General features: G+C 37.7%; 7 protein-coding genes and 3 long non-coding RNA genes across 13 annotated transcripts in view; 6 read left to right on the plus strand and 4 right to left on the minus strand.

The window, feature by feature from the left end:
• The window catches only part of tgfbrap1 (transforming growth factor, beta receptor associated protein 1), an 18,093-nt gene extending 16,547 nt beyond the window's left edge, over positions 1-1,546 (minus strand). Inside the window, exons 1-2 of the mRNA XM_055213641.2 lie at positions 1,385-1,546; positions 65-766 (exon numbers count right to left, since the gene is read on the minus strand). Of these exons, the coding sequence (XP_055069616.2) occupies positions 65-752 (688 nt within the window). The 5' untranslated portion in view covers positions 753-766; positions 1,385-1,546. The remainder of the gene's footprint in view (positions 1-64; positions 767-1,384) is intronic.
• A 1,246-nt stretch (positions 1,547-2,792) lies between these two features.
• Positions 2,793-8,175, plus strand: LOC129451159 (uncharacterized). Its single transcript, XM_055214235.2, has 3 exons — positions 2,793-3,088; positions 3,204-3,672; positions 6,417-8,175. The coding sequence occupies exons 2-3, from the start codon at positions 3,477-3,479 to the stop codon at positions 7,775-7,777; spliced, it is 1,557 nt and encodes a 518-aa protein (XP_055070210.2). The 5' UTR covers positions 2,793-3,088; positions 3,204-3,476; the 3' UTR covers positions 7,778-8,175.
• Positions 8,176-14,556: 6,381 nt separating this feature from the next.
• LOC129447644 (uncharacterized) lies at positions 14,557-16,752 on the minus strand. Of its 2 annotated transcripts, XR_008645526.2 has the most exons (6): positions 16,503-16,752; positions 15,710-15,800; positions 15,444-15,596; positions 15,135-15,290; positions 14,933-14,983; positions 14,557-14,843 (listed from the first exon to the last, which is right to left on the minus strand). It is a non-coding gene; the product is annotated as an uncharacterized lncRNA (long non-coding RNA). The 2 variants fall into 2 exon arrangements; XR_008645525.2 differs by having other exon boundaries at positions 15,710-16,752.
• Positions 16,753-18,245: 1,493 nt separating this feature from the next.
• Positions 18,246-36,872, minus strand: fhl2b (four and a half LIM domains 2b). 2 transcript variants are annotated; one of them, XM_073870871.1, is made up of 8 exons: positions 36,725-36,872; positions 27,294-27,437; positions 27,101-27,163; positions 24,082-24,255; positions 21,655-21,829; positions 19,718-19,887; positions 19,145-19,331; positions 18,246-18,707 (listed from the first exon to the last, which is right to left on the minus strand). In XM_073870871.1, exons 4-8 carry the CDS (start codon positions 24,235-24,237, stop codon positions 18,556-18,558), a joined length of 840 nt encoding a protein of 279 aa, XP_073726972.1. In that variant the 5' UTR covers positions 24,238-24,255; positions 27,101-27,163; positions 27,294-27,437; positions 36,725-36,872; the 3' UTR covers positions 18,246-18,555. The 2 variants fall into 2 exon arrangements, with proteins under 2 accessions (XP_073726972.1, XP_055070205.1); XM_055214230.2 differs by lacking the exon at positions 27,101-27,163.
• On the plus strand, positions 30,182-31,439 carry LOC141365591 (uncharacterized). Its single transcript, XR_012370659.1, has 3 exons — positions 30,182-30,715; positions 30,786-30,851; positions 30,918-31,439. It is a non-coding gene; the product is annotated as an uncharacterized lncRNA (long non-coding RNA).
• Positions 36,873-36,991: 119 nt separating the features above from the next.
• Positions 36,992-38,798, plus strand: dph3 (diphthamide biosynthesis 3). The gene is made up of 3 exons (XM_055214233.2): positions 36,992-37,210; positions 37,462-37,536; positions 38,508-38,798. Exons 1-3 carry the CDS (start codon positions 37,103-37,105, stop codon positions 38,577-38,579), a joined length of 255 nt encoding a protein of 84 aa, XP_055070208.1. The 5' UTR covers positions 36,992-37,102; the 3' UTR covers positions 38,580-38,798.
• Positions 38,799-43,325: 4,527 nt separating this feature from the next.
• On the plus strand, positions 43,326-85,082 carry nck2b (NCK adaptor protein 2b). 2 transcript variants are annotated; one of them, XM_055214226.2, is made up of 4 exons: positions 43,326-43,529; positions 69,171-69,412; positions 83,018-83,739; positions 84,026-85,082. In XM_055214226.2, the coding sequence occupies exons 2-4, from the start codon at positions 69,187-69,189 to the stop codon at positions 84,218-84,220; spliced, it is 1,143 nt and encodes a 380-aa protein (XP_055070201.1). In that variant the 5' UTR covers positions 43,326-43,529; positions 69,171-69,186; the 3' UTR covers positions 84,221-85,082. The 2 variants fall into 2 exon arrangements, with proteins under 2 accessions (XP_055070201.1, XP_055070202.1); XM_055214227.2 differs by lacking the exon at positions 43,326-43,529 and adding an exon at positions 43,573-43,712.
• A 6,382-nt stretch (positions 85,083-91,464) lies between these two features.
• otos2 (otospiralin 2) lies at positions 91,465-102,727 on the plus strand. The gene is made up of 4 exons (XM_055214232.2): positions 91,465-91,672; positions 91,787-91,859; positions 99,041-99,058; positions 101,131-102,727. Exons 2-4 carry the CDS (start codon positions 91,796-91,798, stop codon positions 101,313-101,315), a joined length of 267 nt encoding a protein of 88 aa, XP_055070207.2. The 5' UTR covers positions 91,465-91,672; positions 91,787-91,795; the 3' UTR covers positions 101,316-102,727.
• Positions 94,872-97,929, minus strand: LOC129419608 (uncharacterized). Its single transcript, XR_012370835.1, has 5 exons — positions 97,570-97,929; positions 96,946-96,993; positions 96,219-96,286; positions 95,733-95,849; positions 94,872-95,015 (listed from the first exon to the last, which is right to left on the minus strand). It is a non-coding gene; the product is annotated as an uncharacterized lncRNA (long non-coding RNA).
• A 173-nt stretch (positions 102,728-102,900) lies between the features above and the next one.
• Positions 102,901-111,480, plus strand: ecrg4b (ECRG4 augurin precursor b). Its single transcript, XM_055214231.2, has 4 exons — positions 102,901-103,110; positions 108,033-108,080; positions 108,612-108,778; positions 111,097-111,480. The coding sequence occupies exons 1-4, from the start codon at positions 103,041-103,043 to the stop codon at positions 111,244-111,246; spliced, it is 435 nt and encodes a 144-aa protein (XP_055070206.2). The 5' UTR covers positions 102,901-103,040; the 3' UTR covers positions 111,247-111,480.
• Positions 111,481-144,179: the final 32,699 nt, after the last annotated feature.

Consider the following 144,179-nt stretch of genomic DNA (forward strand, 5'->3'; position numbering starts at 1 on the left):
GAGGCTGAATTTATAAAAGAACCATTCATGTTTATGGATGAATTGAAAAGGACATTTAACTCACCAAGCCCTCCTGGGGCTGCCAGGAGAAACTCTTCCCGGCCGATCCTTTTGACGATGGGTCTCCTCTCCTCACAGTCGTAAGGGAAAAGTTCCTGGGATGCTCCAGTGTTGTAGTTCAGAATCATGTACTGCGTAGATAGGGCCAGGCAGATAAAGTACCCATCCAAGCTGAGGGCACAGGGCTGCTCCGATGTGGTTACCTCCTTTACCATCTGCACCCGATCCTCGTAGACCAAACAGATCTGAACCGCCCGTCTGCGTGCCGACACCACTGCTATTTCCACACAGAACGGGTCGCCCGTCACGGGGTTCTCGTTAATACAAAACGCAGTCACACTTTTCAGTTTGATGCCTCCGGTGGGCACGGGCTCCAGTGTAACCATGTTCACAACAGTGATGGTTGCATCACAAAGGACAATGAGACGTTCTAAAGCCGAGGCGGCCTTCAGCTCTAGCACTGGCTTTTTTAAGCCCAGGTATTTATGGAGGAGCTTCTGGGCAGTGTATGTCAGTTTTCCCTTGGCTTTTGTGTGCTCCTCTAGTAGAAAGTGATGTATAAAGCAGTCATTGGTGCCCAGGTACAGGTGATTACCACAGCATTCTATGCATTCGATGTTAATGCGCACCTTATCACCCATCACCTGTTCCCGCCCCACGGCGGGAACCAGCTCAAAAGCTTTCACACTCATGGCGCCACCCACGTCTATGGCAAAACAAGAGAGGGACAAACAGTAATATAGTATAAATTCATCATGCTGAAGAGAATACCTGCATCCCAATTTGCATACTAAGTTACCTGCCCTAAGTAGTATGCTAAAGAATTAGTACGTCTCAAATCGCCTTCTAATATTTCAATGTTATGTCAAAAAATGAAAACACAAAAGACTTTTAATTTGTCTAATGCCAGTTGTTTACATATCAGTAAATCACAGAAACAGCATTACATAATACAACAAGTGCAAGTCTCATAGGATTACATTATGAACAGGAAAAAAATATTTATTTTCAAAACAATTTTGTTTAACCAGCCACAGGCCACGCTAGTAAAACCACAACAACTAGATATATCAACATACCAGCACTTGTTTAGACATGCACATAAACAGACCATCATGAGCACTCATATGAACGACAAAATCAGACCAAGTGTTTTGATTACAGGTGGCTATGATCGCGTCTCAAAATCTAGTGATCTGTCTAACTTGCTTTGGGAGAGTTCTTAAAATGATTTTAAAATATTATGTCTAAGTAGACAGATCACTAGGCTTGCGCGTGTGTTGCGGAATGCAAAGAGCGCAGGTGAGGCGCGCGCGTGTCATACCCAAGCCATGGTATGTGCCGTCCTGATTTGAGAGATGGCAACGGTTTCACGGTCTCACTCCACCATCCTCCTTCTCTCTCTTTTGCTCCCTTTCCCTGCCGTAGCGCTTCCGGTTTCTCCACCGAAATGTATCCGGCCATGTGATGTGGGTGTGCCCCAGCTGGAGTTGAAGCGTTCGATTTCATGCGGCGCTGCGCAAACTGGTCGGTGTGTGACATCAAAGTATCGCGAGCCTTGTAGTCGATTAACTCTCGCTGTACTTCGATGTCATAGGCAGTAGACTCTGCGCAGAGCCGCATACATCAAACATCTTTTATTTGTGAAATAAAAAACATATAAACTAAAATTAATAGCATTTTTATTTTTACTAAGATAATTTATCAGCTCAATAACAAAGTTACAGGTATCAATGCTTTATAATGATTAATACGTGGCGCTTGGTTAAACGTTATATTTCTTAACAAAGTGGGGCATTTTCATGAGCAAATAACAAGCGTAAACTTGTTTTAAACCCATGTTTAATATTATTTTATTTTATTAAATGATGAGTGTAAATCTTACCACAAGAGGGAACCAGAGTATTATTTCTTCTGAACTGTCTTTTCTAGCTCCAGCACTGGGATTTAAATGAAGGAAAAAAGGAAAATAAACAGTACCTGATGCATTCAAAAGGACATTAATTTTGCCCGAGGCTATATGTTTTAAATGATCCACAAATGACAGCTAACTGTGGAGCTGCAGACTTCATCCAAACCAGTATAATGGTAGGAAAACAAATAATAATGAGAAATTGGAAGAACGCAGGCGAGCCCTCCTTTCAGGAGTGGAGTATAGAATTGGCAAAAGTGGCTTCATATGAAAATATCTTTCAATATCTTTCAATATGCTGTTTCAATATCAATGCCGGGGCGGACAAATATTTGGCAAAATGGGGATTATATGTGCAATATATTGCTACTAGATGAGAACGTGGTGCATGTTAGAAAATATATATTTTGAATGTATTTTTTTTTCCTTTTTCTTTATAGTAATAATTTATGTTTATTTAAAATGTATCATCATTGCGGGATACATGTTATGCTGGAAAGCATGAAGGGAATACAATGTTGTTTATAATGTATCAGTGATGATCAAAAAAATTTAATAAAATGCTAATGATAAAAAAAGGACATTAACATGGTTTAGTAAACTTAATCACAAAATTGTTTCATTGAATTACAAACATTGACTCAGGAGAGCACAATTAAAAGTTGATGTTTTGTCTTTATTTTTTAGCAATTATTTTCCCACCCCTTCTTTTTATTTAGTCATTACTTTATACAATAGTTTGTGATGATTTCTGGCCATAATTGAGCTACACATCCTACTTGTTTTGCTAAATCCATTGTAAAGCAGTGAGTGTCTTCTGTCTCCAATACAGCAGGAGGCGCTGCAGCCTTTTAGTCCGCAGATAAACTCACCAAAGAAAGAGCTCGCGTGTTTTTCTCTTTTGAGTGTTTCGTTGAGTGTCAACAGAGTCTTATCTCTGTGTATTTTAGTGTTGATGTTGAGACATGAGATCTGCTGTAAATCAGTAGGAACGACTGATCTGTCCATGCTGGATATATTGATGATTTCATCACAGAAAGATCTCAGCTGAAGAAAGAGGTGACGTTACTGCAGACAAAGCTGAGGTCAAGAGGAGATTTAGAAATGAAATGAGAGGTTTGTGCAGCTTAAACATCATATACCTGAATCAGACAACATCAAATCATTTCTAATCTTACTGTCTGTCTGTGTGTGTTTTGTTGTCATGATGTGGATTGTTGTGAATCTTCAGTGGATGTGACTGATGATGGGAGTCTGGATTCAGTGTGGATGAGCAGAGATCAGACCCGCACACAACAGCCACTGCTGGACTGAGACACACAGAGGACTCCGATCTCAGTCTGACTTCACTCTGTTATACTGAGTCAAAGACTCTCAGGACACTACAGTGTGTGACAGTAAGCAGAGCTTACAGGATTCAATCTCTGGGTTCTGTCTGTAACGCTGGAGAACAGCAGCAGATCCTGCAGACCACACTGAAGATGTGTTCTGCACAAACCGCACAATGAAGATTAAAACTGAACCCTCAGAAATAAAAACTGAACCTACAGAAATAACAACTGAACCCACAGAAATAACAACTGAACCCACAGAAATAAAAACTGAACCCACAGAAATCAAAACTGAACCCACAGAAAAGGAAGACAGCACTGAGGTAGAGGAAGATAGCACTGTGGAAGATGATGATTTTATTCCATCAGGTATGTCTCTTTAATTATTGTTGTGTTTTCAACATTTTTAACTGTCATGTGAGCACCTATATTTTGGGTTTTTAGTCACAAACCCACTAATCAAAAAACCAAAAAATGTAAGTACTTTAATTTTAAAGGAGTTTAGGATAGCGTTAATACTTATTGGGACAGACAGAAGCCTCCCGGTTTTTATCAAAAATATCTAAAAATGTGACAATCGTAGCACTTGGGTGTTTAAAATGACACAGGAGGAAGTGATTTATAATCAAATTAACATTTTGGGGTGAACTATCGCTTTAAAAAAGACTTCTCGTTCTAGAAGTGTCACCATATAATGCAACAAGTATTGTGAAAGTCTCTATACAAATCAAAAATATTGGTCGATTTGACTCCTTTTACAAAATAGTGGATTACTCACAAATAATTATGCATTGGTTTTTTTGATGTGCAATGGCCCAGCTGTAATAACAGGACTGACACCTGTCTTCCGTCTATATGTGTGAATTTAGAAAAAAGATACAGAATCTCAATTCTTCATCCTTCTTTGTCTAAACAAGAGTTAAGTGACAATTTTATTTGCTTTGCCCTGAAGAACATCACTTGTTGGTTGAAACATGTTTTCTTACTTATTTTAATATGACTTAAGCCATAAAGACAGAGTGCAGTTATGCTAATTTGAAAACCACACCCACCGGGGGAAAACAATCCAACCGTCTCCATTGACTTTGTATTGTGAGAGGCCGCCTCCTTGTCATTTCTGGCTTATAACAGAAAACACAATAATGCCTAAAAGCTGCTGTGTGACGGGGTGTACAGCTAACAAGACAAAAAAAAACAGAAATAAGTTTTTATAAGCTGTTGAGCTGTAAAACCCAGCCTTTAACGGTACATTCACACGGGGCGAAAGCATTAACGCTTGACGGAAGGCTTGTCTGAAGCTTGGCCATTGGCCAATCACAGTGTCCGCAACACATGCTCCGGTCTTCCATAAACATAATTGGCTGGCTCTGCCTAGGTTATTTGTATAAGGCGATCTGATTGGCTATCGCACGCGTTGCTGCTTGAAAATTTTAGAAATGTTCAACTTCTGCCGCGAGCAACGGTGCTGACGCATCCACAATTCAGTTCGGCAACACATGACGTCACCCATTGCAAGTGAATGGGAAGCGTTAATGCTTACACCCCGTGTGAATGCACCGTAAGTTTCCCTCTAATAGTAGTACTATGAAAAGTTGCCTGTTTCCACTTTTGTGTCTTTCAATGCTCATTTGTTGGGGTCGACAGCTTATAAAAACTTATTTCTAATAGTAGTACTATGATTGGCTGTTGGCCACGCTTCAGACAAGCCTTCTGTTAAGCGTTAACGCTTTCGGCCCGTGTGAAACAACAACGGCCTTGATGCGGTGCTGACAGATCCACAATTCAGTTCGGCAACACATGACGTCACCCATTAAAAGTGAATAGGAAGCGTTAACGCTTACGCCCTGTGTGAATGCACCGTAGAGGGAAAAAAGTGGATCACCAACTGCGGCGAAAACGTTAAAGCAACACTATGTAGTTTCCATGTAAAAATAACTTACAGCTCCCCCATGTGGTTGTAAAGCGCCACAGTGCCTGGTATCAGACACTCTTCTGCAGGCAGGGGGAGGGGCGGGGCTGTGTGCTCTAACCTCCACCGCCACTTTCAGGGTGTGCTTGTAGCAGCTAGGAGGCTGCTCAGGTTGCAGCAACAGTACAATTTGTCCAGTTAAAAGTTGTTCTATCACTGAAATAATTTTAGAGACATTATTTAAAGGTAAAAAACTACATAGTGTTTGACGGAAGGCTTGCCTGAAGCGTGGCCAACGGCCAATCACAGTCGCCGCAGCACATGCTCCGGTCTTCCATAAACGTAATTGGCTGGCTCTCTCTAGGTTATTTGCATAAGGCAATCTGATTGGCTGGCGTACGCGTTGGCGCTCGAAAAGTTGAGAAATGTTCAACTTCTGCCGCGAGCAACAGCGCTGACGCATCCACAATTCAGTTCGGCAACGCATGACGTCACTCATTAAAAGTGAATGGGAAGCGTTAACGCTTGACGGAAGGCTTGCCTGAAGCGTGGCCAACAGCCAATCACAGTGGCCGCAACACATGCTCCGGTCTTCCATAAACGTAATTGGCTGGCTCTGCCTAGGTTATTTGCTTAAGGGAATCTGATTGGCTGACGCACGCGTTGCTGCTTGAAAATTTGAGAAATGTTCAACTTCTGCCGCGAGCAACAGCGCTGACGCATCCACAATTCAGTTCGGCAACGCATGACGTCACCCATTACAAGTGAATAGGAAGCGTTAATGCTTACACCCCGTGTAAATGCACCGTAAGTTTCCCTCTAGTGGGCGCAGTTCTACTATTAGTAGTACTATGAAAAGTTGCCTGTTTCCACTTTTGTGTCTTTCAACGCTCATTTGTTGGGGTCGACAACTTATAAAAACGTATTTCTGGCTTTTTTGGCTTGTTAGCTGTACGCCCTGTCACACAGCAGCTTTTAGGCATTATTCTGTTTTTTGTTATAAGCCAGAGATGACAAGGAGGCAGCCTCTCGCAATACAAAGTCCATGGAGACGGATCGATTGTTTCCCCCTGGTTGGCGTGGTTTTCAGGTTACTTAATAAAGGCTTTTTATTCATTCCTTCTCCTTTTTTTTTTTTTGTTTGACTGAGTGTCTGGGACTTGCTTTTTTGTCTGACAATTTAAATGTTTCATGTTTCTTTCAGATGTAAAGAGTGATTCATGTTTGGATATAGAAATAACGTCCTCAACATCAAAAGAGCGACTGACAGCACAAACTCTTGTATGCATTACCTGTGGAAAGACATTCAGCTCACAAATACATTTAGAGAGACATGAGAGAAAACACACAGAACAGAAACTCTTCACGTGCACCAGATCTGAGATCAGCTTTACTACCTTACAAGAGAAGAAACTTCATTCAGAGGAGCAAGGAGAGAAGCAGCAGTTTCACTGTGAAAAGTGTGGGAAGATTTGTGAATGTGGCTATTACTTGAAAATCAAAGAAAATCCTCAGAAAGTTCATCAGAGAGTTCACACTGGAGAAAAACCATTTGAGTGTCCTCACTGTGAGAAGAGATATAGACATCAATATGTTTTGAAGACACATCTGCGGTCTCACACCAATGAGAGACCGTATCAATGCATTGAATGTGGAAAAACCTTTAGGGATTCAGGTTCATTAAAAAAACACCAGAATATTCACTTTAAAGAGAAACTCTATCAATGTTCACACTGTGATAAACGTTTCTGCCATACATATCGGCTGATAGCCCATGAGAGACTTCATACTGGAGAGAAACCTTATCACTGTAGTATCTGTGGGAAGAGTTTTAGTCAACGGACTTCATTACTAAATCACAAGAGAATTCATACAGGTGATAAACCTTTCAAATGCTCTCAGTGTGACATGACGTTTGCTTTTTCAGGTCACTTGAAATCCCACCAGAGACTTCATACTAGAGAGAAACCTTACTACTGTAGTATCTGTGGGAAAAGTTTTAGTCAACAGACTACTTTACTAAATCACCAGAGACTTCATACGGGTGAAAAACCTTTCAAATGCTCTCAGTGTGACAAGACGTTTGCTCAGTCAGGTTCCTTAAAATCCCATCAAAGAGTTCATACTGGGGAGAAACCATATCACTGTAATGTCTGTGAAAAGAGTTTTAGTCAACAGACTACCTTACTAAATCACAATAGAGTTCATACAGGTGATAAACCTTTCAAATGCCCTCAGTGTGACATGACGTTTACTTATTCAAATCACTTGAAATCCCATCAGAGAGTTCATACTGTAGAGAAACTTTACGACGTCTGCTCTCACTGTGGAAATAGCTTTTCTAATCAATCTGAATTCAGAGATCATCAGTGTGTTCATACTGGAGAGAAACCCTATCACTGTAGTGTCTGTAGGAAGACGTTTAGTAATCAGTCAAACTTACTAAGGCACCAGAGACTTCATTCAGGTGAAAAACCTTTCAAATGCTCTCGGTGTGACAAGACGTTTACTCTGTCAAGTTCCTTAAAATCCCATCAGAGAGTTCATACTGGAAAGAAACCTTAAAGCCGAAGGTATACTAGGGACGTCTGCCTACGCACACCATTTTTCGGCCCAAAATTTGAGACAGCGCGGACAGTACACGGGTGATTCTCACGAAACCATTGAAACACCACGGCAAAAAAGCATCAGAATTAACACAATACTGTGTTCTACCTTGCACAATGTGTGATTTCAACATAAGAATTTATAATTGGAAATTTTATCTCATTTTCTGCTGAAATTCTCATTACCGCAATGTGTCCGGCTGTGTTTGAACATGCGTTATGTTGTAATTTAATCAAATTAACACAAAAATATTAGGAAAAAAAATAAATGGATGTTTTGCTAGACTACTTTAGGTGACAGAAAAAATATCTACTGAATATACATGTATAATAATAATAAAGAAAAATTAGGAAAATGATGTGTCCATGCCTGATGTTCTCATCCTCCGCAACACTTTTTGAGAACAGTTCAAGCACACATACAGAATTTTAATAAAGTTTGATTTTGAGTGACCAAGCACATGGACCAGTTACTTCAAGATGGCTACCAGATAAGATAATTTTCTTACAGTTAATTTAAAATATTGTCTTGTCAGAATGCTTACACAACATTTTGATTATCATTACCGCAACAGATGCTTATTAAATGTTAATTTAATTAATAGAAGCATAATACTTTGATTTTAAATGCATGTGCAGAATCTCCAAATTATGTTCTTTCAGGTTTGTCATGTCATTTTAAAAATATGTCAGTGTTGATGTTTTCTGACTGTTGCGGTAATGAGATTTTTTAGGACTAATTTTTTAAATTATGTTACAAAAAGTGTTAAATGATAAGTAAAAGTTTTTAAATTAATGTTCCCATTTACTCCAGACTTTGTTTTTCAATGTCTGGTGGGAAAAAAGTAAATTTAAGCAATTTTTACATTTTCATGCTTGACATTTTTAAAACCAAGTTTTCGTGAGAATCACCCACACATACAACAAGGCATGCTTAAGAAAATATTGAGACAGGACACCCCACTACAAACAATTACACAAAGGCAAAAGACAGCATTTGCACACATACTGTTGTTTTTTCTTCTTTGTTTTCCCTTATTTCAAGAACAGAAAGCTTTCTTCTTGTTTCTACAATAAACTTTGCAATGGTGGATTGTAGAGTTTTCTTCACCTATCCTACATTTTTTAATGTACTGTAAATGTCCCAAGTCAGTGCGGCTCTGACAGCCTGGTAGAGTAAAAATTTGAATGAGAAATCATTTGTATTGTGTACCAGTCGAACACGGCCATCCGCGCGTAGCCACAGTAAGTATGCTTTGAAAGCTGCCCTGATGCGGAAAAAAGTATACCTGGCCCTTAAATCTGCTCTCACTGTGGAATGCGCTTCTCTGTTCCATTTCAATGAAGAGATAATCAGAGAGTTCATACTGTAGAGGAACCCTAACACTGTAATGTTTGTGGGAAGAATTAATCAACAGTCAAACCAAATTTTTTTTTATTTTGTGGCACCATACTTACTGGTATAACTCCTCATGTAACAGTCTTTAAATAGGGAAAACACGGAAGTGTTTGGTGGCTTCCCGGTTTGGTACCATAGCAATGAATGGGGCTAGGCTAAATGCTAACACATTCACAACGCGCTGTACAGTGCACGCATTGAAAAAAGATAGATATGTATTAATTCGTCAAAGTTGAGGTAATAACATAGTTTAATATGGCAAAAGGGTAGACTATTCCTTTAAAGGTCTCATATTTCAAAGCTTTCTAGAGTTTTATTTTAGGTTATGATGCCCTTAAAGGGACATTATAAAACGGCTCGTTCTGGTTCTTCATTCTGATTGGTTGAAACGCGTTCTAAGCCGTGATAAAATACCCCGTTAAACCCAAGGTTCAGACCGCATCACAAGTATCACTGCCACTGTTGCTACTGATTTATGAAAATAAACACCACAGTCTTTAATCATTTTTAAATTTTTCTACATTTGCACAATTATGGCGATATCCAGATAAATGTCAATAAATATTGTTGAGTCGTTTCATCAATAAAGAGAAAATGTTTTCTGGGTTGTTTTTGTCTTAAATTGATATTTACGCTATTATCCACTAGATGGCAATCTTACCCAACTTAAACACTGACGCATTCACTCGACACAACAGCGTTGTGGTGAATTTAGCGTGACGTGTACGTTTTCATGGCTCTGAATCTGATCTCTTACAAAAGTTCTTCACAAAAATTGAATTATCTCCGCTTTTAGCTGAAAATTTTATAAGATTGATTGATAAGAGAACAAATGAAGGTAGGATGAAAAGTTTTTTATTTGTTTGAAAGCGGATGGTCTGTTCTTTCATTTGATATTTTATGTTTATTTAAAGAAGATCATTTTTCTGTAAGGCATTAAACTAAAACTGGGTGGCAACTTAAAAAAAAAACGCTGACGGGGAAAGAGTTAAGCATGATTCCAAGCATATTTGATCATCACTTCAACAGTTGCACGATATAAATGTATAAATTAAATTAGATGAATGTTGATTTATAAAATAAACACCACAGTCTTAAATTATATTTTCATTGTGTCTTTGCTGAGTCTGTGTTATTTGTGCGCTCTGTTGCAGCCACACTTGATTCTGAGGAACTACTTTGTTTGGGGGAAGACTAATATTTTTACTAATATAATTACAACTTATTTGTGTTTTATTTTATGAAATCCTGCTATGTATATGAAGTAACCGTTTTATAAAAGCAATAAGTCCCGCGAAGCAGTGGGGTTACAGTGCATTTTATAAGAGCTAAGGGGCGTTGTTAGGCACGACGCGAAGCGGAGTAACCCACTGCTTCTTGGGACTTATTGTTTTAGTATAAGCAAAAACGCAACACTCTCATGTTGTTACCGTTGGAGAAAATGTTTTTCTTATTACATTTTTGAATATTTTATGTTACCATTTATGAATGTATAATCCTTGGCTTAGATTTATGAATGTATTAGAATCATATTAAATCTTACTAGCTACTCAGAAAAACTGCCAAGGTGAAATAGTGCGTAGAATGTTCTTTTGTTATCATATGACCTTTGGTTGCTGCGTCATCAAGTTACTATCTTGTTTTTGGTATGTAGTCAATCCTATTTTTCTAGACTTAGCAAAATGTGTGATGTTGTTACAATTGCGACCTTCAGAATGAACCGAGTGAACTAGTGATTAAAACCTAAATAAATACAGTCCGCAGAGAAGCTCAAGTTGAGAGACAGTCTGAGTGTATCCTAATGAGACATCTCAATCTGGGTTCTCCCTGTAGAATATTATACACCCCATTCATGGTTTTAGTGTGTCTTATTTTTGTTAAGGTTCATAAGTATTTTAAACCTGACAGTTACAAACCTCTACAAATTTCTTTTGAAGAAAAGAGCCACATTTGGGGGCTTGTAGAGATGGTCCTCACTGCAGAACACGACATCCAGGGGGCGAGGTTGGATCATTGTATTATTGTTATTGATGTTACACAGGCCAAATGCAAAGAATAGAAAATTAAAGTGACTGAGTTGAATGTTTTCTATTTCTGATAAGATGAAAACCTTAATTCTCATAGCACAAATAATTAAAGAATTATCTGCTAAACATTAAAGAAATCAGTTATGCAATATTGAAAAGCATCTATGGTAAATATTTATTAATATAATATACCAATGCCATGGTTTCAGGAAAGATTTGGTTATGTGATATTTACGTTCTGTGCGGTCGAATAAGCAGGCCAGTCAGTGGTGGCCCGTCGGCCACCTGTCAGGCTTTTCCGTGCCGATCTCCAGAAGCACCGAAAGGATTCTAGCGATCTGGAACATGCAGACGCGGCCCTGTAGTCGGTGCAGAAGGTCCTTAACAAATCTGGAACACGCAGATGAGCTTCACCTTGTTAAAGACGTCTGCGAGTGCCTTCACTGAAAAAAAATATTCATTCAATTTACTCCATTTTTTAAGGTAAGTGGTCGCACTTAAGCTACATTTAAACAAACAAACAAAAAAAACTTTTGTATAAATGTAGCTTAAATAAATTGATTGCAACCACTTACCTTAAAAAAATTGAGTAAATTTAATGAATTGTTTTTTCAGTGTTTCTGGACCTGAAGCTTAGAACGTGATCTAATCCACTTAGTCTGTACACACAGACCAGAAACTCAGAACTTGTGGTTGATCTGGTTCAGTCTCTGTTGTCAAACTCCAGAACGAGGAGCTGTAAAATCTCAAGAAGAGATTCAGAAACTTGGTTGGTTTTTCGATGATCTGTTATTGTCTCTCTTAGCGGGAGACTCAGGAGTTGGGTGCTCTGTTTCAGTCTCTTAGCACATGGCCGAAGACTCGCGATAGGGTTTTTGGTTTTTCCTGTTACAATCTTTGGGGAGATTCAGAATTTAGGGTACTCTGTTAATGTCTCTCTTTTCAGGGTGAGATTCAGAGCTTTAAGGTTTTGCTTTGTCCTGTTACAATCGCTAGCATGCAGCCGGAGACTCAGAACTTCGTTTTTTGCTGTGTCCTGTTTCAGTTTCTAGCATGCAGGCGGAAGACTCAGAATGAGGAATGTCTGGAAAAAAGGTACTTCTATAACTTTAAATAAGAAGGAGTTTGCATTTTGCAGAACCGTGATTGGCTGTTTATGTCAGAAGGATGATTATTTGAACAGTTTCATAACACTGAGATTTAATTCAGATTTCTAGTGTCTTTAAACGAGTATAAGGTCAATAGTTGATGGTTTTAAGTCCATTTTGTTGGTGAAAGAATGTAAAAATGTGTCCTTTGGTTTAGCCAACACTGTAAAAAAATTCAGTAGAAATTACAATGTTATTGCAGCTGGGTTGCCGGTAATTTATCGTAGATTTACATTTATGTTATTTACTGGCAAGAGTTTGTTCAAAGTTGAATAAATTTTAGATATTGGCAGGTATTTGTCTTTACAGAATAAAACTATACAATAACAGCCTCATGCAAAGCATGATCATCATCAACCTTTTTCTGTTTTTTGCTTCAGATTTTGTTTTCCAGAATGTTTTTCTTGATGCTGTTTTTTTTTTGTTCTGTGAAGACGAAGACTTGTAAATGTTTAATGTTCATTTAACTTTGAACAAAATGTTGCCAGTAAAAAACATAAATTTAAATCTACGGTAAGTTACCGGCAACCCAGCTGCAATTTCTATGGAATTTTTTTACAGTGAATACTTTGTGAAATGCTTTTTCTTAAGGAATGTTTACAATCAGCGTGCCTTCAGATGATGGTGAAGGGGGGTTTGAAAGGATGATAAGCAGAAATGGTGTAGAAATGGAGCAGCCTTATCTGATTGACCGGACGCTTTTAAGTTAACCCACCAAAATCCAGTCCAAATGTAGTAATTGGGGAGGGGTCTGAAATGTTTGTTATTCTGCTGTTCCTACAGCTTTATTATGCTGAATGATTCATATTTGAAATACACTGATACACTTGAGAAATAGATATTGTGACTCTGACTCTTTACCGTCATCCTGGTCCCTGGGCATTAATTGGGTGATTTGCCCTATTTTGATAATTACCGGAATATTAAAGTGATAGTCCAGCCAAAAATTATCTTAAACCCACGATTTACTCACCCCCAAGCTGTCCGAGATGCATATGTCCATCATTTTTCAGACAAACACATTTTCAGTTATTTTAGAAAATGTTAATCAAATGTAAAGTTACGGGGTCCACGTCCTTCAAGTCCAAAAAATGTGCATCCGTCCTTCACAAAATAAATCCAAACGGCTCCACGATGATAAACAAAGACCTTCTGAGGGTAATCTGTGGTGTTGTTGTAAAAATATCCAAATATAAACTTTATAAAAGAAAATAACTACACTCTTAAAACAAATGTGTTAAAAACAACACAACATGTGTTATTTTTTACACATGTTCTGAGTGTGCGCAGGGACAACACATGTTGAGTTAAATTTAACACAGAATATGTGTTATAAAATGCAACACAAAAAATGTGTTGCTTCAGTAAACACATTAATGTGTAACTTTCTATTAATTTAACACAACTGTGTGTTACCCAGTAATTGTTTAGTTTTAATATAAAAGAGAAAAAAAACATACGATTTGTAAACTTTAAATAATGAAATCAAGCAGACAACTATTAAATATTGTTCACAAACGATTTATTTGTAAAATAATAAATATTTGACAATTAATGCTAGCATGAAAATATGCTAGTACTGTATGTTGCAAGATGTATGCTAATTTAAATAAATTTAAGTGCAAGTATAATCACTTCAAACATACATTACATTCATACATAAAAAAACACCATTTATAAAATAATTCATTGAATTTAAAAGCACATGTGTTCAACATGTTGAAACAATGTCTGAAATCGTTTTCAACATGCAAGTTATCAAAAATTCTTACCTTGTCCTGAAACATTAAGACGTTATTTTACATTAAGAAAAATACTTCAAATGAACTTGACAAGTGTATTCAAAGAAATTTCCATCACAAAATATTTAGGGGCGGTTTCCCGGACAGGGATTATCTTAATCCAGGACTAGGCCTTAGATTAATTAGGAAATATATCTATGTCTTACTAAAAACATTACCTGTGTGCATTTTGAGGCAAAAAAAGGCCACTGATGTATTTTAAGATATGTCAGTGCAAGTTGTTTTCAGTTTGGACAGCTCTTAAAAATGTTTTAGTCTAGGACTAGTCTAATCCCTGTCCGGGAAACCGCCACACAGTGCATGCATTGGTTAAAACAGACTGCAATTTTGCGGTCCATTTTGAAACTTCATTGGCTTGGATCGTTTGCAAGAGGACTGGGACAAGGGTAGATCATATTCATACCAAAAAAAAAAAACTGAAGACAGTTGGCAGGGATACTTAAGGTTACTTAGCTAGTAAATTTGAAAAGTCTGTCTACTGCACAGGTCAGATTGTAAACATCAAGTGGAAAGGCAAGAGAATCATTCATTGCGACAATTACATAGTGGCCTCTATGTCCTGAAGAACTGCTGGAAACCAACTGTGGCTGAGCTGATTTTAGACACCTTTTCATCATTTAGTAAGCAAAGAGGTCACGCTGGTACCAGCCTACAGAAATGAAACAATATACATCATTAGAAAATGTTGGTGCATGAAAATTACTTATTTTATATAAAGTTTTTAGTCACAAAGCTTACCGCCACCAAGTCCCACAGGTCTGAGACAGCAGAATTCACACAGCAGAAGATCTGGGTGTGGTAAACATGCAGGTCACATGCAAAATATAAATTATGAGAAAAGATTCTTTAAAAAGGATTCCTTTTATATCTTACATTAAATGTTATATTTTAAATGTCATTTTCCAAATAAAAAAATTGGAACAGAGACAGGAAATCATACCATTATGTTGACTGTCAGCTTTCTTCAATGAATGTCTGATGTCCATTTTCTTCTCTAAAGATGCTATTTCCCTGAGTTTCGCAATAATTGTCACCTCCCATTTCCTGATAAACATGTCTTCTTTCCTATCGGTAAGTCTGGAAACTCAATGTCCACCTTCAGTAAATTTAATAAGAAATATTAATATTCAAATGATGAAACACTTTGTGTAAAGTTATCTGCAGTTAAGTATATTACAAAGACTGGCATGTCCAGACATTGGGGATATTCCTTAAAGATTTCACCAACAGTTGGTGATTTTGTCATTACCTGTATCCATCTCCGCTGATGACTGAAGGTTTGGTCAATGGCATTCTTTATTGATGATGTCCTCTCACGTGTTGAAGCTTCCGTCTGATGTTCTGTAGTCTCATTTTTTTTGTGATGGCCCATCAAAAAAAAAAGAAAGAAAGAAAAATGCTCCTATCATGATCAATTCAAAAATAGCACTAAGTTAGAGTCAAGTACAGTTTTTATACACATTGTCAAGTAAGTAATTTCATACACATTAATGAAGTATGTAAAAGCATCCTTACAGTACATGTCCCTCATTTTGACCAAATGAGACCATAATCCAACAACACAATCTCCTTTGCGAGTGCCAGCTTTTCTTTTTCAGATGGATAGCTGAAAAAGATTACAAACAAACATTGACACAAGAATTGTGATTTACATCTAGTAGCATGACTACACCCATTTTATTCACTACCCAGCACTTTAGCCTTACTGCAAGCAGTGAAATGGTTCGTAAAGTTTGACTCCTTACATTTAGACCACTACGTTATGTTGAACGCGAGGGCGCGACACGAAAATAAAAAACATTATTATAAAATGTGGCGGTGCATCCAGTATGTTACAGCATCACCGAATAATAATGAGTTTTACCGTCTTTTGTCTCGTCATGCCGCTCACAGGTGTACAGTACGTTAGGTACAGTGACGTGCATACTGTTCCACCATGTGCTTAACCAAACGCGACGAGGCTTCGCGATAATCGAAAGGCATATTTATAATATCCCGTCCTATTAACGTCAGGACATAAACTGAAAAGAAACCCGTTACCGCGTGTCACGTCTATTTAGGACACGGTGTTAAAGATTTACGTTAAAGTGCTGCAAGTGTCACACATACGTAGTCCAATGTGCCTTTCATTAAACAATGACTGTTAACATGAATCTCCAAACGTAACTTTGCAAAACGAGCGAACATTTAACGTTACCACAATAAAGTTTAAATGAACAGTCTCCTGCACAATTAATGCTAAAGTTTCTTACACTATATGAAACATAGATATCATATTATAACGGTAATTTTTTATTTAAATTCTTACCTGATGCAGACAGGAACATTCTTGACCTCTTGACTGGAAATGCGGTTGAAAAAAGAACGTCACAGCGCAGGCGCAACACAATATGCATTCTTGTCTGTTTTTTTCTCCTCAATAAAACAAATACAAAATAGACTGCCAAGGCTCAATAATAATGTTCACGAATTTCATAATAATAAAATAATAATAACACACGCAAAAAAATATACAACAATGCGTGGTTGTCTGTCCAAGTGAAACGTCATCAGCTGACTCGTGTGAACTAACAGCCACCAATGGAAGAGAACGCCTGCATAATGTTTGAAATATTACTCTTATTGTGTCACAAAATGTATATTCAAAAGCTATTTAGGCGAGAATGTATGTATAAAAAGATCAAATGTGCGGTCGGTTAATAAAGATAGCGTTTATTAAAAAATCTGCTCCGACTCTTTCGGAGTTCTGATCCAGACAACCACCGGATACTCAGCGCTAATGTACCCCGCCCAACGCAGCTTGATCTGGGCAAGTCCTTATGAAAATCCCCGCTGGCTGTTATGTGGTAGTAGTGGTTAACAGTAGATATATTTTGGTTAACAGTAGATATATTTTATTTTGTTACTTCGTTTAAATATAAATCATCATTAAATTACAATAATTATGCATTTTATTTTATGGTGTACTGGTAAACGTGTTTTACACATTCATTGTGTAAGCAGTTAAGCATAATATTTACACATTATGTGTCAGTTCTAACACAAAAATGTGTTGGAATCCTTTTACACATATTTTGTGTAAAATTTTAACACATCAATTTTAAGAGTGTAGCTTCCGGTAACGCCGCCATCTTAGTCGTGTTTGCATTCAAGATGAGAGCGTACACAGTTTATGGAGGGTTATGTGCTGCTGCTCTGTGCCCCCGTCCTCTAATTTTTTTCATACATCACTATATTATATTTTGTTATATAATATTTTGGCATATATTTTATAAACACATTATGTGGGGCCCACATACACGGCCTACATGGGAACAGAGTGGGCATGGGCTCAAAATTGGCATCTTATCTGAGACCAATTTTGGGTGACTCAGTAGAGTGATCCCATGTGGTATATTGGATCATTAATGGGAAATGTGTGCATGGGCTCAAAATGGGCTACACACGGGACTCAAATATACAAGGCCAAACATAATTAATCCTATATATCATGGATATATTGTACACATACTGTATGCGTCTTTAAAATAATTTTGTCACCACAGTCCATCGCACACACACATGCAGTCAAAACGTACAATTAGAAGGAATTCAGTTTAACAAAAGAGGAAACTCACCTCGACACATGAGAACATGCAAACTCCATCACCTGGGACTTGAACCGAAACCTTGTTGCTCTGATGCTTTAGTAAGCAGCTGTACCCCTATAAATACTTATTATTCATGTTAAAATATCAACATAACTACAACAAAAAGCTGGTTTTGTGCTGAAACTGTGTTGGATTACCATTTGTGTGACACCATGTATGATAAATGTTGTGTGACTGGACTTGACTGGACTTCCTTTTATATGGAGTAATATAACCTTCAGTAAGAATACTGAATGTTCTGGTTGTTCTGGTATTAAAGAGTATTAGAGGTTCATATTGAAAAAGACCTTTGGGTTTTGACTGAGAGATTATAAAGAACAGCTGATGCATATTTTAAGTAAATGCTGCTCGAGTCATTTTGATTACAGTGACCTCATGTAAGCCACATTGAGACTTGTATGAATGCCTTTCGAATGAGTTTATTAAGAGCTGAAAGATTTACTACATTTTTAGACATCTATGGGAGATATTGATGTCAAAAGCAAATGTTAGTTACAAACAGATCTTCCAAATGAAACATTTCTAATGCATTCTCATCTCTAAATAAAGAAGATTATAAACTTTCACACTGAAACATGTCACAAAATTATAGTAATACTGTACTGGCATGCAGGTGGCCTCTAAAGAGACCTAACTTTTTAAAGAGAACTTTGATCAGATATTTTTGCTTTGATAAACAAATTACAGGTTAGGCAGTGCTATGGTGCCTGATCAGATATCTTTGCCGCATTCAGGGCACAAAATGTCATCTCTCTCCGTCAGGAACCCACGACCCACCAGGGATATCGAGCATTTCTTGCAGTTGAAGCAGTCATTGTGCCACTGTCTCTCTTCAAAGGAGATGTATTTGCTGCCTCCTAAGCCTGCAGAGGGCACAATGGAATAGAAACATTTTAAGTAGTGTGGCCATTCGTGCCAGTTCCCCCGGACACGTACCGAACATGTTTTCGGGTTCGTTCTCCGAAAGTCGCGTTGCTCGACCGCATACGTCATCGAGGTTCCCATATTTCAGTTAAAATACATTAGAAAATTAAGATTTATTTATTTTAAGACATGCAATCATTGTAGTTTCATTCTTACCTTGAAATGTAACAGTTGCTTTTCTGAAATGAAACCCAAAATATTAAACCTCGATGACGTATGCAGTCGACCAACGCGACTTCCGGAGAACGAACCCGAAAACACGCTCGGGACGCGTCCGGCGGAACTGGCACGAATGGCCACCCTAATTTTAAGGTAGTGTGCAATTTTAGAAGACATGTGGTCACAAAAACACCTTTAATATGGATACTTCACATACCGCTAATAGGGGTGGTACAGGCAGCACACTTCTTAGCATACAGGTTGCAGAAGCAGTTGAGGCAGTAGGCAAAGTCATCACGAGAGGTGAAACGCTGGCCAGACAACTGCTGCTTACAGCCAGTACAAAGGAAACAGTCCTTATGCCACGGCTGATCATGGTAGGTCACGCCACCAGTGGTGATTGGCTGATAAAGAACAAATAATATTTTACATTTTTCTGGTGAACACACTTATGTCACTTTGGAAATGCATACATTCATGTCAAATGTAAACATATGTTTTCCATTGCGGCTTTGTATATGGTTTTTATCCTCCAACCTTAAATTTTAGGTTGAATTTTATTATCATATTTTGGTATACTACATGGGTTAAAATTTTGATTTTTCATTTGAATGATTCATTTTGTATTTCATTAGCACTTCACAATTTACATTTAACTGAAAAGTCAGGTTCTACTCATACAACTCCCCACATACTGTGACTATTGGGGCATGTTGGCACAATTTTGTTGTGTTCAACAAAGCTTTTGTTTATTTTCTGATTTAAGTGCTCTTATTCCAGCTGTTCCTACCTTCTTGCAGTGCACACATTGCAATGCAAACTGCTTCTCATAGCAGGGCACGCAGTAGTTACTGTTATCCTTGGGAATAAAGCTTTTGGTACCAATGGGCTGCTGGCAGCGCTGGCAGGTAAAGCAGGTCTCATGCCAGCTATTCCCCTTATGCTCCATCTTCCTGGAGCCTGAGAGAAAGGGAGAATCAGAGAGACAAAAAAGAGAAAGACAGACATATAGAGAGATTATCTATCATTTTATTTGGAAGAGTCTCGAGTGCCTTGTTATTTTCTGTAATATTTTTCATATTTTATACATAACAGAATTTTTAACAGAAATCTCATGGCAAAGGGGCAATTTGTACATTGTAAAAAAAATTCCTTGTTGCACATAAATGTTTAAGTTTAAACAACTTTAAATAATAATTCAACTTAAAGCAACACTATGTAGTTTTTTTACCTTTAAATAATGTCTCTAAAACTATTTCAGTGATAGAACAACTTTTAACTGGACAAATTGTACTGTTGCTGCAACCTGAGCAGCCTCCTAGCTGCTATAAGCACACTCTGAAAGTGGCGGTGGAGGGTAGGAAACACAGCCCCGCCCCTCCCCCTGCCTGCAGAAGAGTGTCTGATACCAGGCACTGTTGCGCTTTTCAACCACATGGGGGAGCTGTAAGTCATTTTTACATGGAAACTACATAGTGTTGACTATTTAGAATTGCTATAAATTATAAAAATTTGTAATAAGCCCATATAACTGTATTTTTGTAAATATACACTAACTCATTACTAGTCTACAAAGTTGAAAATAACTTGATTTTTTTACAGTGTACAAACTATGAAAAAAAGATTTGTTGGGTCAACTTAAAAAAAAAAGTACGGAGCCCCTAGGGGGACATGGAGCAAAAATTAAATAAAGTTTAGTTTCGTGTGCGCATGTGAAACTATCTCGTGCTCACGTGAAACTACCGTGTTTAGTTTCGTGTGCTAACATGAAACTTAAAAAAAAATTCTGCACATGAAGGTTTCGCGTGAGCACATGAAACTAAACTTTAAATTTTTTTACTCCAGTGTCACCTTAGGGGCTCGGTAAAAAAGTGATTGTGCTGCCTTGAATTTTTAGGTAATCTAAAAAAAGTTAACTCAAAACTTTTTTTGTGTCAAACTTTTAATTTTAATTTAATATTTTTATGTTTAATTATAAAACAAAATAAAACTTGCCAATTTTTTAAGTGGATAAAAAAATAAGAATTATATTGTATGGCGGAAGAGCACTGAAGCGGGTCGCACACCGGACGCGCAGTGCCGTTCGGAAAAAATCGTTTTCTATGAGTATACGCACACCGGCGCAGACAGGTGGCGCCTGTCTGCGGTGCCCAGCTTTGACTGAGGAAGTTGCTCTAATCCCTGTCGCGCCACTCACATAGTTTAATATTTAAATAACATCATATTTGTCCCAAATTGTTAGTGATTAACATTGGCTGTTAACGTATATTTTGCATTTTGAAGTAGACGCTATCTGACTAAGCTCTCGCCATTTAATGTACACAAAGAATTTGGTATAGGGCAGTGAGACACATGTGAACATCACGGATTATAAACCTTGCACATGGTTGATTGAAATTTTATTTTTTTAAATTTTATAATAAACCAATAAACAAAGAACCAAATAAATAAAACATTTACATTTAAAAACATTACATTATCATCATTGCACAGGAGTAAAGTTTAGGTGCAATTTGATGATTGTCCTGCAGGTGACTTTGTAACTCTGTCACTGACGATGCACTTAGAGATTTTTGTTTATTCCAGAGCACTCGTAGATCTACGACAATTTTCAAGTGCTTCTTATGCTTTTGGGAAATTGCCCATAAGTCAATTTGTATGATCGTTTTTACGATCTACTTAGCCTTACGATGCTTTTGGAAACGCAGGGAACTACTGTTCACTTACCAGGCATGATGGTCTTCTTGCACTCATAGCATTTGGAGGAATACTCATTAGAGTAACACTCGGTACACAATAGCTGCTCATCCTTGGTAGAAAACGGCTTGTCCACCAGAGAACGGCGACATTTGAAGCAGTGGAAGCATTCATCATGCCAGTGACGATCCTTGTAAGACAAATCCTGAATGGGGACACACACACGAAAATAAATGGCCTCTTATGCATTAATCTTGGATTTAAGAGAGAAATGTTCTTGGCCTCAGTGGTCTTTTGGGGTCAGCAAATTAAGGAGAGTGGTGGGTTCGTCAATGTCAATTTCACAGCAGGCCCCTCTTCAATGAGAGCCTTAGGTGCTGGTGCATATGACCAACTGGGGCACGATCTGCCAATTTAAGTGTGTTCGTGAATTTCGCCTTAGGACGAGTGTATGACACCAGTGAATTAATTATCCCCGAATTTGGAAAGAAGAAGGGTGTGTGCTTGTTAAATCTCTGGCCCGAGGTGGTTGAAGGTCATGCTGACTGGCTGCTATTACAAAATTAGAAGGCGGCTAACTGGGGCAAGGATGTGGCACACAGATGTGGCCCCACCCCAGGCTTGTCCTCCAGTCTCTTCATCGGGACTAATGACCATATAATATGACACTACTGACAGGAGCCTGTACTGAGAAGAGCAACACAGTCTACACCAATACAAGGGATGGGAACCACTGGATTACATTAATTGTACGCATAGGACACGCATGCTAGTACAGGAGAATGTAGAATGTAGCACATGCGTCGAATGTCTGTGTACATGTACGAGTCAAATAAACAATACTTTGCAAGGATGTGCATTCAGCCGTGCACGTACAAAAACAGATTATACTCCGGGCTTAAGTGTTCAGAGTTGTTTTTAGACTCTGTGGTTGCTGGGGTGTAAAAGTAACAAGCATTGTGCTTTGAAGAGTCATTTACTATAAATCCATTGCACAAACATTTTAGCATGTGTTGCTGATGTTTAAAGGGACACTACACTATTTTTGATAATATAATCATTTTCTAGCTCCCTTAGAGTTAAATGTTTGATTTTTACCGCTTTGGAATACATTTAGCCGATTTCCGGGTCTGGCTCTAGCACTTTTAGCATAGCTTAGCATAATCCATTGACTCTGATTAGACCATTAGCATCGTGCTTAAAAAATAACCTATTTAAAACTTGACTCTTCTGTAGTTACATTGTGTACTAAGGCCAACAGAAAATTGACAGTTGTGATTTTCTAGGCCAATATGGCTAGGAACTATACTCTCATTCCAGCGTAATAATCAAGGACTTTGCTGCCATAACATGGCTGCAGCAGGTGCAATGATATTACCCAGTCCCCAAAAACAGTCCCCTGTTATTGAAAGTTACCACAGGGACTATTTTCCAGGCTATTGGTAACTTTCAATAGCAGGGGACTATTTTTGGGCACTGTGTAATATCATTGCGCCTCCTGCAGCCATGTTACGGCAGCAAAGTCCTTGATTATTATGCCAGAATAAGAGCACAGTTTATTAAGAAAATACAACTTTCAATTTTGTGTCGGTCCCAGTACACGATGCAACAACAGAAGAGACAAGTTTTAAATAGGAAAAATATCAGAACTCTTTGGTCATTTTTAGCGTGATGCTAATGGTCCAATCCCATTCAATGAATTATGCTAAGCTATGCCAAAAGTGATACCGCCAGACCCGGAGATGAGCCAAATGGATTCCAAAACTGCAAAAATAAAACATGTTTAACTCTAGGGGAGCTGGAAAATTATTTTCAGAATATTTTTTTTAAAAGTGGAGAGTCCCTTTAAAGGTGGTGTGTGTACATTTTAGTGGCATCTAGTGGTGAGATAGCGAATTGCAATTTCCTAACGCATATGGTAGCCACCACAGGACAAACATGTAGTCGCCCGAGACAACGTAGGGATGAAACTTTCTCTGTAGAACAGTTTGTCCGTTTAGGGCTACTGTAGAAAGATGATTGAGACTTTTATGTAAGGGGACCCACAGTGTAAGTAGATAAAACGACTCATACTAAGGTAATAAAAAACAATACAGTTCATTATGTAAGATCTTTAAACACCATTCATAATAAAGTTATGTATATTATATTGCATAACTTCCAAAAGTGCCTTTTAAAAGTTACACAATGCACCTTTAATACTTTAAGGTTTTCTTTTACATTTCACTAACCTTAAGTAAACTTATATAAATAATCATAATAATATATGTAAATAAATACATAAATGAAGACCTTAATAATTAAAATGGCATGCCTATATTATTCATTCAGTCACACAGGGTTTGATTTGTCCATCACCAGAGATGATGCTGTGTTATGCATACGTATTTGTGTGTGTATGTATACATACTTGGCAACAAAGCTCTTTCTGATATTTAATTGTGAAGATAAACATACTCTGGTGTTGCAGCCAATTGGTTTCTTGCAATCCTCACAGGTGTTGGAATAAAGGCTCTCATAGCACTTCACACAGTATGGATTCTCATCACGCAGAACATACGTCTTTCCAAACAGAGACTCTTTGCAGTAGTGACAGTCGTAGCGCTCTGCCATCTTGGGTTTAAACAATGCCTGAAAAATAAACGCAGATGTTTACAGTGGTACTGAAACTGATGACCACATTTACAAATTTGGCAGATGTTTTCATTCAAAGCAACTTGCAGTGCATTGCAATGTATGCATTTTTATCATTATGTGTGTTCCCTGAGATTGAACCCATGAACGTTTGCCCTGCTAACACAGTGCTCTACCAACTAAGCCATAGGTATATTTTCAAATGAGATGGAACAGAACAGTAGGCCTATAATATCAGTGCTTAACATCTGCTAGATAAAGTCGAACTAGATGACGCACACTTTCTAAAGCAAGAGATGAAGGCATGCCAGTGTATTAGTCCCAGCTGTTCTGTCTCCCTCAGCAAAGCTCCACTAATATTCCTGTGTTATCCCTCAGAACTGTGCCCAGATTAGCATTTGTGAACGTGATGTCATGGTCCACACCAAGACTATGGCCAAATAGCAAATATAGTCTCTTAGCAAAGACACCTGATGAAGATTGGTCACATTGATTCAAATAAAAATGTCCATTCATCATAGTGCTACTTGGCTAAACATTTGTCCCCACGTAAGCAGAAATGTAGTCATCACAAGACCACAGCGGATGAACTCTTTATGTGTTTAAGACCTTCATGATAATTTCATAGATGTCTGTATACTGACACAGAGGAGTTACTGAGTCAGCTAAATTTGCACTTGTCAGACTTCTGAGCAGATTTTTTGATCTGGATTTGTCTGTCAGGTTGGCATCAACACTGGGCATCAGATCAAGAGAAGACTCTGTGGTTCCAGCTGTCCCACAGTGTGGAAATAGACATATTCCCATCAGTCTCCGACACAGACAGCTATACACGTACAGGGCCCAGGGATTTAATAACACAAGTAGGAGATTACTATTGAACCTTGGAGGTCCAAGCACAAGTACCATCGTTCTAAAGGTCATTCCACCCAATAATGCCCAATTAAACCACACATGATACTCTGAAACATGCAGCTCATTAAAGATAATAAGACAGAGCATCTGTGAAACATTTCAGGCATTACTGCATGAAGGACTGACAGGTGGTTTGCGGAGATGTCTGAGATGTAAGCATTTATTGTCCACAGACCAACTATGCTTTATGTGCATTTATATCTGTCATTATGCCTGCTGTCTATGTTTACTGATCCTTCACCTGTATCTTCTGATCTTTTTTCCGTCATATGCATGTTCTTTGGACCGCTAAAGCAACTTTGAGTGTGAGGTAAGGTGCAATATAAATCTCAGATGTGGCTTCATTTAATAAACAAGTTACACTAAAATATTAAAGAGATAGTTCACCCAAAAATGAAATAGTGTCATTAATGACTCGCCCTCATGTCGTTCCAAACTCGTTTCAACACATTCTAACTGACCCACTTATGTCACATGGACTACTTTGATGATGTTTTTATTAGCTTTCTGGACATGGACAGCATACCGTACATAGATTTTCAATGGAGGGTCAGAAAGCTCTCGGACTAAATCTGAAACATCTTGAACTGTGTTTCCAAAGATGAATGGAGGTCTTACGAGTTTGGACATGAGGGTGAGTCATTAAAGGACAAGTTCGGTACTTAAAGCCCTGTTTTCAGATTGTTTATGATGAAATAGAACGGTTTTGACTGAAATTTGGACATATGATGCTGGCCCGAGAATTTTCGGGTGTTTCTTGTATCACCTCCCACTTCTATAATGGGTTTATAGGTGCACAGGAACAATCCTTCCTAAAATGCATTAACTTTTGTTTACAAAGACGTGAAACTCCCCGAGTGGTCAGGGGTGTTCACTGATATGCTCACACAAATATCGCTGCAAAAGACGCATTACAACAGGTTTTATCGTAGTTTTTGCCAACTCTATTGACTTGTATTAGATGTGCTGTGAGGTACAGTATTACACCGCGCCGGGAACTTTGTTTGTATTCTTGCGTAGGCAAAGGTGGATTATCGCCACCACCTGGGCTGGAGTGTCTATTATTCAAGCTCTCAGCGGAAGAATGTACGGGTGTGAGGCGCATGGAAAAATAGGTCCACACGTTTACAACGAACGGTAAAACACATGTTGGAACGCATCTTTTGCAGCGATTTTTGTGTGAACATATCAATGAACACCCCTGACCACTCGGTGAGTTTCACGTCTTTGCAAACGAAAGTTTAATGCATTTTAGGGAGGATTGTTCCAGTGCACCTATAACAAACAAACAACAAACACCCGAAAATTCTCGGGGCAGCCGCATATGTCGAAATTTCAGTCAAAACCGTTCTATTTCATCATAAACCATCTGAAAACAGGGCTTTAAGTGTAAAATACCGAACTGTCCTTTAATGACATTTTTTTCATTTTTGGGTGCTTAAACTACCAAGCCTGTCTATAGCCCAACCGTAAACTACCAAACTGCAATGTCTCTGTATATGGAAAGCAAACAAATGTCTAGTAATAAATCCTATATTTTGCAGGTTTGCATCCTGAAAAGTATATATCCAAATATCATCACATGTGAGAAAATTGCAGTTTGTCTTTCCCTGTAGCTCAACTGGTAGAGCATAGTGCTAGCAACGCCAATGGGTTTGAATGCTAATGAAATGTTTAGTATAAATGCATTGTGAGTCACTTTGGATAACTGCATAAATCTACAATAAATACGTTATGCCTTTGAAAACATGGGAAAATGTAGTACATTCTCAGAAAAGGTACAAGAAGGTACCAAACCTGTCACTGGGGCAGTCAAACTTTTGTCCCTAAAAGGTGCATATTAGTAGCTTAGAGGTACATATATGTACCAAAATGGTACATATTCTGAGCTTTTCAAAAGGAACCATCCCAGAAACAACTTTTCTACCTTTTTGTGACCTTTTCTTTTTTGCCAACATCCCAAAACAGGATAGACAGCTACCTTAAAGAGCTATATAAATAATAAGTAAAAAGAAGAGATCAGACAAGAAAACATACTAAAAGAGAAAACAAGGAAAGAGATCAGACATAAAGAGAAAAGAAAAGACGAAACATTAAGGCACCCTGTGAGTTTCACTTACCTGTGCTGTCTAGTGATGTACTTCTTTGCTGTGTTACTTGAAAGAGAGTTGGAGGTGTGACCCCTGTGCTTCTCTTTATTGGAATACTCGCCTTGTGGATGGGGCAGTGAGGTGACTGAGATGGGTTGGACACTTTATCAGAAACTATAAATAAAGAGACACCACTAAGTCACACATGCTCAGGAACACACATGCTCTTATGTAACAATTCAGATATGCACCAATTTGCTTAGACATTTAATAATTCGATTTGAATAGTTAACATGCTTAGTACTCATTACCGCAGTACTGCACAAAGAGCACAATTACATCCAAAGAGGATTCATCTTGCACATATACACTGTCAAAAACAACAAACAAGTATAACAAAATCTACCCTAAACAGCAATTCAGCCTAAAGGTCTGGCAATAGTTTGAAGTGCACCTATTTCATTGCTAAAAAAAACATTATTTTGTGTATTTGGTATAATACAATGTGTTTGTGTGGTTTATGGTTCAAAAAACACATTATTTCCACATATCATAAATTTTTGTAGCTCCAGATTTCCCTGTCTTCCTAAAACACGCGAGTTTGTACAAAACTCATCGACTGGAAAAGCGCTGTGTCCCTGATTGGCCAGCCAATCAGGGCAATGTAATGGCCTGATTACCATTGAAGTCAGCCAGAAATGTGACACTCCTTACCATGTATGAAAGATTTGGTAACAATGCAATGCTAACAGGAGTTAACTTACAGGCTTTGAGTCTGAAGCGGGAGGAATTATGATTATGTTGGTCTTACATAAACAATCCAAGGAAGTAAACTGTTGCCTACAATCCGTGTGTTTGTTGTAGTCCAAGAAAAGAGATTTACATTGGAGTCAATAACTCGCGTCAACGTTAACTTTGTGGTTTGATTTTGATCGTTGCAAATTGTAGCATATCTTGAGTATTGTCTTGAGCCACAGCATAACAAAACCCTGTGTCTGTTTATGTTGCTAAGGGACAGACTTGAAGAAGGAAACGTTTAAAGAAACCCTTCATCACTTTGGGTGATGGTTTCTGATGAAGCCCAACACCTGTTTGCTGTCCCCTGGGTCTTAAGATTTGACTTTCAGTTATGAGTCCAAAAGCTCACATCTGTCATCAACTAACACATGATTTCCCACAGTGAGTAGGAATTTTAATTAACGCTTACTTGCATTTTAAAGGTAATCCAATATAATCCAATGTATCTAATATAAATTGGTGACAATACCTTAATGCATGTTTGAATGCAATTTAAACTTTAATTCCAGACAACATGAACCTTTCAGAGACACTGGCCAATCAGAGATCCAAATATAGCCTGAATGTCATGAAGCAATAAAAGGGATATTCATTCCAGGGCTTGATGTAACTGAGAAATACCTGTTTTGCCCACTGTGGACTAGAGATGAACATTCTTCCAGCTAATTTCTTTGGCTTCGCTGTGTTCACAATTTATGACAACACGAGAATGTGCAGACAGAACTATGGATGCCACCGTGCATTACTTTGTTTGGCTGGTCAGTGCACGTACGCAGTGCTTGAAGTGCCGGACTTTCTGGCCGGTGATAAGGCCTTGGATAAATCTAGCAACTGTCTAGATTACAGTATGAGTGGTACAGCTCAAGCTCTCTGACAGGAGATAGTGGCTTGCACAGAAGGTCATCTGTGATCCTCCTGGACCATCGCTTTGGCTCTAAACCATCCAGTACTGGCAGATCTCATGAGTCGGACAGCAACTTATCTAAAAAAGATGTGCTAATGTCAGGATCTGATGTACCTTTTTAGTTCAATGTTATCTGGCCATAGCATAGATCCATGCAATGTACTTAACCTGGCTTAGTTGTGCACATGCCAATTGTTTAATCTTACTTCTCAACAAAACGTTACTTAGCAGATTAATGAAGATGTATTGGGAAGTCTTCTCTGTATTATATTACAAAAGAGTATATGGTTGTTTTTGTGTGTGGTCTAAATGTGTTTTTTACAGAGTTGTGCATGAACACACTGGTGGACAAACAGTTAGGGGCCATTTACGTGACACCAGGGGCGTTGCTAGACATAAAGCTCTACTGGGGCACAGGCCCCCAATTTTTTGAAAGCCTGCTGTGTGCAAGAAGTGTGCAACACTTCTATACAATGTCATTTGCTTAACCCACTATTCTACAGTGCAACAGTTATTGCGAAAGATACATATATACAAGTGTAATCTTCATCATACCTAACATTATTAACATGTTTGGATGCATAAATGGCATAACATTTTTAGAAATAATGACAGCAGAGAAATATTTTCTACATTATACAATGATAGCAATGATTAATAACTTATTTTTACAAGAATATTTTAAGAAACCAGTCATTTTATGACTGCTATACAGTCATAGTTACTGCTAACTGTTATGTAAGTTAGTGTCCTAGAGTTAAATATTAGTAACTAAAAATTAATTTAATATCTAAAAATACATAACAGTATAACACATACATCTGTTGATTTTCTCAGCAACAATGCAATTCTATAGACTTGACAAAAGGTTTTCCTGAGATTTTTTTCTCTAATGTTTGAGACCAGACAGGGTGAGGATGTAGTTTGTCTTACATCCCTTAAACTCATCATCTCTCCAAAACATTTCTGATGTCCATCTACAGAAGCCAATAATGATCGAAATATGATTAGCATTATTATTTAGAAACTTACTTTAGTCTCTTCATGCTTTCATAAAATAACTTAATCTCGTGGCATCACCTTTTGAATGCAGTTGTGCGCAAATGAATGCACAGACGCGCGCGGACATGGATACATGTGTGCACGCGTCAATGCGACTGCTTCGACGCTTTTACAAGCGTAAATTGGCCAACTACATTGCATATACTGTAGATCCGTTTTTGCCGCGATTGTCTTTGTAAAGGATTACACTAGTTAACTGCTAAAATTTAAACTTGAGATTTACACCGGGGCACAAAAGATTTACACTGGGGCACGTGCCCAAGTAAAAGGGGTCTAGCGACGCCCCTGTGTGACACCATTTTTGACTAAACAGAACAAAACAGATTTTTTTTTATTGGTTTTGGCTATTCATTTACATAACAACAGTGTTCTAAAGGCCTGAAAACACAAACTTTTAATCATCGCATATGTAGTGAAGTGGCGTGTAGCCCAGGTGCTCATTGGTTGGTTTCTTTTAAACGTGTGAACCAATCAGGGCATGTTTCCCAAGGTGTAGGAGTTGGTGATTTCTCATTGGTTGGTTTCATGTAAATCTGAACCAATCAGAGCCTGTTTTACAAGGCATAAAAGGCCTAGTAATGTAGCGCTTGGGAAGCGTCATTTATCACCCTCTCCATTAAGCGCTCTTTTCAAATGAGCGGCTTATCTGATGGCTTTTGCTGGCAGTGCGTTGCGACGTTTGTGGCAGGTGGGTTTTGTTTACTGTGATGTCTGAAACTTTTGATTTTACTAGAGACTGATTGTTTGTATACGTTTAGTGTCGTGTGTGTTTGTAACCATTTTTGGATGAGTGATATGCCGTGAAGACTTCGTTATCTTTCTTGGTATGTATGGTTTTTACTTGTTAAATGTAGTGTTTTTTTTGTACTAAATTATGTCTTGTTTGGCAGATATCCAAACATGGCCGTGTCTAAGGGTCTTGGTAATCCCATGTTACGTGGAATGTAAACCCATTTGGATGTGACTACATTGCTGCTTTGCCTGAGTTTGTTTTATTCCATTTGTGTGTATTTGTGTCCGTAAAGTGGCGACAGTATTGACTGTTTGTCGGACTGCATTCATTTGGTGGTTTGGGCTGGGAAGTACCTACCTGTACAACTACATTGTCATCTGAGTTCAGCCCTGCCTGTGACGTATACCCAAATGCAGGAATTGTGGTCGCCTGTATGATGGATCACCAATGTTATTTTCTTTTGTTATTTTGTATGTGGTCTTATGTTTAATTGTGTATTGAGGTTGTTCACATCTACAAAGTGGGGATTGCCTGAGTTTGTTTACACAATTTGCTGTGTGGAAATTTTGTGGTGTTTTCACGAGTGTATTATATATTAAGTGTGTGGTGACTCTCCAACCCCTGCAGGCGATCTCCCCTTGTAGATGTGATTTTGCTTTGTGTAAACTTCAACAATATCATTTTTTTCTACCTGTTGTCTATGAAAATAAATTTTGGTAAATTATTGTTTGTCTTTCTCACCCCATCATTGACCATTGGACCTGTGTGTCTTTAAGACATCCCGGGTGGCGTAGTTGGGACATTAGTATTTCAAAATTCGTAGATCACTGCTCGTACTTCATTATGCCACACATACTATTAAGATCTATCATTCCGTCGATCTCAATGAATTTGCATTGTCACTGATGTAAACATGCCAGCTTTCTTCTTCGATCCAGCTTTGTGTTCTTTTGAGGTGGATCACTAAAGAACACGACACATGTCTTCCTGAAATCCTGTAGACTTCAAATCTGCTGAAGTGTTTCCAGTTAAAGGTCCACTTTGCTGATTTTAGCAACATCTAGCGGTGAGATTGTGAATGGCAACCAACGGCTTAATTTATAGTCGCGTGTAGGTTATACGTCGTAGCTACGCCATAGGCTATGCATAGGCGATCCCTAGCCTGACGCACAACTCGCCAAAAATGTAACAATGCATCCTTTCTACACAGACTGCAAGCACTGGGATTAGTCCACTAGAATCCCTCCCATCAGGTAAATATCGCAATAGTCTGTGCGTTGTGGTTCTTGAAGCACTGACTCCAGCTGCAGTCCACTCTTTGTGAATCTCCCCCACATTTTTTTTATGGTTTTTGTTTTACAATCCTCTCCAGGGTGCGATTATCCCTATTGCTTGTACACTTTTTTTCGACCACATCTTTTCCTTCCCTTCGCCTCTCTATTAATGTGCTTGGACACAGAGCTCTGTGAACAGCCAGTCTCTTTTGCAATTAACTTTTGTGTCTTGCCCTCCTTGTGCAAGGTGTCAATGGTCGTCTTTTGGACAACTGTCAAGTCAGCAGTCTTCTTCATGATTGTGTAGCCTACAGAATTAGACTGTGAGACCATTTAAAGGCCTTTGCAGGTGTTTTGAGTTAATTAGCTGATTAGAGTGTGGCACCAGGTGTCTTCAATATTGATCCTTTTGACAATATTCAAATTTTATGAGATACTGAATTTGGGATTTTCCTTTGTTGTCAGTTATAATCATCAAAATTAAAAGAAATAAACATTTGAAATATATCAGTCTGTGTGTAATGAATGAATATAATATACAAGTTTCACTTTTTGAATGGAATTAGTGAAATAAATCAACTTTTTGATGATATTCTAATTATATCACCAGCACCTGTATATGAAAACTGACGCGTCAAGACTACACTGTAGGACCTATGCACAAGTATTATGAGCCCTTAAGTCCACAGCTCACCCCTGCCTTTCGAAACGCATAGAGAAAATTTGCAGTGAAACTTAATAATAGTGATTTTTGTAAGATCAAAGACCATTAAAAGGGAAATAAGCCAAAAGGTCAACTCTTATTTTCCATGTGAGCCACTGAGTGATTCGGTTTTTAATCCACCCAATCTCACATTTATGTTATTTTCTGGACAGATGCATCAATGCAGATTGATTTGATATAAAATGTGACATTATGGAAAGCAAAGACAGATTCTTGCTAAGCATTCTTAAAAAAATGGGCTGATTTGTCTACTCTACTACATTGCATGCAGCTTGAATGCCTTTCCTGAGTTCCTCTGCCAATGATTTAATTTAAAAGTACACCATGTTCTATCTATTAACTATATAAATGTCCATGACAAAGACTTTAACTTTGTAACAAAATCACATTAACATGTAAACTGAGGGTTCAGTGATGTATATGATTTCCTTTCTCTGACCGTCTGGGAGATGGAGACATTTGGAGACACTCTACCCCTTTACCATCGTCTATCTGTAGCTCACATTGGTTAAATTCTCGAGACCTTAATCTTCTCTTACGTATGTGCATCTAGGTGTGGGAAACTGTTGGTCTATAATTGTCTTAAATGGTCCTCATTGAAAGACCCTGGACTATCAGATATCTATTAGGCTGTTGACTTAAATTCAGCATAAAATCTAATTTCTTTCTTCCTTAAAATGCTTGTTTTCATAATCTTTCATCATAATCTAATTTATTTTAATCTCCTCTTGAACTTTCCTTTTATTGGGCATTGCCAATCACAAATATTTTCTACCCCATCCAACCACTGGCTTCCTTCTAGTATAGAATGGTCACTTTTCATGATCCAATAATTTCCTAATTAGGAAAAAAAAGACCAGCCCTATATTTTTTTATGCACATCAGTAGATGTTTACAAAACACCCACTTGCATCTGGTCTTATAAAGCTTACAAAAACTAGTTCTTGAAAAATATAGTGTTCTCCTTTTTCAAAAGGCCAAATTTTATTAACCAATTAAACAATCACATTTGCATTGCATCAAAGAATGCTTTCTCTTGAAGTTTTTTTGTTTACACCAGTAACGTCATGAGGATTCAGTCAATTGCAAGTGATATAATGTCAAACAACTTGTAATTGCAAAATCCAATTAACCTAAATGAAATTCCTTATAACATTAGATTTTCAGAGAATCTGTTGTAAATGTTTGTGAACACAAAAAGAGTGCAGTCAAATAAGCAGTCAAAAATGCAGTCTAAGTTTGTTACAATTTTTTCCAATTTTAACAATGTTCGAAAAACAAGTATTAGCATCTGTCCCGACTCCTGATGTTGCTATAAGTGAGATCAGACATGATACGGAGCAGTAATATAATAATGCAAGTGTAACATTGAGACCACATGACTAACTGTTTTGATGCTGATCCAAGCACGATTGTTGTGTTCAAATATGTATAAACAAACCAAACCAAGAGAGCAGGTTCCAAAAAGGGAAAAACATCCAGTATGCGTCAGTCCTGTGGGCCTTGTTGATGCTAGAGGTCAGAGGAGAATGGGCAGACTGATTCAAGAGCAACTTTGACTGAAATAACCACTCGTTACAACCGTGGTATGCAGCAAAGCATTTGTAAAGCCACAACATGCACAACCTTGAGGCGGATGGGCTACAACAGCAGAAGACCCCAACAGGTACCACTCATCTCCACTAGGAAAAAGAGACGAGCTCACCAAAAGTGGACAGTTGAAGACTGTAAAAATGTTGCCTGGTCTGATGAGTCTCGATTTCTTTTGAGACATTCAGATGGTAGAGTCAGAATTTGGCATAACAGAATGAGAACATGGATCCATCAAGCCTTGTTACCACTGTGCAGGCTGGTGGTGGTGGTGTAATGGTGTTTTCTTGGCACACTTTAGGCCCCTTAGTGCCAATTGGGCATCGTTTAAATGCCACAGCCTACCTGAGCATTGTTTCTGACCACGTCTATCCCTTTATGACCACCATGTACCCATCCTCTGATGGCTACTTCCAGCAGGATAATGCACCATGTCACAAAGCTTGAATCATTTCAAATTGGTTTCTTGAACATAACAATGAGTTCACTGTACTAAGATGGCCCCCACAGTCACCAGATCTCAACCCAATAGAGCATCTTTGGGATGTGCTGAAACGGGAGCTTCGTGCCCTGGATGTGCATCCCACAAATCTCCATCAACTGCAAGATGCTATCCTATTAATATGGGCCAACATTTCTGAAGAATTCTTTCAGCACCTTGTTGAATCAATGCCACATATAATTAAGGCAGCTCTGAAGGCGAAAGGGGGTCAAACACAGTATTAGTATGGTGTTCCTAATAATCTTTTAGGTGACAGTATCTGTTCACAAAAGAGTTAAGGTCAGTCAGAAGCTGCGGATCCGCTGCGGAGTCAATTGGTTTCCATTCAAGTCAATGTGTGTAATTCCACTGACTGCGTTCCGAATCCGTCACAGCTCCGGCCATCCGCAGCCCTCCGGAACAAATACGCAGAGCTTCTATTGTTGATAGTTGCCGGACAGCTCCGCAGGGCGGAGCCATGACTATATCGCGTGATCTTACCTGAATTCGCGAGATCTCGTGTTGTGATCTTGGGCTGGTCCAGCAAAACGTCATAATGGGGGGAGACAGAACTAGATATCGCGCGATCATCAAGTGAATTTGCGAGACCTCATGGGTCCTCGTCACTTCAGCACGTAGTCGCTCTGCAACAAATATGGAACTGGTGGGTATTGGCGGACGGCGGAGTGCGGAGAAAACGAAACTCTACACAGCAGTCCCAGACGTAGTACTGAAGCGAAATGAAAATTAAGCGGAAGCACGTCGGAGGGCGGAGCCAGGCTACTAGTTGGGGCTGTTTACACTTGGTATTAAGATGTGTTTTCATCGATCGGATCACAAGTGGACGAGAGAGACACATTACGTTTACACCTGGTATTTAAATCCGTCTCTTTTGTCCACTTTCGACCGCTTCTGTCCTGAAAACTGTGAGCGGGTGGTCTGTGAGACGGTGGCCGAGTCTCTCTGCTGTCATTCAAACCCGAGCGGGAGTAATTATGAGTTTATATGGACGTAAACTAATATTATGTCGGAGTCCACTGCTTGTTTAGCAAGTTAACATGATGCACAGAGTTTTGTACGTGTGTATGTAAGAGCTGTCTCTGAATTTTCAGCGCAATTGATGAAATAGGATCATGCAACTTTCACACGCTTTCAAAACGAAACTACGGAGATCAGCCGCTTTAGTTTATCGATGAAAGGCTAAAAATAGCGCTGTTCACCGTATGTTCACGCCAGAAGTAAAAAAACCCGTAAAACTTGTGTTGAATACCTCAGATTAGATAAATGGGCGGAGAGAAGGCGGTCGCGTGTGGCTGTTCAAACACATTCAACCACATATGCGTCAGGAACTCCAAGGCGATCCGATCGAGAGTGGTTTTGACTACCTCTGGATGTGGTCGAAAGTGGTCGAAAGTGGACGAGCTCAAAACGTTTTGAACACTGTTTACACCTGGCATTAACGTCGTCCACTTGTGATCCGATCGACGAAAACGCATGTTAATGCCAAGTGTAAACAGCCTCTACAGAGACCATTAGAAACCATTACACCACACCTTTATTTAAAACCAATACAGTTTCCATTGTAACCATTAAATCCTTTGGAATGTCTGTGATTGATCTGTGAGGACTGTTACTAGTTGTTTGGCAGTGTATTATCTTCTTATCAGTCCCTGCTGAAAAAAACAGCATACCAGAAAGACCAGCATATGTTGTGTTTTGGTGCTGGTTTGCTAGTGAACACCAGCTAAACCAGCATCTAGCACCAGCTAAACCAGCATTAGCACCAGCATCCCATGCTGGTGACCACCAGCTAAACGACCAGCATAATTCCCATGCTGGTTTGATGCTGTTTTTTTCAGCAGGGGTCTTATTTTATAATTTGATTAATTTGATACCTGTCCTGTTGAGAGTAACGTTATACAGTGGTTGAGTTAAACCGCAGAGCATACAAACAGCTGCCTCGTCTGTGTTTTAAGAAAAAATCTGTTCGCACCTTACAACCGTAAAATATTAATCGTAGTGTAAACATCCCAGTCATATACTGACAGACCTAGCCGTTAGTCTGCAATATTACAGTCAGATTAAAGCACTTGTTTAGCATCATCAGGTGGATAAGAAGACGTCTCCCTCTGGTGGAAAAACTGCAAACAGCTCGTTTGTGTTAATCCTATGGTGACGTCAAATGTGTGCGACACTGCCGTCACACTGGCGCGCGTTGAATCATCACCTTGCGGTGGTTTTTAAAGTAACGAGACAAATTAAATAGATCACATATGTCGGTATATCACGACGAGGTTGAAATTGAAGATTTTGAATATGACGAAGAAACAGAAACGTATTATTTTCCCTGCCCTTGTGGGGACAGATTCGCCATAACGAAGGTAAGCAACATCATAAGAACCATAAGTTCACAAATCACTTATCTGTAAGAATATTTGAGTTTTTTATATCGTTATAATTAATGTTGTTAATTTAAAAGTTAACGTTGGAGTTACAATGTATAAACTTAAACAGTGAGGGTGATTTAAGTATGACTTTAAGGCAAAAATCTTTGGATGAGTATACTGAACAATATTTAGTTATTTCAGATAAAAAAATGTTTTATAAGGAGTTAAATTCTAATGTTTTGCAGGAGGATTTAGAAAATGGTGAAGAAGTTGCCACCTGTCCAAGCTGCTCATTAATAGTGAAAGTAATTTATGATAAGGTATGTAAAGTATACTTTAATGTGAAAGTTCATACAATTAAGATTCATTTAGACATACAAGCTTTGACTTTGCTGTTTGCACCAATTTATTAATAATGACTGAGAAAAACAGAGACCAAAGGATTGTCAAAATGCTAGCAGTGTTGTCAGTACATCTATAGAATTTCTGTTTATTGAAAAGTTTCCCTGCTCACACCAACAAAATCCTTCTACCTTCAACCCAAGGAAATAAAAAACAACCTGTGGCAGCAGTTTAAAAGTAGTCAAATTCTAAGACTTGGATCATTGCATTTAAAGGAAAACATCATCATTTTTCTATATTTTAGTATGTTCTTACCTCAAATTAGACAAATTAATACATACCTATCTTTTTTCAATGCGTGCTATTAATCTTTGTACAGCGCATCGTGAATGTGTTAGCATTTAGCCTAGCCCCATTCATTCCTTAGGATGCAAACAGGAATAAATTTATAACCATCCAAAGTTCCCCATTTAAAGACTGTTCAAAGCGCTACAAAATAAGTGCTTTTCTGCCATACAATATAGTTCTATCTTTTTATCCGTTTAAAAAATTGACAAGTTTTTTTGTGCCACCATACTTACTCGTGTAACTACTCATGTAACAGTCTTTAAATAGGGAAAACATGGAAGTGTTTGTTGACTTCTAAATTCATCCCTGTTTGGATCCTAAGAAATGAATGGGACTAAGCTAAATGCTAACACATTCACAACACGCTGTACAAAGATTAAGTGCATGCATTGAAAAAAGTAGGGTATATATTAATTTGTCTAAGTTGAGGTAAGAACATAATAAAATATTGAAAAACGGTGGTGTTTTCCTTTAAAATAATTAATTTAAAACACGTTTTTATTAACTGTGATGTTTAATTTGATGTATTTGTCAGGTTAAATAGTAGAATGTTTAAAGTAATTTTGAATTATATGTAAAATATACAATTTCTTTGTTGCAGGATCAGTTTATGTGTGGAGAAGTAATTGAAGCAACAAAATCAGAAAGAAAAGTGGAGCTGGCTCAGAGCTGAGATATCATTCTGACTTTCACCTAATGTTGACCTCTGATACCTGATAGAATGGATCTGATACACAGGCGTCTCATTTCATACCGTTACTCACTGTGTTTTGCAAATATTTTTGTAAGAAACACTGCCTGTACCTAATGGACTTGACACTTTTAGCGCAAATATGTTGCACATGAATTACTATTCTGTTAGTTATTTATTTTATAAAGGCCTTTTTTAAAATATGCTTTCTGTTTTTATTTGAAAATAAATATGGGGGAATTTGAAACATTTGGAAATTAATTGTATATTTTGCATATCTTTAAAGATTGTCATTGTGGTAAAATATGGTCAGTGCAATGGTCTCTCCTGTCATTGTGGACCTTTGCTGTCATCCAAGGCATTGTCATCATTGCAGGGCCCTGGTTGATCTCTGAAGTGTTCCCTTTGTTGTTGTGCAAGACTGGCTGCCAATCTTTATAAACCTTCTGCTCAATGCATGCAAGTGAACAGCCCATTTTATACAATTTTACTCAATTTTTAGCTATTTTCCTTGATCTATCATTATGGAATATTTAGCTGAAAAAATACATAAGACACTGCATGTTTTAATTAAATCGTAAACAAAACCCAACTCGCCCAACTAACTGTTAAAAGTTAGTATAAAACTACACCATGTTATGCTGAGACCTTTCCAAAAACCATTTAACCTCTAAAGCAAACTTTACAGTTATATGTTGTTTTGCTTCACGAACACCAGGGGGCGGTGCGTTTTCACTATTTACCTGAAAATTACACTATTATTATTATTATTGACGTAGAGTAAAACAGTAAATATGTTTGCCCTTCATGAAAATAATGCATTTATTAGGCAAATATCATTTGTAGCCATACTTTATAGTCTACATAGTAGCATGTGTGGTGAGATTTTATGGTGAGGCATGAAAACTTTTTATTTTAAAGAAAAGAAAATGTATAGCTCAAACAATTGCCTACAAGATTCCTATAGAAATGATTCCTGTGGTGATTGTGTTATGCTGTGGGCAGTTTGTCAGCCAGCAGCTATTTGGGATCTTATAAATATATGAATAATACGCATTGCACAATATTTGCTGCCATTAAAAAAATGGAACCTTGAAAGTTCATCCTTCAGCTGTAAATTTAGGCACCAGGTAAAAAGTCTGGCACAAAAAGGTTCAATATTCTTTAATGGCCAAGCAACAATCCTGATGTCAGTATATAAATAAAAATCTGTTTCATTATTGGAAATTTGTGGTGCACATGAACTCTATTATGTAATGTTTGGCTGAAGAAATGACATTACTAATGAACAATGTGCAAATCTGGTGCATAAAAACCCCAAAATACCTAAAGTTGTTGTGCATTACTCTTTTTGTGTTACTGTAAATCAAATGGTAAAGTGTGGCACTAGCAACCATTGGGTTTGATTCCCATGGAATGAATTAAATTAAACATGAACTGTATAATTTCAAATGCACTAAAATGCATTTTATTCATATTTAATTTTAATTCTCTGTGAATATTATATTAATGTTAAAAAACATTAACATTTCAAGTAGTACTTAAAATGAGATCGTATTATTACAAAAACATAGTTACCTACATGATAACTTAATTTTCCAATAAACATTTACATAAAAAATTATATGACAAAATAGGTCAAATGTTTTGAGAGAACAGATTTACCCTAACTTAAAGGAAAACACCACAGTTTTTCAATGTTTTACTGTGTTCTTGCCTCAACTTAGACAAATTAATGCATACCTATCTTTTTTCAATGCGTGCACTTTTGGTCTTTGTACAGGGCCTTGTGAATATGTTAGCATTTAGCCTAGCCCCATTCATTCCTATGGCTCCAAACAGGGATGAATTTAGAAGCCACCAAACACTTCCATGTTTTCCCTATTTAAAGACTGTCACATAAGTAGTTACACGAGTAAGGATGGTGGCACAAAATAAAAGTTTTGTTTGGAGCCATAGGAATGAATGGGGCTAGGCTAAATGTCAACACATTCAAGAAGCGCTGTACAAAGATTAAAAATGCACGCATTGAAAAAGATAGGTATGTTTTAATTAATCTAAATTGATGTAAGAACATAGTAAAATATTGATAAACGGTGGTGTTTTCTTTTAAGTTTAATGGATAGTTCACTTTTTTAGTTTAATTACCTAAAAAACAATATTAAATGTAATCTCTCAAAAGTAACATTCTAAAATGCTATGATGTTAGAAATAAGACATTGCTAGGTCAACCGAATATATTCTTTATACGTTGCATTCTTTATCTTCACCAATTACAAATTGTCTTTCATTGATTCCCTGTCATCTAAAATGTTGTTTTGGGCCCTGACAGCAGCCAGCTGTGGTGTGTGTGTAGAGGTTTGCTGTCCTTCAGATGTTATTGAAAGGCCCATTACTATGACCGAAGCTTCCCTCATGAGCCAGCATCATGAATACTGCACTCAATCAATAGTAGTTAAACTATGTTTTTTAGTCGATCAGGGACATGGGCTGCTAGCCACACACACTTCCTTCAGTAATGAAAGAATGTCTGTTAATGATAGCCAAGGTCAAGGATATTCCCTGTTCATGACATAAAGCACATGTTCATGTAAAAGAATGAACAATATCTATTAATCATGTGACCTCTCGGCACCTGCTTGGCATATTTACTGTTTTCCCAATGACACATTAATCAAACTACAAACACATCCAAAACTATACTCCTAATCCTGTACAAACTGAAAAACGCAAGGCAACCAGAATTTTTTTTAAATAATATTTTAATTTGTTATTTTATAATATGCATATATAGGAAACAATACAGTAAAGCAAAACAAACTAAATGTTAAATAGTATAATTTGCATCCATTGATTGAAATTTCTTTATTTTCAAATAATTATTCAAAATGAAATAATTTTTATACTAAAAATAGCACTTTTGCATCTTTACAAACTAGTTTCAAAACTGTTAACTGCTAATATTAAACAAATAATTATATAGCAATATCGTATTTAAGAGCAATCATGATATATATAAAACAGATCTATATAAAAAGATAATTCACACATGATTTTTAAGTACATGAAAAATATTTACAAGACGTTTTATTCATGTTTTGCGGACCTGACACATCATGGTATTGTTTAAATAAGATTTTGTTGCGTGTAACACAATGTAATATCACACTAAACAGTGAATGATGGTTGGTCATCTTTCTGTTAGACTCAGAAACATCTGAGTGTCTTTTCTTCCAAATAACTGCTGATATATATCGGCCAATGCAATACTCTCAGCTATCACTTGTGGGAATTAAATTCAATATCTTTATTTATATCACTTATTAAAGGTGCAGTGTGTAATTTTTAGAAGGATCTCTTGACAGAAATGCAAAATAATATACAAAGCTAAATTATCAGGGGTGTATAAAGACCTTTCATAATGAAGCGTTATTTGTTTATTACCTTAGAATGAGATGTTTTTATCTACATACACAGAGGGTCCCCTTACATGGAAGCCGCCATTTTGTGCAGCCATGTTTCTACAGAAGCCCTTAACTCTTTCACTGCCAGCGTTTTTTTTAAAAGTTGCCAGCCAGCGCCAGCGTTTTTCATGATTTTCAGTTTAATGCCTTCCAGAAAATGTTCTTCTTTAAATATATAAACATACAATATAACAAATGAAAGAACAGACCCTCTGCTTTCAAAAAAAAAAAAACGTTTCATCCTACCTTCAGTGGTTCTTTTGTAATCAGCTTTTGAATATGGGTAGGTTTCTTCAAAAGAGTTGAAAGAGTTAACAGACAAACTTTTCTACTAAGTTGTCTCCAACGATGACATGTTTGTCCAGTGGCGGCTACCGTAGCTTCTCTATGTGTTTTTTTTAAAGCAAGAGGTGAGCAGTGGTCTGAGCCATTGGTTGCAATTCACAACCTCACCACTAGATGCCGCTAAAATTTACACACTGCACCTTTAAGACTAAAAATAGACTAAAATAAACTTCTTAATACTTTTTTGCTATTAATTTTAAAGTTTTGTACGAGACTGTATTGAGTCACTTGTTTTTGCTTTTACGGTGTTGGTGATGGACCTACCTAATGCAAAAAAAGACAAGACATGTTTCTTGGAACAGCACATTCTTTTTTTATTTTTGTACGGGTTACACAATTGTATCAGCTAATAATAATAATAATAATAATGCATTGTTGCAGTGTTTAATTCTATTCTATTCTATTCTATTCTATTCTATTCTATTCTATTCTATTCTATTCTATTCTATTGCATACGCTTCCTAGTCTTATAAACAAGCAGATTAAAACTTTTTATTTGTGCTCTTTAAAGTCCTTATTTCCGTTTTGACAACCCAGGTACACATTCCAAGCAAGTTGTCATCATTTCGATAAATAATTGAATCTTGTATGGTCGGTTGCGCGATGAATGTGCTCACCCAGGGCAGTCCAGCCCTGGCAGCAGTGACGTCACCGCGCGCTGGGTTGAGCAGGAGAGAGAGAGAGGCCGTTTCTCAGCCTTCGGAGGTGTCATTTGCAGGCTGCTTACGTCATCAAGACTGTCTTATTTCAGAATATCAACAATTTTAAAGTTGACTTTTATTCTTATTTAATCCTAAATTGTTGTGATATGCTTATAACTTGCGAATGTAATGCTCATTTAACTTAAATAAACCAGGCTTGATGACGTATGCAGCCTCCATATGCGACCTCCGGAGGCTGGAGCCTTCGGATTGAGAAACGGCCAGAGAGAAAGAGAGAGGGAGAGAGAGCGAATGTGTGAGCGCTGCGGCGGAGTTCCTATAGGGCCTGCGAGGAAAGAACTAGGAGGACAACGAGAAACAAGATTTCTTCTGAATGTGTCCACACCGGAGCTGATCGGTACAGTGGCCGTTTCCATCCACATTCTATCTGCCTCCCGATCTGCCGGAGTTAACCTGTAAAGGTAAGAAAGGACGAGCGCGTAAAGTTGCTGGGTGAGGGTGTGTGGCAGCTTCACGGGAGGAGGTTGATTCGGTGTATCGTGCTTGATTGTTATTAAGAGGTTTCGCGAGAAAAGTCGAGCCGAAAATGGAAAGGTTTATCTAAATCGCTTCTAAACCACAGAAGACTTCTAAAGTCACAAATGGTAATTTTATCTTCTTTTAAACTGCCACTGGTAAACACTGAATGAAGCTTTTGTGTACTCGCGCCACTACAATTGCAGCGAGGTTCATATCTTTACTCGAACATTCGCGAGTAAACATCGCAACGGTGTTGTCAAAACTGGTTTTGTTATAATATTGTGTTTGTTGTGTGTAATGTTGTGGTTTTGACGCTGTTGACTATAGTCGTGTCACAGATGTTGTCATTCTCTGCTCATGTATTCGTAAATGTTAATTTTGATTTTATCATCGTGAGATGTCATTTTTAGATTGCTTCGTCTTTCAGTCTAGCTTTCTTTTTAGTTGGTTACTCTACTCTTCTGAGATAGGGAGCAGACTCTATAACAGCTAATCTCATCCTTTTGACTAAAAGCCCCCTCATTGTCCACAACAATATTTAAAGACCCCCCACAATTTCTACCCAATAAAATAGAGCTTTGTTTAACTAGAAAGATAAATTGAAATAGCTAGAAAATAAATTGTGTTTTAGTTGTTTTAGATTATTTCTGGTCTTACTTTAAATAATTTTAAGTCATCTTGAGGTCCCCTTGGAGGTTTGTTTAGCCCCACAGTGCCCAAGGTCCCCTGGTTAAGATACACCGCGTTATAGCTTTCTAGGAACAGAATTGAACCAGTTGTAATGTATTGCACTTATATATACATAGTACCCTGGTCCTATTTTCTCTGTATTTTGTTGTGAGTAATGTAAATCCTGTTGATCATACATGGATTATTTAGTTAATATTGTAGAATTTAGGTAGTAAGAGTCAGATTTCCCCATTTCTCAGTTAGCATTGAAGGGGAATGTTGTTTAGGATGTTGTCAGCCTTCCCAGACACTCTCCTTTGCAGATGAGAATTGATTTTATTTCAGTCCATGGTTTTAATGTGCTTCTTGTGTATTCATGTATTAAGTAACAGCATGTTGTCACTTATCACTTCATTAAAGGTTATGGATCTTAGAATGTCTTTTAATGGGAACTTCACTTTGGCCCATTACAGCTGTGTTGGATCTCACCCTTTTTTCTTTTTTTTTTTTTTGCAAAAATACTGTGTTTGTTGCCCAACAGAGAGATACGTATAATTGTCAGTGTGCTCTTTGGTGGAGGGGGTGTGTGAAAATAATTATGCTCCCACACTTTTCTGATGCTTGTTACTGTTTTATCCCTCAGCTGGGAAAAGCACTGCCAAAAATAACATCCTCTCCCCAAATCTGAACCCGGGAATCTCTTCCCTGTTGGGATGTATTGACTGATCATGAATTAGCATTTCAAAGCCTTTGCTATTGATTGATGAATAAATAAATATAAATATTGATATATTATATAAATATAATAATTGAGTTATTATGCTCCTAAATGTGTGTGTGACAGAGGGCACCAGAAATTAAAGGCGGAGTCCACGATGTTTGAAAAACGCGTTGGAAAAGGAGACGGGCCGACTACCAAAACACACTTATAGCCAATCAAATCAAATCAAATGCCGGGTTGCGTATGTGTGGGGCGGGTCTATCAACAGAAGGTCCAGATTCTATTGGGGTAGGGGCGTTTTTGTTTAGGTGATTTCAAATATCAACATTGGCTTTCAAATATCATGGACTCCGCCTTTAAACAATGTAGCAAAATAGATTTCCACTTTGCAAAGGTTATTAAGCTAATATTTTCACTTTAGTGACCATTATTTCCACCTTGGCCAATTTTTCCCGTATTATTATTTCTCATTTTCCCGCTATACTCTGCATTCTGTGTTATTAAAACTTTGCCTTGCGAATTGCAGCGTGAACATGATAGCTGTAAATCGTAGGTTATATCATCATTAGGAAAAGTCTTTACAGACTTCCCCCCATGCAGCGCCGAACAGAACAGTTATCCGCTCAGCATGGATGATGCATATTTTATTAACAGTCTGGGAAAATGTAGCATCTCAATATTTCATCAGCGCACAGCTTGTCATTAGTGCCAGGAAAAAGTATGGGTTTCCAAATATAGGCTCTGTTGAAATTTACCAAGAGACGGACGAATTACAAAAGTTTTGCCTCCTTGTTGACAGGACATTAAAACTCTATAATGGAAGAAAATGCCTTTTTAAAACTTTGGGTACTTTTTTATGAAAATATTGGAATGCCACATAAAGGACTGTTTTCTGATTTTTAATTTTTAATAGTGTATGTATGCTGTTGTATATGCATGGTGTGGTAGATTACGCAATGCGCGACTGTCATTTCTGACATTGTTTAAAGGCATGTTCGGGAATGCTGACAGTGGACTTTGTTTAGGCAGCCTCCTTCATTCCAGAGTACCTGACACAGCCAGCATAGTATGTTATGGCAAAGGCAGCTTACATAAAAATGTGTTTAAAGGTGAATGGTGTTTTTTCTTTTGTCCAGAGACAACTATAAACCCATTTGTAGGGTGACTCCTTGGCATTTTCAAAACACTGTTTAACCTCCTAAGACACAAGCTTTGGTTCGGCTTGCATTTTAGATTTCTTCCAGCTATTTGGGGTTAGAAAGAACCAATAAATGAAGAATAAATTAAATAAATGAAGGTTCCAAAATGCGATAAACGGCAAAAACGCAATTTTTAAACAAAACTAGCTACCGGCAAAATTGGTATTGTATCTAATCATTATTAAAAAGTAAATTCTTCATTTTACACAAAATCCGATATCTGCCGTATTATTCTGTTTTCTTTTCTCCCTTTTTTCCCAAAACGCAATAAACGTCAGTCCTCCTTCTTTGCAGAATGCAATAAATCCACTCAACAAATCACTGCGCACCATTCCACGCATTGTAATCAACAATGGCGGCGCTTTGTATACACACGGAATCCTAGTTTTCTTCATCTACTTTGTAGTTCGTGATCAACAAACAAACAAACAAACAAAAAAATTTGATGCCATTGATAAACCTATGGTGTTTTTTTGTGGCGGAAAAGAAACGTAAGCCATCAAAATCTAATAATGTTAATTTCTGTGAGAAGCACTCGGGCGAAGGAAAAATGCCAGCTGTTGCTTGTTCTCACACTACAGCATCAAGCTTTTATCATGCTAACACATTGACCCTCAGGGGATTTTATGAAAAACTTAACATTATTTTACGGAAAGTCAACGAAAATCGAGCAGGACCAAAACATTTGATCGCTGTCAAAAAAGTTCAACGACAACGTCCCAAGGATGACAGCAGCAATGACAGTGTTCTGACAAAAAACCTATTAGAACCTAAAGATGCTATGTGAAAGTTTGAAACAAAAAAATTGTGGTTTTCATTTTGTCACTTTCGTGGTATAGAAAACACGTTTTTACCGAAATTAGTCAAAATGGATTTATTGCATTTTGGAAACAAACTCTTGAAATAAAATAACCAAATAATTTTCTTCGAACATGAAGCAGTGTAAGTGTGCACATTTGTGTACAACAGGTTCTTGTTACACAGAATTAAGTATAATGGTGCAGACCAGGTCTTATGCTGAGTTTCAGGTGTCAAAATCACGTCTACCGTGCGTGGTTTGCCGCTTGAACAATTTGGATGCATTCGCTCGTATAGAGCGGAGTAGACGCGTGGAAAAAGCAAGCATTTGACGCGCGTCAGAGGCAAACTCCGCTTTTTGTTGGAGGGGCAAGTGCTATGCGGATGTCTGTTTGCAAGATGACTTATGTTGATTGTACATTTATCAAGAGAGCTACTAGTTTGTATTTTGTAACCTTACTGTAGGGGGAAAATAAACAGGGAGAAAAACGTTCAAAAGTGAAGTGTGTATTACAACTTACCAGGTTGCCCAAAGTCCTTACTGACACTCTTCCAAGCGAGGTCCTTTTTATTCCTGTCTCCTCTATAGAAATAAGAACTTGTGTCGTATAGCTCCGGGTGACTGCTTACGGACAATATCAAGCGTTGGTTGAGTGAGTGACTCCGAGCAGGGCTGCCACCACAGCAGCAGGCAGGATCCTGATTGGTTAACGAGGAGCGAAATTCCGCCAAAGTTCAAATTTTTCAACTCTGGTGTCAGCTGCAAATTCGCGTGAACCGCAAAATGCACAAAAGCACCATTCGCGCGTATCGAGCACAACGCTCAATTCGCGCCTTTCGCGCAAGCTCCACGCGTGAATGAGTCGGAAACGCGTCTTCCGTGCCGCGCCGAACGCCTCTTCCGCGCAGCCGGACCTCCTGACGCGCGTCAACGCGTCTTAACATTGAAATCACTCGCGCTTCACGCCTCTACCGCGGTTGGTGTAAACGCAGCATTAGGAGGTTAATATTTGCTCAACTTACTATGGCTCAGCCAATTTGAGGCAGGCCCATCTGTTTGGCTGAACAAAGGCAGATGGGGCATGGGGATAGAAAGCTAGCATTTCAAAGCTTAGCTAGAGTTTTGTCTGTTTATTGGCAAAATGCTTGCTTTAGTCATTGTGGGAGCTAAAGCAATAATATATAGACCAGCGATCAATGGTCCTGCATGACAGAAAGTGGCCAATGAGGACAAATGAGATACTGTATTATCCCAGCTGAATGGTGCAGCCCATCACAGACCCAGACGTTTGAGCACAGAATATGGACCAAGTAACACAATGATCTTCTCGGTTTACGTGCAAGTGTAATCATTTCCCATGTTTGGAGCATGTGTCAAGCCTGTGGATCACGCCTCAAGCTGAACAGGCTAGGTCAAGCAGCCCAGAAAGATTCATCACTTCCTCTGTTACAAAACAGTGAAAAGTGATGATGTGATTTATTTTAGTTTCTATATCTAGTTTTATATATTTATTATAGTTCCAGCTCCTATATCGCGTGTGTTGCTATACAGTGTTTCCCCCAGACTTAGTTAGTGACACATCCTCCAGGGGATGGATGAAAATGGGTAACTACTATTGGTTCAGGTCGGTCATTTTTTGTATGCGAGGAGAGGGGTGTAAAAAGACATTCTGTTTGACCATAAAACAGCCCGTCAAACAAAATTATAGCTTGTCATCTTTTGCTGGCTTTCTTTCACTCTTTTTCTCCACAGATGTGAAGTGGCAGGCTATTGACTCTCTAAATGACTTTATTAAGTCAGGTGACCTTAGCTGCCTTTTTTGAAACCAGACAAGAGTGTGACATCCTTCCTGTCTTGATGATGTTTAAAGACTTGATGATAGAGGGTCCAGTCCGTTTAACTGATGCTGTTAATAATGCTGGATCTCCACTGATTCTTGCAATGTTTAAAAGCTTTGAATCAGAATCTTAAAATCAGAAATTTTAATTTGGCTTTGCCTGAGGTGCTATGCAGTTGTATCAGTGATGTAGGTGTTAATACACTTAATGGTACAGTAACATACTATTGTGAAAAAGGGTGCGTATGCACTTGTGATTGATGTGTGAAAAGATGTTTCCTAGCTCTGTTGAAGCAGTTTTTTCTCAGTCAAATTGACAGATTGAGAGATGACCAAAGTTCACTGTATAGTGCAAATATACGTCGTATAAACTTTCCAAATTTGTTTACCTGTTTTGGTTATGAAAACAATAATATGGGCTTGGTTGCATCAGTTAACAATCAACATTGCTAATTAATTTAAATTGAATGTAGACTTATATTTATATTTACATATTAATACCAATACTTAAAAACACTATAACACCCTTATCAATCCCCGTTTTATTAATTTCTATTAAAGCTGCGGTCGGCAACTTTTTTGATGTTGGATTGAACGCAGTGTGTTGGATTGTGTTGGATTGAACGCAGCGTGATGTTGGAGAAAACATTCACTATCAAACTTCCGATTCCTAGGTTAACAACCAGAGCTAGGAAAACAACTAATGAAAAGAAGGAAACAAAGATAGAAAGCGACCGTGCCCGTAATAAAACTAGGATCAATATCGGACCGGCATTTGAAATGTGAAGGATTTTACGAGATTTTAAAGGGTTCAAGCTGGATAAGCTTGCTTAGTATGCGTTAATAGGTGAAGATAATACTGGTGCACACGCACTGACGAGGACGAGCTTGAAGGGAGGTTGCCCGGTGGTAGTGGGGGAGGGGCATAAAATTGTAAACAATTGAAATCGGCTCAATCCTCCAGAGTTGCCGAAGGCAGCTTTAACTGCTGTTCTGCTATTATTAGTATAAACAACTCATCAGACATTGTGTAATGGTGGTTTTGTGTGGGTGACTCGAGTTGGAGTTATTTTTTAACCCCAACCCTTTTTCAGCTCCTCGTCTCTTATTTAACTCCCCTGTCTGTATCAAAAGACAAAAATCTAAAAAAATATATAATTATTCAAAGAAAGAACGGGGTTTGCCTTGAAAACTCACTTGGCTTTAAAGAGCACCAATTATCCAATTCACGATTTTACATTTCCTTTGGTGTTTGTGAATTAGTACATGTTAACGATATGCAAAAGGTACGAATCCCAAAGTAAACGATGACGCGATTTATGATTTCTAACTTAAATATCTGCTTGGACTACAACAAACACATGGACCGTTGACTTCCTTGGTCATTATCAATTCCACTCGCTTCTGACTCACAGCCTGCAGGTAGCCTATGTTTTCTAGGGGTGTCACGATTCTTCAAATTCGATTACATTTTCGATTCTAAGGTCACGATTCGATTCAATTCTCGATTTTTTTTTTAAGACCAAAAATGCTATGCCATTAATATTTATTATTATTATAGTTTCACATTAACATGCACATTGTGTGATTTTCGCTGAGAAGTTTTTACCCCGCCTGGCAAGCCGACCAGACGTGACATGGGGGCGTGGCAGCATCGACGATCCCATTTTTTAATTCGAAGTTCGAGGTTGTGACTTAATTTCAATAGATTTCGATTACGATTTAAAATCGAAATCGTGACACCCTTAATGTTTTTATATTTAAATAATTTACTACAGGCTAAACCATGATTTAAACACAAGTTTTGAGCAGTTCAGAGTAGCGCTTGTTGTTTGTCATTTCTATGATCACAAATGCAGACATGGTTTTAATGTTTTAATATCCTTATCTTATCAATCTGTTTCGTTTTGCTTAAGCCGCGCTGGTAAAGCTTGTTCATCTGCATTTTCTGGATCAGATTTGGCCTGTATTGATAAGGTAGTAAAGATGATATTAACTTCTGTCAGCATTGCATTGTGAGCTAATCTTCCAAACATGGTAAGGTGCATGCATCACATTTCCGGCTGACGTCAGAGGTATTCAGGCACAACATTCTGGTGAGCTGACACACGCTTTTCAGAACGATGAGCTTTGTACAAAATAAAAGCGTTTCAGGGAGGCAGGGCATAGAGCAACAATGATGTATGGTATGGGGAAAATAATGTGTTTTTTAACCATAAACCACGCTAACACATTGTATTACACCAAATACACAAAATAACGTTGTTTTTAGCAACATAATAGAGGCTTTTTAAAACTCATTATTACAATGCCATAGCCGGAATGTTTTTTTTATACTATAATTAATACTGAATGAAGTATGCAAAATATGAAGACTTACATAGTGAACGTGTGTTTGTGACTGTTGATATCCATCTGCTTATGGACAGAATCAAAGAACAAGACAGGAACATAATGTTGATGGATTTCGTTCTGATCATTGCGACTCAAGTATACCAGCCAGCATTTGAAGTGGAATAAAAGTTCATCAAAGTTGTCCTACGACAAGAATATGGATTGGGTATCGGTTTTAAGACAAATTTTATGAAAATATTTAATCCACTTTAAATGTTGAATAGTGTAGTTTAAGCAATTCACTGCAAGCTTCATGACTCATACTGCTAAACAAACATAATTATTTTCTTTTCTATTTCCCTCCTCAGGCGTGTTTTTACTCTATTTTTACTTTCTTAGACCAGACTAGAGCAGAAAAGAGTCTGGTACTGAATCATTCTGCTGTTCCTCTATATGGCTTATTTTAAGGCAGTTGATGACTTCATTCACATTACGAATTCATAAAATGCAAATTAGCTATCATTTCACAGATAATACATCTTGTCATCCATTCACAGTTTTATTCTTGGATCGCCCTTATGCTTGCTTACTCATTCTGTATGGTTAGCCAAACTTTTACACGTTTGCACTTCAATTGAAGTCCTGTCATGGACTTTTATTTTTTCAATTCTAAATCAAGTCTGTTCTGTGCTTGGTTTCTTGTCCGATATCTCTTTACAGTTACGAATGTCTATGTCAATGTGAGTAAATTTCAACTGCAGAACAGACTTGCTTAAACCTGTACTGAACTGCAACATCTCTTGTTTTTCGTAGTTGCGGTGCGAGTTCTCAATTGTTCTATCATTATCATTATAGTTAATAATGAAAGCTCTTTTCTGATCGCACAGGAAACAGAAAAGTGGGAGGAAGCCTGCAAACCGCATTTTGTCTTCAGAATGAGTGTGGCACATCAGATGCAAGTTAAATTTATGTGTGTGGGATTCATAAAGCTATTGACCTAACCATCAATTGTACATTGTTAATGTTATTGGCTCCGACCCTTCCTTTCAACATTCTCTTCAACATTCTCTTCTATTCAATTCAATTCAATTCAATTTTATTTATATAGCGCTTTTCACAATACTCAATTCTCTGTGTATTCACACTTTTGTTCTCACCGAAACTTGCGCAACACCTTGAGTTGTTGATGTGTCAAAACAATGTGGAGGCATGGGATTAAGGTTGTTGTTGTACTAATTTCCTTTCTTAATTAATATTTGTGTCTTCTCTTAGTGGCCAGCTCAGTAGTCAATGAATTCTTACTTGCCTCTGTAATCTAACAGTGCTTTTTGGTTGTATCATCCCCTTCAGTATCTGTTCGATCTTGAACTTTCAATATGCAAAAAAGAAAAGTGTAAAGCAGTTACCGAAAACCTAACTGCTGACGGCAATCTTTCCCACCTGCCTGAGTAAGCAGCTTGTTTGAAATGTGTCCTGCTTTAGAAATTTGCAATTTAAATAAAATGTTTGTATTGTTTTTACCAGGTCACAGACAACCATAAATTGTATTTTTACTCAATGACAATTTAATATTAAAATCTTATCAGTTAACATTTAAAGGCGGAGTCCACGATGTTTGAAAAACGCGTTGGAAAAGGAGACGGGCCGGCTACCAAAACACACTTATAGCCAATCAAATCAAATCAAATGCCGGGTTGCGTATGTGTGGGGCGGGTCTATCAACAGAAGGTCCAGATTCTATTGGGGTAGGGGCATGTTTGTTTAGGCGATTTCAAATATCAACATTGGCTTTCAAACATCATGGACTCCGCCTTTAATGTTCGGTTAACAAGCTGTGGTTGTCGGTCAGGAAAATTAACTGAAATGAACATCCCTACATCTAATAGTTCAAACGTCATCATTTTGTTGGCCTGCTTGCTTGAGTTGGGTCGTGGCTGATGCAGAATTAGGTAGAAGTCAAAATTTAGCCCATAATGTATTTCAGATATCTCTATATCTGCTCCTTATGTAAGTGTGGTATTGATAGTTTTCAGTCACGTGTCCCACCAGGGGCATTGGAGAGCAAGAAAGCGGCAGTTTACATTGGACTCTTCATAGAGAGGCAGCACAAGCCAACCAATTTCCATCTGTTTCAAGCAATGAATATTTAAATGACCTCTTAACACAAGTTTTCGGCATTGGGATATATACAGGACCCGATTGTGTATTTTATAGTCAATAAAACAACCAGATTCCTGCCAGACCTCAACTTTGGTGATGTTTACATATATTTCGTGGAAAATTATCGCGTTGCTTGCTCTAGATTACTCTTGGGATTTAACTTCATGTCATGCAAATTTTTCGCTCGAGTTGAATATTTTCAACTTGGGCAAAGACACATTTGAGGTGAATAGCGAGTGTTTTCACGGCAAACGCACCACCCATATCGCCCCACGCGAGGACGCCTCTGATCGCGTCTTTGCATTGACTTTGTAGGTAATCTAGTCACGCAAATTGTTGAACTCGCATCTGGTGTAAACCCACAGTTACACTGCCACCAGGAATACATTTATGTTCCTTAGATGCAGACACGGATAGTTTGGTGGTTAATATTAACTTACGTTAACTAAATTCTGAAGATTACATTTTTTTAAATGTTATTCATTCATATAATGTCAATTTTATATTGAACATTAAACAATGATATTTCTTTAAATATTCTATACATAGTTCAAATTAATAGCATTTTCTTGATCCCCTTTGATTGACAGGATATTTCGGCCATGGCCATTAGCTGTTTGTAAACTGTCGTCCGATAGCTGATAGTGTGAAAAATAGCTTTTTTATCAGCCAATATCCAAAGTTTCCACGGGTCCTTGAAATCCTTGAAAGTTTGTGAATCTGGGGGAAAAAATTTAAGGCCCTGGGAAGTTTTTGAAAATATACAGGTCATTAAAAGTGCTTGAATCTATTTTATGCAAGAAATTATCTGGAAAAAATCCATATAGTTACCTGTGTAGTGTAGGATAAAATCATACAATTCTAGACTTTTTAAGCACACTTGCTAAACTGTTCCCTTTAAATGCTTATATATCTTCGGTATGCAAATGTTGATTCATACCAAAATGCTTTTTTGCATAGTTGTGTTTAACAAATGAGAACGTCTCGGGTTACGTATGTAACTGTTGTTCCTGAGAAGGGAACGAGATGCTGCATCTCCCTTGCCATACTTCCTCCATCCCTGTAACGCCGTCTTTGGCAATATTTCATATAGCAATATACTTCCTGGCTCCTGCATCACCCTGTCTTTTACGTTAAGTTTCACCATTGGTTGAATTTGACATACACATTTAGATGCACTTACCCCTTGGAGGCGCCCCAAAGTGTCACCACAGTGATGCAGCGTGAGTTTCCTTTAAAGGGAACTGTAACAATGTATCTTATAAGGTAACACGATGTAACCTTGCTCTCACTGGAACATTTAGTCCTTGAATTTAAGGGTATTGGACCTGGAAAGTCATTGAAAGGCCCTTGAATTTGAAGTTAACTAAAGTGTGGGAACCCTGAATATCGTTTATTGGCCGATATATTGATATCTCTAGTTATGTTAATATTATACCATATTTTATTGTTAAATATAATTCTAATAAAGGTGCAAAAGGGATTAGCAGATATTGCATTTTCACTCTTTTTACATCACTTTTGCATTTTCAAATGACAACTATTTAGTTAACTTTAGCAAATGAATATATCCAGTGTTTACATGAGGTTACCTTTGATGAAGTGGTCACTTTAAATACAAGTAAATAATGATGGCTGCCATTGTTTCCCTTACTGGGAACAGAGGCACATACTTTTATAGCACAAAATTAACAAATTCCTCTTTTCTGGGTTTTTCTCTCTAACTGCATTCTATAGAAGCATACCCCAGCCTTGTCTCCTAGTTAGTGCATTTTATTGCACAACAGCTACTTGGTATTTAGGCTAAAAAAAGAAATTGCTCACTTTTTAACTTGAGAGAAACGGCAGATAGTGCTCCCTTGCGCTCCAGCCTGACGGTCCCCTAAGTGCGTGATGCCACATGAAAACTATCAATAGATTAGGTTGCATCATGGAAAGCTGAAAATTGCACTGGCCCTCTGACCTACCCTTAGGATTGTTATCCTATTATTCTGTAGGGAAACAAGTTAGTAGAATATAAGACAGAAAAGCCAGGCACTATGCCAAGGACAGTCAACATCTACATATTTTTTTAGAAAAAAAGCATAAAACCGATGCATGCAAATAAAAGTTGCCATCTGTAGAATATAGTTGCTAGGTTTCTACTTCTGGAGTTTTCTTCAGTCCTTATATGGTGTCTGACAAACCAGTTTTTCCAACTCGTGAGACATGTAAAAACAAACATGAGTTGTTTGTGGAGCTTACAATGTGCCAAGACATGTTTTCCTTAAATCTCTTCGTCCATGTTGTTTTTGTGGTGTATATGCACTCCATACAATTTGTACTGACTCCTATTGATCTAATAATAAAAAAGAAAGTATATTCATTTATTATTTTAAGTTTTATAACCTGTTTTGCATGTCTGAGTAGCACTGAGAGGATATCAGTGAACTTGGTATGTCTTTCTAAGGAAATCATTTGTTTAGTTTCCCCTGTTCTGTCTGGGGATCTGTAGAAGTGCTTGTATTTGTCTCCAATGCATTACTTTTATAGCAAATGTTTTTTTGCACATTTTTGGCACTACACTAGTTTTTTTGCTGTTGCTTTTATGCACTAGGGCCTGGTTTTTAAACATATACATTGTAAAAAATAATCAGTGAGCCACACATACTTTTATAATGACACTCTTGGGTGCCTCATTTAGCATTTCAAACTAGTCATAATGTATTCCCATCTGAATATTTTTTTTAAATGATCTTCTTTCGTGTTTCAACAACAAAAGTGGTCATGTTGGTTTCTAACAACACAAGGTTGAGTACATTACATATTACATATTCCGGTGAACTCTTAACTACTAAAATAGAGACTACACCTTTGTATCTAAAGGTACAAACTGGTACCTCAAAGTTACATATATACCTAAATGGTACATATTAGGACCTTTTTAAAGAGCCAATATTATGCTCATTTTACATTTGTAAAATATGTCTCAGGTGTGCCTAGAATGTGTCTGTGAAGTTTCAGCTGAAAACACCCCACAGAAAATTTGTTATAGCATGTCCAAAATGCCACTATTTCCCTACCATTAAATGCAAATGAGCTACTGCCTTCGGTTAAAAATAGATCTGATTTCTGTGAATACAGTCTGGGACTACAGTATATTTAGCCGTAGTAGTGCTACAACATACCAACAAACATATTTACAAAAGATTTTGGATAAAGTTAACCACTCAGTCAGTGGCTGTGGGGAGGGCTTTTTCAGTGTGACATCACATTAACAAGGGAATCAAAACAGCATGTCTAATAAGACTGCTTTGGTTTAATGGGGATAAAAAAGTGAAAAGTGTTTTTTTTTTTATTGTAGGGTGGTTGTGTTCACACATTGCTAACACACATTTATGTCCAAACATCTTGTAAAGGTTGATTTTGCAAAATATAGGCCCTTTTAGCGGTAAAGTCCCAATGACGACTTTTGTACCTTTTTTTTCTGAAAGTGAATATGTGCTATGTAGTCCTGTTGTAACTAATAGTCAACATTTGTACAATAAACGTTATTTCTAGGCTGTGATGGTAAAATGGTTAAATATCAAGAGATCAAATATTTTAATATTAAATATTAAAAATCAAATATCAAGATTTACCGTGGTTAAAAGAGTAACATCTAGCCTCACTGTCCTATATATAAACATAGTAATGTCTGTGTTAGGATTTTGTACAAAATTTGCTTTTAATACCTCTTTGGTGAAACCATCAAAATATGAGATGTATGGTACAAAATGGACAAAATACTAAACTTGCAAGATTGTATATTGGACAAAATAGTTTGGCAAAAAGGCAAACAGCAGCATATTAGGGAATCAGGTTGTATTAAAGATACAAAAAAATGCATAAAAACAAAAAGCTCATGGTAATAAAGCACACACTGACTATAATTTTATCTTTTTTTAATATTTGTTGATTTTTTTTATCTGGTAATACTTTGTAGTCATTCTCGTGGGCTATGGCTTTATAACTTTGTACATGTGTTGTGTATATAATTCTTTGCTAAGCCTCCTTAAATTCTTCTAAAAGCTAACTTTCAGTTTATACTCCAAACACAATTTTTAATCCATATTTAATAAAATATTTGAAAATAGAGAAAAATCTGGCCACATCTGTATATAGCTATAATGAAATTAAGTACACAACTGGAGAGAAACATAGAGGCGGAAGATAAACTGAAAATTGATTCCTGACAGCTGTATGGGTCCTCAGTGCCAAATACAGAGTGGTCTCAAATTTGAGTTCCACATAAATTTTTTCCCCCTCTGGAGCAGTTAATTAGATTGGGACAGATTTAGAGTGCTTTGTGCCGTTCCCCCCTAAGCGTTCTGCATGGTATTGTGGTGTCAATCAAATTTACCAGCTTCCCACTGCAGCTTTTAGTTTCTTGTTGGCTCAAGAGTGCCGTCGGGTTGAGCTGGGCTGTCTGCACCTGCGTCGTACGTCAGGATGGGAAAGGATGCATTTGCTCTTAATCATAGCCAAGACACTGCAGCTGGACCTGTTGGGAACTGCGGTTTGAACCAGCAGATTGCGAGCATAGAAGTTTAAGCTAGGGAAAAAGATTTTACATCCCGTGTGAATTAAGACCGTGGGATTTTGGAAAGAGGAACAGGGATGGAGGGAATAGAGAGAGATGGATACGAAAAAAGCCAAAAAAGAAATAAGAAGAACAAAGATACTCCAAACAACCATTGATTTCTGGAATATGTTAAAGCAGATAAAGAAGTCAGATGTCATAAAGTTCAAAGGTCATGGCTTCTTTAGAAACTTTGAAGTCCAAGATGAAAGGTTATAAGTACTATGCTGTAAGGTTTGACTTTAAGTATACTGTCAGGTTTTTTTATGCAGAAAAGCAAGATAATGATATGATAGGCTCACATTAGATAACACAATGCTTTTAAAGCAATTTTTAAGAATCTAGAGTACATTGGTAGTATTTATATATAAATATAAACGTATCTCTCTCAGGGGTTTTTCTCCTCCTAGGAGTTTACCCTCTGGACCAGCCAGAAGGGTTTTTCTCCGAGTTCGCCACCTTTGGCTTAACTTACTACTTTACTGTATACGTTATATTATTACTACACTCGCTTTTCTATGCTTTTCCTACATGTATTAAAGTAAAGCTGCTTTGAAACAATTAGCAATTGTGAAAAGCGCTATATAAATAAAATTGAATTGAATTGGTAACTTCAGAAACTATATATATGCTCTAAAATCTAGTTAGCTGCCTTGTTTTCTTCTTCACAATCAACAAATAACCTCATACTGATCTATTTACTACATACAGTATTGTGGTTTATACAACCACCTTTTCATGTGACATCATGTCGTAGAAGGCAAAAATTATACACAAATACATAACTAAAATGTACACACACACAGCACCAGCAGGCCTCTAGGGATTGTTTTAACATTGGCAATTTGTGGATTTGTTGCAGAATTAAATGTTGTGTGAAAGTCAGTGAGCTGGTAAACCTGAAACTCAACAGGGAGAGACATTATGTGCACGTCTGTTACCTTGTTAGTACACCAGTGGGCATGCACAGCATCATCATGTCTGCAAACAGAGGGAGAAAATGGAATTTTGTGCCAAATTATGCTTGACTTGTGTGTGTTGCTGAAATCACAAGTAGTTACATCTCTTACTTCCCACAGAGTAAAAAGGTTACAGCTGATTCGAATTTGTCATCCTGAAATACTCGGTTGCATTATTGAATGTCAGTAACTGGCTTCATCTTAGGCATAATAAACCCTTGGACCTAACCCGAACACTACAGCTTGTGTTTGTCAAAGATGTAGATCTTGTCAGCGGTTATTACTTGTCTTATTTGTTGTGTTTGTGTGGACAAGCTGTGCTTTGTAATAGTGCTTGTTGTAATCGTGTTGACAGTAAAAATAGAAGAGCAAAGAAAAGCTTCTTGCTATCATCTTTTTCCACTTATATATGAATCAAAGACAGTTTTCCCCTCTGGTAACAAGGAACTTTAAGCAATAAAATAACATGAAAGTAAAGCAACATGAAAGTACCATAAAAAATGACTTTGCGCTACATTCGTCTTAGTCATATAGTTGTGTGACAAACATCTCGAAAGTCAGTACTGAAACACTGAAAATCTCTCTCCTGTAGCATCACTGACATCCAACCTGGCACAATATGTCTATGTGCCAACTATGCATACAAGAATTAAAGATAAACGATTAATCGGTTTTGCCGATTAATCGGCGCAGATAGTTCATTGCCGATAGTTGTTCCAGGTTGCATCTGTTGCTTCATATCATTATGAAATCATTTATTTGCTGAATAGATGCTGCATTAGGAGAGAAACAACAGCAGGAACCCAAGTTTGTCGTCAAGGCTGAAATGACACTAATATTAGTACACTCTTAAAACAAATGTGTTAAAATAACACATCTTGTGTCTAATCATCTAATGTGTTGTCCTTAACTTAACACATCTCTCTGTTATTTTTGGAACAACACACTTTGTGTTGTTTTAACACATCTTGTGTTATCTCTTTTATTCATTTGAACACAAAATCAACACGAAATGACACATAATGTGTTAAAATTACACATAATGTGTTAAATAGTTTAACATAAAACAATGTGTTAACATTAACACATCCATTCTTAGAGTGTACAGTATAAATCCAACCCAAATGTTTTATGTTAAGTATTTTACAGAAGTATTCAAGTACTTCAAAACTTGTTAATATAATTCATATATTTTTTATATTTAATATATACATTTTCATGGTTCACTACTGTTGTCTTATTACTTTTCAGCTCTGTTTTACTTTGAGTGTTTTGTTTTTTATCCAGTATCTATTTAAAAAACTATCGGTCGATTAATCTGTTATCGGCAATATGGACCAACCTAGTTATCGGTATCGGTCAACCTGTAAGAATGCGATTAAATGAGATTTAGGAAAATAATGACTTTATTTTATTCTTTTAAGGACAATAATGTAGCTTATAGTACACTATATTCACTTTATTTAGACCGTTTGAGCGTCAACAACATAAATAAACTGCTATTGTTGACCAAACTTAACTTCCAGTAGACTTGCAAAGAATCAATAACAACAAGCAAAAATAAATAAATATACTAAATTATTTTTAATTATAAATAAATAAATTATCTTAGTTTCAATCATGACTAAACTGTATCACCTGTTATACTAAGTTAACATTACCAAGTAAAATTACACAGCAGCGATCCATGCTCATCATCTCCCCTCATCTTTAGAAAACCAAAGCATTTATTAAGTACTTGTTCCAGAGGTCAGTTTATCCACTAGCCAGACCGATAAATAAAGACAGACCAGAAGTTAACTTCAGGCCAGGTGAGTAACCATGGAAACGCACATGCGCTTAATTTGACCGTACACTCTAATTGGCCGTTCACACTTTAACTATAAAGATAACTATATAAGCATCTGAACCGCCAGACGATAGCGATAACTTCGATAGTTTGCTCATGCGTCGCAGTACTAGCGGAAATCATTTACCTGTAATGGCAGTAACTACTATTGTACATTTCCTTCGATAAAAACTTTTGCAATAGTTTTATATTGTTTACTATTGTAACTATGGTGTTGTGTTTACAGCTGCTATAGCCAAAAGATGTCTTCAGCACACTAAACATCGAATCTGGCGAATCATAACTGTTGGCGTTGTCAAATAGAATAAAAACATTACGTAGTCAGTTTCATTGCAATTGCAGGAACGCAGGAGGCAATTTTATGTTTGAACTTCAGCAATGAGCTTTCACGATGTCATCTGCCATTTCAAATATGTGATCACTTTAAATTCGTATAGATTTGCCGGCAGTGGTTTTGTGTTCATTAACTGAAAAAATAGCTTTGAAAGTGATCCCATCAGTATCATTTCTTAAAACATTTTAGAACACACACACGCATGCACGCACGCACGCACGCGCGCGCACACACACACACACACACACACACACATTCACATTCAAGGAAATTGATCATACCAGATTGAGTAAGTTTAAATATTTGTATATATGAAAAGAAATTAGTCATACAGGGATGAGTAAATCATTACAGATTTTGTTGTGTTCTGTCTCTGACTTCCTGTGTGTCACAGCTGGCCCATGTGGCCACACTCCCCTCCCCCTTTCTCTGTTTTTTTCTTCTTTCTTGATCCCTTCTTCTGCTTAGGGTCAAGGCTTTCCCAGGCATTTGGCTTTAAGAGTGACGAGTCCAATAGTTTAGCTTCACAAACTGAGCACTGAAAATATAAGACGAATACACTCATTAACAGAAATACATGCAAACATTTACCATGGTAAAATGCACAGTTTTGTCCTCTATTCCAGTTTTTCCCACTTGCCTAATCGCTGCCCCTCATCCCCACACAACTCACAATCCAACATTATATCTAACTGTGCAACCTTAATGCATGCACACACACACACACACACACCACAGTGTTTCCCATACATTGATTTACTTGTGGTGCGCGTCTCTCTGTCACATGACATTGAAAAGGTGGCAGTGCTTTAATGTCCGTTACTCCATATACTTTCTTTTTCGCGTAAACGTCATTAGTCACGGCTGATATAATGACAAAGAACACGACTGATCTAGTTATCATGACTTAATGAAAGGTTAGCATTAGTCTTTCACGTTTTCTTGATGTGCGAGCTTTCTCTCTTCAATGTAAATGTATGGTGATTTTGTTAGACGATGACGCATTTATAAATCTGAATTTTAGCAGCGGTTAAAGAAACAGCAGGTTACTGGTTCGTGTTTAGTCACTACTTTATAGTCTACTCATTTTATGTCTCACAACAGAACAGATAATATGTAAAAATAGCATTCAGTTGTGTTCAAATGCAGTATGATGTGACAGATCAAAAAGTAGAAGTGAAACATATTTCAGGTCCCCACACTCGATGAAACGCAAACAAGTGATGATGTCACATATATGCTAAATAGCGTGTGATGTCATCACCGCCACAGTTCCTCAAAATCCTGTGGGAGACACTGCACCAGCCACTTTATTTGTTTGGTACACCTTGCTGGTGCCAGTCTGGTCTTCCTATATCCTCAGATCTGCCTTAAATAGGAGACCTTAGTGTGATGAATGTGCAGCCTACAAATCCTTAGCAACTCTGTGATGCAAATCTTTCATTCCAGCACATCCCAAATCTACTTTATTATATTGAGTTTTGGTAACTGATGTTTGCCTTAATGGCGTTTTTGCCCAGAGACCTGCCGCTTAGTGAATATTTATATGTTTTTGAGCCATTTCGGTAAACCCAAGAGATGAAAATTCAAGTAGATTAGTTTCTAAAATAATCAAACCAATTCGTTTGACACCAATAACCATTAGGGCTGGGTAAAAAAATGTCTGATTTTAATTGATGTTCAATTTAACAAAACAATATTTGGGAAATCCTTGAAATCCCTTCTTACTGTGCGGACTTTAAAGTACTTTAAAATGTCCAGATAAAGGCTATATGGGCCGTTTTTTGAACATCAGAGCGGATGGTCGAATGGTCACTGGCTCACTTTACAGTTACATCCGGACACTTTGACTTTTTTCTGGTAACGTGAGTATTTAAACATGATACGATATCACTAATATTTATAAGCATCACGCAGAAACGACGTCTTTCTTTGTTCTTTCTTTCCATTTTCTTTTCTTCAGTTCTGCATTTTCCTTTGGCTCTGCACTCTCTCCATTCTACACGCACTTTGCAGCCCACATGGCGTTTCTCCAATGGATGCTCTAAAATCCTCATCTTGTTCTCCCGGGTTCATCCAATTCGATGCGTTTTCAAAAGACTTCTATTTCACAGTATTAGCAGTAGAGTGCTTCATTGTGTGTAGAGCAGGTGTTCACAAGAGAGCCCAGAAGTTCTTTGTCTGAAAACTGCTTTGCTTCCTGAATCTGTGATGCTGGGAAAGATTCTTGTTAGAGGGAACTCAAGTGCTCTTTGGCTCACTATCCAGCTGTCAGTTTATGGGAAATCTGCAGAAACCATGAGAAAGAACTGAACATCTCTGATCACATGAATTTGTGTGATTCAGTCTTTAGACCATATATGGTTAGTCTGTCTGAAGTCGCACCTTGCAACAGGAATAGTTCACCCAAATAGGAGAATTCTCGTATTTTACGACCCCTTATGCCATCCAAGATGCATATGATTTGTTTCATCATTTAAACACAAGCAATTTTATATTAAAATGTCGCCATGTCATCTTCTTGTATGGAAGACAACATTGTGAAGCTCCAAAAAGCACATACCTACTGTACATCTTTAAAGTAATACAGAAGACTTTAGTAGGTTAATATATGTTACCCTGGACCACAAAACCAGTTCTGAGTCACACTGGTATATTTGTAGAAAAAGCAAAAAAGTCATGGGGCTAAAATTAAAGATTTATCTTTTATGCCAAAAATAATTAGTATACGATGTAAAGATCATGTTCCATAAATATACTTTGTAAATTTCCTACAAAAATATATTGATACTTTATTTTTGTGAGTGAATGACGCAAAATTGGCATCAAAATTGGCCAGACAAACCATACATCAATGGAAAGCTTAAAGGGATAGTTCACCCAAAAATGAAAATAATGTCATTAATGACTCACCCTCATGTCGTTCCAAACTCAAATAAAATTAGAAACTCAAACTCAAACAATATTAGAATAATATAAATTTTCAACATATACAACAGCATTAGCAGCGGGACAAAAGTAACAAGTGTTACTTTCGACCCGGCAGTATCTCCTCACATTTAAAAACGATTTACTTTAATTTTGAAAAACTCTGAAAAGGCAAACTTCAGGATGTTTTAGAGCAATAAATAACCTGTAGATTGATCAGTATTGTAACACATGAAACGAGAAACGCAACGTGTCCGCTTTTGGAATTTACTTATCATGGTTGAAAACACCTTTTCTGGATCTACATGTGGAAAACGGTGTGTAAATAACGCGATATTTGACAGCTCTGTCAAGGGTTTGTGTGCTAAAGATGTCATACTTTGGAATGCAACTGTTATCAGGGCTTGGAGAAAATCGTTTTGTTACTTTCGTCCCACGTTACTTTTGCCCCGGTTCTCCCCTACTGTCCATGTCCAGAAAGGTAATAAATACATCATTAAAGTAGTCCATGTGACATTAGTGGATTAGTTAGAATGTGTTGAAGCATCGAAAAATACATTTTGGTTCAAAAATAACAAAAATTACGACTTTATTCAGCATTCGTCTTTTCTTAAGCGCCTAGTCTCGCGCATGCGCTTCACAACAAAGTCACTTGACTGCAGTGACGCGGATGACGTGTTATCCTTAGACATGTTTGCGAAATTGTTTTTTTTTTAACTTATAGCTTGCGTCTCCCTCTGACTGTAAAGGAAGCCCGGGCGCACAAAAAAACAAACAAACAAACAAAAAAATACAGTCACATGATTTTAGTCTCGCGCATGTGCTTCACAACAGACGCGGAAGAGAAGACAATGCTGATTAAAGTCGTTATTTTTGGACCAAAATGTATTTTCGATGCTTCAACACATTGTAACTAACCCACTGATGTCACATGGACTACTTTGATGATGTTTTTATTACCTTTCTGGACATGAACAATGTAGATTTTCAATGAGGGGTCAAAAAGCTCTCGGACTAAATATAAAACATCTTAAACCGTGTTCTGAAGATTAACGGAGGTCTTACAAGTTTGGAACGACATGGGGGTGAGTCATTGATGACATTATTTTTGGGTGAACTATCCCTTTAAAATTGACCCTTACAACTGGTTTTGTGGTCCAGGACCACATGTCTTCGGAAGCAAAAGGATAAATTTGAGACAAAAAGCAATGCGCATTTATCAATCGATATGTTGCATGTCAACTTGGTAGATTAAAATATGGTGGCATATTAATAATTCTCATTGGTCTCTAATTCTCACATAAATCTCATTGGTTTTTGTGTCGCATGACGAAACATCATATGATAATGATTCACATATTCAGGAAATACGTAAAAACAATTGAAAAAGTATTTGCCTTTACTGATCAGAATTAATCTCACTTACGAAAATAATTTTACATATTCAAAATGTGCATTATTTTGTCATCTGAAGTCCTGATTTTCTTTGTCCTTCATATCATGACACTGTGCTCCACAGTCAGTCATTAGTGCTGTGTTTATTGGTAATGGAGATTGATTTTTAACCACAGCAGCTCAATAGGATTGCTTTTAAAAAGGGAAGTTTAAAACCGTAATCATGTTGCATAACAAAATTATGATTTCATAGGATATGATTGTTTGAGCTTAGCTCAATGGTTGAGTAACACTGTTACTACATTACAAGCACCAAATAACCATATTTTGCAGATGTGTACTCCAGGCTGTATTTTATTATACAAATAAGAGACTGACTCTAGTTTGACAGGCGAGTGCCAACCCCCCCAAAAATCTGCTCTCCTGTCTGAATTCACAGCTGGATACTCTTTCAACACCATACCAGGAAGGATCTAGAAGAAAGTTTGTGTTTATTATAGGGGAGAATTTCCCCTCATGCTGCTTAAAATGCCGGTCGCCAGGCAGTTATTGTAATCGTATCGTTTGGTGTTGACAGATGTGACAGCTTTATCAGCCAGTCAACTGGTTTCCTCATTTTACTGAAAAATGACAGAATGGAACATGGAGATCTCGATGAGGTCTTGGATGATGACTGCTCTGTTTGCTCTATAAAAACATCAAGTACCAGTTTAAACCTGTCTGCCTTTTTGTTGCTTTCTTTAAGCTGTCATTTTGTATCTCCCCCTTAGAGAGGCGATTTGTGGAGATTTGCAGAGATACGGGCAACTTGCCACTATTCCACAGTTACATGTCATTTTGTGCTGGCATTTTGGATGAGCCTTTCTGCCAACAGCGATGTGGAGTGTTAAGCAATGAAGTGGCCAGTGTTTGTGTATGGTATCATGAAGCATCCGCCATTCCCTGCTGGTTGGGATTGATCCAGCTTGTGTGTGCGTGTGTGTGCGTGTGTGTGCGTGTGTGTGTGTGTGTGTGTGTGTGTGTGTGTGTGTGTGTGTGTGTGTGTGTGTGTGTGGCAGCTGTTGAAGTGATTGGACAGCAATACACTGACTTCCCTGGAGCCGGAAGCAGCCCTGTCACAGCACCATCATGCTCCAATAAAGCCTCTTTCACAAACACTCACACACAGTCCAACATAGGGTCACGCTTTTATGAAAGTAACTTCTGCTTACTTGATCTGAAGGTGTTTAACTAAATGTTGGGAAATATTTTTGTAGACTGAAATTTTAGTTGACATCTTTTATTTTTGATGTCTTGGACCATATAGTGGAGGGAAACAGGCAACCAGAGCTTCATTTTTAGGAACTCATCAGTAAAGAGCATAATACTTAAAAGAAGATGGTTGATAAATGCCAGAATATTTCTGTAATTTCTAGGCAAAGGCTGACTACACTGAAAATGCTAAAAGATACGTTTTGGTTCATTTGTAAATCATTTTATAATTCTGATAATTACATTTATGTAATAGTTTTTATGAGTTTATTGTTATTCTTAAAGGTGTTTAAAATACAAATGTAAAGATGGATGGATGGCCGGACGGATTTATAGACAGACAGGTTTAAAGATGGATAGACATAGATGAACTTGTGAATTGATATATGGGCAGACAAATAGATGGACAGATGCACAGAAAGATAGATTTATACTGTAGATAGACATAGATAGACATTGATGGATTGATTGACAGAAAAATAGACGGACATAGACAAGTTTATAGATGGATAGATAGGTAGGTTTATAAATGGATAGGTAGACCGGTTTATAGATGGAAAGGTAGACCGGTTTATAGATGGAAAGGTAGACAGGTTTGTAGATGGATAAACATAGATAACCTGATGGATTATATATGGACCGACAAATAGATGGATGGAAGGACGGACAACAGATTTATAGATAGACATAGATAGATAGACATTGATGAATTGATGGATTGATAGACAGATAGAAAAGTAGACGGACATAGATGGACAAGTTTATAGATGGATAGATGGACAAGTTTATAGATGGATAGGTAGACAGGTTTATAGATGGATAGATAGACAGGTTTATATATGGATAGATAGACAGGTTTATAGATGGATAGATAGACAGGTTTATAGATGGATAGATAGACAGGTTTATAGATGGATAGATAGACAGGTTTATAGATGGATAGATAGACAGGTTTATAGATGGATAGATAGACAGGTTTATAGATGGATAGATAGACAGGTTTATAGATGGATAGATAGACAAGTTTATAGATGGATACATAGACAAGTTTATAGATGGATACATAGACAGGTTTATCAATGGATAGATAGACAAGTTTATAGATGGATAGATAGACAAGTTTATAGATGGATACATAGACAAGTTTATAGATGGACATAGACAAGTTTATAGATGGATACATAGACAGGTTTATCAATGGATAGATAGACAAGTTTATAGATGGATAGATAGACAAGTTTATAGATGATAGATAGACAGGTTTATAGATGGATAGATAGACAGGTTTATTATAGATGGAAAGATAGACAGGTTTATAGATGGATGGATAGATAGACAGGTTTATAGATGGATAGATAGATGGTAATTGATGGATTGAAAGATAGATACGCGACTTTTGCATCTGAGCTCTTCATATATAGACATAGATAGATAGACATTGATGAATTGATGAATCAATAGATGGATAGACAGACGGGCAAACATACAGACATGGATGGGTGGATGGATGGAAACCATTGTGAAAGATTAGAAGTGTAATAGATTTAGGGATGCACGATATATCGGCCGACATATCGTTATCGGACGATAACTGCTTATTTTTAATATTATCGGTTATCGGTCTGATAGCAAAATTAAGACGATAAATGAAAGCCGATAAATTATGGATTATTTTGGTTTGTCGAACCACTTCACTTGCTCATTGCTGGCCATGTGGAGTTTTGATTGGTGCTTTCTGTGACATAGCACGAAGATGATACGTGTTGCGGGCTTAAGAAGAGTATGCTAGTCTAGCGCAAAGACAAGATGTCTGCGGTCTGCGAGTTTTTCATTGTGAAAATAATATGAATATTTATCGGCCTATAATAGATATCGGTTATCGGCCCCCAAATATAAAGAGTTATCGGTTATCGTTATCGGCCAAAAGGTCCATATCGGTGCATCCCTAAATATATTTGCATAAAGAACGTAGATGGGTTTATGTTTGTTAACTTATTTCTGAGTAATTTCATGTAAATTTGTGGTGTTTGTTTTACCCCATATCTCAAAACTACATAAATCGTTTAGTTGTAATTCATTTAATTCTTGATTCTTTACAGTCCCTTGTCCACTCTCATCCTTTATTTCAGTATCTCTCTCCCTTTCAGCTTAAGCGTGTGTATTAAATAATTCACTGCATTTAAGATGGGAAGGTGAAAAGGGGAATCGTTTTAAAGCTGTTGGATGGCCCGAGATCGTTAGTGCGAAGTTGCTGCTGTTTGTGCTGGGTGTGTAAATGTTGTGTGTATGTGTGTGAGAAACAAGCTCACCTCCAAACAGACAACATCTATTCAGAGAAAAGCAGTGCTCTGCACACTAGCTAGTGCTACAGTAAGACAATCTGCATGAGCCTACAGGACGCCAGTGCTGCCTAAGTCTAATAAAATTCTTTCGGAATGTTGGCTGCCAACCTTCTGAATTTATGCCGATTTAGAGGGCATGTACGCACCAGTCTTGCTTTCTAAATCGACAGGAGTCCTAATCTCTCTTTCTTTTGTTTATATTGCAGAGAGACTCCATGAAAAATGTCAGAGGAGTCGATTGTCATTGCCAAGTGGGACTACACGGCGCAGCAGGACCAAGAACTTGACATTAGAAAAAACGAGCGCTTGTGGCTCCTGGATGACACGAAAACATGGTGGCGGGTACGAAATGCATCCAACAGAACGGGCTTCGTTCCCTCCAACTATGTCGAACGCAAGAACAGTCTGAAGAAAGGGTCTCTGGTGAAAAATATCAAAGATACTTTTGGTAAGGGACTTACTTTATCAATTTTGGGGTCGACTGCTCAACTCCTAAAGAGACAACACCACCAATAAAATGTGTAGCTTAAACTATGTTTCAAGTAAGCTTATGTTTTAAGGTAAATTATTTTGGAAAGTTTGATTTTGTAACATCCTTAAAAAAATAGAGCTATTTAAAATAACCTATATATTGGTCAGAATCATTATCCAATGTTCTTTCAGACAGTTCAGAGATGCACAAAGAACCTTCGACATTAAAGGGTGTAATTTAAAGTCTTCTGCTGTAAAACCTAATACGTTTCTCGGCCTATTAATCACACAGGAGAGAGGAGTGAACAGATCGATCAGCTGTGTCTTGAGGCATAATGTATGTGCACGAGTTTAAAGGTCTCAGCCTCAACTATCTTGGCTGTAAAGGCTGAAACGTGTAGACCGGACTCAACTGTAGTATTCCTGTTTGATCTCCGGGTTTATAGGGTTTGTAGTTTGCCAGGATTTGCGAAATAAATAATAATGCTTTTATTCGCCAAATCACATGTTGACACTCACTTGTGGTGCAACGTTGCGCACAATGATTTTGTTTTTAAAGGAGCTTGGTTATTGTTGTGAAGATTTTAATTGTGTTATGATCGCTGTTTAACCACTTGGGACGTACAAGCTAAAGGCAGTTGATAATATGCAGATGGCAGGAAATGAGCCGTGCTAATAGCAGGAACGCCTGTTCTTCCACATCCTGTTTAATATTCCAATCCTAAGTACATAGTGGTTTCAGGAAACATATTTCACGGATAAATTGAATTGCAACAGAGAGACCCTTGATTTGATTTGTGTTTAATGGTTCGTTTTTACTGCCGCAGAAAAGAGCGTTTTAATTTATTCTAAATGAGAGCAGACAACAGGCTCATGCACGGGATTGTGGGATTTGAAGCAGGCATTGACAGTGCAAGAAAGTTGAGAACATGTAAATATTTGCAAACGAGAGGAAAAAAATGCCAGTCGCAATGAGGTGAAGGTAAATGTGCAGATCAGTTGGGGCAGACTCCAAGTTACCCAAGCTGGCAAAAAATCTAATCTTGTTGTTGAAGTTTCAGTTGTGTAAATTACATTGTTTTTTTGTTGCAAAATTTAATTTAGATTTCAAATCTAGCTTGTATGTTTTCATTAGACTGTGGCTTGGGTTGATAAATGTATTAAATTGGTAGTTTACTTGGGAATTTAGATAGAAACCTTTTCTTGACTTTAATGCGCATTTGTATGATAACTTAATTTACTGTAGTATCTTTAGATTTTTAGATCATAGCATTTTAATACACTACACTCACTTTGAAATTGCCTACTTCTATTCTATATAGTAAGAAAATTTAAAGTAAGAAAGTTGAGTAATTATTTAAAAAATTCATAGTATTGGAAAAACAGTAGGCAAAAAGTACCCAAATGACCTACAGTACTACTTGCAGCTAGATTTTTAATAGTGCTTTTCTATGGCGTGGTACAACTAGGCTAAGCAACTAAGGATAAGTTGAGAAAGAAATGGTTATTTTAAGAAGCTTCTCTGTGTATGTGAAATAAGAATTCACATACACTTAAAAATACTGGTTTTAAAAGGGTTCTATGCAGTGATATTTTAAAAGAACCATTTTTGGTTCTCCAAAAAACCTTGTGGCACGGTTTCCCGGACAGTGTTTAGATTAATCCAGGACATAGACTTAGTTATATTAGGACTTATTAGGATTTAAGTAGTTTTTACTAACAAACCTTACAAAAAAACCCAATACTGGTCTGCATCTTGAGACAAAACAATGACACTGATGTGTTAAAATATGTCAATACAAGGGGTTTTTAAATTGAGGATTCTTAAACATGCATTTTATTCTGGGACTAGGATAAGCCCTGTCCCCAAAAGGTTCTTTGGAGAACCAAAAATGGTTCTTTTAAGGTATCACTGCAACCCTTTATTTTTAAAGAGCCACACAGATCCAAAATAGAAAATTATTGCAGTGTATTATTTAGCTGTCCATCAATGTAAACAATGTGCAAAGTAGTTAAACCAAAAAGTGCACAATTATTTATTGGCTTCTAAAGAAGGGAGTCGACTCTGAATCACTGAAACAAGTCGTCATATGGATTGAATCTCCTGCCTGTCTCTATCTACGTAGATACGAACACTTTGTATAATAATCTCCGCCTACAGTCTTGCCCGGGAGAAACGACAGTTTGTGTTGTTTTTACTACCAAAGCATGAAGATATAAAGAATCAGTGGTTAAAATTATTTTTTCAAGGAGTTATTTACTAAACGTTTGGCTGTGAAGAATCTGTGGTTAAAATTACTTTTTCAAGGAGGGATTTACTAAATGTTTGCCAATGAAAGATGGTTCAATACCCACTTTATTTGGAACAACATGTGTCTCCTAACCACAACCTGTATGCACGATTATTACATTGTTTATTTTCCCCCGAGTGTTCTAAAATGTCTAGTTTACTGTAATGTCATATAGGTAAGCCGCACTAGCAACACATGTTGCAGTTAAGCTGTGGCCTGGTTAGCTTAAATGAGTGTAAAAATGTTAGTGTCTGTCGTCGTTTTTAGAACTTGGACTAATGATGAATGATGTGTATTGATGTCGATAATAATGTCTTCTTAGTAAGTCATTTTAGCACTAGATTAATACATGTTGCACTATTGTTGGACTGTGCAGAGACTGTGTCAGTTGACCAATCACAGGGGTTTAGGCAGAGTGAGACGCTGAACGCCTTCACACGATTCATTTGGGGATCTCTGAGAAATGGGGGAAAATTACATTTATATTTTGAGAAAATGACTGTTTTTTGACCTTGCATGCATTTAAACCTGTTGTCCGGGACATATAAACAGTGATAGGAAGATTAAAATGTGCATCTTACTGGCTCTTTAACAATACAATTTTTGTTAGACCGCTTTGTTGACCGCTTTTGTCATTTGTCAATCTTGCCGGCGCCTCTCTTCATTTGCTTGTGCTTGACCGTGCATGTTGGCCCGCCTCCGCTGCTCAACAAGCTTCTTAAGGCAGAGTAATGAATAGGTTATTTGCATTTTGCGCGGAAATAGAAGATCATTTATGTGGTCGAACGTAAATGTTTAACAAGTCTATCTATAGCTATCTGATCAGAGAATTGACCAGGTGTAAAAAGGCCCTATAACACACAAACACACACTGAAAAGAAGGGTTGTTTTGTGAGTGCAAAATCATCGCTTTCTAAGACAGGCAGAGCAATTAGGAGCATCCTCTACTTCATTCTGCTTTCACACTGACAGATATTTACAAAACGTCAAGAGAGCACACTGCACCATCCTTTCTCTGTCAGACTAAGTGGGCTCCAGCTCTGTGTCCTCTATTGCATTGACCTCTGTAGAACATTGTCTTTCTTTCCTCCCTCACTCCCATTATGAAGCATTACAAGCTATGCTTAATTACTGACACATATGGCTCCACATGGACTCGGTCCTTCCTCACAAATGACAGGAAATTGGGGATTGGCGGTCGAAGACCTCTGTGTCCTTAACCCAGTGAGACTCTAGCGAATTTTGATGTTATCTAAGGGGGCTCAGACCTTGTTTCAAATGATTGTAGATGATGTGTTGTTCTGCAGCATATTGTTATGCTTAATATAAGATGGTTTTTACTATGGCTTTTACTGTAGTTGGTACCCCAAATCTTGGACTAGTGTAGTGGTTGAAAATCTGGGCTGGGAACAAGAAAAACATGTTATTTTTAATAAGTATTAACATTCGCAGAAAGATATCCTTCTCTGATGGCCCATCCTATGAGGACAGGCCCATAGGTCTGTTTGAGCACTGCGTTCCTTCAGCATACTCTGATCTTTTTGTGTTTGTAAGATTCGGGTGTTTCTCTACCATTCACACACAGAGATGTGTATTGGTTGAGTGCATAGGCGTTTTACACCTGCTGGTCTCATGATCTCATCACTGCTTGTGTCTGAGGTCATTCAGTCAGTGCTGCTCAAGCAAGCATAAAGTTCCCGCCTCCCCTCTGTGCCTGATTGACTGTTGTCAAGGTTACGCCCCTCATCACTGACTTCACACTCTACCTTTTCTCAAATGCATTATTCTGTCATTTTCAGTTCTTTTTTTCACACATGGGTCAATATTGCCATACCTCTTAGAATCATATAGAAAAGAGACTTGTTCTTAATTTTACTCTTGAATTTCCTTCAGATGCAATGAGATGGGTTATACCAAAGACTATTGATATAATATAATATATACATATATGGGTGATTCTCACGAAAACTTGGTTTTAAAAATGTCAAGCATGAAAATGTAAAAATTGCTTAAATTTACTTTTTTTCCCACCAGACATTGAAAAACAAAGTCTGGAGTAAATGGGAACATTAATTTAAAAACTTTTACTTATCATTTAACACTTTTTGTAACATAATTTAAAAAATTAGTCCTAAAAAATCTCATTAACGCAACAGTCAGAAAACATCAACACTGACATATTTTCAAAATGACATGACAAACCTGAAAGAACATAATTTGGAGATTCTGCACATGCATTTAAAATCAAAGTATTATGCTTCAATTAATTAAATTAACATTTAATAAGCATCTGTTGCGGTAATGATAATCAAAATGTCGTGTAAGCCTTCTGACAAGACAATATTTCAAATTAACTGTAAAAAAATTTATCTTACCTGGTAGCCATCTTGAAGTAACTGGTCCATGTGCTTGGTCACTCAAAATCAAACTTTATTAAAATTCTGTATGTGTGCTTAAACTGTCCTCAAAAAGTTTTGCCGAAGATGAGAACATCAGGCATGGACACATAATTTTCCTAATTTTTCTTCATTATTATTATACATGAATATTCAGTTAATATTTTTCTGTCATCTAAAGTAGTCTAGCAAAACATCCATTTATTTTATTTCTTAATATTTTTGTGTTAATTTGATTAAATTACAACATAACGCATGTTCAAACACAGCCGGACACATTGCGGTAATGAGAATTTCAGCAGAAAATGAGATAAAATTTCTAATTATAAATTCTTATGTTGAAATCACACATTGTGCAAGGTAGAACACAGTATTGTGTTAATTCTGATGCTTTTTAATGTTACTATATTACACATTTTAAAGCTAAAATCATTAGTGCCGTGGTGTTTCAATGGTTTCGTGAGAATCACCCATATGGTCGATTTAGATCGGTACTGCCTTCCAGTTAAAAGAGCCAATCATCAATTTGCAAATACTAATGATCATCAGGGTAGGGGCTTTGGATCGAGTGTTGCAATGTACCTGACAACCTTTGCAACAGTTGCATAGTTAGCACGTTAGCAATCTGGAAGAACATGCTTTTGAAGTCCGTGTAAAGTCATTTCAAAGAATTGTTTTTAAATCATTAGAAATGTTATTGCTGAAACTGGTTACAAAGGCTGTGAGCTATGTAGTATTGAATTGTGTAGTTACACTGTTAGACAGTGTTTCCACATTTTTGTGTTTAGTACTAATTGGGCGGGGTTACAACAGTGACTCGATGATGCACTGGAGCCACAGAGCATGGCCCTGTCTCTAACACAATCATGAGTAGAGATGTAACGATTACCGGTTTAATGGTTAACCGCAATAAAAAATATCCAACGGTTAGTATTACAGAGTCATTTTTTTAAATTACCTTTTGACCCCTGCCAGTGTCATGGTTTGAAAACCCTTTTCCAGCATCAACCAATATAAACAATAACGTGAGACAAACACATTCATGTCTAATTTAGGTGTACTGACACATGTCTACTGAATATGTCTTCAATTTTTTCTATTCATTTTCCATTAAATGATGTGATTTAATGAGTTTTAAAGCTCCTTTCTACTCTGTTTGTTTCTTCCGCGATTGTTGCAAGTGCAGGTGACGTGCAGCTTACCCCTGAGTCATAAAGTACACCCGTTTTTTCACAACATGCACAGACAGATGACTTGCTGATCTGTTTTGTGTTTATATGAAAATCTGACTAACTTACTTTATCTGAACTAGATGAACATTTAGTTCATGAACCCAAATATGCCATGATAATGTTAATGTTATTTATTTTATGTTGATGCGAACAAAAGTGCACTTACATGGAAAATCAATTTTAAATTTGGTTTGCATCAGTAAGTTTTTTAAATTCACAAAACCATAATAATAACTGTGGTGATTTTGGTCATTATAACCATAATGTAAAATTTTCATACGGTTTCATCTCTAATTGCGAGCATTCATTCAGGTTATAGCTGTATTTGAAACTTAAAGGGCTCGTTATAGTTGTGCGTAGCCGCGATGGCATAGGTTCCGCGTCGGTTTTCATTTATACTTTTGCGTCGTCCTCCGCGTCGACGTGCAAACACGCGCAAACCGCTGGTCGGCAGTATCCACGCGTGTAACCTTAGTAGCAGCGCGACCGCCAGAGAAGAAGCAGCTTGGCAAGTTTACCCACAAACAAGGAAGAAACAGCAACTTGTTGTGTATGATTTGAGAAGACCAGCAATGATGGAAGTAAATAAACAGCGGCTTTTGTTGCAGTTTGAGTTAAATCACTCCTCAACTTGGCTAATCTTTGTTTTCACCGTCGCAAACGGAAATACCTATGACGCAGTTTTTAACCTGATGGGAGGGGTTCTGGTGGACCAATCACAGCGCTTGCGGTCTGCGTAGAACTGACGCCCTGTTAAAGTTTTTGCGAGGTGCACGTCAGGCTACGCAGAGCTACGGTTTGCCTACGCCGTAGTTACGGCGTAGAACTTACGCATACCTATAAATCGGGCTTTAGAGGGATGGCAGCTTTCCCGAGAGTGTGCGTGGTTTCAGCGCAGCATTTGAAAGCAGAGAATGCTGCTTATTTTTACAAGATTTTGATAACTTATTTTATTTACTTGCCGTTTCTTTTTATCATTCCAATTTGGCTGGGTGGTTAATAACACTCAGAACACATATTTAATATAATTTTACACAGACTTTTAGTAAATTTGAGATGAAGAAAGTACATTTTTGGTTGAGTTGATGTCAGGTTTTATTATTGGTTAAAAATATCGGTCTTTCCTTTTATAAATATGTGATTTGTTCTTATAGACTAATTTACACTATTCCGAGCAACTTTCAGATTTAGAATGAATGAGTTTGCTGGCGTTTGTCAGATTAGTGTAAATAGAGTGCTGAAAAGAGGATAATGTGTATTTGTAGGCCAACCTGGAAGTTAGCGAGACACTGGTTCCCTCGCCAAAAAGCGCATTCGTTTTCCATAGACTTTTGGATTATCGCAAAAATAAGCTGTGTTTAATAAAAGTTTATGAAACACATTTTGTCTGGCAATATAATCTTCACAGATGAACACAACTTTTATGAATTTGAAGTCTAAATGCGTTTACTAGAAATAAAAATCAAACATAAGGCTACAAGCAGACTACATCAACGTCATCACCACCAAGCTTCCGACAGCTTTTTCAAACTTCATTAAACATTTAAAAAGATGGTCCCTGTTAAGGAAATACTTTGTGGATGAATCTTTTTTTTGATCATGGTGCCCATGTTCCATTGTTTTTGAGATATTTATGCGTGATGACGTTTAAAGTACCCCACAAAGTCTGTAGTCCCATGTAGCACCTTGTTAGCAACCGCCCTTTTAAAGAGGCACAATGCTGTTACACAGCATCTAAAAATAGTCCCCTTGGAAACTTTTAATAGCAGGGGACTATTTTCGGGCACTGCATTATATCATTGCGTCTCCTGCAGCCATGTTACGGCACCAAAGTCTTTGATTATTACGCCAAAACAAAAGTATAGTTCCTAGCCATATCGGCCTAGAAAATCTTTTAATTTTTCATCGGTCTTAGTACACGATGTAACTACAGAAGAGTCTAGTTTTAAATAGGAAAAATATCAAAACTCTTTTTTGAGCGCAATGCTAAATGGTCTAATCAAATTCAATGGCTTATGCTAAGCTATGCTAAAAGTGGTACCGCCAGACCCGGAGATCGGCTGAATGGATTCCAAAACTGTCAAAATCTAATGTTTAACTCTGGGGAGCTGTAAAATTAGCATTAGCATTTCAAAAAAGTGGAGTGACTGTTTAAAGGTTTAAAAAAAGTTACAAGTGAGGTATTACTGGTGTGCTTCATGTCATAGTATAAAACGTGAAAACATCTTGGGCTTATGTTAACCCAAGATCTTCTTTAATGAGTATAACCAAAATCCCATTGACCTTGGCACGATGGAACAGGAAGTGCAAAATTGCTTGCTTTTTTTTTTACAAAAGCACGTCATTCCTGTGGCACTCTATTAGCCTAATGACTGAAGTCACTACCCGAAGGCATTGAATGAAGGTACTTTCCTTATTGAGACTCATACCTAAATTAAATATTTGAATGTTAACTTTCATTTTATGTAAAACGCAGAATGTCCTGTTTCATGAAAAGTTCTTCCTGCATTAACATTACATTACATTTATGCATGTGGTTTATGCTTCCATCCAAAGCAACTTCTATCACTGTTCATGTTCCCTAGGATCAAACCTTTAACTTTTTACACTGCTAATGCAATAGTCTACCAGTTGAGGAAAATAGTCAATTATGACATATAAACCCATTTTACTACGTTTGGATGATCTCTGATGTTTTCAGGCACATTCTTTGTGAAATACTGTGCACATTTGTAAATAGCATCACAGTTAAAATCTCCATTTCAGCATTTTGCAAAAACAGCCTGAGGTAAAGGTTAATTTTCCCACCCATGTTTTCCTCTGTTGAAAGAGCGGTTTGTTCTGTACACTCCTGCCGGGACATGCGTGATTGAAGTTTGCCTTTTCCTTTACACACACCCTTTAACCTCTGGTTGTATGACACACGCTCTCTGATGAATCGGCATTTAATTTGTAGCCATAAAAAAAGTTATTCATATCACATTAAAGTCCATCAATCACGGCAGTCAAATTGTAAAATCGGGGGAAGATTGCTTATAAGAAAAGTTTTAATAAACATAAGATTAAAATAGATGTACAGCTGATAAACAAACTGGTTTGGCATTATTATGTTTGCCAGGTAATTGGCCCGACTGGAAAGTCAGCATGATGACGACAAAAAAATGTTGTCCTTTCAGGCATTAAGTTTGAATGTACAATAAGCAATGAAATGACAGACAGACGCGCAGAGCTACAGGCTTGCCAATCGTTTTGCATGTACTGTACACAGCGGGAGAGTGACTCAGTCTCTCCGGCCTGCCCCAAATGGGAGGACAAACTAACTTTTGTTACCAGGAGTGTTTGATAAGACGTGGCATTTTGTTTGCCTGAGAAACTAAATCGACAAACTAAATTTGCATAATTCCAACTCGAAACCTGAACCTCCATATAAGTGTGTATTCTATAGTTTTGGTTTCACAATATGAATCTGTTAAAAGACCAAAACATTTCGCAGTGACCTTTGTGTGACTCTGAAATCCAGCTGTGAGAGCAGCGTCCCGCTGTCATGAGAAACTGTTTCTGTGGAAAACTTTGACCTTAAAGCCTAAAGCTGCTGCCTTTAGTAGATTCCCACTCTTTTTTCTTGTTCCAGCACTTTCTCATGCCACAGCATATAAAGCCCTTTACTGCTTAAATCAGTGGTTCTCAAACTGGAGGGCGCAAAATGGCGCCAGGGGCCCCAGTTTTGACATTTTATAAAATACAGTTATTTATCATAAATTAAACCGTATAAAACTAACCAACAGCACTACATTGTATCATTTAATATGTTTTTATTCAAATTCTAAGTTTGAGATTGTTTTATGTCATGAATTTTCCCAGGGGGAGAACGCCGAAAAGTTTGCAAACCACTATATATCTAAATATCAAAATTAACCCATTATTTACTCACCCTCAAGCAATCCGAGATAAACATGTCCATCATCTTTCAGACAAACACGTTTGGAGTTATTTTAGTAAATGTCCTTGCTTTTCAAATAATGGTAGATATCAGGGAACAACTTCTGTATTTAAACCCAAAAAAATGCATTCATCCTTCACTAGGCCTGTCATGCTAGCTACTTTTCATAGGTTGGTTAATTCCCCCAGAAATAATGGCAATTGTTGATATAGTATTGTCTTTTTAAGACCATTTTATGTCACTGATAAGAGACAATAAAATAGCATAATAATGCAAGAACATCCTTTCTAAGAACACAACTTTGATTTTTTAGGAATATTAAGAGAAAAAATATTAAATATTAATATGAAATTGGAATCTAATAATCATAATACTATTATAAATATTTAAAATATAAATAAATAAAATAAAATAAAATGCATTTAAATTTTAAACAGCTAATTGTGATTGTTCAGTATAAATCCCAGCTTCTCAGGGTTAATACATTGACTTCACTTTTCCACATGACCACTCCGGAACTCGCCCTGATGAGTGGCAAACGTTTAACAAAATGGCTGGCTTTCATAGGTGCTGTGGCGAAAATGCCAGTAAAACTGACTATTATCAGCTTAAATTGAATTTAGTTGGACTTGATAGCAGAGGTGGACAATACTTAGGTACATTAGTAGGGATGCACGATCTTGATTTTTCATGGCCGGTTTTTATACCGGTTTTCTTAACAAGGAAATTGGCCGATTCCGATCCGGTTTCCGATTTCTTTTCTTATCAAGCAACAAACAAGAAAGAATGAAAGTATACATAAACAATACAAAAATAAGTGGTTAAATGAGACCATGACATGGATGGTTGAGTGAGGGTTGAATGTCTTGCCTGTTTTGCATTATCAACAGACTTTTGATACTTATTGTGTTCTATCAGGTGATGAACTTAAATGTCTGACCAAGTTTGTTGTGGCGAATGCAGGGCTCTCAGGTTTTATTTAAAAGTTTGCAGTGAGATAACATCTGTTAAATACTTTTAAGTAGAAAGTAAAACTTGATAGTGACCCTAGCAACTTGTCAACCCACCTGTGGTCAGTGGACGTTGGCATGAACAATCTATTTACTTATCCTTTCGGTGTTATTTGGCAGTCTGTAAAACGACAGATCCCAATTCTTGTTAAATCTGTTAGTACAGTCTATCGCACAACAAACAGCCTGTTCCCATTTAGACGCGTTTTCACCGTGTTTTCAATGATTTCACACTGTACTCAAATGCTGCCGCACTTTCTTTTGCCACTCAGTGGGCATAACCGTAGTCACTTTCACTGAAGGTGACGTCACCTGCATACCCTCTATTACTTTAGACGAGTGTTTACTCTGATTGCATTGAGTATGCACCATAATGGGCAGTCACGTTTATAATAGCTACACCACAGATCTAAACACTAGATGTTATGGTTATGTTTCAGATGACTTTTAATTTGTATAGCTCTTTTCATCGCCTCAATTTTTGATTTTGATGAGTAGCGATGCTGGCTTGTTTACGTCAATTTCCCATCCTCACTTCGGATATGGGTGTTGTAACTTTAAATCCAATTCCAGTCAGATTTATTGTTTCAAAGTGTATGTATTCACCAGAAATTTCAGCTTAAGTATGATTCTCTTCGCCTGTCACTGTCCGCTCGCCCCCTGTCTCTCTCTCTCTCTTCCTGAGACAGACAAGTAACCGAGGCAATCGCGATCAGCTAAATTTTAATGACATTAATTTTTTGCAAACAAACACACCTGTAAAGACTATGGTAATATATCGCCTCAAAAAACTACTGATGTCATGTTTACCTATCGTGCAATGTTTACCTAAGTCGATGTAGTCATTATTGCGACAGGCCTATCCTTCACAGATGTCATCCACATGGCTCCAAGGGGTTAATAAAGGTCTTCTGCAGGTAATTGATGTGATTTTGGACGAATTTTTTTCAGATTTCAAACTTTCTAAACTGTAATAACTAGCTTCCTTTAACTGCGCCATTTTGGACTTACATGATTCACGCTAGAGTTTTAGCTTAGTGAGCATTCGTTGCCATGGGTACGTTGCACAGTTACTCCACGTATGTCCAAGATGGCATCGTTACCAGAAGCTAGTCATTATAATTTATAAAGTTTAAAATATGGATTTTTTTCACAATGTCGCATCGATTGCCTGCAAAAGACGTTTTTTAACCCCTTGGAGCTGTGTGAATTACCTCTGTGAAGGATGGATGCACTTTTTGGAATTCATAGTCAGAAGTTGTTCCCTGATCCTTGTTTTCTCCCATTATATGCTTGGAGAATCAAAGACATTTACTAAAATAACTCCAAATGTGTACGTCTGAAAGATAATGGACATGTGTATCTTTGCTTAAGGGTGAGTAAATCATGGGGTAATTTTGATATTTGTTTTGAGGTTTTTATCGAGAAGAGTGATGTCATCTGCAAACTGATATCTGCCTTTGTCTATTTCATCTCATTTCTAGAGAAAAAGATCTGTATCTTTAAATTCTTTGAAAAAACTCAAAGTGTTCAAACGAAAAGGAAACCAAATCGAACAAAGGCTAGTAGATAATTGCCTTTTCTTTCTGTTATCAAATAATTAAAGCTGCTGTGTAATCTCTGTGCCACTAACAACAGCATCAAACTTAAGTAAAAGTGACATTCTTGTCAAGTATGCAACGCACAATCGAAATGTGACCTTCATTTAACCCATCAGAGTGATGGGTTAAGTCATCCCAGTGAAGTCATGAACACACACCCACCCATCCAGAGCATTGGGCAGCTATCACTGCAGCGCCCGGGGAGCAATTAGGTTAAGGTGCCTTGCTCATGGGCACCACCAAAGTTGCAACCTGCCGGCCATGAGACTTGAACTGACTCTCTAACTACTGTGATAAGCAACTTGTGAATGACTTTATAATTATAATAAAATAGTCAATAACAAACAATTGATGCATTGTCTTATACAATAGTTTCTGGGGAAATAAAGCAACATTGATAGAACCTTGCAAAAGTGACTCTGTTTTCATCTGCTTTCTCTCCTCCTATTCTTTCAAAAACACAGAGGAAGTCGGTCAGTATGCTCTGCAGGTGTGTATTGAGAGGGGGGTGTGGAGGGCTTTGTTTTTGTGTGTTGAATTTAGTGAGAAAGGCAAAGTGAAGTGTGTGCACTCGGGTGCAGAGAAGTGCATATAAAGGCATGGATCATGTGCACACAGGAAGGAAACTGCTTACTGGGTACTATCGTGTGTGTGTGTGTGTGTGCGCACGTGCATGCATGCAAATGTGTGTTTATGCTGAACACGTTTGAATCAAAGGTATTTACATGCTTTATAATGACATGCCATAAAGGCCACCCGTAGCAGGTGAATGATGGGTCAAGACTTAGGATTCACATCTGCTACATTTTTAAGTAGTTTATTTAACTGAAAGTGTAATTGAGTTTAAGATTTTCTGTAGTAGCCCTGTCGCAGTAAAAAGATACTTGAAAGTGTACTCAAGGAGTAAAAATACTACTGTCCACATCTGTGCATGAGGATTCTGGGTAATAATGCAGTAATATCATAATGCATTTGGAAATGATTAGTATTGACAAACGTACAATGCTAATCGATATTCCCTTCTATTTAACAGGCCTGCATTTTGACTCCTTATGATCATTGAAATGTTTCAAATGACTGCATCTAATGTCTAACCATTTCTCTCCCGTCAGGCCTGGGAAAAACGAAACGCAAGACAAGCACACGGGAAGCCTCTCCCACGCCCAGCACGGATGAGTACTCGTCCAACGGGAGCGGTGCCGAGCGGATCTACGACCTGAACACCCCTGCGGTGGTGAAGTTCACCTACAACGCGGAGCGTGAGGATGAATTGAGTCTGGTTAAGGGCACTCGAGTGATGGTGATGGAGAAGTGCAGCGACGGCTGGTGGAAGGGCAGCTATAACGGCCAGGTGGGCTGGTTCCCTTCAAACTACGTCCAGGAAGATGAGGTGGAGGACACGTCGGCCGAAATGCCCGTGGTCTTCTCCTCGCGGCCGGGCCTCAGTAACGGTCAGGCACCTAAGGTCCTTCATACCGTTCAGACGCTGTACCCCTTTAGCTCCGTCACGGACGAGGAGCTGAACTTCGAGAAGGGCGAGACGATGGAGGTGCTGGAGAAGCCAGAGAACGACCCAGAATGGTGGAAGTGCAAGAACTGCAGGGGGCAAGTGGGCTTGGTGCCGAAAAACTATGTGATTGTGCTCAACGACGGGCCTTTGTCAACGGCATCGAGCTCCCACTCTCAGCAAAACAGCCACACGGGGCCTTCGCAAACGGGGCTGTTCGCAGGACAGGACTGGTACTACGGTGGCATTACGAGGCACCAGGCGGAGTGCACGCTGAATGAAAGAGGGGTGGAGGGAGACTTCCTCGTGCGGGACAGCGAGTCCTCTGTGAGTTGGGTGTTTTTTTTTTAATGAGGGGCGAGATAACTTCTTTCAGTAGTTGTGAATAGTCAATTTAGTGACACACGTGGCATTTACTGTGGCACATTTATAGCGCCATTTCAAGTAATTGGGTCTAAAAATGTCTAATTGGGTGTCAAAACAGTGCGCCATTTATTTAAAAACAGTACCTTCTGTGTTTTGAGTGAGAGTTTTGAGCATGGCTTTATCTGACAGCTTTATAATGCCACCTTTACGCCCATGCTCACTAACAAATGTTTCTCTTTCTTTCCAGCCGAGTGATTTCTCCGTGTCCCTGAAAGCAGTCGGGAAAAACAAACACTTCAAGGTGCAATTGTCCAATGGAGTCTACTGTATCGGTCAACGGCGCTTTAATACTATGGATGAACTTTTAGAGCACTACAAGAAAGCTCCCATCTTCACGAGCGAACATGGAGAGAAGCTTTACCTTGTCAAAGCCCTCCAGTGACCTTCCACACAAAAATGAGCCTTAGGGCCAGACCAGATCTGACCTCCTCACACTGAGCCAAGTGATGTCTGAAACTACTCAATGGTCATTTCTCACCAGCAACCAGAGAGATAAAGAAGAAGAGACTTTGCTACAGCGCTGGTCACATAGATTTCGAGTTATGCTGCATTGTGTCCTCTTTTCGTTGAGGTTTACGTTGTCTCTGCGTCTTCATACTGTTTTAGTATTTGATTATGAATAATGAATATCGCCAAGTGATCATAAATAAAAAGCCTTCATAAATACTGGTCATACAGAGATACTTAAGATTCAGTAGCACAATCCTCAAGTCTTCAAAGCGCTGGTTCTTATACGGACAAGGAGGAATTACAGGAAACTGTATGTACATAGGAGTTGCCAAAGAGAGTGTTGGTGACAGACAGGTACTTGTCTCCCCCTGGTGGATGAACTTTGAAACGTGAACAGGAGGTCTGTCTTTTATAAGAATGTTTTGTAGATGCTTAACCAAATGTGCCACCGTCACACATTCAAAGCACTGCTCATCTGTTATATAAGAAAACTATATTCACCTCATTTTATGATGAGAAATGATTAGATCTGTATCAACATAACTTCAATATATTACAGTTTCGATTTCAGGTTTATGGTTTTGCTCATTTACGAACGAGTCCATTCATCATTTAGTTTCCGAGCTTTTAGTAAAAATCTAAAAGAAATGAATGTTACTGAGGATTGTTATTTAATACCATGTTTATTTAAATGAGAGGTAAGAGCTGAGAAGTCATGTAATGAGCTCCACAACCAAGATTTGTGTGCAAAATGTTAATATAATTTTGTTTAATTAAACATTTTGCAAAATTAATGTCCATTTTGTGTTTTTTTTATTGCTTAACTACTGTCAGAAATAGTAGGGAAAATTAATTGTGATTGTTTTTGACAGCCATCTTTTACCCTATTGATAATGACCCTATTGGGCTTTTTTTCATGTAATATGTTGTTCATGTCATAATCTATAAGGGTGATTCTCACGAAATCCAGACTTAGAAGGTGTCCAGCATCAGATTTTTTTTAAAAGCCCTTGAAGCCATTTTTTGCACATATAAGATTAAGGTCTGAACTTATTATAACCATTTTTTTAGAGGATTTAAAAAATATTTCCTATAGAATTATTTTAGATTATCATTATCAAAAATTATCATTACCGCAACATGATATTGCAATAAATATATGCATTTACGAACTCATGTTTCGGTAATGAGAACTAAAAAGTTGTCTAGGTCAGTGGTTTTCAAACTGGGGGCCGGGGCCCCAGGGGGGCCGCGAGATGGTGCCAAGGGGGCCCCAGTTTTATGACATTTTATGAAATACATTAATTTATCATGAATTCTGTGTAATTAAACCTAAAAAATAAATAAGGCTACTAACCAAAAGCACTACTTTTTTGTATAATTTAATGGTTTTTTAATTAAAATGTTGAGTTTTAGAACAGTTTTTTGTCACATATTTTCTTTGGGGGGCCTGTGAAGGACTACCCAGTCTCACAAAGTTTCGTGATATAGTCACGTATTTTTTTTTATTCTTTTTTCGTGTTATTATCACGAAATTTCGTGTTTTTTCGTGATCGTATAACGAATTCCTGTTCTCGTGTGCTTATCACGTATTGGTTACTCGACTGTTTTGTCCTATTTTTAAACCATTGACGCTTCGGTTTAGGGTTAGATTTGGTGCTTGCATTAGAATGTCACTTTATATATTGATCTATACTATTTTTTCTGGTTAATTTTTTTATATATCGCCTGGCGTTAGGGTTAGAGTTGGGTTTGGTTAGGGATGTCATTTTATGTAAATCTAACCCTAAAACGAAGCGACAATGGTAAGAAAATAGGACAAAACAGTCGAGTAACCAATACGTGATAATCACACGAAAACAGGAATTCGTTATACGATCACGAAAAAACCCCCACGAAATGTCGTGATACTGGCACGAAAAAAAGAATTAAAAAAAATACGTGACTATATAACGAAATGCACCGTACACAAGGGGGGCCGCACGCTGAAAAAGTTTGGGAACCACTGGTCTAGGTACTATGACAAAAAATATTTCAACTCTTATTTGGAGAGAAAAAATAAGAACTGCTTACCTGGTAGCCATCTTGAGTGTCACAGTCAATTATGTCTCTTCCATAAAAAAAAATGTTAGTTAATTGAGGGCTTAAACAATGATAAGAAATTGTTGCAGAGGATGAGAAATTTTTTCTTGGACATATTTATATTCCTTATTATTGTCTCTACATTTACCAATGATCACCAAATACCACATGTTTCTTTACTGTAAATGTTTATAGTATAACATGCACTGAAGCTTTTAATTTTTTTATTATAAATATTTCCATGTCAAACGAACCAAATCCAGTCATGGACACGTTGCGGTAATGAAATTTTCCCCCTTAAATGTGGAAAAAACAACAAAATTGGTTGTATGTCATTTGAAATCATGTGCAAAATAGTACATGAAGAGATGTTTGTAACTGTATGCTTCTTATTTTGATACTCTTACTTTGCATTTACTTTTTTATCAAAATGTTTCATGACACCTCATAAGTCTAATTTCGCGAGAATCACTCTTAAAAAGGAATATCTGGGGCATCTTACCCAAAGTCCTGGTCAGTTTTGACACATGCTGTTGAAATGATAGTGGTCTTTGTTCATATACGTACTCGTCACTAGAGAGCGCAAGAGGGCCACTGTATGGCCGTGCTGTGACAAATTATAGGTTAACATTTTGCAAACAAAGTAGTACCCACTAAGACTATCTGGAAAGCTTTAAAATACAGAATTTTATTGGTATACTGTATAACAACTGGTTTTGATGTACAAGCATTGTTAAATCAGTGCGGGTTTTTTAAATAACATTTTTTTAATTAACCTTTACCTTTATTTATTGGAGGATTTATTGGTCCACTGTATAAAAAAACATATACATTTTGTTGTTATTATTTTTTTTAATAGAATCAAAATTTGCATATATGAATAAAAACTGATATTTATATTTAATAAAAAGCAAATATTTAGTTTTTAACTTTTACCTTTTTACCATTACCTTCATGGAGCCCGGGGGTTCAACTCAAGTTAAAAACCCCAGAGCCCTTTGGTTACAGAGTTACGTCAACTCCATTCACTATAGAAGAGTTTTTTTTTACAGCAATGACGGGCCTCTCAAGAGTTCCCGGAAGTGTCAGCTCCATAGAGCTGCAGCAGAAACGACTGAATGTGATGAACTTGATGAAAGTTTTAAGACGTTTTCAAAAATGATATTTATGCGTAAAATATATGGGTGGAGTGGTTTTTGGTACTGGTTAATTAAATAAAATGAAATAAAATAATTTGTTAATAACTTAAATTAATAAAATGCATACATTCAGGGATTAATAGTTAATGAAAGTGATGAAGATGGCATCTCCCATCAGATGCTCATATTCTCAACAAAAAGAAAACGACACTGAGGCAGTGGTATTATTATCATTTATAAAAAATAAATAAAAAAGTGCCTTAGTCTTGTTGTTGTTCTTTGTATATTTATAAATCAAATAAGTACAAGATTTATATACACAGCACACAGTCAATTGTACAATTGTACATACATAAACATGCATAACATTATACGCTTTTACATACTACACAGTGTAATGCAATTTAAAGCTTTTAAGTTGTTGGATGCAAAGTAAAAACATGTTAACAAGGCACATACCAACAGCTGACCATGTAATCTTCCCATTTTAGTGGATTTTTTTGTCAAAAAACATTGTTGATAAAACTACATAACAATACTATTACACATATTGGTGTGATATAGAAATAGTGTTAATCAATGACTATTAATAAAAAAAAAATCACAGCTCTTTGCGTCTAATTCAATGTATTTTAGTGACTCATGAGCTTCCAGGACCTAACTGAAGTCTCCATGACTCAAGTGATGGCCGAGCAAAAAATGACAAATGATAACGACAAGAGTACCAAAAACAAAACAAAAAATAAAACAATCAGAGCAGGAAATATAAGTTAAATGTGTTATTCACATTGTTGGGGAAAGTTACTTTTAAAAGTAATGCATTATAATATTGCAACCTGGTTCAATATTAAGTTACTCCCAAAAAAAGTAACTAATTGTGTTACTTAGTTACTTCTCATGGAAAGTAATGCTTATGTTACTTTTAAGTTACTTTTGCTTTACTTTTTCTTACTTGGCTGAGGGTTGATCCCTTTCAGGCTTTGCAGGTGTTTTTATGACAGAGAAGTATTGCATTCAGAAACTGCATATTTCATCAGAAAAATGTCGAGCGCTGGCCTGCCATCTCAGTTTTTGACTCAAACTGTTCCCACTCAGCCGCGACGCATAGAGTGCATAATTCTGTGTTAATACGTAAGGAAGAAATTGATGACGGGCGTTGAATTATAAGAACATTTTTCTTATAATTCAAAAGACCAAAGTCAATTATTCCTGTCATACAACAGTTACCACAAACATCACTCTGGTGCCTATTTTTAAGACAATTGACAGGTTAGGTATGCAGTTTACAGAAAAATAATCAACACCCATGGAACATTTCTCAAACAATCAGAATAAAGCATTCAACAGGCCTGTGGTATAAGTTCAGTTAAATTCAGTACATCATTTTTTTATCACATTAATTAAACTGAAAAGTAACTCACATTACTTTTTTTTTGAAAGTAACTCAAATATTAATGTATACATTTATAAAGTAATGCGTTACTTTACTTGTTACTTCAGAAAAGTAATATAATTACGCAATGCAAGTTACTTGTAATGCGTTACCCCCAACACTGGTTATTCATAAATAGAACTATAAGACATCCAAAAAAAGGAAAGGAATTACATACAGGTATAGTTTTTAAAGCTTTTTTGTTCTCAGACATTCTGATTGTATCGTAGTAAGGTATTTTTCAAACTCTTTCAAACAAACAAGAAAAAGAGGTTTTACATTCAAGTATTTAGATTTATGAATGTGGAACAATATAATATAAGCAATATCAGATTAATAATAAAACAATGATTTCTTTTAGATGTATCATAATCTACAAAACCTAGTGCCACATCCTTCCAAAACAACACACATTCATTATACATTTCTTTCCTAATAAATTGTAAAACATCTTGCCAAAATATCTTAGTAAATGGACAGTACCAAAAAAGATGAACTACAGTTTCTTCAGAATTGTCACAAAATGAACAACCGGAGGAAATGTCCTTCTTGGATTGTTTTAAGTAAAGGTTTGGAGGGAAATGCATATTAATTATTTTAAAAGATATTTCTTTGTTGGTTAAGAAATAGAAATTATTCCAATAAGCCACAGATGGCAAAGTAACAATGTCTCAATCTGTTATTATTTTTGTAGGGTGAAGAAAAGCACAATTTTCTAACAAATGTATCAACCAGATTCAAAGGTACTGGAGGAGGATTATAATGAGCGCCTCTTAATAAAGCAAGTGCACCTTAAGGGATTAATACCATATTGAAAATTCTTTGGGAGAAACGGGAAACTGAAAATGATCTAGAATTTCCTTTTATGAAAATAAAAACCCTTGAGAATTGATTAATTGACTAACTAACAAAATATTTTTATCAGCCCAATTCGGATTGGTACATTTATTTTCTGTATGCCCTGAGGATGGTCTTTTGACCGAAAGCTTGGTGATTAAATTTAATAATTTGCTTCAAGGATAGTGTGCAGACAGTTTATTTTAATTTATTTTAATTATCAGCCCAATTCTGAAAAAAAATAGATTAATTTTTATTAAAATATTGCAGTTATTCCAAATAAAATACTTATGAGGTAAAAATTGTGCTTGAATATCAGAGACCAAGCCAAAAGAGCCTGTTTATGAAAAGTGATGCTGGTAGTTTTTCAATTTTGTAGTTACACAGCAGAATTTCTGAAGGGTTTTGCAACACCCTATGGGTGATTCTCACGAAAACTTGGTTTTAAAAATGTCAAGCATGAAAATGTAAAAATTGCTTTTTTCCCAGCAGACATTGAAAAACAAAGTCTGGAATAAAAGGGAACATTAATTTAAAAACTGTACTTATCATTTAACACTTTTTGTAACATAATTTAAAAAATTAGTCCTAAAAAATCTCATTACCGCAACAGTCAGAAAACATCAACAGTGACATATTTTCAAAATGACATGACAAACCTGAAAGAACATAATTTGGAGATTCTGCACATGCATTTAAAATCAAAGTATTATGCTTCTATTAATTAAATTTACATTTAATAAGCATCTGTTGCGGTAATGATAATCAAAATGTCTTGTAAGCATTCTGACAAGACAATATTTCAAATTAACTGTAAAAAAATGATCTTACCTGGTAGCCATCTTGAAGTATCTGGTCCATGTGCTTGGTCACTCAAAATCAAACTTTATTAAAATTCTGTATGTGTGCTTAAACTGTTCTCAAAAAGTGTTGCGGAGGATGAGAACATCAGGCACATCATTTTCCAAATTTTTCTTCATTATTATTATTATACATGAATATTCAGTAAATATTTTTTCTGTCATCTAAAGTAGTCTAGCAAAACACCCATTTATTTTTTTTCTTAATATTTTTGTGTTAATTTGATTAAATTACAACATAACGCATGTTCAAACACAGCCGGACACATTGTGGTAATGAGAATTTCAGCAGAAAATGAGATAAAATTTACAATTATAAATTCTTATGTTGAAATCACACATTGTGCAAGGTAGAACACAGTATTATGTTAATTCTGATGCTTTTTAATGTTACTATATTACACATTTTAACGCTAAAATCATTAGTGCCGTGGTGCTTCAATGGTTTCGTGAGAAACACCCCTATAGGCTTACAGTTGAGGTCATAAGGTTAAAATTGCAATTGCTAATCAGGGATGAACAACTATTACAAACATCAAATCAGAGAAAGAGAGATTTAGTGATTTAAAAAAAAATAAAGACAGAAGAGACAGAAATGCATGTGTTTTTAATTGTTTTTTGATTGTTGCAAGATATGAGGCTGATCAGATTGCAATAGGAAAATCATTCTACCAGCAGGGAGACTTGCAGAATAAAAATATGTTTGAAAATATGTTTTGGGTCTGAAATAACAAGTGGGTGAAATGAAGTTTCTGTCTCTGGAATTTTTACCACAGACCATTAAGCCTCAGCTTTAACGAGTGATTCTTTCATCTACAGGTTAAAGAGAGAGTGTGTGTGAGATATACACCAAAGGAGAGATGTGCTATATAGACCAAAAGAACGAGGGGTATGACATTGATGGTCCATGTGAAATGCAAACAAGGCTGTCTCAGCCCTGATTTGGTTTTCAACTTCGTAGGCAGATCTAGCTCTGGGTTTATGAAGAGACACCAGACACACACCAGAGACAGACCTAGGATTAACAGCTGCAGGTAACCATGACAAACTGGTTTAAATTAATCAAATCAGGATTTTTGAAGATCCCATATAGGAGCATGGTTTGAAATGGCCTTTAAAGCTTTTACATTTTATGTTTCTGTTTTCAGAAGGTGACCATGTCTCGTTTGTGTTTCTCACTCCTTATGTGTGTGGTTTTGCTTGCAGTGCTCTGTTTTACAGGTAAGCAAATTGGATGTGTTATTGCTTTTAATGCATTGGACGCTTTTATCCAGTGTGACTTACAATATATGTAGAGTACATTTATGCGTGTTCCTTGGGGTTGAACCCATGATCTCTGCAAACGCAAGTCTCTACCAACAGAGTTTTCATAAAGGGGAAAGAGAAATGTTTAATTTTTATTGAAAAATCTATTTATTTAAGCTACATTTAAACAAAATTAGAAAAATAAATATTGCTACTTACCTTAAAATATTTTAGTAAACTGAATGAATAATTTTTTCAGTGCAGGAGTGTGCAGGAATGCTCGCTTGTATGTCTAACAATTTATAGTGTGCATTGAATTTTTAAAGACTTTTTTATATTCATCATCATCGTCATCACATTGATTAGAGATTCCGGGTCATTTTTAAATGGGTCATATTATAAAAAAATGTAAAATGAGTATTTGGTGTTTACAGAGTGCGTATGTGAAGTTTTATCTCACAATACGCCACAGATAATTTATTATAGCGTGTTAAAATTCCCATTATAAAACGGCCCGTTCTGGTCCTTCATTCTGATTGGTTGAAACGCGTTCTAAGCCGTGATAAAATACCCCGGTAACCCCACGGTTCAGACCGCATTACATAAGTTTCACTGCGCCACTGTTGCTGCAAACTGATTTATGAAAATAAACACCACAGTCTTTAATCGTTTTTTATTTTTTCTACATTTGCACAATTATGGCGATATCCAGATAAATGTCAACAAATCATTTTGTCAATAAAGAGAAAACGTTCTCTGAGTTGTTTTCTTAAATTTATATTTCCGCTATTTTCCACTAGATGGCAATCCTACCCAACTTAAACACTGACGCATTCACTCAACACTAAAAACACAGTGTGCAAGTTCTGATTGTGGCTCGGATTCTGATTTCTTACAAAAGTTCTTCACAAAAATGGAATTATCTCCGCTTTAGCTGAAAATTTGAGAGGTGATAAGAGAACAAATTAAGGTAGGCTGAAACGTTTTTTTTTTTAAGCGTTTTTTTTGTTTGAGTGTCTGTTCTTTCATTTAATATTTATTTAAAGATCATCATTTTTCTGGAAGCCATTAAACTAAAACTGAGTGGCACTGGCAACTTTTTTTTAAAAACACTGACGGGGAAAGAGTTAAGCATGCTTCCAAGCATATTTGATCCATTTCAACAGTTGCACAATATAAAGGTTAATGTATAAATTAGATGAGTGTTGGTTTATAAAATAAACACCACAGTCTTAAATCATATTTTCATTGTGTCTTTGCTGCGTCTGTGTTGGTTGGGAACTGCGCTCTGTTGCAGCCACACTTGATTCTGAGGAACTACTTTGTTCGGCGGAAGAATAATATTTGTACTAACATAATTACAACTTATTTGTGTTTTATTTTATGAAATCCTGCTATGTATATGAAGTAACCGTTTTATAAAAGCAATAACCCCGCGAAGCAGTGGGGTTACAGTGCATTTTATAACAGCTGTTATAAAATGCACTGGTAACCCACTGCTTCTTGGGGCCTATTGCTTTATTTTGTAGGCCGTTGTTAGGTGTGGCTGATCAAATGCAAACACTGCTCATAATGATGGTGGTTTGTTGAAATTGAAACTCAATTGTGCTTATTTTCTCTCTCTCTCTCTTTCTGCACTAAATAGCAGGGCTGTGTTTGAATAGTGCAGATTAATGGGCCATATTATTGTAATTGGCCTTGCTGCCTACATCACAAAACATGCTTGCACAGAATGATTTACCAAAACTAAGTTACTGGGTTGTTCTTTTTCACATTTTCTAGGTTAATAGACGCACTGGGGACCCAACTATAGCATTTAAACATGGAAAAAGACAGATTTTCACGCTATGACCCCTTTAAGAAATTAATGCAATACAATACTTTACACAACAGTCCAATAACAAAACACAAAAAGCAAGAATAATACAAATCAATGTTTATCAAGCTAATATTCAGTTTTTTGCTATGCACTGCTGTCTGATAGCTATTCATTTCTTTGTGGCAGAACGGAGCTAGGCAAGAATGCCAAAAATGGAATAAATTGAAATACAAGAAAGGTTGTAGTCTTTCGAATTTAGGAAATTCTTCCTAAAATGTCCTGACTCTGGCTTTATCAAAATAACCGGAAATCCCTGGCTGATCCAATACAATGCTAGCAGAACATTCAGAACAAATAATAGGCTACTTCAGCTGTTCCTCTCAGTGGAAACATAGGGCTACTTAGAAGTAGAAGTGTGTGCTTCTCTTTAAGTGTGTGTGTGTGTGTGTGTGTGTGTGTGTGTGTGTGTGTGTGTGTGTGTGTGTGTGTGTGTGTGTGTGTGTGTGTGTGTGTGTGTGTGTGTGTGTGTGTGTGTGTGTCTTCTTGACATTAATAGATCTACAAGAACTTTTAACAGTCGCTTCATAGGCAATAACTCTTGTTAACTATGGCTTTGTTGGTAGAGCATTGTGATAGCAACGCAAATGTCATGGGTTTGTTCCTCAAGGAACACACAAACTGGTTAAAATATGTTTAGACTGATTGCACCGTACGTCATTTTGAATAAAGGCATACGCATGAATGGAATAGATATACTGCTTTTTATAAAATAGCACTCTTGCGAAACATCTACACTGTAAAAAATTTCACCGTAATTTTACGGTAAAGTACTGGCAGCTGGGGTTCCAGCAGTGCACCGTAATTTTACGGTTTCATTGCCATATTCTAAATTACGGCTGTTCTGTAAATTAATAGTAAAATACCGCAAGCATGTTTAGCTGTGTACCGTAATCCTACGATTTCATTACCGTATTCTAAATTACGGTTGTTCTTTAAATTTACGGTAAAATACTGGCAGCAGGGTTTCCAGCTGCATACTGTAATCCTACTGTTAAATTACCGTATTCTAAATTGCTGCTTTGTAATTAAATAATAGAATGGCAAAGATAAGATGAGGAACCAAAAAATTACCAAATAGGTTTGTGCAAAAATAACCCAGTCTATACATATTTAAACAAATTCAAGTTTATTATTATTTTTACACATCAATTTTGAGGTCATTGAAAAAACTTTTGTAAAAACTTGAAAAAAAAAATGGGCCAGGAACATTCCACAAAGAGTGACTAGCTCTTAACAGGAACAGGTCAGGTAGTCTGAAAGATAAACATAAAAAAAACTTTGTAAGCAGTGTGTTAAAAGTAAATTAAATACTACACGTGGCAGTAATAGTGTGTTGAGGGTTCCCCCAAAAAGGAAAATTCTCTCATCATTTACTCACGCTCATGTTGTTACAAACCTGATTAAATATTTTTGTTCTGAGGAATACAAAGGAAGATATTTTGAGAAATGTTTGTAGACAAACCATTCATGAGCCCCATTCACTTCCATAGTACTCTTGTTTCCTACTATGGAAGTGAGTGGGGCTCATGAACGGTTTGTTTACAAACATTACTCAAAATATATTCCTTCGTGAGTACAAAAGTGAGTACACTCTAAGTGATTCTGATAGTGACACCATCTTGGACTCAAGAGTAGCTGCACAACATACCCATGTCAATGAGTGCTCACTACGTTAAAACTCGTGTGAATCATGTGTGTCCAAGATTGTGCCGTTACCGGAACCTAGTTATTACAATTTATAAAGTTTGAAATATTTTTCTTACACAATCACAACCATTACCCGCAGAAGACCTATATTAACCTATTGGAGCTGTATGGATTACCTCTGTGAAGCATGAATGCACTTTTTTGGGGTTAAAAGTCAGAAAATGTTCCCTGATCACTGGACATTTTCTTAAATAACTCTAGCATCGGCTCGAAGTTAAAGCTATAGTTCATCTTAAAATTATTTTTTATGTTTATCAGCTTACCCCCAGGCCATCCAAGATGTAGGTGACTTTGTTTCTCCAGTGGAACACAAATGTAGATTTTTGTGTCCAACCGTTTCAGTCTGTCAGTTGTATAATGCAAGTTGATGGTAACAAAATCTGATAGAAATAAAAAAACATGCACAAACAAATCCAAATTAAACCATGTGGCTCATGACAACACTTTAATATACTAAGACATGAAACAATTGGTTTGTGTGAAAAACCGAACAGTATTTATAATTTTTTTTAACCTTTAATACAACACTATCCCCAGAGCAATACGCGCATTCACATTACCTTCTTATTCATCTAATGTTTAATAGCGGGTTGCCACCTACTGTATCGGGTGCACAGCATGAGGGCACATATAGACTATATGGGGCTCCTGATACAGTAGGTGGTGGTATGCACCTATGAAGTTGTTTTGCAACCTGCTATTAAACATTGCAGTGAGCAAACACATTTCTCATGATGATGACCACTCACCTGCAGAGTTTTTTGTGGATCTTGTCTCGAATAAGCCATGTGACATGGAACCGGCATTTGCAGACATACTGTTAGGAAAGGTAAAAACTGAAGTTAATATCAAGTTAAACACCTAGGTCCATATTTATCAAGCTTCTCAAAATGCCATTTTAGTAGAGTACTGAGAATTATGAAATGTACTCCTACTTTCAAACTTAAAGAGATAGTTTACCCAAAAATAAACATTTTGTTATCATTTACACGGCCTCAAAGCCTGTTTGAGTTTCTTTATTTTTTTGTTGAACATAAAAAAGATATTTTGATAAATGATGGTAAGCACACAGTAGACTGTACCTATTGACTTCCATAGTATTTATTCCTACCATAGAAGTTAATGGGTACAATCTACTGTGTGTTTCATCATTTATCAAATCATCTTCTTTTGTGTTCAACACAGTAAAGAAACTCATACAGGTTTTGAACAACATGAGTCTGAGTAAATGATAACATAATGTTTATTTTTGGGTGAACTATCCCTTTAAGTTTGAAAGTGATTTGATTTGTGTGAATGAGCTGTGTTCTGACTTCGCTCAAACTGTACATCAAGTCAAAGTGAGGTCTGACTATTTCATTAGTTATTGCGATTTCATTTATCCATTGCATCATAAAGATTTCACATTTCACCTTTGAGCACTTGACTTGTGTTTGATTCTGGTGGCTGTGCAAATATAAACAAAGTAATACTTACTCTTGTCTTTAGTCAATATAAAACATCAAGACACACCAAGAAAGGGATCTGAAAGAAGTAACCATAAATATACAACAGTTATTAATTCAGAATGGCCTTTAGCTCGTTTAAGTTTACTGTAAAACTTTAACGTTGTTTTTCATAAGAGGGAGCTGTTGAACAAATCCCATATTGCAATACTTGTAGTTAACCTGCGTTTTAATTAACTAAACAATGTCAAATACATTTAACAACAAGCACAACACATTTCTATAAAAGATATAAAGACTAATAAGTTAAAAGATCTCCACTAACGTTAGCTCACGAGCTCAGTCAATCTATGCGGGAGCTGAACCAAGCCCACATTGCAATTCTTGGAGAAAACTTGCGTTATAATTAACTAAACTATGTTAAATACTTTTAAGAACATGCATAACACATTTTTATAAACGATAAAGACAAATAAAAGATCTCCATTAGCTCACAGCTGCGCCGAGCTCAGCTCACCCCACTCAGTGCTCGAGCGACACGAACCAACGGTCAACGGTTTATCATATATTAGTCATATCGAAATATACAGACAACTGAATAAACATCACTGTGAACTAATTTCAATAAAGTAACCACAAATGTAAAGAAACTTACCTCATAATACCACAGAGGTCATCACTCGTCTGAGGAGAATAGCGGTTAATCCAGATCGCGCGTCTCCCGTTTGAATAATCACGTGATCACAAAGCATTCGAGGGACGGACACGCGCCTTACGCGCCTCCGCCAAAAATAACATAATAAAAGTAAATAAAGCTATAAAAGATGAAAGTAAAGTGCTTCTTCCAGTGCTGCGTCCGGGACCGAAATTGCCTGTTTAGAGCCCATTTAACATAGAATATTTATTTAATAAAAACAGAAATATTAATCGACTTTAACTAAAGGTTTCATTATTGTGCAGTGTCCTCAATATTATTTCTACGTATACGTTCATGCAGATTTTGCCCGGATTATTGTGTGAACAGACCCTTTTATGGACATTATGGTTATATTAAAATAGTTATGCAGTCCAAAACAGACGTTTACTGTAGTAAAACCATGTTAAGGGTCCTCGGTTAAAGGTGATGTAGGAACACATCTAAGATTTTAACTGTTCTTTGCTAGATGTTAACTTTGAATTTGAACAGTACTTGGCCATCTACTGATGACGTTTCAAAAGTATTCAGTCTTTATAATACAAGTCCAGACAGAAAATGCATATTAATAAGTGGCCAACACATACCACTCAGTAATTTCAGTGCAGTTCCTCCCCCCACGTCCACTGCTCATGGAACCATTTACGGCAAGACACTGTAATTTCATAAAACAGTTCAGTACCGTAAAATTAGGCCGTAAATTTACGGTAATTTTTTACAGTGTATGTCTTTAGTAATTCTGAAAAAAATAAAGAATAAGGAAAATATGGATTGAAAGGGAGAGTTAATGTTTTATTCAGAACAGTGATGCAGGGATTCAGATAAAGATCAATTTAGTCTTTGTGTGTCTAAAAGCTCACATGGTAAAACATCTTGCATTAGATAAGCTTTGCTCATGGCTTAGTAAATACATATTAATGAATGGCTTCTGGCGTTGAAAGATTTGCATGAAACATTTTCTGTGACTGATTTTATAAGGTATCAAACAATTGTTCAATGTCCTGACTTTTTATGCCAAAAGAGAGAAAACTGAGAAAGATTAGCCACAGCTTTGCTTACAAACCAGAGAATCTTGCATTTATATTGACTTGGTTTAAATGGCAAAACTCCTTAAACTCTACGGGGTGGTTTCCCAGACAGGGATAAGTTTAAACCAGCACTAGGCCTTCATTTAATTAGGAAATAAAACTAGTTTTAACAAACATGCCTTACTAAAAACATTACTTGTGTGCATTTTGAGGCAAAACAAAGGGCACTGATGTATTTTAAGACATGTCAGTGCAAGCTGTTTGGACAGCTCTTAAATTTATTTTAGTCTAGGACTAGTCTAATCCCTACATCATATCATCTGAGTTTTTGATATTCAGCCCCAATTTCACAAGCAGGTAACCTTAGGGTTCAGTAATCTTCTTTGTGTTTGTTTCCTTTACAGGGGCAGTGGAAAGCCAGGGTGAGTATAAAATAGTCCTTGTAATCATTTAAAGTCCCCCTGTAGTCAACTTAAAACTCTTTAAGCATCATAATAGCATATGAAAACGTCTTTTCTGTGATTTCCTCATGCTTTAAAACAGCTTGAATATCACCAGTGGCAGCTCATGACTGCTCATCCGAGGGGCGCAAATTCAAAATATGTGTTAGGAGTGTCATGTGTGTTGCTTGTGTTTTCAAAGTATGTCTTTGTTGCTTCATTTGAACCATGTGCATCACGTGTTTTTTTAAAATAAGTGCCTGCTGCACACACGTCAAAACCGTGTATCATAAACAAGACGCTCATGTTCACAAAATACATGCAAGACACTCCCTTAACAGTAGAACACTCTGATTACTCATGAGATTATGCGAGTATCTGGCAAACGCGAGCGTCTGTTTTATCATAAACCCTTTAGACGCGTCTGCAGCAGGCACTTATTTTGACAAGACATGTGATGCACATAGGATCACTCGACGCGCATAACACATATTTTGAAAAAAGGAACCACACACATGATGGGCTACATACATGTTGTGATGAACTTTACATTGAGCGCTCTCAAAAAAAAGTCACCGGCCACCACTAAATATCACTCTACACCCTTACCTCATTTAGTATACAAGGATGCATATGCTAATTAGTGCCCGCCTCCACTCATGCGCAGCACCTCGGACCATAGATATATATGTAAATAGATGCTACTTTTAGCAGTTTCAGACAATTAAGAGAAAACGCTTCCCTGCCAATGACGAGTTTTTACGGCAATCCATATTTCTGCTATTATCCACTAGGTGGCACTCTTACCCAACTCATAAAACGCTGAAGCATCCACTGATCCAAAAACAGTAAAAACTCTGTGTATGTTTTGATCATCACTCTGAATCTGATCTCTAACAAAAGTCCTTTCCGAAAAAAGCAATTATCTTAGATTTTTGCTCAAAATTTGGTATTTTTTGGAGTCTCTGTGGCATTTATACATATCTATGGCTCGAACTACTTATTCACTCTTTCAACCAGTGGCGGCCGGTGAGTTCTTTTTTCGAGGGTGCTCGATGCGAAGTTCGTCACAACATGTATGTAGCCCGTCATGTTTGTGGTTCTTTTTTCAAAGTATGTGTTCTGCGCTTTGAGAGATCCTGTGTGCATCGCATGTCTTGTCAAAATACGTGCCTGCTGCAGATGCGTCTAAAAGGTTTATGATAAAAAAGACGCTCACGTTTGCCAGATACTAGCATAATCTCACTTCCGCAACTTATATATATGTATGTTTTAAAGATCGCTCTGCATCTGATCTCTATCAAAAGTCCTTTACAAAAATTTTATCATCTTAGTTTTTTGCTAAAAATTGGGTGTTTTAAAAGAAACCTACCCATATTTGAGAGGTGATAAAAAGAGAACTGATGAAGGTAGGATGAAAAAATTTTTTGTTTGAAAGCAAAGGTTCTGTTCTTTCATTTGAGATATTATTTGTTTATATACTTAAAGAGGAACATTTAAGGCATTAAACTTTTGTGAAAATCATAAAAAATGCTGGCGGTGTCTGGCAACTTTTAAAAAAACACTGGCGGGGAAAGAGTTAAGGGAGTGTCTTGCGTGTATTTTGTGAATGTGAGCGTCTCTTTTGTAGTGAACGGTTTTGGCGCATGTGCAGCGGGCATTTGTTTTGGCGGAACACGTGATGCACACGGGATCTCTCGAAGCGCAGAACACATAAAAGGAACCACACACATGACACTCCAAACACTTATTTTGAATTAGCACCCCTCGGATGAGTAGTCACGAGCCGCCACTGCTTTCAACTGTGATGCTGTGATCGGTTTGTGATGTATGTATAGCAATTTAAAGCCAAGGTTTTGAGAGTGTCAAATTTTAAAATACTCAGCAATGTTGTTAAATGATGGATTTGCACATTGTTTGTTATACAGCATAAAAATTTGTTTTAAAACACTTTAAATTATTCTTCACATTTATAACTCTTACACAGTAGACTATACTGTTCTTAGCATGCAACTTCCTGACCTGTTTTTGTCCACTACTCGCTTGGCTAACAGCTGAATCAAGGGGAAAAAGAGGAGTGCCTAACTGGGCGATGACATCTTCAGACTTTTTTGGCTGGGTTGAAGAGCTGCGTTCTCACGCTGGTTATGAAAAGATCGAAGATTTGGCTAGAACCTTCTGGGCTCACTTTCCTTCCGCTAGCCACCTGGGTTACGAACCTTCATCTCCAGAAGAATAATGTCGCATGAGTACCACCTGAATCTCTGTGTTAATAAGATCATTTAAGATAATTTAAAACCAAATCAGATTTGAAACCTATGACAGGTTCATTTTATGGCTTTGGTGGTGTGAAACATGTTCTGCAAAAGCTAACTGAATCAAATAAAGTACTGTTCCTGTCCACAAGACATCTTTATTTTTTAGTAATTTTGCTGGTTCTTCTGAGGAAAATAAATAAATGTTACACTGCATATCTCATACACAAATTTGTGTGAGCAACAGATCTAGGGAAACAACAGATAGCCGTTGTTCTGAAGCATACGAGGTGATACCTTTGGGATGCAGGTGTTTTGGTATGGAGATGGGAATCCAGGCCAGGTGCAAATAGATGACCCCAAAAATACACTCACCCCCTCAGGACAAATACGTGCAGGAACACAAACCCTCTGATGTTTGACTGTAGACTTAAATAACATCAGTACACCACGATGGACACATTTATATTCTGTATATTCTAATGAAAATACCCATACATGAAATCCCTTCTTAAACCATAAATCTTGCATTGATTGATTCTACATCCACAGAACATTTCCACAAAAGAAAAAAGGTGGAAAAAGAGTCTACAGACATTAAATAGGTGAGAAAGAAATGTTTCCATATTAACTTAAAATGATCTTCTAAGGCATCATTATAAAAGTCCTTTAAAAACCTTTTTTTAAGGAGTGTAATCTTGGGAAAATTTCATCAATTTAATATATAAAAGTGCAAGCAATATGAACGGAAATATCTGACTGGTATTTTGTTTAAGGATATTTACCAGTAGTAACTTTATCAAATGATTTACTTTCTATCTTGGCCTTTCTGAAATAGCCACACACCTGAAGTCCCACATCATGCTGGCACTTCAAAGCTATTGCAGGAAATTGAGTTAAAAAGAAAAAGATGTTTATTGCAATTGGAAATTCCCAAAATGCATTGCGGCTTCTGCTTTGAAATATGACCTCTAGAAAAACAGGAAAGATAAAAATGAGCGCAAAATAGGATTACCAAACTCATGGCATGATATATCAATTTTAAGCAGCCTGTTGGCTGTGACTGGGCAATGACATTATAGTGCATGGTTCAAACAACACCAAAGTCATTGGTTTAAAAGAGTGTGTTTACTTATTAACGAAAAGGTAGCTTAAATGAACTATATGGTGTGTTGGATAAAAGTGTCTGCCAAAATGAATGAATGCAAGAAATCGTCTAACACAGATGTTTGTTTTAGGCAGTCATTAAAAAATAATGTTGCTTCTCGTCTTACTTTAAGATGGTGATCACTAAGATTATTAAAAAATATATTAAAAAGGATAAAAAGCAATACCTCTGATCATGGAACGGACTGAAGTACTGGTCAATATTAAAGATATCAAGGTTGTATTTTCACAGAATTTTTTTAACATTATACAGTACATGATGATTTTATGTATAGAACAATACATACCTTTAGTTAAGTTTTTACAAATATACTAAACCACACAAGGTCAGTAAACCAGTACACACCAGTCAAACATCACAGCTCTGTGGTATTTGGAGTATCAGGGAACTTTATGTGGACATTCCTCCGCAAGCGGTAACGGGTCTCCTGCAGGAATGTTTGCTTGTTCGTCCAGGATGGGGTCTCACCATTCATCTCGGTCCAAACCGAATCCTTCTCCACCACACAGTGTAGCCAACTCTGACAGAACAGAACAGAAACATGTCACTTCACAGCCTCTGTGTGCATGCCGTCCTTCTAACAAGCATCCTGTATTTCTGCACATCATCAGGTATGTCATTTAAAGCTTTTCACATTGTAGCTCATAGAGCATTGTGTTAGCAGCACAAAAGGTTGTAGGTTCAATCCCACTCAACACACATGTAAAACTGCTTTCTTTACTGGTAAATTACTGCAGTTATTATTGAGAAAATTATAAAATGTATACTATGTAATGCGCTGTATAAGTCACTTTGGATAAAGCGTATGCCAAATGCCTGAAAAAATGTATTTACTTTTTAAGGCTTCTAGCAAAAAAATCTCAGAATAAGCTTTTATTATCAAAGAGAATGGTGAATTTATAAGCCTTGTAAATAGGTTTTGGTAAAGTGCTAAAGACTTTTACAGTTTTAACCCTGCAACAGGCTTTATGCCCAGCTGCACTACTTCCTGAACTTCAGCCAGCTCCTTGTTTCCTGTCTGCCATTATTGAACAAACTGATTAATCCAGGTGTGTCTGATTATTGTTGTTGTGACTACTGAGGTCCGGCACACCTGGATTAATCAGTTTGTCCAATGATGGCAGACAGGAAACAAGTAGCTGGCTGAAGTTCAGGAAGTAGTGCAGCTGGGTATAAAGCCTATATAAACTGTTTTATCAGACGCATGCGTGTTGTCGCGGTTACATGTCTGGACCGAAGTGAACTTCCAGTCTGGCTAGTAGCTAAACTGATTTCTGAAACAAATACCTTGTCGAAAATAAAAGTTTTGGTTTGCTAAAGGCGAGGGGAGACGATGAGCTGGATCAATAGTTAATATGCACTACATATGATATATGAAGGAAGTTAAAGGCGGAGTGCACAATTTCTGAAAAAACACTTTGGAAAAGGGAGTCTGGCCGACTACCAAAACACACTTGTAGCCAATCAGCAGTAAGGGGCGTGTCTTCTAACTGACATTATTGCCTGGGTTGCATATGTGTGGGGCGGGTCTATCAACAGAGGGCCAGGTTCTATTGGGGTAGGGGCGTGATTGTTTAGGCGATTTCAAATATCAACACTGGCTTTCGAACATTGTGCATTCCGCCTTTAATTTACTTGTCATTTATTGTCCTTGTTATCAGAAATAAACTACTGTTAAAGGGCTCTTTTCTTATTAATTCTATGTGGAAGTCTACCAGAAGTTGTGTTTAGTCCACAAAAGTTGTTTATGTTGTTGCTTCTGAAATAGGATGTCCCAGTTGGCTTCCAATGGTATTAAATACAACAATTCTTATTTTGTCAAACTAAAAAAATATTAATGATATTTTAAATGTTTGTAATTGCTTTAACTAAATGTGTAATTAATATAAAATGAAAACAAAATTACAGTTTTTTTCAATTGTTTACACGCAATTTTGAAAACTGGGTTCTTTTTATCAAAATATAATCACAGTTATCCAAACACCACACTCAATTTGCATAATTCCTAGATTGTTTGCAAAATAACACATTTAAGTCAAAACATACACACTTCAGTCAAAACATATACACATATTTGTGAAAATGCTATTAGTTTTCATTTCAACCAACACAGTCCTCAATGATCAGACACTATTGCAGCCAGTTTCACACTGCTGTGATAAATAAAAAACACATTTGTAAAAAAATTATTTTAGGAGATAGCATGTGGTAGATTTTTGTCCAGACATTGTTATGTAAGGGATAATTTAGATTAAAAAATTGTGACAAACCCACAACAATCTTCATGATTAGTTTGAGATAAGGGGAGAATGTACACAAATAGGCCTACTATAAACGTAACAAGCACTGCACAACACTGATGCTGCAGACTGAATATTTCAAGTATTTATTTCAATTCTTACAGTATCTCTTACCATTGTCAGTTATAGTAATCAACCAACAATGAAATCATTAAAACAAATAACATCTGTAGACAAATAAAAAATAATGCATGAAGTACATACACTTTGACTCTGAAGAAAAACTTCTGTAAAAGAAACAAGTATACTGTAACTATTCATCATCTCTCCGTCTGGCTGCATCAGGCCATAAGATTTCATCCACATCATAGGCTATGTCTTCATTGGCAAGGCACCGTTGGAGGAATCCCCTCATGTGACGAATCCACCCCTGCACAGAAGCTGCTTCGATATGATCACAGGCCTCCTCCATGGCCTGAATGAGGGGCACACGGTCATAGGGCCACATGTCATATACCTTCCACCACCATGCTCTTTTATTGGATTCAGGAAGGGGGAGTATGGGGGGTATAAGACTTCAAATTCAGGGTGCTCATGGAACCAATTCTGGACCAGAGCAGCCCGATGGTATGAGACATTGTCCCAAATGACAATGTACCGCATCTGGTCCACTTGGTTTAATGCTGTGACAATCTTGTGCAATCTGTCAAGAAATGCAAGTATTAGATTGCATTATAGGATCCCATATTTGCATGGTGGTGAAGGACCCCTTTTTGTGTAATAGCAGCGCAAAGAGTGATGTTACCCCTCGCTGCCCTGGCACATTGGGGATTGCTCTGTGTCCAATTACATTTCTTTGTCTTTTTCTTCTAGTCTTTCCATTTTTATTAAAGTTGCCTTTTATAGCACACCTGAGTGCTGCGTTTTCAAATTAGCACACGTGTGCTTCCACACTTGGTGGATGTGACTATCCAATTCATTCACTAGTGTGGTAATTGGCAATCTGGTGCTTTGTAATGACAAGGAAGTAACCTCACAATCCTTCTCTGTGTATAAGGTGTGAAGATGTGTGTAGAGTTTTACAAATCACTGTGTGTAATGTTTTGCAAAAAGAGTGAAGCACACATTGTGTGTAATGTTGTGCAAATCTGTATAGGTGTTTTGCTCATTGGAGTAGAATTTTGCAAATTGTGTGGAAATTTATATTTTAGTGTGTAAACAATTGTAAAAAACTGTAAAACATTAATTTTTTGCAGTTAGTCACAATTGAGTTTTATATGTGTCCGTCTCTGTAAAAACCCAGCTAAAGTAATTTCTTGAGATTTACTGTTTTCCACATAAAGTCACAGTGAAAAAAATGATTTTTTTAAGGTAAATGGTTGCAATCAATTTATTTAAGCTACATTTAAACAAAAAAGATTAGTAAAGTAAAATATAAAACTTTTGTTTAAATGTAGCTTAAATAAATTGATTGCAACCACTTACCTTAAAATTTTTTTTAAATTCAATGAATCATTTTTTTTAATGCATCCTACATAATGTAAAGAACATTCTGTGAAAATATAACCTTGAAATCTTTCATTTTGACTAAATAAGTTCATGTCAAAGATAGATTAAAATCATAGCAAAACTAATGGCTTAAACTAAACGTTGATGTTTGTTATCTCGGCATTTGATTTTGAGACTTTAGCCTGTTTTCACATTTTGTACATAATGTTGTATACATCAAGTTTTGAAGGGGACATTTCACAAGACATTTTCAGATGTCAAATAAGTCTTTGGTGTCCCCAGAGCACGTATGTGAAATTCTTGCTTAAAATACCACATAGACCATTTATTATAGCATGTAAAAATGCCCAGTTTGTAAGCAAAAACGTGGGTGTCCTCTTAAATGCAAATAATCTGATCTCTGCACTAAATGGCAGTGCTATGTTTGGATAGTGCAGATTAAGGGGTGGTATTATCCCCTTTCTGACATCACAAGGGGAGCCAAATTTCAATTACCTATATTTTCACATGCTTGTAGACACTCTAAAAATTGCTGTTTTTTACCCACAGTGGGTAAATGTTGGACACAACACATGTTGGGTTCGAAATAGCTTAATGTTGGGTTGTTGTTATTAGGGATGCACCGAATCCAGGATTCGGTTTCGGATTCGGCCGAATACTGGGCTTTTTGACGGGGTTCGGGTTCGGCCGAATCCTAGATTTTTTTTCCACCGAACCGAACCCTAGGCTTGCGCTACGCTGGTCGACGTCACGCGGCCGTTGATTACACACATCGGGTCCTGACGTGGAGATGAGCTTTTTCTTTCGGTAAGCCTTAGGGTCTGGACACACCAAAACTTTTAAACACGGCTGAAAACGCCTTGAGGACGCCAAATGCCAGCTGTTTTTCAGCCGAGCGCTTGGTCGCAGTGATGCTTCAGCTGTGAGCCGGTTGGTTGCTGTGATAATGTCCCGCCCCTCCTCCACTGTAATTGGACGGCCGTGTGAAGACTGTGACATTGACGAGCGGAGCTTCTAACTCAAAGTATATAGTTTTCAGCGCGGAGCTGCTTGCTTATTGGAAAAACGAGCGTGTCGCAACGCATCGCTTTCATTATGCATAGGCTTATGGTAATTGTCAAAATAGTTTTCCAACTTGTCATCCTGGCATAATGTACAGTTAAAATTAAATAAAATGAAAAATACACTGCTGTGGACGTTGTTTACTTCATTAATGTGCTTTACTGTGTTAATGGAATAAGGATGCGAGTAGGATTCGGTATTCGGTTTCGGATTCGGCCGAATCTTAAACGGTGGATTCGGGATTCGGCCGAACCTAAAAAATCTGGATTCGGTGCATCCCTAGTTGTTATGCAACTGTGGATTATAATTACCCAACAGTTGGGTTAAAACAATCAAGCATTGTGTCAATTTTAACCCAGCGTTGTGTTCTGTCCAATATTTACCCATTAGGGTCAAACATAACCCAACAATTTTTAGGCATTTTCTAGGTTGATAGAAGCACTGTGGACCCAATTATAGCACTTAAACATCGAAAAAGTCAGATTTTCATGATATGTTCCCTTTAAATATTAGTGTATTAATAAAACATTACTCAAAAATGTTTTTGAAATATTGAATCAAGGCTACAGCACGAACAAACAAACAAACAAACATCAAAGTTAACCTGGCTTCACTCTTGTTACAGGGCTTTTCTGAATTTATAATTCAACAAAAATCATCATTGATCTAACTTCAAGGTGAGGTATTTGTTGTAAACGAGCATGTTTCTTTCACTGTTTTAGGTGGTTCATCTGAGAGTAGACTTCACAGGATCATCATGAACCAAGATGGTAAGGCAACATGATATGTAAATCAGTCTGGCTAATGATCTGTGTTTTATTGACCACCAAAGCAAAGAAACTTTCTCCCGCCCACATTCCTCAAACCTAATCACCCACCCTGTCCATCATTTCGGGCTAAAGTCTTTAATTATAGTCTGATGCCCTCTATCTACTCCATCTTTTCACACTTGTCCAGAATTACCCATCAGCTTCTAACCTCCGGCATTGACAAAGACTGTTTGCTGATATGCTCTGAGGGAAGAATACAGAGATGTTTATAAAGCACAGACATAATTGATATTTATAACGTAGAGGTGCAAAAGCTTGGGGCTCTAGATCAGGTCAGAATCTCAGCGGGTCATCGTTAGAGATGGATAATTGGGCAGGGATGTTGCCTCTTTGGTCTGTTATGGTTTTTGCTTAAAACATTTGCTTTTAGGGCCTGCTATGAATGCAATACTTAATAATAAACAAACTTTCCAAAATCGAAAATGTTTACAATCTCTATTTACAGTTCTGAATGTTGTCTATTTCCTGCAGTAAAGGAGCTGGAAGCCAGACCAACATCGAAGATTGAAGTGTCTCAATCCAAGGCCAAAGAGTTTCTGTTGGCTCTTCACAGGTCAAAACGAAATGTGTGGGACCGCAGCCGTCCAGACGTCCAGCAGTGGATCCAGCAGTTTATGCATATGGGCTACGATGAGGCTGTGAGTAAAACTGAAATTATGAGATGTGTTATATGCAATATCAGCCACCAATTGTCGATACAATATATTCTAAACAAGCAATGGATGTCTTTTCACCATCTTGGTTAACTATAGACCCGATATATGAGTAACCCACTTAAATATAATAATCTCAAAATACAAAACAATCTTAAAATAACTTTTAAAAATAACTTAAATAACGTTTGGTTTTATTTATTTTTTGGGTTATGGTGTCTATTAAATCTTCACTTACAGCCCTTTAGCCTAGATGTCCGGGCTGTGTTTGGACCAGTGGCGGCTCGTGACTGCTTATCCGAGGGGGGCAAATTCTAAATATGTGTTCGTAGTGTCATGTGTGTTGCTCGTGTTTTCAAAATATGTGTTTGTTGCGTCATGTGAACCACGTGCATCACGTGTTTTGTCAAAAAAGGGACTGCTACACACGCTTCAAAACCATTTATGATAAAAGATAACGCTCACGTTCACAAAATACACGTAAGACACTCACTTAACAGTAAACTCTGATTACGCATGAGATTATGCGAGTATCTGGCAAACGCAAGCGTCTCTTTTATCATAAACCCTTTAGACGCGTCTGCAGCAGGCACTTATTTTGACAAGACACATGATGCACAAAGGATCACTCGATGTGCAGAACACATATTTTGAAATTACGAACCACACACATAACGGGCTACATCCATGTTGTGACGAGCTTTGCATCGAGCGCCCTCGAAAAAAGAAGTCACCGGCTGCCACTGGTTTGGACGGCTGTTAGGCGCCTTTTAAATGCAAAATTGCTTGCTGGGTAGCTAGAAGCAAGAAAAATAAATAAGACACAAAAGGTCAGGTAACTTGGGTTGCAGATTATTAATAGCTGCTTAAAAAAAATGCAGCTTTGTTGCAGTGCTTGCTGGGGATGTTTTATATGTTGTAATAAACTATCTCGCTATCTCATGGCAATTTGTATTAATTTGTATGACCACATTCCTAAATTTTTTTTACATTTTGTCTTGACTCGTCACATTGGTGTTAGGGGTTGAGTTTCGTTAATGTTTTTTTTATGATAAACGTACGTTTTTGCATGATTTACTTCTTACGAATTCATATGAATTAGCCCACTCGTAAAATATGTACAAATTCTTGTGAGATCAGGCTGAATAAACCTTGTAATTTCAGGATAAATTAAAAGTTATTTAAAACACGATTTCCCTTTGTTAGCGCTTCCTGATTTTGTCAAGTGTGAATGGTGTCCTAAAATGAGTTAATTCAACTCAAAAATATTAGTTGACACAATATTTGATACTTTTTTTGAGTCAACTAATATTTTTAAGAAGTGGGGGCCGGTGACTTCTTTTTTCGAGGGTGCTCGATGCGAAGTTCGTTACAACATGTATGTAGCCCGTCATGTGTGTGGTTACTTTTTTCAAAATTTGTGTTCTGCGCTTGAGAGATCCTGTGTGCATCACGTGTCTTGCCAAAATAAGTGCCTGCTGCAGATGGGTCTAAAGGGTTTATGCTTAAAGAGATGCTCGCGTTTGCCTGATACTCACATAATCTCATGTGTAGTCAGAGTTTACTGTTAAGGGAGTGTCTTGCGTGTATTTTGTGACCGTGAGCGTCTCTTTCATCATAAATGGTTTGACACGTATGCCACAGGCACTTATTTGGACAAAATACTGTACGTGATGCACACAGGATCTCTCAACACGCAGAACACCTATTTTGGAAAAGGGAACCACACATGTGACACTCCGAACATTTGAATTAGCGCCCCTCGGATGAGCAGTCACGAGCCGCCACTGTTTTTAAGTCAAATCAACTCATAATTGTAAGGCACCCAGGTAACTTACTTTTTTAAGTTTAAACAACAAATACGTTTTACAGTGAAGAACAAGTAAACGGGGTGGCTAATGTCTCAGAAAGTTATATTGAATGATTATCAGGACCTGACCACTGACACTAAGATAAACACTATAAGCTAAACTGACCACATGTGTCAGTTCAGAGACATTCACTGTCAGTATCTTTGCTGGACACAGCTGCTCCATTTGTTTGTATGTATGTGTGGGCAGTCTTGTCTTTTGGATCCTATGTAAATTTTCTAGGTTAATTTTAACCCAATGGTTGAGTTTGTCCACATCTGACCCCAACCACGAGTTGAAGAAACAACACAGAATTGTTTATAGATTTGAGCTGTGATGTGTACTAATTCAATTCCCTGTCCCACCATATAAAACTCCTCTCCGTTTTTATATCTATAAATAAATCCAACAATTCCATGTATCCAAAACAATTCCAAAATCATGTATTTCCAGAGACTTGAGACTGATCTTTCCTATTGGATGGACCGTGCCAGATCACATGACCAAGGTCAGCAGCATCATTACGATGAGAATGCACCCATGAGCCATCAGGACCGCCGCTCGTACAGACACGGAGCCAATGTCAATTATGATTACTATTAACCACACAGCATCTTCTAGAGCTTTACATTTACTGTGAGACCTGGAGACCACTGGTGGACTCATATGTCGGTCTAGTGCAAGACGAAATGACATGACCTGTATCTCTGAGATGATCGCATTGCCTGTTCTATGTGTTGTCTGTTTTAAATTGAGTGAATAGGATTATGGGATTGTATGAGATAAAGGTTAAGATCAAATCAAACAGTGTGTGAAGAATACAATATGAATAAAATCAAGAGTGATTATTTTTGTATTTGCATTCTGTGAATTTCTTACACTCTTGAAACCGCATTGCATTGCTACATTTGAAATAAAATAGAAACAAGTTAAAGATACTATAATACAAAAAAGAGTCACAATTTGGCCTAAAAAATAAAATTTAAAATAAAAAGACCACAACAGTGAAGGTTTAGTGCACTATACATATCAATTACCAGCAAAGAATACAATAGATTTGAGTTTTGAACACTATTCCTTGATGATTTACTTTCTTAAATACAGTTGGGCACATTATTCTGGGCTTTTCTAAACAGACATATTTCAAGGTTTTATATGTAAGCATAATAGTATTAAAGACATTTTTTTTGTTTTTCAATCAAGAATAATAATCTTTATTTATGGGCTTGATTCTCAGATCAGACAAGGCTTATAAGGCTTTGACCGTTATTGTTGTTCATATTTGTTGCATTAGGTCTTTGTCTGGTTGATATGAAACTCAGGGGAAACAATCAAAGCCTGTGGTGAACTATCAGGGCACATGAACAAATACGGTCCAAGATTTCTTTTGGTTTTACCTGTACCAGAAATAATTTGACTGGAGAAATAACAAACAGATGTTTCAAATGAGAGTTTTTTTTATTTACAATTATATTTTTTCTTTTGCCAGATGGTATTTACATCTATATTTATTACCATTGATAAATCCTAATTTAAGGCCGAACACCGAATTTTCTCATCTTTTGAGTATGCCATCTGTCATATCTGTTCATTACAGTGCATCACATAAAAAAAGAGAAATGAAAGGTGTTTGTGCTTTAATGAGTTGAGATTGATTAGCATCTCTATATCACGTTATGATTTAACTACTGCTTTTGTGTGCTTTGAGAAAGTATGTACACAATAGAGGGGATGTGTGAACTTGTTTGAGATGGAGATGAACATTTCTGTGTTGTGTGTGTGAACTGCAGAGATATATGGCAAGACCTTGGAGGATTTGAGCCCTGGTTTAGCTTTCATCCCAAAGTTATTGCTTTAGAATCCTCATTTATGTCCAGATTTATGTCCAGCTCTGTAAACCAATAGAATGCTGTCTTTTGTACTGCAAGATATTTGTTTTATTGTAACATAAAACTAATACAGATATCTACAGGCATATGCCCAATTCAAGATCAAACACCACTGATGACCCTGTTCTAATGCAATGTTTATTCTTAACCATGGCTTCACATTATTTCACTCAAGCTGTATTTATTATTTCCAGAGGGTAAAAGCAAGTGTGTACGATCAATACAAAAATAAATATTGACTAGATAAGCCATAGACATGTATACAGTACATAGATACTAGGGGTGTAAACCGGACAGTTCATTACGATTCGATACACAATCAATTTTCTCCGCTGGCTGTGCGATTTTTGCCGATACATCAAACGCTTCTTTGATGTCAATCAATCAATCAATCAACTTTATTTCTATAGCACATTTTGCCAACATGAACAGTCTCCAAAGTGCTGTACAAAGACAATAGAAAGGCACACAAGTACAAAACCACAATCATTTAAAATAAATAAATAAAAACTAAATAATAAAAGACACAGGACTACATAACTCACGCAGTGTTAAAAGCCAAGGAATAAAAGTGGGTCTTAAGACGAGACTTAAAACATTCAACTGTGGGGGCCGCACGGACCAAAGGAGGCAGAGCGTTCCACAGTCTTGTGCCAACTACAGAGAAGGCCCGGTCCCCCCTGGATTTGAGTCTAGACTTAGGAACCACGAGCTGGAACTGGCCATTTGACCTCAGCGAACGCGCCGGTGTATAAATTTGGATGAGGTCAGTGATGTACTGAGGGGCCAGTCCACTCAGCGCTTTAAAAACAAACAATACAATCTTAAAATCAATTCGGAATCGAACAGGAAGCCAGTGCAATGAGGCGAGGATGGGGGTGATGTGTTCGCGCTTTTTGGTTCCTGTTAAAAGTCTAGCCGCAGAGTTCTGTACTAACTGCAGGCGCGAAAGTGCATTTTGGGATATTCCAGTATAAAGTGAATTGCAGTAATCCAGACGTGAAGAAATAAAAGCATGCATGACTAGCTCAAAATGTTTCAACGTTAAAAAAGGTTTAATTTTGGCTAAAAGCCGAAGATGGAAAAAACATGATTTAACGACATTGTTAATTTGTTTATCCAGTTTAAAATCACCGTCTATAGTGACTCCAAGGGTGGTGGCTATGGGATGCCCATGATTATTGAGGGGGCCCAGATTAACCTAATGGGTCCTAATGGGACCAAATAACATTATTTCAGTCTTTCCCTCATTTAGAATTAAAGAATTCTGAGCTAACCAAGCCTTGACGTCACTTAAGCACTCAAGTAGGGGTGTCAAAGGAGCATGATCATTTTTAGTCAGTGGCAGGTATATTTGGCAATGTGATTACAATTCGATCCAATTCGATTAATTTATCTATATTTTTATATTACGTGCCTAGTTAAGCAGTTACATTTTTACTTACAAATGCAACCAAAATATATAACATGAACGTTTAATTAAACTCTTTGAAAATGGCACAATCTCTGTCCCAATTGGAACATTTACAACAACAAACTAACACAAATACAGTTTTTTTTAAATAAAACATGAGTACAGTAATGAGGGGCAAAATGTCACATAAAATCAAGTTTATGATGGCAACAGTCAAAATCTTTCAGTATTTTGTGCCAAAATGTGAAAAAAGTGCAATAGTGACAATCACTGAGGTAGTTTTAGAATTTTTTTTATTACATTTAAAAATAAATTAATATAAAAAGTAAAGCTGTTAAACTTAAGCATTTGATCTGTCACACAACATCAGATCTAACAGTCAAACAAGTGCTGCAGTGGTCTCTTTTGAGAGATTTTTCTTTAAAAAAAATCAACTGATCAACATGTCAAGAGAGAGGACACCGCGTTTGGAAAATATTACCTGCAGTGCTAAACACACGCTCGTCTTCTGTCTCTTTTGCTGTGTTTTTCGCTGCTACAACCTATTTGTTGCTGCATCGCATTCACTTGCTGACGCTAGCAGATGAAAATAATCCAAAATACGTGCTTTTGGGGAAATGCGTAGATGGACGTTACTTCAAGGTATGAGGATGTGGAGAGTGTCAAAATATAGGTACCTCAAATAGATTTTTTATGTTTGGCAGTGATGGATCGGATCGTTAGGACTAAAATCTATGTATCGATCCATATCGATGTATTGTTACACCACTAATAGATACGTCATTAGCGTCTGTTTATATGGTCCACTATACGCAACATGTCCCCCCACTTTGAAATGAAGATTATTCTTTCCCTCACACATTTCAACTTGGCTTCTGGTTAAAGAGGATACACCTATGGACATACAGCTATGGCCAAATCTCACAAGATGTTGGGTTTAGGGTTATATTTGGAGGTAGTATTAGGATGAAGAACAGCATTTTTGCCTAGATAGATTTTGGCCATAGCTCTATTCCAGGGATGTCCAAGCTCGGCCCTGGATGACCAGTGTCCTACACAGTTTAGCTGAAACTTCCCTCAACACACCTGCCTGAAAGTTTCTAGTCTACCTAGGAAGACCTTGATTATCTGGATCAGGTGTGTTTGATTAGGGTTGGAGCAAAACTCTGCAGAGACACCGGCTTTCCAGGAACAGGATTGGACTATCCTGCTCTATCTTGTCTAGAATTCAACTTGCCGCCACCATTCCCCTCACTTAGGTTGTTTTCACATATGTTGGTGCGCACCGTGGTGCGGCCTCGGAGCGCACCAAAATACATTGTATCATTTTTCAGTTAGTGCGGTCCGTGTTCACATATATATATTTTTTACTTTACTCGAAATGCCGCACCGTACGCCATGTGACAACGGTCAGCGCTGTCATTGGTCTCTGACAGCTCTTACCGTCTCATGACCACCCCCACGTTTCCACGACAACCAGCCTGACAGAGAGAGCGCAGCTATCAAGATGTGGAGATAAACGATGCACGTCTTTGCAAAGTTTCTTTGCTTTAACGCGAAATTGCGTAGCTGTTCTATTAAAGCCTTTCTCACGGAGCCGTTTGCTAAAAAGCCCGTAATGTCACTATTTGTGTGTGGAGGACAGCTATGCATTTATAAAATCATCAGCTCAAACGTAAAGGAGACAGCGAATCTCTCTGCAACGGACCAGATTGGCTTGTTTGTTGTTAACCCACAATATAACACCCGGCTCACGTCACAACGGAAGCCCAGTGACTCAAACATGTGGAGAACTTCCTGTATTTGGTTCGGTCCGAGGTCCGGCAGTGTTCACACCACAGGTGGGTCGCCCCAGAGTTCGGCAACAGCCGCTCCGAGACCACCTATTTAGAGCGGTCTCGGAGCGGCCGTTTAGTGCGCACCCGAGTGGGGCTGTTGTGTTCACATTGACCCAAACGCACCGTACTCGGAGCGACACGTCATTTGGGCCGACCTAAACAGTGTATATGTGAAAACACCCTTAGATTTGAATAAAGTAGCATATACACAATCACAAGTGAGCGTTATAAGGTGAATCATCTTTCACGCATCTGCATCTGGTTGAGCTTCAAAATTCAAAGGATGGAATCGGGAACATCTTAGACACATCACAAACAACGCAGTGCTTTCTCTTTTCGGCACCAGAGGGATACATACTTTTTTGTGACATGGCTTATCATTTATTACAGTTACGCGCACTTGCACACTGGCGCGAATTGTCAAGGCACGGAAGATGTCTATATTGCGCATGAGTCTCAAACGCTAGCACTGCAGACACACAGCAGTTGTCTGCAAATCAGATTTTTTTTTGTCTTGAATTATTAATTTGTATTCATTCATTCATATTACTTGTTTAAGTTATTTAATTGTAAAAAAATTATTGGGTGCCCCCTGGTGGCCACAGGGCCCCAAGCGGCCGCTTAGTTCGCTTATGCCTCGGGCCGGCCCTGCCATATATTATGGTATTGAAACACTTTATATCTAAATGTCACAAAACTTACTAAAATCAATGAACAGCACTAATAAAGCATCATTCTTACAGATCATTAACTAAAAAAAGTTGGTTTAGGGTTTAGTTACTCTTTAAAAAAATCAACTGATCAACAAGTCAAGAGTGCTATTAAAGCCTTTCTCTCTAAGGTGAATCATCTTTCACGCATCTGCATCTGGTTGAGCTTCAAAATTCAAAGGATGGAAGCGGGAACATCTTAGACACATCACAAACAACGCAGTGCTGGGTTGGCACAATCGATTACTTCACATGCTTTCAGGTAATTTGGGGCCATCTGTCACACATGGCCATTATGCCTCAACTAAAGGCTTTATAGTGCTAAGTAATTTCATGCTTTTTGCGCTTAAACCAGACCCGGATTGGCCATAGGGAGGACAGGGAGAATTCCTGGTGGGCCGGTCTGTTTTTTTGTCACGAGGGCCGATGTTATCATGCCATGATTGTGTAGTTTGCGGGTGGTAGATGTCCCCACCCCTTTATGCCCAAGTTGATCGTGCCCCGACTTCTGACATGGAGTAATTCTTGCGTTAGGGTCCATAAACATCTAAAACGAATGAACAACGCAGGACGCGCCGCTTTCTTCTGCTTTTCAAAGTGCTCGGCTGTGGACACGAGTTTTGTTTTAGACGCGTCTGTATTTGAGTGCGCTTGCCGCGCGTTTAGATTTAAAATAAACTTGAGCGCGACGGCCTCTAAAAGGAAAATGATCTACAAATCGTATTTTTTTTAATCTAAGTTATAGATGTAACAATGAAACATCTATGAATAGTTATTCATCATCTTTTTCAAGAGTAACAAATCTATTTCTTGCAAAACTCATCAGTTTATTGGGGGAAAAATAGGTTTCATATCAATATAAACCGGATTTCCAGGAGACGCGAGTGTCGCGATTAGTTTCGGTCTCGGGAAAACAAAGCTCTGACGTTCCATTGAGGAAGAGAATCAGTCGTGTTCACGTAGATAATAATGAGCAGTTATCATGATCAGCTAAACATTGGATTCTCAAAAATATGCAAAGTTCGCAGCATAGACTCTCTAAAAGACATCCAAGAGTTTTGCTTGAGGCAGTTAGTGGAGTCAAAAAGTTCGGTTCTCCTGAATTGCTTGTATGTGTTAAAAAGTGGAGAGATAGGCTTCAAACAGACATTTAACTGGAGTGTCTCATTGGTGTGGCTGTTGATGAAGTGCACAACGTTGTCCTATGGTGAGTAATGTTGTTTATTTAGATGCTATTCGATTGCGGCTGGTTATTTCAATAATTGAATCGTTATTGTGAGGAGTCCGAAACGGGACGCTAGACGAAACAAACTGTGATTGGTCGGTCAAACAGCTTGTGGGCAGGCTTTGTCCAGAAAAAGCAGCGAAAAACACCAGACCTTCAGTATTGAAGGTCTGGCTACGCGAGACTAGGGGTTTCCAAACTTTTTCAACCCAACAGGTAATCTCAAGACCCATCATTTATTAAAAACAGAAATATAGGGAAAAACACAAGCACATTTGTTCCTTTTCAGTAGTTTTTGAATAAGTTTAATTGCATAATATTAAAATACCTTATTGTAGGGCTGCACGATTATGGAAAAAATAATCATTGTTTAGGCTGTATTTGCACTGAATTGGAAATTATATTTTTGAAAAATACAATAAATTGCAAGGCTGCAGAGAACAGTGCACTATTGCAGACTTATAAACTACTGAAGATTTAATAATATTATTTTAATAGTCAGTCATGAACTAAAGTGGGCCGGTCTAAGACATGAAACTACATAGGTAAAAATGAGCCCCACTCCGGCCCTGGCTTTAACTGACACATTTACTCAAAACTAAAAATGCTGTGATTTTCCTCACAAACAAGCAGTATTTTGTAAGCAGTATTATGGATTCTTGCATTTAATGTACTTTTATGCTGTCTGTTTCTAATGTTAATCAAACAACGGACAAAGAAATAAAACATAAAGTTGCTTCATATTGTAACGTTTTGTCTTGTGTTTTCTTGTATTTTGTGTATTTTTGTTATTTGTTCTTGTATTTTGATTCTCTGCTCTGTTTGGACTTTTATTTTGAAACTCATCATGCCATGTTACGCTTCACACTTCCTGTTTGTTTCTGTATATAAGTCACTTCCTGTTCACCTGTTAGCTGCTGTATATTACATTCGTATGCCCAGCCCGTTACCTGTTGATCTGTTACCTGCTACCCTGTTTTTGTATCTGTATCTGTATCTGCCTGTTTTTGACCCACGCCTGTTTTATTGGATTTATCGCACATGTACTATATATGAGACAATTCTACTAATCTACTGAACCTACTGATCTATGTAAATGACTGGATTGCATATAGAGCGCTATATATAATCTATTAGGGTTGGAAAAAACTGCAGAGACACCGGCCCTCCAGGAACAGGATTGGACACCACTGCTCTATCCCTTCTAGCTTTCAACTTGCCTCCATCATTCAGGAACCTTCAGGAACAGGATTTGACAAAATTCTTCAACATTTAACCCGCGCAAGTCATCCGCCATATTGGAACTGTCCAAGGTGGTAAACTAACCAGTGTTGCCAAGACTGCGCTAATTACTTTAAATCTGGTAACACAAATTGCTTTTCCTGTGTGTTAAATGTTAAAGAATTTTGTTTATCTGCTGTCAATATTAAGGTAAGATTATTTTATTTATGAAAGTGTTGGTATTTGGGCTATGGTAATTGGGCTAGATGTAACTGGCCATTGGATTGGGTTGTGGCACAAATCTGGCAACCCTGTTACAACAGTCTGCGAACACTCGACTGTCCGCAACCTTCTAGTTATACCCATGTTTGATCAAATGTTGTAGAACCAATCATTATATTATTCTATTCCCCTCTTCTTTTTTTTTATTATTTCCCTTTTTTTCTCCTTCCACTCATTCATTTACTGTATTTGTAATCAAATACATGTAACATTATTCTGTATTATATATGCTCCTCTAACAATCTTTAGTTGGATCAGCACTTCAATGGACAATCATTCCTGGGCAGATCTGGATTTAAAGGGATAATCCGGGATAATGGGTTGGGTGGGCTGGGGGGCATCTTCATAGATATCAATATTTGTATAACACAGTCATAATTTGCCTGTATACACCAATCATTAAAATTGTTAGAGTTAATCCATATACAAAACAACACATTCTCTTCTGTGAAAGGTATCCCCTTTTTTTTGGGGGGGGGGGCTCCACTGACATTAATCAGTCAGTCACATTTGTGAATACTTAGGAAGTTAATGAATATGGAGTCCTACCTTTCAAAAAAACAGTGGTAACTGATACATTTTTTTTACCTTGGTTGCACTGTAAGTCATTTTGGATTTTGGAAGTGTCATAAAATCTAAATGAGATCTCATAAAATCATTTTTGAAATTCAAAACAGAGAGCTGTTATATTAAACATCGAATCCACTCCACATTCTTTAACAAATTACTTTGAGATTATTGAAAAAAAATCCACAACAGTATAGATTTTACAATACTGTACATGGGAACAAAGCCTTCAGTATTTTCAAGCATCAGGACATGAAAGAAAGAAAAAAAAGTTAGGCCAAGAAACAAAAGCCTCTCATATTTTGTGAGATCAACCCCCTTCAATAATGCACAAGTGATGTTCCTGATCTCCCACTGGCACTGGAGATGTGAGCACAGCATCATTACTGGCCTTTATATAGAGAGATTAATGGAAAGGGAGCAGTTGATAAAATCACACTGGCATTTCCCCCAGGGATCTTGTCATAGGTGAACATGCAGTAAACTCCTCATGACATTCGCTCCATCTCCCATTCGCTCATAATGTCAGTGAGAGTGTGAACAAATGCTTCACATGTCCTCAAGAGATGAAGTTTGCTTCTTTTGAAAAATTTAGCCTTTAAGGTGTAATGCAAAAAAATACCAATACTATATAAGTTGTGTTCCATAAAATACTTTTATTTTATGGAACACAATAAGAATGATTTATAAATAGCTAAATGTTTATCTTTATACTTTAAAAGATAAATGGTGACCACAGCTGTCATACAAGATATTCAAGCCATCATTCAAGGCAAAATTGTCAGCGAATAACAAAGTAAATATCTCTTCTTCAAAGCAATTACGTGGTATGGCTTCAGAAGACATAGACCATATCATTTTGCTATATTTTTTTGTCCTTGACCGTGCCTGGTCAATATCCACTTTCATTCCATGAAAAAAAAAGAAATTTCTGTGGACAGACTCCACCACTCACTTCAGGTGGTTTATAATGAGATAATAGAATAGCAGAACATTATTACTCATTCAGGTGCTTAAAAAGCACTCAAGAGTGTCTGCAAAAATCATGTTTGTCTTGTTGGCCATTTTTCAAATATTTGGTTTTGGTAATCTCCGCTGATTTAAAGCTATTTCATAGAAAAATTTTGGCAGAAAACATGACAGATGTCAGCGCAATTTTTTAGGTGAATCATATTGTAATGTTATTGTATTGAATCCACCCATTCAGACATTCATGAGGGACAGTACATAATGCCAGTCTTATTTATATTTTTTTTGACTTAACACATTGTAGACAATTAACAACAATTAACTTGACAATTAACACACCCAGTTACACAAGGTAAGCTGTGCCTCACATGACCTTGTTATTTGTACATGCTGTGACTATACAAATCACAACATATAAATAGGAAAATGTTATTTTGTCACTTATTGGGAGCATAATGCTAGCTGGAGCCATTTACTTCCAGTCTTTGTGATAAGCTAGGCTAGCGGTGGGTGCGTCAGACGGAGTTACAGTACGCACGGATATGAAAAAAGTATGTATGGACATATCTAACTCTGGGGGATACGATGAATAAGCTAAAGTCACAAAACGTCGGCGTGTTTTTTAAGCAAGATGAAAGTTATGAGGACATGCTATTGTTTGTTATTCTGTAATGTTTTGGGGGGTTACAATAGTGCTAAAGTGTGAGTGTTTAACTTACGTTTAGGATGAGCATGTTAATACCATTCTGGTATTGAGGTATTGTTCAGGTATGCAGCTTTACTCTAGTAATCATGTGAAAATACTCATGCAGTAAACTTACTCAAGCACCATTCATTAAAAATGGTAAAAAATAATGTTTATATTTTAAAAATTGTCCAAAAAAAGCAAGTAAAAGTAGTTGGCGCAACACAAATTAAATTTTCAACATGAATTTCAACAAATTAAGTTGAGTGAACTTGTGTAAAGTACATTCCCCTGGCTTATGTTTACATAAATCAATTCAATTGTGTGGAAATAGGTGTCATAATGTTATTAAGTTAAACCAACAAGAGTGTATAACTGGTTTTGTGGTCAGAGGTAACAAATATGATAACACGCACATGTCCTTAAAGGATAAGTTCTATATTTTACACTTAAAGCCCTGTTTTCAGATTGTTTATGATGAAATAGAACGGTTTTGACTGAAATTTGGACATATGATGCTGCCCCGAGAATTTTCTGGGTGTTTGTTCTATCACCTTCCACCTCTACAATGGCTGCATAGGTGCACTGGAACAATCCTACCTAAAATGCATTAAACTTTCGTTTACAAAGACGTGAAACTCACCGAGTGGTCTAGCTTGGCTCCGCCCTCCTACGTGCTTCCACTTAATTTTCATTTCGCTTCAGTACTACGTCTAGGACTGCTCTGTAGAGTTTCTCCTGCAAAAATCTCCAGGACCAATCAGTGAACAGATAGGGGTGGCTAAGAACGATGACGTTGAGGTCGTGCGTCAGTTTGAGTTGTAGTTCAGTAATGGCAGCGGAGAAAGACAGGAGAAAACATTCGGTCCGTTGTTGCAAAACTGCCGAATATACAGAAGTTAAAGCCGGAGCAAGAATCAGGTTTGCTAAGTTTTGTTTGTCTGATTATTCTTACTTGTTGTTTCCGGCCGGTTTCGGTGCATGATATATGTCACGACCAAACGTTAGCGACTGGTTATGGCAGATTCAGAGTGACTCTGGGCAGATCCAATAGTTTTAAACTTCAACAGAGGACCCTCCTTAACGGAAGTAACGCTTTGCAATGGAGCGTGGCCAGACTCTCTGTACAAATGAAATGAATGTACAAGAGTCTGGTTGGACTAGGCTACGAAAAATCGCTGCAAATATGCATTCCAACAGGTTTTATCGTAGTTTTTGCCAACTCCATTGACAGCTGTTTTAATTTGATTGGACGACCTCAATGATCTAGCCGGAATATGGACATGTAGCAGCTCTGATAAATAAGAAGGTGCCTTTAGAATCTTAAACACAATCAATAGAGTTTTAAAATCAATATAAAAAAAAACTGGAAGCCAATGCAGCGAAGCCAAAACTGGGGTAATATCCTCCCGTTTCTTTCACTGTATTGTGATTATTTGCACCGTCATTCTAAAACATCTTTGGCATAAGAGGTTTTGTTTGAGCATCCAAAGACAAAGGTTCACATTCAGCATTATTGTTTGCCAAATATGAATCTGAGGACTTTAGTAATTCATTTTTTTCTGATAAAAATGTATTTATACTTTCGAATGGAGTGTGACGTTTAGAGCACGCAGCCTTCTTATCAGACAATCAACCAACACCCATGAGCCTCTTTAATACCTCCAGATGATCAAAGATCATATTACATATTCCATCACAATACACAAATAATAATAATAATTTCTCATTTAAATGAAAAATGTTTTTCCTTTGTTTCATTTTGTTTATTAGTTTTCATTTCAGTATGATTTCTGATATGATTCTTAGTCAAGCACCCATGTGAAATTGATGTGTGTGCTTTTGTTATTTCTTGTTATTATTATTATCATTCATTCTCAAGATTATTATAAAAAAGCAATAACTGCCAGGCACTTACTGTGCATAGATAATAATATTCAGTTCAGTTGTTTGAAAACGAAAGTTGTTTGAATTAATGGTTGATGTAATATTAACAGGCAATATTTTAGAGGCCCTTTACAATTCTATCACAGACGATTATTATTATTATTATTATTTTTGAAAGATCTCATTTAGTAATAAATCTGCATTCTCAAATAGTCCCTGCAACTTTCATTTTATCTCTTCTTTAAACAGTTAATGCTAGCTTAATGTGAGTTTTCGTGTTCAGATGATGCAGATGTAAGCAGACATGACTTACAGTATGTTTCTTCTTATGTTGCTTGGCACAGTTATAGCCCTAGGCTTAAGCTTAAGAGACGGAACATTAAAGCCCAAGCATAGACAGATAAAAATATGAAAAGGCAGTTCTGTTATGGCAATAATCGTTCACACCCATAGGCAATCAGTTTTATTATTTATTTTTATTAAACAAGAAGTCAAATCTTGTTGCCATGGTGATATCAATTTTGTAGATAAGTGCATCATTTTTTTCTGTCTTTGTTTAAAAATTAAGGTGATTTATTGACACCGGAATATTTATTACTAGTAATGTCACAATCTGTTTCTACATATTGAAGTACCAGCATTACAGTTAGATGTCACAGGGCGACAAGAGCCAGAACTATAGGCCGGGAAGTTGTTGTCCGGGGGAGCACCTCCGGTGTAACACAAAGCCGGTTCCTGGGGATAAACGGAGGCAAGAAGAATTCACTGGGAACGAACGTTAATGAGGTTGATTGCTGACAGCTGTGAGAGGAAAAATGTAGGCAGGCGATTGAATTGGGAGGGGGATAAAAGAAGCCGATGCGGGCGAGAATCGCTTGGTTTTTTTTGGTTTGTCGTCGTCTTGAGAGGACGAGGCAGGATCGGGAGATACGCAGCGGAGATACAGCGAGGGAAAGGCTGGAGGAGGAGAGATAGAGTAATCTTGAGATAAGTGACTTGCCATTCCTGGTCATATTGATTCCGTAAACAACCATCATGTCAATATACTGCTGAAGTGTGTTTATCTCTCTCCTGAATGCAGTGAAGAGCCTGCTAAAGCTGTGAAGTATGCTAACCTCTGTCCCCTCCACCTGAGTACAGTGAAGAGCCTGCCAAAGCTGTGAAGTATATTTACCTCTCTCCCCTCCACCTGAGTACAGTGAAGACCCTGCTAAAGCGGTGAAGTATATTGACTTTTCTCCTCTCTACCTGAGTACAGTAAAGAGCCTGCTAAAGCTGTGAAGTATATTTACCTCTCTCCCCTCCACCTGAATACAGTGAAGTGCCTGCTAAAGCTATGAAGTATATGTCACAGTGTGACCTTTTTTCCGTGGGCGGAACCTAAATTCGAGAAGGTTGGTTCTGCCCGGAGATAGTTTCCGCCCAGACGACTTACCAGAAACACCGGGACTTCCGGAAATACAAACGGGTCGTTGGTTGCTGTAGCGAGTGTTGTCGTAGTGCTGTGTTGTTGTTGCCACGGAGGCCTGGTGGAACTGGTAAACAGAAGAATCGGAGTTTGGATTAACTGGGTGAAGAAAGCATCGCTAAAGCGAGTCACTGGGTCGAGTAAGTGAAAGACAGTCGCTGTTATGATGTGGATGTACCGACACGATATGCCTTTGTGGAGTTAGAGAATTTGGGAGAGCACTTACCGTAGCGGACGGCGAAGACCATTAACAGCAGAACTCCAGCTGTGAACAGGACCAGGAATAGCAGAGAAGCCTCAAGGAGTGAGAGTAAACGAACTAAACTATTGGGAAGAATTAAGCAAAGTGTATTACCTGATCTTGTGTTGTCAGTTTACCACGTAGCGTTGCGGCCCCACTGGAAAGGGAAGCGTGGGCGAGCCGGGGAGCAACACTGAAAGTATAAAACGCACGTGAGTGGCATTGAAGTCTGTATTACGTATTGTGAACTTAAAGTGTATTACCTGATCTTGTGTTGTGAGTTTACCACGTAGCGTTGCGGCCCCACTGGAAAGGGAAGCGTGGGCGAGCCGGGGAGCAACACTGGAAGTATAAAACGCACGTGAGTGGCATTGAAGTCTGTATTACGTATTGTGAGCCTAAATTGTATTACCTGCTCTTGTGTTGTGAGTTTACCACGTAGCGTAGCGGCCCCACTGAGGAGTGAAGCGTGGGTGAGCCGAGGAGCACCAGTAATAACCACATGGGGTCCTGTGTCCATCTCCTATGCACTTCTTCCCCTCCACCAAGAAAACCGCCCAACCAACCGCACGGCGGGCCCGGGTCGAGTTCTGGCTCAGTCCGTAGTTCACTAAGTGTGTGTGTAGTGCCGTGGGTGAGTCTGTGTCTTCATTGTGTGTGCACACCTAAGCTTGCAGTGTCGTGCTGTGCTCATGTTGACAGAAGCCACTTCGAGGCCAGAGGAGTCGTGAGGAGATCCCAGCCGTTGAGGTCGGTGGAGTGTGGGTTGAAGAAATTTGCAATTAGGATTTCCTTGAGGGTGAAGTGACGGATCTTTTCTTGACGAGCGAATGGGCAGTGGTGAAGCACCTGTTTACTGAAGTGAGTAAACTATCTTATGATCAGTGTTTTTGACGAAGGGTTGTTGGGCTGACGTCTACACGAAATAACTGTCCTTGTGTGGAGCCTCTTCAAAGGTTCGCCCCTGTTCCGTGTCTCCGGTACTGTGAGTGGAGGAAGAACAAGGGAAGCGTTCGGCTCTACACATCCATACTCGCCGTCCCCCTCCTGCCGTAAGTCGAAGCACATTGTGTTAAACCCCCACCTTGTTAAGTCCACTGCCCCAGAGTAAAGTTTATATGGAGAGACCATTGTGTTAAGAGAAATTAGGAAGAAAGTAAAGTCCCAGTCTTGTGTAACACTTACCTCTGCTTACAGCACGAACCTGAAGAAAAAAGTAAAGTCCCAGTCTTGTGTAATACTTACCTTTGCTTACAGCACGAACCGGAAGAAGGAAGTAAAGTCCCAGTCTTGTGTAACACTTACCTTTGCTTACAGCACAAACCTGAAGAAGGAAGTAAAGTCCCAGTCTTGTGTATTACTTACCTCTGCTTACAGCACGAACCTGAAGAAGGAAGTAAAGTCCCAGTCTTGTGTAACACTTACCTTTGCTTACAGCACAAACCTGAAGAAGAAAGTAAAGGCCCAGTCTTGTGTATTACTTACCTCTGCTTACAGCACGAACCTGAGGAGGGAAGCCAAGTCCCAGTTCTGTGTAATACCCACCTCCACCTGCTGGAAAGCATCCATTAGACCCTCAACCAAGAGCCTGAGGGTGAGAAAGGGAGGGAGCAGAGGATTAGTCACCATGTTGACATCAGCCCGTTGGAGTACCCCCCGGCACAGAGTAAGATTGGTAGATAGCACACTAATTACCTTTCTCTTGTGATCTTGCCTCCAGGAGAAGAGGAGCGCGCCACGGGTTCAAGGAACCAAACCCAAAGGAGCCTGTCCCCGTGGAAGCTCCGGCTGGAGGCTCGAAGGAGTTATTGTTTTAATTGCCCCCTTTCCCTTCCCCACATCATTTTAAATAATTTAATAAAGTTTCATTTTAAATTATACTTATACTCTGTCTGTCTGGTCATTGGGGTGGCTTTGGGACCTCCTCGAGGTGGAAACTAGGAAGGGGCGCGGCTTGTTACAATCTGTGGTCCGCCCCGACCTGTGACATATACTTACCTCTCTCCCGTCTACTGAGTACAGTAAAGAGCCTGCTAAAGCTGTGAAGTATATCTACCCTTGTCCTGAATACAGTAAAGAGCCTGCTAAAGCTGTAAAGTATACTTACCTATCTCCCCTCCACCTGAGGACAGTGAAGAGCCTGCTAAAGCTGGGAAGTGTATTTAACTCTCTCCTGAATACAGTAAAGAGCCTGCAAAAGCTCTGAAGTACATTGATCTCTCTCCTCTCTACCTGAGTACAGTGAAGAGCCTGCTAAAGCTGTGAAGTATACCTACTTATTTCTATCTGTCTGAGTCTATTGCAGAGCCCAAAATCTGTGTTGAAGTCTCGCTGAGCCACAAAATCACCCAGACTTTGCCATCTGGAGACAGAGTTACCAGGGCCATACTTGCTAGTGGTCGGCCACGTTCGGTAAAGGGAACTGAAGCCCAGCCCTAGACCTTGGGAGAGGAAGCTTGTTTTAGAGACATTCATTTTAGATAGATAAATAAACTGGTTACCTTTTCTTCATTCTCCTATGTTTCTGGTGCGGGGTAGCTCCTCAAGGTGGTGTGGTAATTTGGGATTGTGAGTTGGCAGATAGTGCCACCACCTCAGTCTTACAAAAACCTGAAAAACTAACTAGAATGGCAATACAGTCTCTTATCAATAAAGTTTAGAAGCTTTCAATGTAGGACAGGTGTTTTCTTTTCCCCATAAGGAGGCAGCAACAGAGCTTCATGTGAAACTGCCTCCAAAAAATTAGACACTCCTGTTTCGACTATAGACAGAAGGACCCGACAAAACACATTTGTCAGGATAGAGATGCCGGGTAAACACGCTTTATTTCCTTGTCAATTAGGCAGTATTAGATGCCGCTTTGCTGCAATACTGCCTCGTGTAATGCTCACATTGCAGACATTACAAGTGTCTGTTGCAATGCTTTCATATTTACAAAAACAGAAAGTTTAAACACATATTTAGTCACAACGCAGGCACTCCGTTTAAGACACTGTGTGACAGTGGATGTAAATAAAGGAACAGGCCCATACTGTCAGGAATCAGGAAGACAGAACCCAAGCGCAGACAGCAGTTTCACAAAAGACACTTTTATTAACAAACAAAACAGGAAAACAAAAACCCACGAGGGGGCAAACCACATAAACAAGATACTTAACACTAGACAGATCAAACCCTAAACTTGAATATAAACTAGACAATAAACTTAACTTGACTTGGACTTGACAACAGAACAAACTTCTCACATGAAAGGTACAAAACGAACGGGCACAGGACAGCAATCACAAGGGCATTAAATAAAGGAGCAAATCAAGAGGGGAACAGGTGACAATGATCAAACAATGACAGGATGATTAACGAGGAGACGAGGGGGTGGAGTCAGGAGACGAGACACGCTAGCACACAGCCCAAAGAAAAGGCCATGCGCTAGCACACAAAACATGGGTCTGTCATGATCCTGCCTCAAAACTAGAGTAGAACAAGGACAAGAGGGCAGAATCATGACAGAACCCCCCCTTAAGGAGCGGCTACCAGGCGCTCCTCAGGGGAGAACACTAAACACGGGACATGACAGACTGAAACACAGACACAAACCAACAACACATGGCAAATAAACATAAAGGCAGACAAAAATATACCACAACAGGATTGGGGTTACATTACAAAAACAACTTCCATGGGAGGGGGGGTGGGGGCACAGGAAAGTTCTGGGGGGGGAGTCCAGGCAGGGACAGACTAGGTGTGGAAGGAGTCTTTGAATTGGGGGTGAGGCACGAGGGTGAGGAGTCAGGGCAGGTTTAGTAGGGGATGTGGGAGTGGCAGACTTGGCAGCAGATACACGAGGAGCAGTTTCAGGGGGTAAGGTCCGGGCACAATGGGGAAGCAGAGGGGAACAAAACAGGACAGGGGATGCAGCAACTGGCAGCGGTGCAGAGACATGGGGCACTGCAGCTGGATGCATTGAAGAGACAGGTAACAAGGCAGGCTTTGGGGATAGACAGGGGTCCTGTGGCTGCGCAAACTGCACAGGCTCCATCGGATGCGCTGGCTGCTGTGGCTGCGCAGGTTTGTGTGGTTGCGCTGGCTGCTGTGGCTGGGAGACCGATGTCCCCTTTTTCCTCCTCTTTTTCTTAGACTGGCCCACAGAGCTTGTGGCCGGCTGAGGGAATACAGCAGAGGGTGTAACTGAGCAGAGGAGTTTTCAGACCCTGTATCCCATGACGTCCTCCTCGCCGTTTCCCACAGATGCTAACTGGTGGAGCTGGACCTTCAGTTCGAAGTCTGCGGGGCAGGGTCCTCCAAGGATGCAACGACCAGGAGGCAATCCTCTGGAATTGGGGACAGTGGGGCTGGGGGTGTGGCCTCGGCTAAGGCCTTGGGCTGGTTACTAAGGTACCGGACCATGTCATGGAAGCCCAGGGGTCTCAGCATCCTCTGCTCTCTTAGCTTTAGGGGCTCATTGAGGGAGCTGTTAAAAAGAATCTTTAGCTCTGCCTTGTTAAAGTCTGTGTACCTCGCTGCCTGCATAAAGTCATATGCAAAGCTCCTTACATCAGCCTCCTTCTGGCGGAGACCGAATAGAATGTGGGCTTGGTGCGCCTGCCGGGCTGTGTCCACGCTGTCTGCTGGGTTCTAAACTGGTTCGTTCGTTCTGTCAGGAACAGGACACGAACCCAGGTGCAGACAGTAAACAGAAACTTTTATTATAAAAACCAAGAACACAAAAACCCACAAGGGGGCAAAACACACTAAGCAAACAAAATTAACGAATCTTTTTTTGAGTCATTTCGTTGTTTTCGTTCATCTAAAATATGATTACCTATAATTTCACAAATTACCCCAAAATAACCACTTATGCAAACAATTATGACGAAGTTATGAGAAATAAAAATCCTTATTTCATTATTTCTTGACACAAGCCCTGAAACCTGCACAAGAGATAGAAATGATTAGCTTACCTCCAAAGTCAGTCCTCGTGTACAAGTCAGGGTAATGCAGCCAAAGCCAAATTATAAGAAACTGAACTTCATATTTATCACATTTGGACGCCTCCTCTCGTGTCTACAGATGTTAGTTGTCAACTCGTCACTGTCTTACTGACTCTCTTTGTTCGGCCAGGCTGTGCTGTGTGTTATACAGCACAGGACCGGAAAGAGAAATGATTAGTTCATCATTCTCTCGAGTTCGGGACGGGTTCGAGTCTTTCGTTTTTCCTGTCAGCCTCATAGAGGCTATGCTGTCAGTACCGGAAAGATAAATGATTAGTTCATATTTTGAGTCTCGAGTTCAGCCGGTTCCGAGTCTTTTGTTCTTCCTGTCAGTCCCATAGAGGCTATGCTGTCAGTACCGGAAAAAGAAATGATAAGTTCATTCAAGTCTTGAGTTCGGGTTCGGCAGGGTCCGAGTCCTTATGTCACGTGATCGGTGATATATCACATTAAATACAACATTAGATTCGTATTATTGATTGCATCATCCTATATTGTTTTACATTTAGTCATTAAAATACAAAATATGTGCAAAAACATTATTTGAAAAATAAAAGTTCCATCTTATTGAAGAACGAAATTCGGACCCGACCGAACTCGAAAGGTGAACTAATAATTTCTCTTTCCGGTATAATATGCACGAATCTTTAATATTCCGGTACTGGTAGCATAGCCTCTATGGGACTGACAGGAAGAACAAAAGACTCGAACCTGTCCCGAACTCGAGACTCAAAAGAAAGATGATCTAATCATTTCTGTTTCAGATTCAGAACCAATATGTTGCGCAATGCGCATGCGCGGTCAACACAAAATGATTGAATCACTCTTTGAGACAACTCGGTAGTCCCAAGTCATATTAAAGATTTGTTCAAAATGAACGAATCGTTCATGAACGACACACCACTAGTAATTGTGTAATGCCGTGGAAAGGTCACATGTTACATATATGAAACACACATTTGGGGACCATTTTAAACAATAAACTGACACAAATACATTAATTAGTATCATTCGACATATAACGTCGGAATGGTCCTCTTTCTCCACACTTATAAACACTGGGGCGTAGTTTCACATACGTCCTTTGTGACCTCTTGACGTGATGACATATTGCGTCACAGGACTGGAGATGAAGAAGTTGCGTTGAAATGGCATTTTAATATTTTAGACATCTTATATGGAAATTGATTAAACTCCAAGCTACATAGAGTACAGTACAATACCTCTCTGTATACAGAAGTGTTATGATATGTAAACCTCTGACTATGGATGCAAGAACTAACAAATCTTCAAAGGCTAAAGCCATGTGTGCTTCAAGAATAACCTTTTAACCTGTTTCTTTCTGAGGATAGCACATTCCCCTGATCTATCTCAGGAGTATGTCATATCTGCTATCTGAAAGATATGATGTACAATTTCAATGCTAAACAGCAAGCAGTTTTGTGAACTCAAACTGTCAAAAGTTATTTTATCCATTGATCTGATCAATAATGTGACAAAACACACAAATTCTTTATCTGTAGCCTAAACCAAAGCAACTCATGATTAACCACTTTACATTCTGGGCAGTTCTTGGCCAGTTTAAAGGGCGCATATTATGCAAATTCCACTTTTAGAATGTGTTTGGACATAAAGTGAACAGTGTGTGAACAGATCAACCCTACAAAAAATCCACCCTCTCCTTCTTTTTAATCCATATTAAACCAACGCAGTCTCATTAGACATGCTGTTTTAACTCTCTTGTTAATTTGAGCTTACAAAAACAAAGCCCCTCCCCATGGCCACTGACTGAATTTTACCAAATTGTATTCACATGAATCAAATCTATGTTTAACCGAAAGCGCTCACTCTCTGTTGGTAAGGGAGTGAGGAGCTGTAGCTTATTTGCATTTAAAGGAACAGACATGAAAACAGCACTTTTTTGCTCCCACCCAAATAGGGGCATTTTGGACATGCAATGATCTGAAATCTAGGCACACCTGAGACTTATATGGTTGTTATAGGTGATCAAGACCCCGACGAAAAGTGCTACTTGCCACATGAGAAAATAATTTGATATGTTATTGGCTTATTTGTAAGCAGTGTTGGCAGCGTTACTTTAAAAAAGTAATTAGTTATAGTTACTAATTACTTCTTAAAAATAGTAACTGAGTAAGTAACTGCATTACATCATTATAAAAGTAACTAATTACCAGGCAAAGTAACTATTGCGTTACTTAAAAAAGTTCAAATATTTCAAATAACTTGGATGCCCTCAATATAAAATTTGTTAAATGAATGAATTAGACACTAAAGAGAAACCACTAATTTTGTCCCTTACAACCATGTAAGGTTTTGACAACCATGGTTTACTGTAGTAAAACCATGGTTTTGCTGATAGCAATCAATACACCAAAAAACCATGGTTACTTTACTTTTACCACAAAAAACAGGGTTAATTTTTTAAGGGGTGGCAGCATGTGATGATGTGGGGTACTTTATTAGATCAGAATTACAGACGTGAAGAGGCTCTTTCTTACTCTGCATAAGTTGCACATTACATAAACATTCTTGCGTTTCACCTCAACGATAGAAAACGAGTGCTTATTATACTTTGTGTTTGCGACTGCTACCTTTGAGTTTGTTGTACTTGTCATCGTGCTGTCGTTGCGGGTGTGTGGGACTCACGGACTGCAGCGCGAGTACCGGGCTGCCTGTCAGTGTCTAGCAGCAGTACCCAGTACCCGCTGCTCGTTGAGGAGAGAGAGCGATACATGCTCTCGCGTCACCAACCACGCCAGAAAAGATCGCTAGATTTGTCCTGGTCGGTTTTTGTAAATAAAGTCGCTAATGGGGTTTAGAAAGTTGCTAAATCTAGTGACAATGTCACCAAGTTGGCAACACTGCACTGCACTTTCCGGACTGTGCATGTGTTTGTGTATGAACTCTGCCTGCCTCTGGTTGGCTAACGATGGAAATTAAGCCAATCAACATCGGTTATGTGGTTGTCCCACCCCCTCTAACACACACACCAATCATCAGCAGTTATGTGTCTCTCAGCCCCCAACACACACACACACATACTAGAGACAAACATTGCTTGTCTGGCATAGACATACGTAGGCACCTCGTAGACTGAGCTGCCTATTGGAGCTGACGTATCGCGCAGCCGCCATCTTGGATGGGTCTCCAGTGCACTCCCTTGCATTCATTTCTAATGAGGAATAATCATACCTCCCCTAATTTTTTCCGAATTTTCACACGGTTTGAGTTGTTATAAGCGGCAGAGATATAGTTATGATACAGGACGCTGTCACACATTGAAAAATACTGCTTTCATCCTAAAATACTTTGTATTATGCTCTTTAAGTATGGCATATTGACAGAGGCAGACACTACTTAAGTATTTTACTTTCTACATAAAAGTACATTTTCAAGTATCTGTATTTTATCAGTGTTTATTTTAGAAAACTTATATTCCAAAGCATATTATCATAATTTTTACTCCACTACATTTCATAATTTCAAGTTTTTGGTTTATATTTAATAGGAACATTAAACATCTACTGTTTTCACTTTTACTTAAGTAAAACGTACTTTAGTACACAATTTTTATGAAATTTTTACGTAATTAGGTATTTTATGTAATTAGGTATTAAATTAATTTTAATATGAATGAATTGAGAATGAATTGTGAGAATTTTCTTTCCTAAATGGCGGCCGCCGTGCTACTGAAGCGCCATCTAGTGGCTGTTGCCAAAAACGAATCAGAGTTTCCCCTCTTGTTCTTCTATACTCTTTGCTACAGAGCTTTGACGACTGTCACAACAAAACCCTCCCGTTTTATAGCAACTTCCCATTGCTTCCTCATGTATCACTGGGAAACCTTCAAATGTGAAGAAAAACAGCGAGAGATCTTGAGAGAGAGTACAAGTTCCTGCTGAACATTGACATAATATTATAAATAATAACGTAAAATAACCAAAATGATTGTTCAATCTTACTTTTGAAATGTAATCCCATGTGATCTGGAATCAATACTGCACCGGTTATTGCAACCGTAAGCTGCACAAAATACGGGCATAGTTGCTTTCTTTCCGTTAACTCCGATTGACTCTGGTGCTAGCGTACAGTGAGGAGACCCATCCAATAAGGCGCCGACGCTTCATGCGTTCCAGCACGTCATGAGGTGTCTACGTATATAATGTCTATGGTCTGGAGAACCTACTCTGGTGAAAATCGCTTTAGTGAGATTAATTATAGTAAGGCGCACATTTATTGTCAGCAACGGTAACGGCGTTATAACGGGGGAAACAGTAATTTATTTGATTACTCGTTACTGAAAAAAATAACGCCGTTAGTAACGCCGTTTATTTCTAACGCCATTATTACCATCACTGTTTGTAAGAAATGCAAAACTTTCGCAGGGAAAAAACCTTTCCTAAACTAGGAATTTTCAAATAAGACGTACATGCATTTGTAAATATACTCTCATATGTGATAAATTATAAATTTTTATATAGATTTTTTTTGTAAGTTGTTAACTCTGCCGAACCCCTGATCCCAGTACCTTGATGAAGCTGTGTTATTAGTCTCAGACAGTTGTTAAAAATGCACACTTTTGATCAAAACAAACCAAAAATTTTTTTTCAATGTTAATGAGAAACACTTCAGGCAATGATATATATATATATATATATATATATATATATATATATATATATAATATTAGTCACAACCAAATGGCAACCTTAAACTGCAATTAATCGATTGGCCACTTGAGGCTGGCTCCAAAAGGGAGTCAAATCAAATAGACCTCCATGTTAAAATGCCCAACGTTACAGAAGAAAATTACTTACTCTCTTTTAGAATGGAGTCAGATAAGTTTCTAAATAAAACAAATATAATGTTTCTGACTCTAGTCTATACACTTAAGACATCAACAAATGTTTTTTATTAGAAAAAGAATACTCTGAAGATCATTTTGTTTATATGTGCCCTGTCAAGAACAGAAAGATTTTATGTTCGCTTGTTTTTTTAAACGCATCTCTCCGTATGTGCACTATTGAGTGCCCTTAAACCCACGGCACAGTCGCCCCACATACGTTGTTTTTCATTACTCTATTCGCAGAATGTATGTTAATGTACTACAGTATAAGACACAGTAGCGCAACTCTCTCTAAAGTTTACACATCAAGAGTTCTGATCCGTCAAAGCACTACACATCTGTGCAACTGTGCAATTGTACTGGCACCTATGTCAGCATTGCATTCTCATCCCATCTCACCAACAGTTTAATACTTACTGTACTTGCACATCCAAATGTAGTCAGAGAAGGGCCTCATCTTCTTTCCAATAGCATGAACGTTGCGAAACAGCAGTCGCATCCTCTCAATGAATCACTCAATTCCCATTGGCTACCCGCCAATGTGGCCGGTAGATTTACAGTGTTACCCGCCAACTGCAAAATTCACCCGCATTTGGCGCGTTGTCGGGTGTAAATTTCAGGCCCTGGGTACAAATATGTTTCTTTGAACTACCAATATGTACTTTTGAAGTATTAATATGAACTTTTTGGGTACAAATGTGTAGCTTTTTGAAAGGGTACTGTCCCAGTGACAACTTTTATAGGCCTACCTTTATTTCTAGAGTGTACATAATCAAATTTACATCTCCTCTGCAAGGTCCTAGGAGAGCTGAAGCGAATCCCACTTACAGTGCATTACAAGTATGCATGTTCTACAATTTGTTTAGTTGGGAAAGGAAGTTGTTGCTTCCTGTGAGTTTAAATCCAGAGCTAAATACACACTCAAACATTTACACAATTCTTGACATAATATCTTTGACCAACAATTTATCATTCCCACTTACACATCACAAAACTATGTGTTTTGCATTTTTTGTTGGGACATCTTGTTCCCAGAAGTTGCAAGGGGCAGAGTGCACGGGAGCTTAGAGAACTTTTGGCTTATCTGCTGCTTCAAAGCGTCAGGAGTGACTGTGGACTTCTTAGTCCATCCAACCGAGGGTAGAATTTTGGGGCGGCACAGAGCTGCATCCCACAGGCAATAAAATTACCCAGCATGAACATAAACACGAGAAAGAAAAAAATTAATAGTTTTTACATTCCACAATTTTTATTTGTCCCCTAAACTGTATCCACTGTATGGAGTAGTTTGTTATTGTTTAAAGGTGCCGTTGTAAAACTGTATTTACCTAGGCACAGATGAATGCAGGGTAATGACATGGGCAAAAACATGCTAATCTCAACACCATCATACCAACGGTGATGTTACATTAAACAAGACATAAAATAAACATTGTAACAATGTTTAATACAGAGCTGAGTTAGCGCTATATGCTAGTTAATGCTATATGCTAGCATTTAGGCTGAAGTTCTAGTATTGTTTTATATATATATATTGCTATATATATTCAAGTCTCATGAAAAATCTCTAAATGTGAAATAAGTTTTGAACACTGTGATGAAGTGACTATGACTATGGGCTTAGATGCTGGAATGGCCTACATCCCTTCAGTTAACCACCAGAAAACAAGTAAGTTTGGAGATTGGATGTTTTAAACCGCTTATCTTGAATTTAGGTATCTGTAAGTATTATAAATGGCTTTGGATTGTTATAACAAGTGCAATTCAACTGTCGTGGCCTTGCCATCCTTGTCTGTGTTCTTTACATGGATCCTGGCATCCCATGTGGTGTTTGATGTGATGTTTTATCTTGGGGCGTAGTGTTGAAGCTTCACAATTGCTGAGGCGTTTTGCCATGTGTTAAAGGGACACTTCACCCATTTGCATCATTGAAAGAAGGAAGTCCTATATCTTTGTTGAGGGGGTGAGACTACAAACACTTCTTTTCTTGGTCAAATATGCACCAAATTTTAAATTTATGTTACATTTCGACTACAAATATGATCCACTTTTAATAAAGATTAATGTTTGCACGGGTGAAATGCTCCTTTAAGTGTCCTGGCTCCTACTGTGTCCACCACACCATGTTGCATTTTCTGTTTTAGGCACATGGCTTATAGTGCTTTTTGGCCATGTGCTACTCTGTTTTGTGTCTGTTTTCTGTTTGCTTCTTAAGTCTTGACCACGCCCACTTCTATTGTTAATGATCTGATTATTCGTTTTTTTTTACATAGACAAACAATTAAGGTTTCTTAGCTAACCTAACACATCATTTTAAGCAGGTTGCTAATTATTTTGAGCTGAATCATTTTACACCTGCTTTTCCTACTTTACCTTTCTTCCCTATTAAGCCCATTGTTGCATGTTGTCTTATGATAGTTCTTTCCCTTCCATGTGATGCTTTGATAGATTTGTCTGTGCTGATTGCTGTTTGTACATTTCAGAGTTTTTTCTGTGTTTCTCCTTTGAGGGTTATTTTTGCTGGATGCATGCTTTTGAGATTTATTGTCTTGTTTTTGCCAAGTTTTGTATTGGTCAATCTTGCCTTTATTAAAGATACATTTTGCTATGGCTGTCTGTGACTGGCTTCTAACTACCTATATGTGACTCTATTGTTATAATGGGATTGTTGGTATTGGTCACCAGTGAGCAGTACACATCCTGCAGCTTGTGGTACATAGTATTAATTACATATGTATACATTAGTGTACACAAAAATGAAGTATAGACGATAGCTTGAATTGTGTCAGACTTCCATCACCTGACACATTAGCTGAGTCCCAATTTGCCTACTTACACTATGCTAGTATGTACTGCATTTGTGCAAGGCCAATGTGTAGCAATCTAATACCTAGATAGCTAATTAATACACATTTGAGTAATTCTAGGAATGTAAAGTTGTTGAAAAATGTGCATATTTTGTGCAGAATCTTTTATTCTTTATAGCCTCCCATTAACCCTGTATGTAAATGCTTTAAAGCTTCTATCACCTCTTTACTGCAATAGTGGCCCATTCCACACTTAATAAAACTTCCAGATCTTATTTAGTTTTCAAATTGATGCTTTTTTGTCAAGTTCCACAAAATCTTTTAAATGAGATTTAAATCTGAAGACTTTACAGGCCACTCTATGACTGATCCCTGAACCAAGCTTTAAAAGATTAGATTTCGGGCTCAGGTGCAGAAAGCATAGTGTGAGATCTAAACGTACCAGAGAGTGTAATCGAAAGCAAGAAGTCAGTGGTTTGACAGTCATTCAACGTAGTCTGCCTCCATAAAAACAGTGAACAGATTGACTAAGCAATATGTTAGGCGTCTGAGAGGGTTGTGAGTCGTGTCCCAATTGATTCAAAATAAAAAGCCACAAACTTGGGCTCTGTTGTTCTGACAGAGCACCTCCTGTTTTCTTCCAAACAGTTGCATTCTAATGACAAAAGTGTGCTCAGGCTCGGATCAAAAAAATATAGTGGAAGTACAAAGCTGCATGGCAGTGGAAAGGGAGGGAAATTGCACTCAGGCAGGGTTCAAGGCAACTGTGTGCGAGTACACCCTTAAAGGACAAGTTCGGTATTTTACACTTAAAGCCCTGTTTTCAGATTGTTTATGATGAAATAGAAAGGTTTTGACTGAAATTTCGACATTTGCGGCTGCCCCGAGAATTTTTGGGTGTTTGTGTTTCAGCTCCTACATTTACAATGCGTTTAATGGTGCACTGGAACAATCCTTTCTAAAATGCATTAAACAAAGACGTGAAACTTATCGAGTGGTCAGGGGTGTTCAATGATATGCTTTCCAACAGCTGTTTTAGCATTCGTTGTTAACTTGTGGACCTATTTTTCCAAACGCCCCACACCTGTACATTCTTCCGCTTAGAGCTTGAATAATAGACACTCCAGCCCAGTTGGTGGCGCTAATCCGCCATTGCCAATTGCAAGAATAGAAACAAAGTTCCCGGCGCAGAGTAATACCGTACCTCACAGCACAACTAGTACAAGTCAATGGAGTTGGCAAAAACAACGATACAACCTGTTGGAATGCGTATTTTGCAACGATTTTTGTGTGAGCATACCAGTGAACACCCCTGGCCACTCTGTGAGTTTCACATCTTTGTAAACGAAAGTTTAATGCATTTTAGAAAGGATTGTTCCAGTGCACCATTAAACCCATTCTAAAGGTAGGAGCTGAAACACAAACACCCAAAAATTCTCTGGGCAGCCGCATATGTCGAAATTTCAGTCAAAACCGTTCTATTTCATCATAAACAATGAAAACAGGGCTTTAAGTGTAAAATACCGAACTTGTCCTTTAAGCCCTTTTCACACAGACATTACGGAAAATACACAGGGAATGCATCCAGGTTGTGTCCGGGATCATTCGATTTTTGGTTCTGCCAATTATTTTCCGGAATCTGTGTGTGCATTCATATAGATATCGTAAATATCCCGGAAAGATACATGACGTGAAGTCCTGCACTTGGTAGTTTTTTTCTCTGCAATGCCTGAAGTTTTCTTATCATCCATTATCTCTCTCTCCAGAAACCTCTCGCGTGCATTTTTGTTAATGTTAAGGCTATAAAGGAGCATGTGACGTGCCGTTTGAGTATGCTGGTGAATGATCTCAGCTTCAGAGCTGGATATTTGACGAGCTTCCTTCAGTCCAGTTTGCAGACATTTCTCATTGTGAATGTACAGTGTGCATTTAAAAAAAACATTTCAAAGAGCTGAACGATATATCTTTTTGCAATGATGCGCGGACATTTTGGTTTATTATAAGCTCATTTGAGCGTGTGACACGCTAATCTTTTATGTTGCTCAATGATCTCCTCTTTAACGGGGAGAGTGACAAGCTACCTAATATCTGCTTCAGTCCAGTTTGCAGACATTTCTCGTTGTGAATGTTAATCTGCATATAAATCCCCCATTTTAAAGAGCTGAACCATAACTTCATGTTGCCATGACAGGAGCGTCCTCACTACGACACACCCCTTACGGCATTGTTCCTGCATCTCATTCACACTGAGGGCTTTCCGGGTATCTTACGGCAATGTTTCTAGGTCCTTTTTCCGGGAGGGATCCCAGAACATTTACAGGATGTGTTTGCGTTCACACAGAAGCTTGTCTGCCAATTTTACGGGTATTTTCTGGGAATTCGTTATACCATTTCAAACACTTTAAAGCATTATCTGTAAAGCAGATAACGTGCTTGCAATTTTGCAGATTTGCTCAGAAGTTTGCTTACAGTATATGAGTGAATAGTTTCACTAAGTGAGCCTCAATTATTACTTTTACTGTATAAGCAATTTTTAAAAACTGCAGCATGGTACAGTAAGTTCAGATATGCTAGCACGTCAATAACATAGATTCTCAATGTTGTTGTTCATACCTTATGGCTAGTTTTTCTATGCCTGATCAGAATGTTGTCATTGATTTGTGATGTATCAATCCAATAAATAAGCTCAATTTGGTGCCTGCAACACCAAAGTCATGGGTTTAATCCCAGGGAACACATAAAATGTCCAACAGTGAAAGTGCCGTGATTCTCAAGAATTGTATCCTATGCTCGAAATCTGACATGTGCATTTAACACATCCAGTGAGTAAACTAATGGAGTGCAATTCATGAACACACACACCCAGAGCAGTGGGAACTGCAGCACCCGGGGAGCACTTGGGAGAAACGTGCCTTGCTCAAGGGCAACTTAGTCACAACTTTGGCTATGAGACTCAAACCAGTGCTTTTTGGGTTTCAAGCCTGACTCTCTAACCAGTAGGCAACAACTGCCCCCATGCGCTTTAACTCTCTTTGGATTAAAGCATCTGTCAAATGTATGGGTGTTAACATGCAGTATTTGAAGAGTTATGCGAGTAAACTGCCTGAGACACCAGGTTTGGTTTTAGATTAATTGTTAGCAAAAGGTAGTTCAGTCCAATAAACTACCAGTCCGGTGAAGTTCCAGCGACATTTTGACTGCTCTGTTTATAGCGTGGTAGACAAAAATCAAACTGTAAGGCCAATTCACACTGATCCAACAAACGACAATAAATGTGTTTATCGGAGTGTGTTTGGGTCAGTATGAAACCCCTGTTGGCAATTGTTGGATCAAAGTAAATTAGAATGTTAGGATTTGTTGGGGTTTGTTGGAGTAGGTTTTTACCGAGCCCCTAAAAGGTTGGAGTAAAAAAAATCTAAAGTTTAGTTTCATGTGCTCACGTGAAACTTTCATGTGCTCATGTGAAACTTTTATGTGCTTACGCAAAACCTTCATGTGCAGAATTTTTTTAAGTTTAGTTTCGCGTGCTCACTTGAAACTATCGCGTTGTCACGTGAAACTATCGCGTGGTCATGTGAGACTATTGCGCACGCATGTGAAACTTTCGCTTTCACGTGAGCATGCGATAGTTTCACGTGATCACACAATAGTTTCATGTGAGCACGGGAAACTTTAAAAAAAATTCTGCACATGAAGGTTTCGCATGAGCACATGAAAGTTTCAGGTGAGCACATGAAACTAAACTTTATTTAATTTTTGCTCCATGTCACCTTAGGGGCTCCGTAGGTTTTAGTTGTATCAGTGTGAATTGGCCTATACACTAATGATGCTTAAAAAATTTGAAGAACCCCCCTGGGCAGAGTTTTTGAAAAACCTGTGAATCAAAAAGAAAGTGTTTCTGTTTCTTCACCATTTCTTCATCCTTTTGAACGTCATGGAAAAGTTAGAGATTAGAGACAGCAGACATTCAATGCCAGATTGGCCACTAACACTGTTTGCATGCAATATGTACATAAAGTGTTTGAACACAAACAGAGACATCTGAGAATCGTCTCTCTTGGCTCAAAAAGTTTTAATAAATCCACTGATCATGACCTAAATCTCTGTTGAATCTTGTTTTAATCTTTGTCTCCAAATAAACAGTGGGGACCACTTTTAAACTAAGAGGATCTCAATTTGAGCACAAAAATATAAGAGATAATAAACATTTTTATTTGCATGATCTAACGGTACACACAATAATATTACAAGGATATCATAAAATGATTAAATAGAATTAAGGAATTGTATGTCTGAAATGTTTTCTTGCTCATTTTTTATCAAACCGGTAATGGATTCTGCCAACAAACCAATTTTTCTGAATGGCCCAAGGCTGGGATTAAGCGGATTTACTGTATAGCTAAAGTATTTGATGAAGGTATACATATAGATGCATGTATTATATCTCATGTTTGATGGAGATGGCGTTTAGTGGCTTTTGCATCTACTGTAAGCTCTTTAATTCCTTCAAGTTACCTTTATTTCTTCCTATATGTAAGGGTTAATGTATAGGAAGCAGGTTGTTATTGTAGAAATAAGCCCTGACAGTTTGATCAGGACCTACTCAGTCTCCTGAGGATGTGTATAATAGCACGAAGTGTAAAAATCATGCAATACATAAGCCAAATTCCACTTTGGGGTGCATATGATACGCCAATCCTTCCCATTCACTTAAACGGTGCATCTTTTTTTGTCGTTTCATTTATTGGTTTCTCAATTTTTTCTGTTTTTAAACCATTTTCACTTGGGTTTAGGGTTAGATTTTAGATTTGCTTAATGAGGTTATTTACAGGTTTCTCCATGTTTTTGTTCATATTTAAGCCATGGTCGCTTGGAGTTGGGGTTAGAGTTGGTGTTTGGGTTAGGATGTCATTTTTATATAACAAAAAGTTGTTCTAACCCTAAACCCAAGCGAAAATGGTAAAAATAGCAAAAAAATTGCGAAACCAATAAATAAAACGTCAAAAAAAGATGCACCGTTTAAGTGAATGGGAAGGACTGGCATATCATATGCACGCCAGAGACTGGGCTGTCAGGACCCAACGCGAAATGGAGGGGTTTATTTAGCAATAACAACATGCTGCCTGTACATTATCCAGCTTATATGCATGCCTATGTAGCTTAAGTACACTGAAAAGAGTAATACGCTGAATTTACTAAAAAATAAATAAATACAGTGCATTATTTTTGCATCCACTTTTTTAAGTTTTACATGGAATTTTAAGCAATTTAAGCAATTGCAATTTTTTATTACGTTTTACATTAAATTTTAAGCAATTTAAGCAATTGCTTAAAATTCCATGTAAAATGTATTTAAAAAAGTGCATGCAAAAATGATGCACTATATTTTTAAGTACAGCCTATTACTTTTATTCCACTGCCTGTTATATTCACCAAAATAATTCAAGCAGTTTCAACCAAAAATTATTAATTTAATTTTCTTTCTTACAAATTTTACAAAATAATTTTTTACAGTTTAAGGTAAGGAACATTTAATATTGATTTAAAATAGGTAACTGTTTACTTTCGTCTTTAAGATTAGACAAGACGTTCAAATGTCACAAACATACTATTTGGTTAAATCAGTTGTAAATATAATGTCATACATATTATTAAGACATATTTATTTTTAATTTTTGTGTTATTTTAAACTGAACCTTTCAAAATGATTTGCAGCATTCGGGTTACCATGTGTTGTAGTTAGTTTCAGGTGGTTGTTATCTTGGAATAACATACCTTTGACTGTCGGATGTACGGACAATCAAAACCAAGCATTAGAGTGCCATGTAATAAAAATCAATAATATACTGGTTAAATGGTAACCTGACTGACTTAATCTCCCTCTTTCATCATTTTCATAATGTGAAATATGCAGTTTGACAGGTTGTTTGTAATAACATATATTTGTTTGTAATAACATATTTTAGATATATTTTAGAAAGATCTAATTACTGATCAGAACTACAAAAAACATCTGTTACTGACAAACAACTTAATAGTGAACAGATTCTTGCTAAGATTGTTTACACAGAGAAACACATTTGCTTAAGTGAATTCTGGTGTCCTCAGCTGCGTTGCTCGAAGGAATTGAACCCTCCTGCTGGCTAATTAAACTCTAACATGATTAATGTATATATTATCATTGTAATATACAGCATTTTCATTACTTTCTTAAAGTGTACTTGTCGGTGCTATTTTGAGTGAATATGAACTAAAATGTGCTTTTAACATCTCTGTATTAAATGTTTTATTCAATACAAAGATGGGTTCAAATTTACAACGTGGTACATTAATATATTTGTAAATACATTTTTAGCACATTTTAGTTCATATTCATTGTGTCTCAAAAAATTTAAGTATATTAAGTACAAAATTAGTATGTAAAAATATAGCACTTTACATGGAAGTGTAATTTTTTTCACCTGGGAAAACATACTGT

This window comes from Misgurnus anguillicaudatus, chromosome 8 (genome assembly GCF_027580225.2).
Source record: "Misgurnus anguillicaudatus chromosome 8, ASM2758022v2, whole genome shotgun sequence".
Taxonomy (NCBI): Eukaryota; Metazoa; Chordata; class Actinopteri; order Cypriniformes; family Cobitidae; genus Misgurnus; species Misgurnus anguillicaudatus.

Bases quoted from the DNA above. Each gene is read 5' to 3' on its own strand.
- LOC129451159 (XM_055214235.2), top strand. From the start codon at position 3,477: ATGAAGATTAAAACTGAACCCTCAGAAATAAAAACTGAACCTACAGAA. The intron at 3,673-6,416 runs GTATGTCTCTTT...TGTTTCTTTCAG, and splicing joins TGATGATTTTATTCCATCAG to ATGTAAAGAGTGATTCATGT.
- fhl2b (XM_055214230.2), bottom strand. From the start codon at position 24,237: ATGGCAGAGCGCTACGACTGTCACTACTGCAAAGAGTCTCTGTTTGGA. The intron at 21,830-24,081 runs GTATGTTTATCT...GTCCCCATTCAG, and splicing joins CAATTGGCTGCAACACCAGA to GATTTGTCTTACAAGGATCG. The intron at 19,888-21,654 runs GTAAGTGAACAG...CCTTTCTCTCAG, and splicing joins CAAGAAGACCATCATGCCTG to GCTCCAGGAAGATGGAGCAT.
- dph3 (XM_055214233.2), top strand. From the start codon at position 37,103: ATGTCGGTATATCACGACGAGGTTGAAATTGAAGATTTTGAATATGAC. The intron at 37,211-37,461 runs GTAAGCAACATC...AATGTTTTGCAG, and splicing joins ACAGATTCGCCATAACGAAG to GAGGATTTAGAAAATGGTGA. The intron at 37,537-38,507 runs GTATGTAAAGTA...TCTTTGTTGCAG, and splicing joins TGAAAGTAATTTATGATAAG to GATCAGTTTATGTGTGGAGA.
- nck2b (XM_055214226.2), top strand. From the start codon at position 69,187: ATGTCAGAGGAGTCGATTGTCATTGCCAAGTGGGACTACACGGCGCAG. The intron at 69,413-83,017 runs GTAAGGGACTTA...CTCTCCCGTCAG, and splicing joins AAATATCAAAGATACTTTTG to GCCTGGGAAAAACGAAACGC. The intron at 83,740-84,025 runs GTGAGTTGGGTG...CTTTCTTTCCAG, and splicing joins TGCGGGACAGCGAGTCCTCT to CCGAGTGATTTCTCCGTGTC.
- otos2 (XM_055214232.2), top strand. From the start codon at position 91,796: ATGTCTCGTTTGTGTTTCTCACTCCTTATGTGTGTGGTTTTGCTTGCA.
- ecrg4b (XM_055214231.2), top strand. From the start codon at position 103,041: ATGTCACTTCACAGCCTCTGTGTGCATGCCGTCCTTCTAACAAGCATC. The intron at 103,111-108,032 runs GTATGTCATTTA...TCACTGTTTTAG, and splicing joins GTATTTCTGCACATCATCAG to GTGGTTCATCTGAGAGTAGA. The intron at 108,779-111,096 runs GTGAGTAAAACT...ATGTATTTCCAG, and splicing joins ATATGGGCTACGATGAGGCT to AGACTTGAGACTGATCTTTC.